At 49.0% G+C, this 122,817-nt stretch overlaps 5 protein-coding genes across 9 annotated transcripts; 3 read left to right on the forward strand and 2 right to left on the reverse strand.

Annotated features, from left to right (window-relative positions):
* Nucleotides 1-4,423: 4,423 nt before the first annotated feature.
* LOC110307408 (fer-1-like protein 4) lies at nucleotides 4,424-40,149 on the forward strand. Its single transcript, XM_085828983.1, has 45 exons — nucleotides 4,424-4,502; nucleotides 4,755-4,810; nucleotides 5,124-5,212; nucleotides 5,295-5,394; nucleotides 7,753-7,844; nucleotides 8,001-8,042; nucleotides 8,784-8,948; nucleotides 9,378-9,438; nucleotides 9,548-9,679; nucleotides 9,944-10,006; nucleotides 10,184-10,268; nucleotides 10,482-10,641; nucleotides 10,754-10,937; nucleotides 11,628-11,814; nucleotides 12,100-12,470; nucleotides 12,757-12,865; nucleotides 13,049-13,226; nucleotides 13,319-13,439; nucleotides 13,760-13,860; nucleotides 18,372-18,459; nucleotides 18,548-18,664; nucleotides 20,223-20,375; nucleotides 21,107-21,260; nucleotides 21,378-21,502; nucleotides 21,844-21,978; nucleotides 22,250-22,423; nucleotides 23,059-23,175; nucleotides 23,267-23,428; nucleotides 27,533-27,731; nucleotides 27,871-27,917; nucleotides 28,003-28,131; nucleotides 29,018-29,057; nucleotides 29,146-29,246; nucleotides 29,323-29,457; nucleotides 29,801-29,917; nucleotides 34,148-34,275; nucleotides 34,411-34,581; nucleotides 35,098-35,252; nucleotides 35,955-36,115; nucleotides 36,597-36,682; nucleotides 38,572-38,670; nucleotides 38,828-39,069; nucleotides 39,423-39,703; nucleotides 39,778-39,878; nucleotides 39,957-40,149. Exons 1-45 carry the CDS (start codon nucleotides 4,424-4,426, stop codon nucleotides 40,147-40,149), a joined length of 5,985 nt encoding a protein of 1,994 aa, XP_085685109.1.
* A 1,212-nt stretch (nucleotides 40,150-41,361) lies between these two features.
* Ergic3 (ERGIC and golgi 3) lies at nucleotides 41,362-51,837 on the reverse strand. Its single transcript, XM_021184126.3, has 13 exons — nucleotides 51,638-51,837; nucleotides 51,431-51,501; nucleotides 51,201-51,288; nucleotides 50,874-50,993; nucleotides 49,274-49,367; nucleotides 48,531-48,696; nucleotides 48,390-48,447; nucleotides 43,612-43,643; nucleotides 42,839-42,935; nucleotides 42,688-42,752; nucleotides 41,925-42,061; nucleotides 41,789-41,844; nucleotides 41,362-41,569 (listed from the first exon to the last, which is right to left on the reverse strand). Exons 1-13 carry the CDS (start codon nucleotides 51,792-51,794, stop codon nucleotides 41,490-41,492), a joined length of 1,221 nt encoding a protein of 406 aa, XP_021039785.1. The 5' UTR covers nucleotides 51,795-51,837; the 3' UTR covers nucleotides 41,362-41,489.
* Nucleotides 51,759-59,759, forward strand: CUNH20orf173 (chromosome unknown C20orf173 homolog). 3 transcript variants are annotated; one of them, XM_021156632.3, is made up of 6 exons: nucleotides 51,759-51,984; nucleotides 56,239-56,543; nucleotides 56,739-56,899; nucleotides 56,974-57,102; nucleotides 57,729-57,778; nucleotides 58,656-59,759. In XM_021156632.3, exons 2-5 carry the CDS (start codon nucleotides 56,289-56,291, stop codon nucleotides 57,745-57,747), a joined length of 564 nt encoding a protein of 187 aa, XP_021012291.1. In that variant the 5' UTR covers nucleotides 51,759-51,984; nucleotides 56,239-56,288; the 3' UTR covers nucleotides 57,748-57,778; nucleotides 58,656-59,759. The 3 variants fall into 3 exon arrangements, with proteins under 3 accessions (XP_021012291.1, XP_085689108.1, XP_085689107.1); XM_085832982.1 differs by having other exon boundaries at nucleotides 56,239-56,390; XM_085832981.1 differs by lacking the exon at nucleotides 51,759-51,984 and having other exon boundaries at nucleotides 55,568-56,543.
* Nucleotides 59,760-61,976: 2,217 nt separating this feature from the next.
* On the reverse strand, nucleotides 61,977-104,976 carry Cep250 (centrosomal protein 250). 3 transcript variants are annotated; one of them, XM_029473957.2, is made up of 33 exons: nucleotides 104,863-104,976; nucleotides 98,718-99,000; nucleotides 97,737-97,793; nucleotides 96,905-96,987; nucleotides 96,421-96,586; nucleotides 95,622-95,728; nucleotides 95,153-95,404; nucleotides 93,100-93,196; nucleotides 91,726-91,833; nucleotides 91,141-91,299; nucleotides 90,595-90,773; nucleotides 89,779-89,961; nucleotides 88,521-88,665; nucleotides 87,492-87,638; nucleotides 86,489-86,719; nucleotides 84,892-85,085; nucleotides 84,544-84,671; nucleotides 84,215-84,384; nucleotides 81,863-82,030; nucleotides 81,328-81,462; nucleotides 79,652-79,774; nucleotides 77,666-77,799; nucleotides 75,584-75,722; nucleotides 74,849-75,191; nucleotides 73,897-74,018; nucleotides 72,664-72,784; nucleotides 71,533-71,654; nucleotides 68,325-70,925; nucleotides 66,426-66,539; nucleotides 66,142-66,288; nucleotides 65,710-65,811; nucleotides 64,653-64,715; nucleotides 61,977-62,704 (listed from the first exon to the last, which is right to left on the reverse strand). In XM_029473957.2, the coding sequence occupies exons 2-33, from the start codon at nucleotides 98,898-98,900 to the stop codon at nucleotides 62,441-62,443; spliced, it is 7,287 nt and encodes a 2,428-aa protein (XP_029329817.1). In that variant the 5' UTR covers nucleotides 98,901-99,000; nucleotides 104,863-104,976; the 3' UTR covers nucleotides 61,977-62,440. The 3 variants fall into 3 exon arrangements, with proteins under 3 accessions (XP_029329817.1, XP_021041242.1, XP_029329818.1); XM_021185583.3 differs by having other exon boundaries at nucleotides 104,858-104,971; XM_029473958.2 differs by lacking the exon at nucleotides 66,426-66,539 and having other exon boundaries at nucleotides 104,858-104,971.
* A 12,233-nt stretch (nucleotides 104,977-117,209) lies between these two features.
* Nucleotides 117,210-121,405, forward strand: Gdf5 (growth differentiation factor 5). Its single transcript, XM_021156419.2, has 2 exons — nucleotides 117,210-118,134; nucleotides 120,086-121,405. The coding sequence occupies exons 1-2, from the start codon at nucleotides 117,522-117,524 to the stop codon at nucleotides 120,958-120,960; spliced, it is 1,488 nt and encodes a 495-aa protein (XP_021012078.1). The 5' UTR covers nucleotides 117,210-117,521; the 3' UTR covers nucleotides 120,961-121,405.
* Nucleotides 121,406-122,817: the final 1,412 nt, after the last annotated feature.

Raw genomic sequence — 122,817 nt, forward strand, 5'->3', positions numbered from 1 at the left:
ACTGTTTGTAGCTAGGGATGCATTCAACCACTCACTAAGCCAACAGATGTGTTGAGTGCTTACAGCACTAACCCTGGGGAAGGGTGTTCATCTTTACTCCATCTATTCATCCAGACAGTGTATTTTTTTGTTTGGAGACTAGGTCTCACGATATAGTTCAAGCTGACTTTGAACTGGAGATGCTATTGCCTCAGCCTCCCAACTATTGGAATCACAACTCTATCCCACTATGCTTGGTCCTAGCCAGTGCTTTCAGCGTCTGCTGTGTGTTGGATATCTGGAAGTGAAGCCTGAGAATTCAGAACAAGAAAGGTTAGAGCTTGGAGTGGTGGCACATGCTTTTAATTCTATTGCCAAGAGGCAGGAGCTGAGGCTAGCCTTATCTACACGATGAGTTCCAGGATAGCCATGATTACACAGAGAAACCCTGTCTGGAAACCAAAGAAAAGTATGTATCTATTTATATCAACCTGACACAAACTAGGATAATCTCAGAAGAAGAAATCTCAGTTGATAAAATATCCCAATCAGATTGGCCTGTAAGCAAGCCTGTGAGGGCATTTTCTTAATAAGGGTTGATTTGGAAGAGCCCAATCTTCTGTGGGCAGTGGCTTCTCTAGGCAGGTGGTCTGGAGTTATATGAAAAAGTAAACTGAGAAAGCCAGAAGTAGCAGGCCAGCACACACTGGTCCTCCAGAATGTCTATAAGCCAGCACACCCTGGTTCTCCAGGATGTCTCCTTCGGTTCCTGTCTTAGCTTCCCTCGATGATGAACTGTTACCAGTAAGCCAAATAAACCCTTCCCTGCTGTCCAGGCTAGCTTTATGACAATTTGATATAAGCTATAGTCACACGAGAGTCGTCAACTGAGAAAATGCTTCCAGAAGATCTGGTGTAGGCAGGCAAGTCTGTAGGCTAGCTGCTACTTCTTCTTCTTCTTCTTCCTCTTCTTCTTCTTCTTCTTCTTCTTCTTCTTCTTCTTCTTCTTCTTCTTCTTCTTCTTCTTCTTCTTCTTCTTCTTCTTCTTCCTCTTCTTCTTTTCTCTCCTCCTCCTCCTCCTCCTCCTCCTCCTCCTCCTCTTCCTCTTCTTCTTCTTCTTCTTCTTCTTCTTCTTCTTCTTCTTCTTCTTCTTCTTCTTCTTCTTCTTCTTCTTCTTCCTCTTCTTCTTTTCTCTCCTCCTCCTCCTCCTCCTCCTCCTCTTCTTCTTCTTCTTCTTCTTCTTCTTCCTCTTCTTCTTTTCTCTCCTCCTCCTCCTCCTCCTCCTCCTCCTCTTCTTCTTCTTCTTCTTCTTCTTCTTCCTCTTCTTCTTTTCTCTCCTCCTCCTCCTCCTCCTCCTCCTCCTCCTCCTCCTCCTCTTCTTCTTCTTCTTCTTCTTCTTCTTCTTCTTCTTCTTCTTCTTCTTCTTCTTCTTCTTCTTCTTCCTCTTCTTCTTTTCTCTCCTCCTCCTCCTCCTCCTCCTCCTCCTCCTCCTCTTCTTCTTCTTCTTCTTCTTCTTCTTCTTCTTCTTCTTCTTCTTCTTCTTCTTCTTCTTCTTCTTCCTCTTCTTCTTTTCTCTCCTCCTCCTCCTCCTCCTCCTCCTCCTCCTCCTCCTCCTCCTCCTCCTCCTCCTCTTCTTCTTCTTCTTCTTCTTCTTCTTCTTCTTCTTCTTCTTCTTCTTCTTCTTCTTCTTCTTCCTCTTCTTCTTTTCTCTCCTCCTCCTCCTCCTCCTCTTCTTCTTCTTCTTCCTCTTCTTCTTTTCTCTCCTCCTCCTCCTCCTCCTCCTCTTCCTCCTCCTCTTCTTCTTCTTCTTCTTCTTCTTCTTCTTCTTCTTCTTCTTCTTCTTCTTCTTCTTCTCTCCTCCTCCTCCTCCTCCTCCTCTTCTTCTTCTCCTTCTCCTTCTCCTTCTGCTTCTCCTCCTCCTCCTCCTCCTTCTCCTTCTTCTTCTTCTTCTTCCTCCTTTTTTTTTTTTTGTTGTTTTTTTTTTTTTTTTTTTTTTTTTTCGAGACAGGGTTTCTCTGTGTAGCCCTGGCTGTCCTGGAACTCACTCTGTAGCCCGCCTCGTAGGCTATCTTCTTAATTAGTGATTGATGAAGACAGAGGAAAAACCAGCCCATTGAGGGTGAGGAAGCCCCTTGGCTAGTAGTCCTAGGTTCTATGTTGAAAACAAACAAGCAAGCAAACAAATCAGCAGGCTGAGCAATCCAGTAAGCAGCACTCCTCCGTGGCCTTTGCATCAGCTCCTGCCTCCAGGTTCCCACCCAGTTCTTGTTCCTGCCTTGGCTTCCTTTGATGGACTGTGTGTGAATGTTAACCAATTTAACCCTTTCCTCCCCAAGTTGTTTTTGCTCAACGTGTTTCAAAACAGCAGTAGTTAACCTTAACTACGGCAGAAATTGGTAACTGGGAGAGGTAATTTCTGTGACAGACCTGACCATGTGTTTTTGGAGGACCACGGAAGAGCTTTGTAACTGTGGGCTAGAAAAGCCATTGGGTGTTCAAAGCTTGGTGAGCAGTTCTGTAGGAGCTTGGAGGGTAAGAATGCAGAGAGCAGTCAGATGAAGGAGGCCTGGCTTGGAAAGTTCCAGAGGGAAGTTTGTGAGCCGTTGCATATTTGAATTAAGAGTCTGTAATTGGCTGTGATTAACAAGATACCAAAACCTTTAATGTGTAAACTATTCTTTTTTGTGACTATCGACACTGGTCAACTCAAGCTAAGAAATGAGTGGTGATTAAGAAGAGCCCCGTGTCGTCGCTAGAGTAAGATCTTCTGGGTAGTGTTTCCTCAGGGTTCACACACAGCTGTTTCTAGAGGAGCCTACATTGGACCCCATGCTGGCATGGAACTTGGTTATTTCTAAGAGTCTCTCAGGTAGTAATAGTTTTGAAGGCATGAAGGGGTCATGGTGAGCAGCTGAGGCTTGGCACTGTGAGAGGTCAGGAAAGGTCATGGCCAAGATGTAGCCTGAGTAGCAGTTGAAGGCCTAAGATTGAAGGGTTGGCATCATAAAGACAGCCTAGGGGAGGCTATTGGTAAAAGTGCACCCTAGTTGCATCAGGAGACCGTGCATTTTGGAGATGCCAGTACCATAGGATGGTCACCAAGGACAGAAACAGCCTTGGAGTGGAGCTGGGCTGAGTCTTTGAGACAAGCTTCGTGTACTGTGGCAAGACCTTCCCTTTGGAGGAGCCCAGAGGATTGTAAGTTAGTCGCAGTCTGCTTTTGCTTTGTTTAGATTGTGTTTGTGCCCTGGTTCTGTCTTCTTGGAGTAAGAAAGTGTGTGATGTATTTTTTGTTTTACAGGACCCCACAATTGAGAGACTTTGAACCTTTAGAGATTTTGGAATTTTATAAAGACTGTTATTTTAGAAAAGATTGATTTTTTTTTTTTTGAGACAGGGTTTCTCTGTGTAGCCCTGGCTGTCCTGGAACTCACTTTGTAGACCAGGCTGGCCTCGAACTCAGAAATCTGCCTGCCTCTGCCTCCTGAATGCTGAGATTAAAAGAGTGTGCCACCACACCCAACAAGGCTGAATTTTTTTAAGTGTTTGAATTTGTAAAGATTGTGAGACTTTTACGTTTCCAATATGATTCACATTGTGTTATTTATTAATCTGAGATTTTGGGGATGAACAAAAAAGGAGAGGCTACTGTTAAATACTGTTGCCTTGGTGTGTCAAATTGACAACGTGTCAATTGTTCTGGGTAGTTTTATGTCATCTTGAAACAAGCTGATGTCTTCTGAAAGGAGAGAATCTCATTTGAGAAAAAGCCCGTGGGGGTATCTTCTTAATTAGTGATTGATGGGAGAGGGCTTAGCGCCTCATAGATGGAGACAATCCTGGGCTGGTAGTCTTTGGTTCTTCTCAAGCCATGAGGAGCAAGCCAGTAAACAGAACTCCATAGCCTCTGCATCAGCTGCTGTCTTGAGCTTTCTGCCCCGTGTGCATTCCTGCTCTTTTTAATTTGGAACTGCGGGTGAAGTAAGCCCTTTCCTCCTCAAGCTGCTTTTGATCATGATGTTTCATCACAGCAATAGTAACCCTAAGACAACTCTCTAAGTTACTTCTGGTCATGGTGCTTTATCACTGTGCTAGAAAGAAAGCCAAAGCAATGCCCTGGAGGCCTGCGAGGCTAGCGCGGACTAGACTGAGGTCTTCTCTTCTCCATCCCTACCTATCCCAGCTCCCATCCTTGTGAGGCTCAAGCTCCTTAGCACCCGCAGACAGTACAGGCAGAGTTCTGTGCTGACCACAGGGACCTTATCCCCACACTGCTCAGCCTCGATCCTTCCCCAACCGTGACCTCCAGGCCTGCCCTCCTGTGTGTTTGACTATAGGGAAGGGATTGCTGAACCTGCTGGGTGAGTCCAGTGTGAGTCACGGGCAACACTGGTGGGCAGAAGGGCAAGCAGGCAGCCTGAGAGCCGGTGGTGGCACTGTGACCATGGCTCTGACTGTGTGTGTGAGGCACCTAACAGGGCTGCCGGGCACCCATGACCGACAAGTGAGGCTCTGCTTTCGAGGTGAGACTTGCATCATTGGTCTGTCATTTTAGAATTGGGGAGTTCTACATTCTTCATTCCCTAGACCTCCAACCTAAGTCCTGGTCAGCTCTCTCTAACCTGTCTCCCTTCTCCCTGGCTTCTACTTCTTTCCTATCTTCTACTTTTCCTTAAGTGTGAGAGGGGAACTGGACAGTGGGACAGGGGTGGGGGAGGCAAATGACTGTGCATATGTATAGGGGCTGATAAATGATTAGTTTCATTTTTGAGCAGGCTTTACCCAGAAAACAAGGAAAATTCACTGTGGCCGAGAAGCAGATGTGGGTGAGGTCAGTAGAGCTGGTTCTTTTCCGGGTCTATCCTGGGGCAGAAGGGCTCATTCCTGGGCTTGGAAGGTGTGGATCTCAGGTTGGAGAGTTCAGACCTGGTTTGAGATGTTACTTTCAAAACTAGCAAGGTTAGTTCTTGATTAGCAATCAGTCCCATATCAGCCTGGATTGACACCTTCTCCATGTAGGAGGGATTTGTCCCAGGCAGTCCTAGAGGTAGCCTCTTGTGTGGACTGTCGGGAATAGACTCTGGATTAGGTGTGAGGGACAGTCAGCCTGGCACCTGGCATCATGAGCATCTTCCTGTTCCTAGCTGTTTCGTTGGCCCCACTATGGATCTCCACTGGCTGGGGAGAGTCTGTCTGTGCAGGTGGTCAACTGTAGCCGCGTGTTCAGCCCCAGGTGAGGAGATGGGAGAGAAGCCAGGTGATGGCTTGATGTCCTCCCACCTGACTCAGTCTTTTGCTCCGTGCCCTTCTTCTAGACCCCTGGGGACTCTGGTGATTTCGCTGCAGCAGCTACAGAGTGCTGGGCATTTGGTGTTGAGGGAAGCTCTGGTGGACGAGAGACTCCGGGTGTCCCCAGTAAGTGGACAGCCTACCTTCAGCAACCCGAGATGCCTCCAGACAGAGGGTTTGAATTAACGGAGAAGAAATCCCAAGCCAGACAGGAGCGGAAACAAGCACCTGGCCCAGTTTCAGTTCTGTTTGCAGCCCCTGCCTGAGTTCTCCATGGGCCAGAAGCAGGCTCATTTCTGGGTCCCGGGGTGTGGTGTGTGTACTATTGCTCCTTGGGTCTGGGGTAGGCTCACTTCTTTTCTTATGGGAGACATTGGTGAAGCTGATAGGGTTTTCCTGGCATTTCATAGAAGGTCATATATCCTTAGAAGAGTTGGACCTGGCTTCAAATCACTTCTACTTCCCGTTGGTGTACCTGAAAGAGTTATTAGCATCTCTAAGCTGTCTCCTCATTTACATATGGCAAGTCAGTCTTACACTTGACTTTTTTTTTTCATTCGATCCTTGGTTAAGTTAAAGGATGATGTTGAGCAACGAGGATTCAGTGGTAAGCAAAATGAGATAAAGATTTGCTTTCTTGAAGCCCACAAACTGTATGAGGGGGTCAAACATTAAGCAAGCATCCATCCACACAAGACAAAGTAAGTTTGCCACCATGAGTGTTATAGAAGAGCCATTACAAGGCTGTGATAGGGGGAGGTCTGAAGACTTTCCCTGTGGAAACTATGCCTGTGCTCGGAACTGAGTAGAAGGGAGAGCGTTCAGACAGAAGAACCAAAAATTGTAAAACGCCGGTGTGCTGATGTTGGAAGTTGGGGTGCAGAGTAGGGCAGAAACCTAGAAAGATCTGGAAGTGGGAAAGCTGTCTGGGAGCAGGATGCAAGGGTCAAGAACAGTGAAAGAACAGGATGGGTGGCATGCACGCTGAGGTTGAGCCCTGTTGTATGTTTGTTGTTGTTTGTTGTATGAGTGTTTGCTTTTGTATATTCCAGGCTTAGGTTTGATTGTTTTCAGTGCTGCTGAGCCTGAACTCAAGCCTTTCTGAATGATGGCCAAGCACTCTCCCAACTGAGCTGTGCCCCAGCCTCAAGCCTATCTCCATTTTATCTGTAGCTGCGTGTGGTAGCACATATCTTCAATCCAGGCAGAGGCAGAGACAGAGACGGCAGAGGCAGAGGCAGAGGCAGAGGCAGAGGCAGAGGCAGAGGCAGAGGCAGAGGCAGAGGCAGAGGCAGAGGCAGAGGCAGAGGCAGAGGCAGAGGCAGAGGCAGAGGCAGAGGCAGAGGCAGAGGCAGAGGCAGAGGCAGAGGCAGAGGCAGAGGCAGAGGCAGAGGCAGAGGCAGAGGCAGAGGCAGAGGCAGAGGCAGGTGGATCTCTGTAAGTTCAAGGCTAGCTAGAGCTACACAATAAAACCCTTTCTCAACAAAAGTTTTTTAGCCGGGCGTGGTGGCGCACGCCTTTAATCCCAGCACTCGGGAGGCAGAGGCAGGCGGATTTCTGAGTTCGAGGCCAGCCTGGTCTACAAAGTGAGTTCCAGGACAGCCAGAGCTATACAGAGAAACCCTGTCTCGAAAAAAAAAAAACCAAAAAAAAAAAAAAGTTTTTTAAACGTTTATTATTTTATTTTTTGTTAAGAATTATGTATTCATGTATTTTATGTATACGTGTCCAGACTCCATGTACACCTGCATGCCAGGAGAGGGAGTCAAGCCCATTACAGATGGCTGTGAGTCACCATGTGGGAGTTGTGAATTGAACCCCGGTCCTCTGGAAAAGCAGTCAGTGCTCTTAACCACTGAGCCATCTCTCCAGTCCTGTAAACATTTATTTCTTATGTGTACACGAGCCTTTGTGTAGAAGCTAGAGAACACCTTCTGGGAGTTGGTTTTCGGCCTCCACTGAGTAGGTTCTGGGCGTCAAACTCAAGTTGTCTGCCTTGAGAGCAAACACCCTTTAAGCTCCTAAGCCTAGCGCCGTTAGTTCTCAAGAAGGCTGTGAGCATCTACAACGTGATATTCTTTAATAATTCTATGAGAATTTAATAGGATGTATTTGATCATATTCATCCCTCACTCTTCCCATGACCCCTCTCCATCCTCACTTCCCTACCCACCCGACTGTGAGTTTTCTTTATTTCTCACCCCTTGATAAAACTCAGTTTGTGTTATCCAGCTGCTCTTGGGAGTAGGGCCTGCCTTGGAGTGTAGCCAACCTACCAGGGGTCATCATTAAAGAAAGCTGCCGCAGCTTCTTCTAGCAGCAGTGCAGAAGGTTGTGAGTGCTAACATTATTGTAATTCGAGAGGAACACGCTACTGCAGACATAGACGGAGAGGCCCCCTTTTTCCCGATGGTGTGCAGGTGTTGGTACTTCTTAGCCCCATGTCAGTTTGGGGGCACCAACGGGTGCCGTATTTGGTTTCAGATCCAAGTGGAGCTTGACCTAAAGTATCAACCCCCTGAGGGAGCTGCTGGGACCTGGGCAGAGGAGGACTTTGGGACACCCATTCGAGACAGGTAACCGGCTAGTAACTTATGCAAGGCCTGGTGTCCCCAGATGAAACTCACCCTGGAGAAAGAGCAGCAGCATATGCCTTCACCTTGGGTCTGCGGGGTGCTGTGATCTCAGCACTCTACAGTCGGGTCTCATCTTCTCTATTTTTTTCTTCCCAGCTTAGAGTTGATCATCCCCAATGTGGGCTTCCAGGACATGGAGTGAGTATGTGGGGTCATAGGGAATAAACAGGGTCGCTTTGGGGGTGAAGAGCCTGTGCCATGATTTAGTACTAGAGTCTGAGATTCCAGTGACTGAATTATAAGGTCAGAAGTCACTCCTGACACCAAGACTAGGTTATGGCCGGGCAGTGGTGGCACACGCCTTTAATCCCAGCACTCGGGAGGCAGAGGCAGGTGGATCTCTGAGTTCCAGGACAGCCTGGTCTACAGAGTGAGTTCCAGGACAGCCAGGGCTACACAGAGAAACCCTGTCTCAAAAAACAAAACAAAACAAAACAAAAAAGACTAGGTTACGAAATTAAACTGGGCCGGGTGTGGTGGCGCACGCCTTTAATCCCAGCTCTCGGGAGGCAGAGGCAGGCAGATTTCTGAGTTCGAGGCCAGCCTGGTCTACAAAGTGATTTCCCAGCCTGGTCTACAAAGTGATTTCCAGGATAGCCAGGGCTACACAGAGAAACCCTGTCTCAAAAAACAAAACAAAACAAAACAAAACAAAAGAAAAAAAAAAAAAGAAAGAAATTAGACTGATCTCAGGGATAAGAAGAGTTAGTCCCAGTCTATACAGTGAAACCCTGTCTCAAAAAAAAAACAAACCAAAACAAAAGAGTTAGTCCCAGGATAAGTGGGGTCAATCTGAAGGTTAAAGGTCAGTTCTAAGATAAGCAAAGGCAAGGGATGCCCAGCACCAGGTGACAGGTCCTATGAGGCCTTTCCTCTCAGGCCTGGGGAAGCCCAGCTGGAGCGAAGAGCAGTGGCTCTGGGCCGCAGGCTAGCCCGAAGCCTGGGAACACAGGACGATGAAGAGAACGAATTGGAGCTGGAGCCGGAGCTGGAGGAAGAACCTGACGTGGAGATTTCTGGGGTGGTGTTCAGCCCCCTCAAAAGGTAGTGTACTCACATGCTCCTGGTCTCACACCCTGTCGTTGAGTCAGTTTTCCTCACACACATAAGCCACACCCATCCATCCACACCAGAGTACCCGGAAGGGTGGATACACTGGCATCAAAGATCATTCACTTACAGCACAGACAGACACTACCATGTTCAAAGTCACTTATAGTGGCTCATATCGATTTGTAAAGGAATTTGATAAGGACAGGTTGTGTCTGTTGTCCACGTCCCGAGACACAGTGTGGCCTCGGAGTAGGTCTCAACCAACTTTTGTTCAGACCTCCAAGAGTGAATCGAATTCTGGATGTAGGCCTGAGATGGAGGTAGGGCAAGGGGCTCTGACTCCTCATCCCAGCAACAAGCATCTGTATGTGTGGGTGGGAGAGGAGGGAAGAGCAGAGCTGACCCTAGACTTCTTTACAGCCGCGCCCTGGGCTTGCCTCGGGGAGACCCCTTCAAGGTTTGCAAAGCCCAGGACTTCCAGGTATGACTCTCAGGCCATATTCTAACCCTCGTGGCATCTCACACGGGTCACTCCTCTTACCCAGGCAACTCTGACTTTCTTTCCTCTCTTTGTTTCATTCCTTACCTAGGTCGGGGTCACAGTGCTTGAGGCCCAGAAACTGGTGGGAGTCAATATTAACCCCTATGTGGCTGTTCGCGTTGGGGATCAGCGCAAGGTGACTGCAACACTGCGTGGAACCAATTGCCCCTTCTACAATGAGGTGAGGTGCCACCAAGGAAGAGGGCGGGTCTGAGAGAATGGGAGGGATCCAGAGAGACCTGTGAAGAGAGAGGGCGGGGCCAGGATGCAAAGACACTGGTTCTGCGTTTTGAGCCAGGTTAGGGGAGTCATCCCGGGGAAAGAGTATGTAGGTGCCTTTTAGGAAAGGAACCGCATGCTCTTTGCAAGAATTCGGGGCGAGCTGAATGAGCCTGTCGTGCCTAACTCCTCTCGCTGCTCTAACCTTTCTCATCCCACTACCCAGTACTTCTTGTTCGAATTTCATGAGACTCGGCTTCATCTCCAAGACTTGCTGCTGGAGATAACTGTGAGTGGGAAAGCGGATTCAAGTCAGGAAAGGGAAGTACTGAGCTGGGCATTTGGGTGACTGAGGCAGGAAAATCGCCATGAGTTCAAGGTCCAGCCAGGGCTATAAACTGAAAGTCAAAAAGGTGGGCAGGGAGAAAGATGCCAAAGCACCAGGACTTAACTCTTCTCTCCCCAGGCTTTCCACTCGCAGACTCTCCCGTTTATGGCCACCAGGATAGGGACTTTCAGGATGGACTTGGGGATGGCCTTGGACCAGCCAGGTATTAAACCCCTCTTCTCACTGAAACTTATTTATATGAACAAATTAACTGAGTTCTGGCCAGTGGACTAACTTCGAAGACACCCGTCTCTTGTGAATGCTCACCTTTTTTGTATGGTGGTTCTCCCTGCTCCAACCCCAGTCATTGTCCAACATCCTGAATCTGTGTCCCTTAGATGTCTCCTCACTCTCTGTCCTCTTCCTCTGTCCTTAGATGGGCACTTCCACCAAAAGTGGGCTCCTTTGCATGACCCCCGTGACACCCGCGCCGGAACCAAGGGCTTCGTCAAGATCACCCTGTCTGTGAGGGCACGTGGGGACCTTCCCCTTCCACCGCCACCCCCATGCCCAGGGACCAGTTCGGACATAGAGAAGTGAGCTGGGCAGTGGACGGAGGAGAAATTGGATAAGGCGTGGCCTGGGGGCGGGGCAGAGAAGCAGGGGGGCTCAGGCTCCAGCTTTATTCCCCAAGTTGGCTTCTCCTAGGAATCTACTCCTGCCACACGGGGTGCAGGCTGAGAGGCCATGGGCACGGCTGCGAGTCCGCGTGTACCGTGCAGAGGGGCTCCCCACAGTGCGCACGGGGCTGCTGGGCAGCCTGGCCCGAGCCCTCCATGACCAAAATGTCCTTTTGGACCCGTATGTGCGGGTGAGCTTCCTGGGACAGCAGGTAAATCACTCCTATGCTCCGTGCTGCAGCTCAAGTCTTTTAAAAAGTATTAATTAATGATAATCATTATTTATTCATTTAGAGACAAGGTTTTGCTATGTAGCCCTGATACTCAGAGATCCGTTTGGTAGGATTACAGGGATCTGCCACAATGGCTGGCTTTTGGTTGTTGTTTATTTGTTTTTCAAGATAGGGTTTCTCTGTGTATAGCCTCGGCTGTCCTGGAACTCACTTTGGATACCAGGCTGGCCTGGAACTCAGAGATCCGCCTGCTGCTGCCTCCCAAGACAATTTTTATTCTTAATTATGTATGTATGAAAATCTCTGTGGAACGCTTGAGGGCAGGAGCTCATGGAGGCCGGAAGAGGTGTCAGCCATCCCCTTTAGCTGGAGTCACAAGTGTCTGTGGGCTGCTGGATAAGTGGAGGAGAAGCAAACTCACTTGGTGGGAGAGTAGAACTCACGCTTGACCTTAACCACTGAGCCATCTCTTTGGCTATTTTGTGTATGTATGTGGTGCTCTGAGTGCCACAGCACATGTGTGAAAGTCAGAGGACAACCTATAGGAGGGACAACAGGGATAGGACCTAGGGACCAAACTCAGGCCATCAGGTTGATATCAGGCGCCATCACCCGCTGAGCCATCTTTTAGGACCCACACTAACTCCTTCCGCCTGACTTGGCCTTCAGGGTGAGACTTCGGTTCGGGGTGAGGAGACAGCGCCCAAGTGGAACGAGCAGTTGAGCTTCGTGGAACTCTTCCCGCCGCTAACACGCAGCCTTCGCCTGCAGCTGCGTGACAATGCACCTCTTGTGGATGTGGCCCTCGCCACACACGTGCTAGACCTGAGGCAGATCTCGAACTCTGCGCAGGTGAGCACGTCTGGTCCGCGAGGGTCCTTGTCTGCCGTGGCTCACATCAGCTCCTCAGAGCAAAGCTCAACCTTTACCACAACACCAGTACTTCTACCCCAGCCTCATTTCCTCCCTAAAGCCCAGAGAGGCCCTCTGACTAATACTGTTAGCGCCACTCCCTTCAGAAAGAGCCAAACCCTGCCTTCTCTTCCCCACCCCAGCACCTGGAGAATACAAGGGGGTACAGTTCAGAACAGTACTCATTTATTCTGTGCTCCCCTCCAATCCTGTTCTTGTCCCCTCACAGCGGGGTTTAACCCCACTTTCGGTCCAGCCTGGGTGCCCCTCTATGGTTCGCTCCCCAGCGGCAGGCTCCAGGATGATCTTCAAAGTCTCAACGAAGGTCTTGGCGAAGGGATTTGGTTCCGGGGTCGACTTCTGGTAGCTGTGTCTATGGAGGTGTTTGAAGGCAGAGTTGAACCTAAATCCTCCCAGACCACACAAAGGTCTGGATTGTCCCGGCTCACTGGGAAGAAGAAAAAGAAGAAGGAGAAGACCAGACAGGGTCAGACCCCGGCTGGCATTTTACAGCCTGCCAGTGCCAGCACCATCGAGGATGCACCTGAGATTCCGAGTGCAATGGAGGTGGAGGTGGAGGACCTGCTGCCTCTGCCAGAGGTAGGGGCTGGAGTCACCCTCAGCGTCAGACATCATGATGTTCTTACCAGTTTGGGGACTTGGATGAAGAATCCTGTGCATGTGCACACGTGTGCTGGTGTATCTAAGCATGGTATATATTAAGGAGGTTAGTTCCCTGGGGGAGCTATCAGGGGCAGAAAGGGAGGTAAGATGCAGAGCCTCCTGGACCTTAGTTTTGATGTCTTTATGTAGGCATTGTGACCAAGCAGATCAGATTGCTCCTCAGGAGGTTGGGAGCTGACCCCAGCCTCACTCTCTTTCCCAGAATGCCCTGGCATCCTTTGAAGATTTCCTGCTTTTCGGGGCGCTCTTTGAGGCCACCATGATTGACCCTTCACTGGCCAAGAAGCCCATCAGCCTGGAGATTTCCATTGGTGTGTGGCCTAGATGAGCCCGAAAAGCCATGGGATTGGGAGTGGTCCCTTGTTTCAGACATTAGGCCACAGGAAAGGGTGGTCACTTGAGAGACAGTGGTGGGTTCTGCTTTACTGAGAGAGGGGCCATGGCCGGAAGTGCCTGACCTTCAACCTGATGCTCTGATCCTCAATGGGATGCAGGTCATGCAGGACGCCAGGAAGAACAATCGGGCCAAGGATCAAGGGCTGAGGAGGGATCTGAAAGCAGCACACTTGAAGTTCAGCCTCTCTTGGAATCTGAGGACAGAGGGTCAGGGCAGGAGGAGCAAGAGTTGCTGGGGACACCTGTTCAGTGGCCTGAACCTGTGGATGGCAATGGGTAAGTGACCAGAGTCACTTGTAGGAGGGGATAAAGAGGTCCTCAAGCCATCAAGATGCCCCCAAGTCCCTCTCTTCTCTCTATCCGGCCAGGCCATATCTCTGCTTGCCTCTGCGTCACCGAAAGCCCTGCCTACATGTATGGAGCCGCTGGGAGGATTATACTTGGCGCCTACAGAGCAGCAATAGTGTGTGCAAAGTAGCCGAGAGGCTGGTGAGAGCAAGACACACCCGAAGGGAAAGGCCCAGCCACGGGATGCTAGAGAGTGAGGCTTCCGAAGGCGCTCGAAAGTAGAGGCTGATGGGGTGGAGCTGAGAAGCTGTGGATGCAAGGCTGGGAACTGGTGGACAAAGCTTGAGGTTTCCAGGCAAACTGAGGGGAGCAAAGTTGTGGGAGCCAGGACAGTGGAGACAGAGGGGACCGGGCAATCAGAACCAGAATCCAATCAATGAGGGGCCATCAGGAGAGTGGTATGCATGGGTGGGATATGGGCCAGGGCCTCTCAAGACTGACTTCTCTTGGAGTCCACACAGGACCATGGCCTGCAGGAGGTTGAGAAGATGCAGCGCAGGTCAGGGCCGGGTGCCTGCACACGACTGAAGCAGACTCTGGAAGAGCTGGTGGCTGGCAGCAGGTGAGCTGAGAGTCAGCCATTGAGCTGCCTCTCTGTGGCCAGTTTCAGGATGGGAGAGAGGCTCCTGGTGACTGTCTAGACCAAGGGTAGTTTCAAGCTGTGTTCTGCAGCACCTACAGGAGAAAGAGAAGGAGAGGTGCCCATATCAAGGGAACTCAGTAGAGATCAGGGGCGTTGGGTTTCTCCAGGCATAGAAGGCTTCTCCTCCCTCCTATTTCACAAGGAGAGTAAAACCCCGCTTAGTTAAGCTTTCTATCGCTGCAACAAGACAGGATGATCAAAAAGCAAACTGCAGAGGAAAGGGTTTATTCACCTCACACTTCCACATTGCTGTTCATCATTGAAGGAAGTCAGCACCGGAACTCACCCAAGGCAGGATCCTGGAGGCAGGAGCTGCTGCAGAGAGGCCTTGGAGGGCTGCTGCTTACTGGCTTGCCACCCCTGGCTTGCTCAGCCTGCTTCTCTATAGAACCCAGGACCAGCAGCCCAGGAATGGCACCACCCACAATGGGCTGGGCCCTACCCCCACTGATCACTGATTAAGGAAACTCCTTACAGCTTGATCTCATGGAGGCATCCCTGCGACGGCCCTACTTGCTGATACTGGGAGGATGTGAGGCTGCCTTGGCAGTAGCCCTGTGATGCTGACTTAACCTTTCACCCCCTGCATAACGAGCTCTGAGGGCATCCTTAACTGGTCCTTTCTCAGCCACCAGTTGTTGCTCTAATCGCATGAACTGCATAACTTGGTTGCTTCCATCTTTCATCTGCACTTCCATGAATCGGACCACCTGCTCCAGGCACTCAAGTCCCTTTCTGACACTTTTCTCACGAGCTTCCCCTTTATTTGGCAGACACCGTGGCACCGGCTATGTCATTGTAATGGCTGTGGCAGGGGAGAGCCAATGAAGGTCTTGATGTTCTCATTTATAACTTTAGAAAGGATGAGTTGGGAGAGAGAGGGTGTAGAGAGAAGACAGGACTTCTAAAGAAGGCTTTGTTTAGGTGATAGGAGATGGACAGAGCCATGCAGTGGAGAGGGGGTGAATGGGCTCAGGGGCTGTGGATGCAGCTCACTTGACAGAGTGACTGCCTAGTATGCACAAAGCATTGGGTTCAGGCTCTAGCATTGCAATTACAAGGCATGGTGGCACATGCTTGTAATCCCAGCTCTTGGGAGGTAGAGGCAGGAGGATCAGAAGTTCAAACTCAAGGTCAAGCTCAGCTTGAGACCAGTGTGGCAGCATACATGAGGTCATTGTCTACAAACAAACAAACAAACAAACAAACAAACAAACAAGACCAGTGTGGCAGCATACATGAGGTCATTGTCTATAAACAAACAAACAAACAAACAAACAAGTAAATGCAAACCTGGGCAGTGGTGGCACACACCTTTAACCCCAACACTCAGGAGGCAGAGGCAGGTGGATCTCAATGAGTTCAAGGCCAGCCTGGTCTACATGAGCTATACAGAGAAACCCTGTCTCAAAAACCAAACCAAAACAGTGATAAAAGACCAGGGGAGTAAATTCAAGAGAAAACTTGTAGTTGAATAAGGCGTAGTCAGGACGCAGGGAGGGACAAATGCTTGGGACTTGGCTCACTCTCTCCATCTGTCTCAACCCAGAGCCTCAGCCCACGCGGTGGGGCCACCCACAGTTCTGGTGGATCTTCCCAGTTAAATTAACCCAGTCTAGAAAACCTCTCACAAACATGCTCGAGGGGCTTGTTTCCTTGGCAACCATAGAACCCGGTCAGGCGATGACCAACATTAACCCTCCCAACTTGCCTGGCTGTGTAGAAGGGGCTGTTAGTTAAGCTGTGGAGGGTAAGGTGTGAAGGAAGGAAGGAAGGAAGGGTGTCGCAAGCTTGTTTCTGGAGATGTTAGCTAGCCTGGAAAGTGGAAATAGATCTCCTAGCCAGGCAGCAAGGTGACCTGAGTTCTGGGGATAGTTATTTGTAGGAAATGCAAATTTACATTATGCAAATCTGCATTATGTTGATGAGGTTGGGCATTTCTAGAGCACAGAGAAAGAGATCTTTTGTTGGTTTTTCAAGACAGGGTTTCTCTGTGTAGCCCTAGCTGTCCTGGAACTCACTCGGTAGACCAGGCTGGCCTCAAACTCAGAAATCCTCGAACTCAGAATTGCCTCTGCCTCCCAAGTGCTGGGATTAAAGGCATGTGCCACCACTGTCTGGCACACTCCAAGCTTTCTACCTGAATGGCCTGCTCACTCCTTTTCACACACACACACACACACACACACACACACACACACACACACACGATGGGGCCTCACTGCAAGTTCTGGTGGGTAATGTGTGTGGTATAAATTTGCAGAGGTTCCCTGCAGGCAGGGAAACAACCCACAAAGAGACAAGAATGAAACCTGATTCACTGAATTTTCAGATACTGGTGCTGGCCCAGGACTTTTGAATTCTGACCCCGATCATTTAGCCAGTTTTTGAGCACAGCACAATTTTGAGGGGAAAATGCTTTCTGATAACTCAGTCCCAAGTGGTCAATAAATTTAAGACCTGTTTACCATTGAGAACTTTTGCAAAGTGCATCTGGCTTTTTTCACAAAGATGAGTATTGCTGACTCAGAGATGGGTAACCACAATGCCTATGGGCGTCAGGATTGTCCCTGGGCCTCAGATAGCATAGGAGTCACTTAGGCTGTTGTGAAGTGCAAGTGGTGTCTCCCATTAGGATGGGTTTTATGGCCTAGAAGCAATGCTCAGGGTTTTAGGGGGAAAGGGCCTGGGATAAGTAAAACATAAATTCTGGGAGATATGGGCAGAGGCTCACTCACCAGGCAGCAAATGATCACCAGGTTGTTAAACTATATCCATCCATCCCTGGCCTCCCAGAGGACCAGCTAAGCAGTTCGTTCTGTGGAAGAGGTGTGTTTAACTTTCCTGGCGTCTCCAAGTGCACGTCTGTGTGCACAAGGACATTTTGCTTTCTACATAATTTATGGAGGAGCAGAGGCCAGTGTGACACAGGGTTGTCCTTGATGAGACAGGTGTATCTGATGAGGTTAGAGATAATGGGCCAGATGTGCAGAGCCTTTTAGTTCACTTTTAGAGTTTTATATTTGACCCTTAGATAGGCAACTGCAGTGGAGCAAAATAGATGGGAAAGTGCTGAGAGCCCTCTGGGTACTATGAGAATGCTCTGTGCGGCAGCGAGGGTGAGGACAGCAAGCAGCCAGTGTGGTGAGATGTCTGTCTGCCTTGATCCTGTGTGAGAAAGGAACTTAAACTGGGCGATCCTGGGAAAAGATGGAGAAGGGGGCGTGTGCTGGTTGCTAGTGTGTGCACACATGTGCTGGACATTAAACAGCCTCACGTACACAGAGCATGCGCTCTACTGCTGAATCCTGGACCCATCCTGGTGCTGGATTTTTAAGAAAGAATGTAAATAATTTAGTGAAAGATAAAGGTAACAATTGAAAATTTGACCTCTGTGGTTTTGTTTGTTTGTTTGTCGTGGTTTTTTTGGTTGGTTGGTTGGTTGGTTGGTTGGTTTTTGTTTTTGGTTTTTTGAGACAAGGTTTCTCTTTCTATAGTTCCAGCTGTCCTTGAACTTGGTCTGCAGATCAGCTAGCCTCAAACTGACAAGAAATCTACCTACCTCTGGCTCCTGAGTGCTGAGATTAAATTAGGTGTACGCTATCACCAACCAGCTTGACTGCTATGTGTTTTTAAAAACATTCCTTAATTACATTTAAAAAATAGTTTTAGTTATGTATGCATGCGTGCATTCATATCACGATGGGGATGGGGGATTTAGGAGATAATTCTCAGGAGTTGATTCTCTCCCCCATGCGGCTTCTCTTATAGTTAGGAAGCCAGCACCTTTCCCCTGAGGCCATCTCAGCAGGGCAACTTTGATGTGCGTTGGTTGGAAGTGGTCATTGGAAATCATGCATTCGCTTTGGCCATGTTGTATTCCAGCTTGCTCTGTCTCTGTCTCTCTCTCTCTCTCTTTCTCTCCAGAGTCTCACTTTATTGCCTTGGCTGTCTTAGAACTCCCTGTGTAGAGCAGGTTGACCTCAGACCCACAGAGCTCCACCTTCCTCTTCCTCCCAAGTACTGAGATTAAAGGCGCCGTGTCCCACCTCACCTGGAAGTCTAGTTATCTTCTAGTCAGGCTGGTGGAGACTAAAGCAGGCATTCCTTTCTGATGAATGTGGGTACAGGACTCTCCCACAGTGTAAACAAGTAGGCCTTCATGAGATGCTGTAGGCCTTGGGTGGGGCTGGCATAACTAACTAGCCTAACTGACTAGCAGTCAGGCGGTTGGTCTATAGACTTGTAGCTGAAGTAGCTCACGCAGAGATGTTAAATATTGGTGGCCACAGGGCTTAAAGACCAGGCTGTGCTTGTTGTATTTGGGCATGGGGCTCTCTGAGGAAGGACTGTCAGAGTCAGGAAGTAGGGGGCCTTCCTGAAGGAAGAGGTTCCAGGGTCCTGATCTCGGCCTTGACTTCTCTCTGCAGACAGTTTTGCCACGGTGCTGAGCGCAGGACGATGACTCGACCCAATGCCCTGGATCGTTGTCGAGCGAAACTCCTGACACACAGCCTGGTACACAGCCTGGTACACTCTGGGAAAGGAAGGAAGCCAGGGTGCCTGACAGAATCCTTCTACTCATGCTCTCTGCCTGCCCTTCTAGAATCTGATGGCAAGGCAAGGACTACGGCTTTTACGGAGCCTGAGGCTGAACAACATGCAGAGGACTATGGTGCTGGCTAAGAAGCTCCTGGCAAGGCTGCGCTTCCTGGCTCAAGAGGTGATGCCTTTCCTACTCTGCATACTTTCCTACGTTCTGGACCCTTCCAGAGACCTTTGGGCAGATGCAACAGTTGTCCTTTAGGTGACACGTGCTTCCTTTGGTGTACTTAAGGGTGCCAAACTCGGGGCTCGGCAGGGGTCCCAAGATTATCCAAGATTTGATTGGAAGGACAGGTGATTGATGTGCCTTGGGCACGGCCTCCTTTGACTGGAACGTGTGAGGAGAGCTTGTGCACACAATGGAGGCTGACAGTCTAGCCATCGTGGTTGGCCCTGCTGAAGCAGCGGGTGCAATTCCAAGCATATTTGTTAGTTGGGGTTTGGTGTAGGAGAGAGGATGGATGCCCAACATGTACAAATGCCTACAATTGGGAGACCTGGGTGGGCAGAAGTCAGCATTGGAAGGAGGAGCAAGGTAGGGATGTCATTAAATTAAATCTTAGAGCAAATTTAAGAGTCTTCCTAGCCAGGTGGCACATGCCTTTAATCCTAGCACTTGGGACGCAGAGACAGGCAGATTTCTGAGTTCAAGGCCAGCCTGGTCTACAGAGTGAGTTCCAGGACAGCCAGGGCTACACAGAGAAACCCTGTCTCGAAAAAAAAAGTCTTCCTCCCTCCTTCCTTCTTTCTTCCTCTCCCTCCCTCTTTCCCTCTCTCCCTCCCTCTCTCCCTCCTTTCTTACCTTGCCCATGATAAGCATGTGTTTTACCACTGAGTTACACCCAAGTCTTAAAAATGTTTAATGAAATCTTCCCTTTGTCAAAGGACATTTCATGACATAAATATGTGTCATATATAGTTTCATTGTTGTTGTTTTTGGTTGTTTGTTTTCGAGACAGGGTTTCTCTATGTAGCCCTGGCTGTCCTGGAACTCATGCTATAGACCAGGCTGGCCTCAAACTCAGAGATTTGCCTGCCTTTGACATCCAAGTGTTGTGGTTAGAGGCATAACCTAGCATGTCTGACTTCCGCAGTTTGTTTGTTTTTAAGGTGTATTTAGTTTGCCTGTATATTTTTGCACCATGGTCGTGCCTGGCTTCTGTAGTCAGGAGAACCATCAGACCCCCTGGAACTGGAGTTACAGATGCTTGTGAGCCGCCATGTGGGTGCTGAGAACCAAACCCAGGTTCTCTGGAAGAGCAGTCAGTGCGTTTAAGCCCTAAGCCAGCTCTCTATTCCTACTGATGTTGTTTTTAAGCATTACATTATTTTGCCTTTTTGTGTTACTGGGAACTGGACCCTCAATTGAAGATGGGGGAGCTAATACTTAAGTCAATAGAGTTCTGGGGGTGCACAGCCATCAGCACGACTGTGAGTGTGCTTACTACCACGGAACTTTACATGTAAACATGACAAGAGCGGAATGCTGTGTGCTGGGTGAGGACTTCAAGTTGGGCCTCGAGTCTGAGATGTCCCAGGGGGAGAGACCAGGGAGAGGCCAGGGAGCAGGTGGCCAGCGGTCAGAAAAAGTCAGGGCACTTGAAGTATCCACCAATCTTCGGGATCAGATAGTCTAAGCTCCAAACTCCCTAAGCAACCCGGTCCTCCGCTTGCAGCCACAGCCTCCCCTCCCTGACGTGCTGGTCTGGATGTTCAGTGGCCAGCGCCGTGTGGCCTATGCCCGCATCCCTGCACAGGATATACTGTACTCCGTGGTTGAAGAGGAGCGAGGCCGAGACTGTGGGAAGATCCAGAGTCTGCTACTCACAGTGAGATGGGGCTGGGATGGAGGTGCTGGGGAGAGTGGGCGGGGCTGGGATGGAGGTGCTGGGAAGAGTGGGCGGGGCTGGGATGGAGGTGCTGGGGAGAGTGGGCGGGGCTGGGATGGAGGTGCTGGGGAGAGTGGGCGGGGCTGGGATGGAGGTGCTGGGGAGAGTGGGGTGAGGTTCGTAGACACAGCAGAGCATCAGAGCAGGCAGGCGCCTCTGTGGCTCCCAACCAGAAACTCCCTGACCAGAAAGGCTAAAGGGGGTTGTGGCTTTGTCCAGGTCAGCCTGGGAGTGAAGTCAAGAGCAAACTTATCTGCCCTGGGCCTACAGTGGTCCTGACATATAGGCAAGGTGAAGAGGAGGGAGAGTGATCTTTCTTGCAAGCACAGCTGGTTTACAAGTAGAAAATTTCCAAATGAGCTGTCTCGGGAAGAAACACCAAAGCAAATTTTTTAACGGTGAGAAGCTGTGACCCTTGGGGTAAAGGACAGAAGATATAAATGTGCTGAGGATAGAGGGGACAGAGAGGGCAGGTTATGCATTTGGGATTAGGACTGTGGCTATAGGAGTGGCATCATAAGGCATGGGATGGGATCATGGGGTGGGATGGAGGGACCGAGGAAGGATGCAGAAGTGGGAGCAGACTCCCCACACTGGGGAACTTGGGTACCATCTCTCCTTGGCAGAGAGATTTGGGGCAGGGGGCTCCAGCATTCCTCCTTCCCACACAGGTACCTGGGTCAGCCCCTGGGGAGGTCTGTGCCAAGTTGGAGCTCTTCCTGTGGCTGGGGCTGGGCAAGCAAGCCAAGGCTTGCACCTCTGAGCTGCCCACGGATCTTCTGCCTGAACCCTCAGCTGGGCTGCCCCAAAGCCTATACCGGGATGGTGAGTTCAGGGCCAGGGTCAGCCCACTTTGCTGTTGACCCTAGAGAGGGGTTCATGAATCGGGGAACCCCAGCGGTCCCCTGAGCAAGCATATCTCCTTCTTTCCCCTCATCTCAGACTTCAGCTACTTCCAGCTGAGGGCTCACCTGTATCAGGCCCGTGGTGTGTTGGCAGCAGATGACAGTGGCCTCTCGGACCCCTTTGCACGTGTCCTCATCTCTACCCAGTGCCAGACCACAAGGGTGAGAGCCAGGCTGGGACACAAACAGTGGGGAGCAGGGAACAGGGTGCACTCTTGTCTCAGGTCCCACGTTTCTCTCCCTACTTTAGATTTTCAGGACAGAGTACTCGATAGGACTCTGGCCCAACTCAGGCCCTGGTGTAGAACAGACAGACAGTCTTTCTTGGGGTTGACTTTAGAGCTAGGAAAAGTAAGATGGTCACAGAGAGACACCAGAACTGGAGAGCCATGCCTTTGGTGATAAACAGCTCGTGAAAGCATCATATTGACTGCTCACCTGGAATATGAGGGGGGCTCCCTTCTGACATCTATCTTTGCCCCTTTCTCTTCATGGTTTCCAAGGTCTTGGAGCAGACCCTGAGCCCGCTATGGGATGAGCTCTTGGTATTTGACCAGCTGATTGTGGACGGCAGACGGGAGCATCTTCGGGAGGAACCTCCACTAGTGGTCATCAATGTCTTTGACCACAATAAGTTTGTGAGTGTGTCCCCTCCTCCACCCCATTTCCAGATGCCTCTTCCCCACTGTCTTGATGCCTCCCTTTTAGCTTCCCTTGCTCCTGTAATTTTGGGGTTTGCGGCAGAATGTCTCACTATGTAGTCCTGGCTGGCATGGAACTCACTGTGTAGAACAAGCCTGCCTGGAACTCATGGAGGGTGCCATCTGCTTCCTAAGCTCTGGGGTTAGCAATGTAGCCACCACTACCAGCTGTGTCTTTCTTATTTTCTCACTGCCTTGCCTCCTGCAGGGCCCTGCTGTGTTCCTGGGCAGGGCATTTGCAGCCCCAAGGGTAAAGTTAATCGAGGACCCATATCAGCGCCCTGAGCTGCAGTTCTTCCCCCTGAGGAAGGGGCCTCAGGCCGCTGGAGAGGTCATTGCAACCTTTGAGCTCATTGAGCTGGACTACAGCGGCCATCTTGAGGTTAGGAACCCTGGCCTGGCAGGCAGGCTGTATCTCCATTCTTATTACCAGGCCATCCTATCTTGGGGTGTCCCAAGGATAACTGTCTAGTCTCTTGTCCACATAAGTGCTGGCTGCAAGCCTCTCCTGGTTTGACCTCACTGGACACCCTGACCCCGGGTTTACTGATGGATATATTCAGGATTCATCTTGTCAGGTCTCTACCTCTAGAGAACCCATACTGCTGTTGATCCTGGGGTTATCCCACCCTGAATGCCTCAGACTTCCACCCCACTTTCCATACACCCATCTGCCTCTGCTCTATGAGAGGTCCTTCCTACAAATCCAGCTCTGTCTGGCTCCCCTGCATTGGCACGTCACAGAAACCCATGGCCCTTCTCCAAGTCTAGGCTTTCCATGTTTTGTTTTGTTTTTTTTTTTTTTTTTTTTTTTTGGTTTTTCGAGACAGGGTTTCTCTGTGTAGCCCTGGCTGTCCTGGAACTCACTTTGTAGACCAGGCTGGCCTCGAACTCAGAAATCCGCCTGCCTCTGCCTCCCGAGTGCTGGGATTAAAGGCGTGCGCCACCACGCCCGGCTGCTTTCCATGTTTTGGTGTGAATTCTGACTTGTTTTTTGTTTTTTGATTTTTCTTGTAGCCCTCTGTGCCCAGCGATGTGGAGCCCCGGGATCTGGCATCACTGGTTGAACCCATCTCTGGACACCTGTCTCTGCCTCCTAGCGTGCGCCCTGTGCTCAGGGCGTTCCGTGTTGAGGTAGCGCCAAGCACTGAAGCCTCTTCCCTTCTCCTAACCTGCTGGCCTCATGTCAGCCATAGCCCTCGACTCTCCCTCTTCCTGACCTTAGGTGCTGTTCTGGGGTCTGAGAGGATTGGGCCGTGTACATCTGTTTGAGATAGAAAAGCCTCAGGTTGTTCTGGAAGTGGCTGGCAGGCGTGTGGAGTCTGAAGTTCTGCCCAACTACCGTGAGAACCCCAACTTCACAGAGCTTGTCCGGCATGTGACAGTGGTGAGAGTGGGCACAGGGCGTGTCCCGTGTGTGACAGTGGTGAGAACATGCCAGGACACAGCCTGTAGGGCAGAGGAGCAAGGAGGCAGAGGCAGTGAATGGCGCTGACTCCGTTAGGGTGATTCAGGAGCAGCACTCCATCAAAGGCCAAACACTAAATATTTCAGGCTTTCATCTGCAGCCTTCAACTTTGCAACTTGTAGATGAAAACAGCAAGAGACCAAGCAGAAATTAACATGGCTGTGTTCTTTTTTTCTTTTATTTATTTATTTATTATTAGATATTTTCTTTATATTCATTTCAAACGCTATCCCGAAAGTTCCCTATGCCCTCCCTCCGCCCTGCTCCCCTACCCATCCACTCCCGATTCTTGGCCCTGGCATTCCCCTGTACTGGGGCATATAAAGTTTGCAATACCAAGGGGCCTCTCTTCCCAGTGATGGCTGACTAGGCCATCTTCTGCTACATATGCAGCTAGAGACATGAGCTCTGGGAGGATGGGGGTACTGGTTAGTTCATATTGTTGTTCCACCTGTAGGGTTGCAGACCCCTTCAGCTCCTTGGGTACTTTCTCTAGCTCCTCCATTGGGGGCCCTGTGTTCCATCTTATAGATGACTGTGAGCATCCACTTCTGTATTTGCCAGGCACTGGCATAGCCTCATACGAGACAGCTATATCAGGGTCCCTTCAGCAAAATCTTTCTGGCATATGCAATAGTGTCTGGGTTTGGTGGCTGATTATGGGATGGATCCCCGGGTAGGGTAGTCTCTGGATAGTCCATCCTTTCGTCTTAGTTCCAAACTTTGTCTCTGTAACTCCTTTCATGGGTATTTTGTTCCCTATTCTAAGGAGGAATGAAGTATCCACCCATTGGTCTCCCCTCTTCTTGATTTTCTTATGTTTTGCAAGTTGTATCTTGGGTGTTCTATGTTTCTGGGCTAATATCCACTTATCAGTGCATGGCTGTGTTCTAATAAAACTTTACTTAAAAAACTGGCAGTGGGCAGGACATGAATCTTGCCTGTAGTTCCATGACCTCTGGATTAATCTTTAGATTGGTGGCATTCTCTTGGTGATGTTGAATGAAGTTGTTAGCTGGAGTCCTGAAGAATAAACATCAGAGAATCTATCCAGTCTCTGAAACACGGGAGGAGAAGAAAAGGGCACTATAGCGGCTTCAGAGATGGCTCAGCCATTAAGAGTCAGTCCCTACTCCCCGAGGCAGAACTTCTCCCCTCTTTCCTTCTTCCCCTCCTCCCCTCCTCCCCCTCTTCCCCTCCCCTTCTCTCTTCTGGAGGTCAGAGAAGCAGGTTGAGGAAGGAGTCAGGTTTCCCTTTCCACATTTACATTTGTTCCAAGGATCACACAGGGTCACTGGGATTGTGTGGCAGGTGCTTTACCCACTGAGCAAGCTTGCCAGTGCTTTTTAACTTTTGAGAGATTTCCATACTGGCTTCCATTATGTGCCCATTACACTCCTAACAGCATTAAATAAGGCGTCCTCTTACCCACATTCTTGCCAGCATTTGTTTTGTTTTTGTTTTGTTTTTTTGAGGCAGGGTTTCTCTGTGTAGCCCTGGCTGTCCTGGAACTCACTCTGTAGACCAGGCTGGCCTTGAACTCACACAGATCCATCTGCTTCTGCCTCCCAAGAGCTGGGATTAGTGTGTGCTACCTCCTGGCCTGTTTCTTCTTTTGAAAACTGCTTGGTAAACTTGCAGAATCACAGGAACTCTTTGCCAGGTGTCCACTTCAGATGGGGACTCATGTCTAGGAAATATAAGGAACTGTGAAGACTAAACACAAACACAACCAAGACAGCGAGACAGCCAGTACTTTCGTTTTATAGAGGCAAAGACCCACTACGTAGCTCACGCTGACCTCAAACTTGTCATGCGTCCCCTGACCCCCAAAGACTGGGCTATCAGGTGTGTGCCACCACATCTTGGTATCAAGGAGGCTAATTTAATACAGTAATCGTATTCCCCCCAAGGGCTGTGTTTAGGGAACAGATACATTCAGACCATAATGAGACCTTTCCTTTCCTTCCAAGGCTCAAATCGGGCAGCACATCGTGTACCTGAAATCTCTCTTGCTGAGCTTGATGGTCTGTAGACAGATCAGCTGGATCAAGCTGTGCTCCCTGGTGTTTCTCACACCTCTTGAAACCCTCTTCATTGTTTTTCTAGCCAGTTCTATCCATTATCAATATTTGTTAGCTGTTATTCACGTCTCTCCAGCTCTGTCACTTCTCTTTTCAGAGTTGAGTATTGATTGGTCCCTGAGACATGCGCCGTAACACACGGCTCCCCCAATCCTCATCCATCACTTCCTATCCTTCTGTATTTTAAACTCTGTTGTTAGGTGCATGTCTGTTTACAGGCGTTTTAGCTTTTTGATGAATCAGCCCCTTTACCACTGTAGAATGACCCTCTGTGTCTCCAGTAATTTTTTGTTTGTTTCTCAGTCTATTTTAACTGATGGTATAACTTCTCTGTCTTTCAATCACTGTTTGCTTGATTATCTCCCAGTTCTTCCAATGTATGTATGTCTTTTTGATTTGTTATTTATTTTTGAGATACTGAGTGTTGAGCTCAGGGCCTCAAACATGCTATGCTATGCAATCAATCGACAACAAAGCCACAGCCTCAGACTTCAGCCTGTGTATGCCTTTGACCCTAAAGACTCTTTCATCTTTCAGGGTGTGGTGGTGTATGTGTTTAATCCCAGCACTTCTGAGGCCAAGGCATGTGGTTCTCCATGAGTTCAAGGCCTGGGGGTTTCAGGGAAGTCACAGTGATAGGAACCTGAGATTGCTTGTCAAATCACATCCACGGTCAAGAGAGGGAATCCATCCATCCATGTCTACTTGAGCTCAGCATCTTCTCTATACCAGCACAGTCCTTTATACACATATACAAATATACTTACACACTTACACAGTCCAGGATGCCCTGCCTAGGGGATGGTGCCTTCCAGGGCAATCTGGGTCTTCCCAATTTACAAGGAACACAATTAGGAAAACCCCTCCCACAACCTGATATAGACCATCCCGCCCTGAGACTCAATTCCCTGGCAGCTCTGGGTTGTATCCAATTGACAAAATGTCACAAATATGAATGCTTATTTTTCACAATTTATTTCAGATTATTACTCATTTTTTTTGACAGAGTCTCACTATATAACTCTGGCTGTCCTGGAATCATGATGTAGACCAGGCTGGCCTCAAACTCACAGAGATCCAGAGATCACCTGCCTCTGCCTCCCAAGCTGGGAATAAAGGCGTGCACCACCATGCCCAGCTATGATTCTCACTTCCAGGACATGGTGGTGTACTTCTGTAACCCCAGAACTTGGAAGACAGCAGCATGAGAATTGGCAACTCTGAAGCTGTCCTTGTCTATATAGCAACTTCCAGGCCAGCCAGGGCTACGTTGCATTTTGGTTTTGGTTTTGTTTTTTGGAGACAGGGTTTCTCTACATAGCTTTGGCTGTCCAGAAACTTGCTCCACCAACCAGGCTGGCCTCGAACTCACAGAGCCACCTGCTTCTGACTCCTGAGTGCTGGAATTAAAGACATGCTACAGCTGCCTGGTTACAAAGCATCTTATTAAAAACTTTTTAAAATCTGGTAATTGAATTGCAGGGACAGGTATATGCTTTTCTCCAGCATAGCTCTGTTTCTTCTCCTCTTTGGACAGGATAAATGAAGCCAGTGATCAGGTGTAATCATTGATCTCCCCCTCTTAGGTACCAGGGATAGCTAGGCAATCTCCTGGCTAAAGTCCATAATAGTTTATGGTTTGGACTCTATATTTGCCAGGTGAGCATTGTCTTATGCCTAAGAGCAACACTAACCTGTGCTCCTGGGGGCACTTTGTAGGTGCCAAAGTCCCTTTGCCTCAGTCATGTCACCATATTTAGGACAGTCTATTAGTCCAGACCGTGTCCCTTCTTTACCTGGGCAGAGACAGAGGCCGTGATGACGTTAGGGGCTGACAGTGTGGCAGATATGGGCACAGACTGACTCGTTTCTCCACCTGCTCTGTGCTCCTGTCTTCCTTCCCCAGGGCTTGGACTCACTTCCCGTTTCCTCTTTCTAGGACCTGCCAGAACAGCCATATCTGCAGCCCCCGCTGAGCATCTTGGTGATTGAACGCCGGGCCTTTGGCCGGACCGTTCTTGTGGGTTCCCATATTGTTCCCCACATGCTTAGATTCATACTCCAGGGTCATGAGGATCCCCAAGAGGAGGAAGAAACAGAGGAGGAGACAAGGGACCTGGTGCCACATGGGCCTCAAGGTCAGGAGTGTTCTCCGCAGGGGCCAGCAGATAGAAGCCCCTCTGGATCTTGGTACAGGCGGCTCCAGTGGACCGTCTTATGGGGTTCGGAGTCTGCTTTCTACTGGCCTAAACTCATGGCATCCCTTCCTACTCCCAGGAGAGAAGCCTCTGACTGAAGCAGGAACATCCAGACAGCTTCTGAAGGTGATGGGGGTGGTCCATAGCTGGACAGGGACGTCAGGGCTTGTGGTGGTACTGGCTGAGAATCACCAGGTCCTCTCTGCCTCAGGCCCCTCTAAAGAAGCTCACCTTAGGACTCCTGGGTCAAGGCCCTGAGCTAGAGGAAGACATCCCAGATCCAGAAGAGATGGACTGGTGGTCCAAGTACTATGCCTCCCTGCAGGAGTTCCAGGGGCAGGTAGGAGGAGTGGGACCCGATGAAAGGCAAGGAGAGGTCTCAGGCAACAGAGCCCTGCGTGTTCCAGGATCACTCTTGATCGCAGTGATTTTCCTTCTCAGCTCAGTTTTAGGGGTCAGATATCAGTATTTCTGTTGGCTACCACTCTGTTGTTGTCTAATAAAAATAGAACCCATTAAACCCAGCCCTCCATCCCTGTGAGTTCGAGGCCAGCCTGGTCTACATAACCAGTTATAGGCCAGGCAGGGATACACAACCTGTAGACCAGGCTAGCCTCGAATTCAGAGATTTGTGTACCTCTGCCTTCCAAATGCTGGGATAAAAGGCATGTGCCACCACTACATGGATCTTTTTTTTTTTAATTTTAATTTTAATTTAAAAAATAAAAGGAAGCCAGGTGTGGTAGGGTATATTGTTAAATCCCAATACTTGGGAGGCAGAGGCAGGTGGGTGTCTGTGAGTTTGAGGCCGGCCTGGTCTACAAAGCAAGTTCCAGGAGAGTCAGGGCTATTACAAAGAAAACCCTATCTTGAAAAACAAACAAAAAAGTAAAAGAGGACAAATGTGGTTAATTTTAGTAATGTTTTACTAATATATATATATATATATATATCATAATTTCGAGTAGTAATTATCATAACAATAATGAGCTATTTTGCATTCTCGGCGTTAAGTCTGGTGTGCGTTCCACCTCACAGCACCTCTCAGTGCAGACTAATCTCACACGTCAAGGACTCAGTGACCATATGTGGGTGGCGGTGACCAAGGTCACAGGACCAGACAATAAAGGCAACATCTAAAAAGGAAGTGACTGTGTAGCTGGGAAAGGGGGTGGGCCACTCATGGAGGGGAATGGCCAGGATCCCTGACCTGCCTTTGATTTCAGCTCAGCTCTGATGATGAGATGGACGAGGCTGGAGATGCAGGTGAGAGTCCCCGCTCTTCGCTCCTGTTCCTTTTGTCCACCTACCCCACCTCCATAGTTCTTACCTGGGCCATTTTTGCTGTTTCCAGATGGAACCCATCTCATTTCTGGGGACAGGGAGGCCCAGGAGCAGGGGGAGACTGATAACAAAGTCTCTGTACCTCGGAAGAAAGCAATCGCTACCCTGAAGGTGACGGGGTGCTGGGGAGAAGGGAGTCCCTGGGATTCGGGGTATAGAGTTGTCACCGAAGCCCCTTGCCTTTCAGATCTACAACAGCTCTCTGGAGGACGAGTTTAGCCACTTTGAAGACTGGCTGAGTGTGTTCCCCCTGTACAGAGGACAAGGCGGCCAGGATGGAGATGGAGAGGGAGCATCCGGACACTTTGTGGGCAAGTTCAAGGTATGCGTGCGAGAAGAAAAGGGCATGGAAAAAGACTAGAAAAACTTTCTTACAGGCTGCAGAGATGACTCAGGGGCTAACACTGGCTGCTCTTGCAGAGGACATAGATTCCATTCTCAGTATCATAGTGTGGTTCACAACCAACCTTAAGTCCAATTCCAGGGGACCTGACACCCTCCTGTGACCTGTGGGACCACACTCACACCACACGTAAACACAGACATACCTGCAGGGAAAACACTCACACATAAAACAAAATAAATAGATCTAATGTAATTGATTTTTAAAGACTTAACCTTTCTTACCAAGCCTTCTTCTGTCTCCCCCACCACCACCACCTCAGGGCTCCTTCCTAATTTACCCCGAGTCAGAGGCCAAATCCTTCTCTGAGCCTCAGATCTCCAGGGGGATCCCCCAGAACCGGCCCATCAAGCTTCTAGTCAGAGTGTATATAGTGAAGGTGAGTAGTGGTTGGTTCGTCCTCATGGCGCAGAGACAATATTGTGAAGTCTACAGAAGAAAGGCTCTCAAAGGTCCTCAGAGATCACAGAGGCTCACTCCTTCAGGGGTTGGGTAGAAGTCCCGGGTGTGGTTAGACTTCCCATCCCTCACAAAGCTTGCTGGTATCAGGACTTTTTTACATTCCGGTCTTGGGTTCGGGACGCTGTAGACTGTAGTGTCAGCTCCCCAGTTCCAGATTACCCTGTAGTTCCTCCCATTGTCATGTCTGTCATGCAGGCCTAGCGGGGCCCCGGAACTTCCTTAAAGGAATCTTGGGGAGCAAGAGGGAAGGAGCAGGTTGCTCTGCTGGTTGCTATGTCCCCACTCTCCTGTTTCAGACAGCATGCTTCACCCTGACCTAAGGATCTAGGACATCATGGGAAGAGACATTCTGTCACCACCTGACCCTCCTAGGGAACTGCTGAGCGTAGAACTCATTCTTACTGTCCCTTTTAACAACAGGGCAGACAGGGTGATCTGAGATAAATTACTTTGTAAGACATTTAGACATGCTAGTCAAAATTATTTTTTAATGAATCCGAAGCTCTAAAGAAAGAAAACTTTCCTTTCCCTGAGTGAGGAGGCAGCGGTAGTTTTTCCAGGTGAGCCCTGGAGCTCAGGCTGTCTCCAAAGGGTTTGTCCACATCTGAACTTTGACCTTGGGGGTCTTAGAGCCTGAGCAAGGGAGGGGGCTGGAAACAAGGACCTCTGAGAAAAGCAGGCCAGCAGGCGGCTTGCCAATGGGAAAGGAGTCTGTTTCGGGGCAACTGTCTTTCTGGGGGATGTGCATTTAGCAAGGTCCCACACTGATTTAAGACTAGGATTTATATTTTCTGTTTAAACCAAAAAACTCAAAACTGAGAGTTGAGGTTTGGCTCAGAACACTTCCAAGGCGTGTTCAAGGCCATGGCAGAGGAAACAACAATCTTAGGATCATATCTGTGATCTCAGCTCCCAGGAGGCCAAGACAGGAGGATTACTGTGAATTCCAGGCCAACCTGAGCTACATAGTGAGACCAAAACCCAACCCAACCCAGTCCAACCCCCTAAAATCCCCAAACCCAAACCATAACTAGGCATAGCCATGTCGACCATGGAATCTGTGGAAGAAAGAGAATCAAAATCCCAACCTAGGGCCTGCAAGGTAGCTCAGCAGGTAAGAGCACGGGCTGCTCCTCCAAAGGACCGGGCTGATTCCCAATACCCACGAGGCAGCTCACTAACATCTGTAACTCCAGTACCAGGGCATCTGATGCTTTCTTCTGGCTACTGTCTCAGGCATTCACCTGGTGGGTAAATAGACATACATGAAGGCAAAATACCCACACACGGGGCTGGAGAGATGGCTCAGTGGTTAAGAACACTGACTGCTATTCTAGAGGTCCTGAGTTCAAATCCCAGCCACCACACGGTGGCTCCCAACCATCTGTAATGGGATCTGATGCCCTCTTCTAGTGTGTCTGAAGACAGTTATACTGTACTCATATAAATAAAATAATAAAACTTTAAAAAATACCCACACACATAAAAAATAAAATGAAAATCAAACAAAAACCCTCAGCAAACCAAAGAAGCCAACTAACCAAAACCAAATAAGCGAGCAAACAGTCAAAACAGCCAAACAAGCGAGTGGTGCCCACCGTGGCTACAGTCTCAGAACTGCGGCAGGAGAGGCAAGAGAATCAGAAACTCAAGGCCAGCTTCAGCTACATGCTAAGCTATAGGCTAGCCTGCTCCACCAGAGACCCTGCCTCCTAAAACCAAGAATTACAAACCAGCAAACAAAACCCAAATTCATTCAAAGTGACCGTAAACCCAGCCTCAAAGTTTCCATAGGGTTAAAAACAAACGTGGGCTCACAGCACAAAATTATAGAATATGTAAGAAAACAGTATCAGGAGAAATGACCGAAGCCCTGCACAGCAAGGATAACAGACACCACGCTGTTCTGGATGTTAGAACTGTCAGTCATTAGGTGAGAAATAACAGCTTACATGGGTTTTGTAAGCAGAGATAGCTCCACTGTCAGAAGTGACTTGCAAAGATGGTGGGATTGTAAAGGGTTTGCTGTATCAGCATGAGAATCCAAGTTCAATTCTGTAACTCACTACTGGGGGAAAAATAAAACAAAACCCAAGTGTGAGGCTTTACACTTGTAACCTTAGCACTGAGGTGGGTGCCTGACCAGCCAGCTGAGCTTCATTGTCAACTTCCAGGCCAACACACACACACACACACAGACTCGCACACATTCACCCACACAGAGAAAAATGACACCCTGGAGAGTGGAAAGGTAACTTGGTAAGAAAAGTGTTTGCCTTGGAAGCCCAGAGACCTGGGTTTGATCCTAAGAACCCATGCAAAAACAAACAAACAAACAAACAAACCAGACTTGTGCACATAGTTGGAATCCCAGAGTAGGAAAGGTGGAGATGGGTGGAGCCCTGTGGCTCACTGGCCACTCACTTTAGCTTACATGGCCAGTTCCAGGCCAGTGGGAGATGCTGTCAAACAAACAGAAGTGTAGACAGTAAGGAACAGCACCCAAGGAGGCGCTTTGACTTCAACATGCACATATACACACCTGTGCCCTCATGAACACACAAAAGCAATTTGAGAGCTGGGCCTGGCTGCACAGACCTGTAATTGCAGCCTCTTTGGAGGCTGGGGTAGGATTGGAAATTTAAGACCCCGAGGACTGGAACCATGGCTCAGAGACGGGATGCTCTCTCAGTGTACACAGAGCCCTGGATTTAATCCCCAGAATCACACACACCAGGTGTGGGGTGTGCCTGTAGCCCCAGCACTCAGGAGGTGAGAGCAAAGGGGTCAGGAGTTCAAGGCCAGCCTCAACCATCAAGCAAGTTTGAGGGCAGCCTGAGCTACGTGAGCCCTTGTCTCAAGCTTGACTAGGGGTCTGGTAGGTAACGTGCTTGCTATAAAAGCAGGGAAACGTTTGCATCCCCAGTGCCTGTGTAGAAAGCTGGCCTTGGTGGTGCGCACCTAGGATCCTGGCGCGAAGAAGGTGGGGGCTGGATGACCACTGAGATGCACTGGCCGGCCTGCTGAGCTACCCTGGCAAGCTCCAGGGTCAGTGAGAGACCGTATCTCAAAAATAAGATAGGGACTGGGAAAGACTCCCAGGGATTGATTTAAGGCTCCCCATAGGCACGCACACATTCATGAAGGTACATATGTATACACCAAACTACACACACACACACACACACACACACACACACAGAGAAAGACTTAAAAGCAGGTAGCTGACGACATAGCTGGGTGGTGGAACATTTGCCTACTAAGCAGGAGGCCCTGGGTTCAAACTCCAGTCTTGAAAAAAGGCTGCCTGAATAGTTTGGAAAAAAAAATAACCCACATATTTCTAAAACTGAAAAGTCAGTATAAAAACAACTGCCCAGGCATATAAAAATGGGTATGTAGAGTATTATATAACTGTTTAAAATGAGTGAGAAAGATCTTTGTGTCCTTAAACCGAGTAGTTTCCAGAAGCTGGCATAGGGTGAAAATAGGAAAGTACAAAGGACTGTGGGTAGTGTGGTCTTTATGTATATGAGAAACACTGATCGTGGTTTCATAATAAAAGTCTTGGAGACTCCGTGTAGCAAAAGCAAGACAGATTCATTTTCAGTTTAGAAGCCAGATGTCAACCTAGACAAAAGGCAAATGTGATGGGTATGCCAGTTTGGTACAAAATAGTGAGTTTGATATCCCTAGTCATATTTCCCATCCCCAGCCCCCCAGGCAAATTCTTGAGATAGGACAGATCTTCCTGGTGTCTAGTATTGTCCCCTCCCCTATTCTCATCCTGTGGGCTCATCCTATGGCTGAGTCACACAGTAGATTTTTCTACCTTTTCAACCTTAGGCTGAACTGTCAACAAGAGCTAGGCACCAACTGCTGGAGACCGGCCTCGTGCCTCTAGCTTACCTGCCATTCTCCAATGGGTTCTAAACAAATCTCCTACATGAATGGGCTGTAAGGATTTATTTCTTACAATTCGATGAAGAAGAGCCAGGGGCTGTGATGTGGCAGTTGGCTAGCGAGGAGGAGGGCCTGGGTTTGACCTCCAGCATCTCATAAAATCCTGAAATTAGGTCCAACAAGGGCCTGGGCTTCCAGGATGCTAGACCTCCTGACTCCACTGGATTTGGCTTCTACCCCCTAGGCTACCAACCTGGCTCCTGCAGACCCCAATGGCAAGGCAGACCCCTATGTGGTGGTTAGCGCTGGCAAGGAACAGCGGGACACTAAGGAACGCTACATCCCCAAGCAACTCAACCCCATCTTTGGAGAGTGAGGCTGGGCCCTGGGCTTGGGAATGGGGGCGTCCCCGGCTCCACAGCTTCTTGCCTAGGCAACTGTGGTGAGGGCTGGACACTGCCACCCCAGGTCTCCTCTGAGGGCATGGATCGGTCGCTTCCTTTCCAGGGTCCTGGAGCTGAGTGTCTCCCTCCCAGGCCAGCCAGAGCTGACTGTGGCCGTATTCGACCATGACCTCGTGGGTTCCGATGACCTCATTGGGGAGACCCACATTGACCTGGAAAACAGATTCTATAGCCACCACAGAGCCAACTGTGGGCTGGCCTCCCAGTATGACGTGTGAGTCAGTACGGCAGGGCCCTAAGAAGCCATTTCCAAAACAAACACCTGCGAAGTTCACATCCCCACTTAAAAACTTGGGTGCTGGTCTTCTCCTTCATCTTGTCTGAGGCAGGGTCTCCTCACTGTTGTGTGCCAGGCTACCTGGCTCGTAAGCTTCCAGTCTCCTGTCTCCACCTCCATCTCCCACAGGAGTTGTGAGATTACTCACACTTGCACTGCTGACCTTTGTGTGGGCTCTGGGGATTTGAATTCAGGGCCTCATGGGTAGGCCACAAGCCCTTTGATACAGCTCCAAACAGATCTCTCAGTCCTCACAGGACCATCTCTGTTTCCAAAAGGGGAGCTTCTCCTACCCCCTAGCAAGACATCCTAGACATTTGGTATCCAAGACCTGAGCTTGGGTATTGGGGTTTTGGTACTAAGTCATTCGACCTCTTTGACCTCAGTTCTTCCTCTTCCCTTTGTGTCCCACTGTGCTCACACACAGTCCTAGCTGTTCCCTTCTGCCCGCAGGAATGGGTACAATGCCTGGCGAGATGCATTCCGGCCTTCACAGATCCTGGCTGGGCTGTGCCAGCGCTGTGGCCTTCCCGTCCCTGAATACCGAGCCGGGGCTGTCAAAGTGGGCAGCCGAGTTTTTCTGACACCATCTGAGGCCCCGCCTCCAGGTACCAGACCCTGTCTGTTGGACAGGCCACAGCGGGTAGGAGGGAGGTAGACCAAGGCACAGGACGCACCAGGTGTCGGGCTCCTGTGCCCAGCAGAGCCCACTGACCGCAGCAGGCACAGGGGTGTTTGTGAGTTTGGCTGAGTTAGGACAAGATTCCTGGATGTTGGGAGAAAATGATCTCAGGTTGACCTCCTGGAGCACAGGATCAGATCTATACAGTCTGTGGCTATGGAATTCACACTTCACATGGCTGAACAGGGCTTGATCAAAGGTGATGGCTGGCTCTTCCACAGTCTTCAGTCAGTAGTTATAGCAGCACCCCTGCCACCCCACCCCCCACCCCCCACTTTTTGTACATGATAGGCTTGCTCTCTCAGGCCACAGGGTTTTGGGTTTTGTTGTTGTTGCTTTTTAGTTTAGTTTAGTTTAGTTTAGTTTTTCTGGATGGCAGCTGTTGAGGAGGTCTCTCTCTATGGAGCCCTGGCTGTCCTGGAACTTACTATGTAGACTAAGTTGTCCTTAAACTCACAGAGATCCTCCTGCCTCTGCTGGGATTAAAGGTGTGAATCACCATGCCCCGCACAGGCCACAGGCTTTATCTAGTACAGTGCCAGTCTCAGTGGAGAGCTACTGAGGAGGGCGGGGCAGGGGAGGGGGAGGGAGGGTTCTGTGAAGCCAAGCCCATACCCCCTTGTTTCAGATGACAGGAAACCCAAGGTGACAAGTGAGGCTTCTGAGGAGGCCCAAGCATTGCACGTGTTGAGGCGTTGGCAGGAGATGCCAGGCCTTGGGATCCAGCTGGTACCTGAGCATGTGGAAACACGGCCTCTGTACCATCCTCGCAGCCCTGGGCTACTGCAGGTGAAGGAACTGTAGCACCCCTAAGACTCAAGACTCCCACCTGACTCTGGACCCTTTCCCCAAGTCCTCTGCCCATACACAACTACCACTGACCCTGGCTCCTGGTGTCAGTAAGCATTCTATGCAGCCTTGGAGTCTTGGCCCTGTCATGGGCTCCTTAGTTCTTGTCCTAGAAGATCCCCAACCCTGAGCCAACAAGGTTCAGACCCAGGGCTCCACCCTGGGTTATCTGGGCCTCAAGAACACCATATACTACTCTTGATTTCAATTTCCTTTCTTGGAAACTTATCTTGAACCCAGACTTTGCCTTGACCTTGGCAACCTCACGTTAGACTCTTACCTTTACCCTAATACCCCAAATCTACCCAGTAACTCCTGCCCTTCACCTTCCTCATTCCCCACTGGGGACAGAGCAGCACTGGATTCCCTGAAGAAAAGGAGTTCTCTAGCAAGACCCTGCATCCTGGTTTTGTGCTCTTAGGGATCCCTTCATATGTGGATTGACATCTTCCCCAGTGATGTGCCGGCCCCACCCCCAGTTGACATCAAGCCTCGGCAGCCAATCAGGTGAGAGAATTTGGGCCTCTCTACTCTCTGGAAACCCAACCTCCATTGAATGAGGCCAAGACTTCTGCCTGTGACTTGTGGGCAGTTGAGTTTCATACCCCCCCTTGCCCATAAGCCATGAACATTGTTCTGTATAGTGTCCAGATGTCCTTCAGTAAACCCTGCTCCTCCCTGGGCTAGCACAAATGCAGTTCTATGAGGATATCTCTTCTACCTCTAGGCTCTGCTCTTCTTGGTATACCTCTTAGGGAGCCCCCACCCCTTTTTTAATGTGTACTGATCTTTTGTCTGCATGTATGTCTGTGTATTGCAAGCTCGCCTGTGGCCTGCAGAGGCCAGAAGGAGGGTGGCATCAAATCTCCTGAGCCACAGAAGACTGTAAGTCACACTGTGGATGCTGGGAACTGAACCTGAGTCCTTTGGCAGAGCAACAAGTGCTCTTAATCACTGAGTCATCTCTTCAGCTCCTCAGAGACCCTTTTGCAGCCTAAGGACAAGACAGCTTCTAAGAGTGTTGGCTTATCTCTTAAGAACCAGGCTTGTTGAGTGGAAATAAATGCCTTTAGAGCCAAGGCCCAAAGCTACTTCCCCACACCGGCCACTGGCTGGTCTAGGTGATGCTGTCACCGTGGGGAGGGACTTTGGCAGCACAGCTTGACAATTTCTGTGGTCTTCCCAAGCCTGAGTCCAATAGAAGCCCGTCCCACCAGAACCACACAGATTGACAAAGTGGTTGGGCAGAGTCAGAGGGAAACCGGGTATGGCAGTGTATCTGTGTACTCAGAAGGCAGAGGCAGGAAGATCAGGAGTTCAAAGGCCAGCCTCAGTTTCATAGAGATCAGGGTTAGCCTGGGCTACATGAGACCCTGTCTCAACCAAACAAAATCAGAGATTGTTAATAAACGAAGCGAAGAGACATCCAAGCAACCCCCTGACAACCACGAGGCCGTGCCGGGGAGGAAACAGAATGTCCCAGCTCTCATGTTCTCACCCCTTCCCTCTCTGCCTGTCTTTTCTCATACTTTCCTGTACCCCAGAACTTCAGCTTATACACCATGTGGCTCGCTGTGGCTCTAACTGAAGCTGACAGCTGCTGAACCACTCAAGAGTCCCAGGCTTCTGACTCCACATGATAAGAAGCTCACTGTACTGGCTCGGATCAGAGCACTCCTGGTGCTGCAATTGTAGTGGGAAATGATCAGTGGTACCTGACTCAGCTCTTTTCTGTTCCCACAGTCCCCCTCTTGTCTTTTGAGACGAGGTCTTACATAGCTCCAGCTGGCCCTGAACTAGGGATGCAGCCATGGATGGCTTTTGAACTCTCTTAACCCTCTTGCCTCTACTTCTCCAGTGCTGGGATTGACAGGCATGCATCACCACACCTTACTATAGTGCTGGAGATCGAGCCCAGGGCCCCTCAGAAGCTAGGCAAGCACTCAACTGAACAAAGATCAAAGATTTTTCAGCTGTTGTGGTTTGGGGACAGGGTCTCATGCAGCCTCCTGGATGAACTCCAAACCTCTGGGGTGAGGGGAGCTGATACTACAGGCCTGTGTGCCACCACCCCCACTTAAGAGTTGCTGGGTAGGGCTGGTGAGATGGCTCAGTGGATAAGAGCACCCGACTGCTCTTCCAGAGGTCCAGAGTTCAAATCCCAGCAACCACATGGTGGCTCACAACCATCCGTAACGAGATCTGGCGCCCTCTTCTGGAGTTTCTGAGGACAGCTACAGTGTACTTACATATAATAAATAAATAAATCTTTAAAAAAAAAAAAAAGAGTTGCTGGGTAGTCAACCCCGGGACTGTGGGGTTGTAGGCCAGTATTCTACCCACTGAGCTACACTCCCAGGACCCTTGTTAACAGTCTGAAACCACTGCCTCTCCAGCTATGAGCTCAGAGTTGTCATCTGGAACACGGACGATGTGGCTCTGGATGATGTGAACCCACTCACTGGAGAGATGTCAAGCGACATCTATGTGAAAAGGTAGGCCTACAGGCCAGACTGGCCAAATGGCTGCTCTACAGGAAACTGCAAATGGGGACCCCGTGTTCACATCCTCTGTGTGCTGACGGCTGAGTCCTGGGTGTGGCCCTAGTCCTGATACCCATCTTGCCCTGGGCTGTCTCCTTCCCTCACCCAGCTGGGTAAAGGGTCTGGAGCAGGACAGACAGGAGACAGATGTCCACTTCAACTCCCTGACCGGAGAGGGCAACTTCAACTGGCGCTTTGTGTTCCGCTTTGACTACCTGCCGACGGAGCGGGAGGTGAGCGTCCGGCGCAAGCCTGGACCCTTCGCCCTTGAGGAGGCTGAGTTCCGGCAGCCAGCAGTGCTGGTCCTGCAGGTCTGGGACTACGACCGAATCTCTGCCAACGACTTTCTTGGTACTTAGCTTTCCTAACCTCAAGTCTACACTTATCTGTCCCTGTTGTCTTTGCACCAACCTTTTCCTCTTTGTCCCTTAGTTTAAATTCTAACCTTGAATCCTGTTGATTTCAGAGCCCAGGCTTATACCTAGTGTTCAGGGAGCTTGGTGCAGTAAAACCTCTTCCATGCTCCCCCACCTCCCCCTACTGTCCTGAAGTCACTTTGGAGTCCCTCTGTGACCTTTGATTGGCGGTCTGATTCTAGACCTCTATAGCTGTGGTCTGACCACTATCTTCCCTCTGGGTCTTTGCAACCCTGGGTGCTGCCTCTTCAGCTCCTGGCCCTAACCTCGTGAGTTCTGCTCTCACAGGGTCCCTGGAGTTGCAGCTACCAGACATGGTGAGGGGGGCCCGGGACCCTGAGCACTGTTCTGTTCGACTAGCCCTTGATGGGGCAGGGCCGAGGTGCAATCTGTTCCGCTGTCATCGTTTGCGGGGTTGGTGGCCAGTGGTGAAGATGAAGGACATGGAAGATGTGGAGAGGGAGGCCAGAGAAGCTCAGGCTGGCAAGAAAAGGAAGAGGAAGAGAAGGAAGGGCCGGCCAGAAGACCTGGAGTTCACAGACACAGCGGGCAACGTCTACATCCTCACAGTGCGTAGCCCATAATGACCAAGGGCTGGCTCCGGCTAGACTCTGTCCACTGACCACCCACCATTTTCTTCTAGGGGAAGGTTGAGGCAGAGTTTGAACTGCTAACTGTGGAGGAGGCAGAGAAGCGGCCGGTTGGGAAGGGGCGAAAGGAGCCAGAGCCTCTGGAGAAACCCAAGTAAGTAGCCCAAGCTTGGGTAGTTGGGGTCACTGGCAGGGGCTTCCTGGTCACTGTGACTGCACCCTTCCTCAACAGCCGCCCCAAAACCTCCTTCAACTGGTTTGTGAACCCCCTCAAGACTTTCATCTTCTTCATCTGGCGCCGGTACTGGCGCATCCTGGTGCTGCTGCTGCTGCTGGCGTTAATCACCATCTTCCTCCTCCTCGTCTTCTACACCATCCCCGGACAGATCAGCGAGGTCATCTTCAGCCCTGTCCACAAACACTAATCCAAGTGACCAGGGACACACTTCAGGGTCACAATCTTTCAAACCTGCTCTTGAAGTCCTTCCTTCCAATGTGACCTGGAAGGGTTCAGTCCTTGGGTTCAATAAACTCTATCACAGGCCAGGGCTGTCTTTTGTAGGTGGTGCAGGCTCTCAGGTAGCACCAGAAGCTGGGCATTTGCTAGGATGCACAGGGATGGAACTGCCCATGTGCGATCCCAGGAAAGGACAAGCTCTAAAGTCTGAGTGGACTCTGTCACCTGTACCCTCACCAGCAGCCTTCCTGTTCCTGCCAGTGGCTGGGTCCCTCTCTTGCCCTGCTTATGGCTCTGCCTTCCCTGACATCTAAGCACTGCCCTGAGTGACCCTCCTAAGAGCATGGGGCAAACCAAACCAAGAAGCCAAGGATGGGTGGGTTACCAGAAGGACCCCAGGTTAGCAAGAGAAAGTCATCACCTCCGACTTCTAGGGGACACTGGACATAGCTCTCAGGTGGTCTGTCACCTGGACCTAGGGCACAGTGCCCTCCAGTGAGCTTGCTGCCATCATTGTACTTTGCTTCCCAGCCATGGTCTTATGAACTGGCTGCTGTCCTGGCTCCCAAGGCTGTGGACTGGTGACACTATGGGGCTTGGGAGTGAGCAGAGCCACAGGACTGAGGCCAGGCTGTGGGAGGTGGCCTCTGCTTTAGCTGTCTGTCAGTGCAGACGTGATGAGGCCAGGCTGTGGGAGGTGGCCTCTGCTTTAGCTGTCTGTCAGTGCAGACGTGATGAGGCCAGGCTGTGGGAGGTAGCCTCTGCTTTAGCTGTCTGTCAGTGCAGACGTGATGAGGCCAGGCTGTGGGAGGTAGCCTCTGCTTTAGCTGTCTGTCAGTGCAGACGTGATGAGGCCAGGCTGTGGGAGGTAGCCTCTGCTTTAGCTGTCTGTCAGTGCAGACGTGATCAATTCCAGCCTAGACTCAGAGCTCTGTGATAGTGGCTCTAAGATATTTACCGTAGAAAGTTCTAGTCATAGAATAAGGACTAAAGGCAGAGCTAGAGCTGTGAAGCTGGTATCAGTCTGGTGTAAATAAAGCCAAATTACACAGGGATGCACATGGGACTTCCAAAGGGCTGACCCTGGCCTCTCAGTCACAATGGATTTCAACATGTGACTAAGAGAAGGGGCTGTTCCTAGGTTCCAGCCAGATCCCAAGAACCACACTGAGACCAGTCATTCCTATCACAATTCATATTTATTGCCCTGGCTGGGCTGGCTGAGGAGGGCATATGGGTAGTTGACAGGCTGGAGGGTAAACCCACAGGGGAGGAGAGGGCAGGACAAGCCGTGGGGAAGGGAGAGAGCTACGTTGTCTTCCCTAGGTCAATTTTCTTCTGGATGGCCCGAGCGGAGTGGTAGATGAGCGAGTCAATGAGGCCGGCCACTGAGGGAGAGACCGAGGACCCCTGCCTGTCACCTAACTGGCCAGCGAGCATTTTCCTTGGTCTTTAAGGCATTCCTCTTCCCCAGCCAAGGCCTGGGACACTACTAAGGATGCTACTCAGCAGTGGACCCCTTGCCCAGTATGTGACCGTTCTCAGATCTACAGCACAGGGAAGCCTGGGGCACCCGTTTCCCCCAAAAGTGCCCTAGAACCTCTTACCTGTAAACATGCCCCCAATGATGGCGCACACACCTGTCAGGAAGTGGGTGAAGGACCTAAAAAGGCAACAGGAGGGCTCAGCAGGCACTGGCTCTCACTGGCCCTGAGCCTTGGCTACTGCCGCTCTAGACCTCACCTGTGTTTCTCTGTCAGCTTCACCATCATTGGTGAGAGCTCATACAGCACAAAGACCCCCGGCAGGCCCTGGTCACCCAGGAGCCCATTGGCAACCTTCTCATGCCTGGTCACAGAGAACTGGTTCGTCCTCAGCACCTGTGGTAGGAAGGGTCCGAGACAGAGAAAGGCTCAGAAACTGGCTCAGGGGTGTTCTGAGGCCTGCCCATTGTGAGGCTGTGACTATCTGAAGAGACATGAGGGTCCCATGTCGGTAACTAGCACTGTCAGAACTCCTGTGGTCCCCTGCCTGGTCACCTAACTAGCCAGCTAGCCTACTAGTCAGCACCTTACAGTTGACCTGCTGTAGCAACATCTGGTCAATCCTTTCGCTGGAGGTCCAGGGGTGAGAAAACACTCTTGCAGTGCCACCCTAAGGCTGGCACTCACTTCCTTGCCCCTGAGCCCTGTTACAGCACTCCACAGACTGGCTGCTCTACAGACCACAAAACAGAGCAGGCCCAAGGGATGCTTGACCTGGCTAACCCAGCCCAGAACATAGAATGGGAGTCACTGAGCACCCAAGAGTTGTCTGGAGGCAGTGTGGGAAGCAGGCAGGCCAGGTGGTGGTGAGCCTGTGACTGCAGTGAGGGCAGACCTCTACTCTTCAGGCCTCAGCTGCATCCATTGTACGGAGAGAGCAGTACCTCCTTGGCCAGGCTGAGGAACTACACAAGGACTTCCAGTGCTCGAAGACGAGTTGTCCCCGTACTCCCTGAACTCACCTCCCCGTCCACCTTCATGTACACTGTGGGCACCACCTTCACAAAGTACTGGAACATCATGGAGGCTGTGTGGAGAGGAGAGCACAGGGCATGGCTGCTGCCAGGCACGCTGGGTTTTGATGGGAGAAGGGGCTACCTCCCAGGATGGTACCTTGGGGTGCAGTCACGTTGGTGTGGTCTAGGGGGTTCACGATTCCTGGGTAGTCCTCCCCGAATGACAGGTGCTTGATGTAGTGTGTCATGTTGATCTGCAAGCAATCAGATGGCTGAGGCCCGACAGTACACCACCCACGCCACCCAGAACTATCTAGAGCAGCAGAGAGGGACACCTGAGTCTGTCAATGCAGGGGGAAAGGGAGGGATGAAGGGAGAAGCTATGACGTTGATGGAAGGACTGGCTGTACCAGGCATCTCCTGCTTTCACTGAAGGATTCCTTTCTCAGTCCACAGGTTCCTGGGGCTCCAGGGTTAAGGTACAACTTCAAAGACTCATGGAGTGCATAGTAGACATTGGTCCTGCCTGGACCCCTCAACGGATGAAGACCTAAGCCAGAAGCCCCTAACTGCCAGCTTTCTTGAGGGATGCTTAGAAATGCAAATGTGACTATGTCATGCCCCTGGTTATGGTGAGCGGACAACTGCCCTCTGTTCTGAAGCAAAGAGCCGATTCCTCAGGGTGGCTGCCAAGTCCCAAGTGCTCTGGCCCCGCCAACGTTTGTCAGCCTTGGCCATCTATACCCACCTAGGAATGTCATACTCCCTTCTGGCTTTGCTCTGAGGTTCCTTCTCAAGGATGTACTCTACAACCCCCGAGTCTGAAACATCAGCTGAACAATGGGGAGAGGTTTCTCTGCCCCCCATGTCAGACATGAGTAGCCCAGTCTCCATGCCACCCAACCTCCATGGTTTCCACCTGGTACGTACATTGTCAAGGCCAAAGCTCTGCAAGTCATGAACTAGGAGAGAAGAAGACAGGGTCATTAGGCAGGCAGGACCAGGCTCCTGGCTGCTCCCAGTCTCCTCCCTGTGGAGTGTGACGCACCTAACTCTTCTCGGACTCCTAGTCACCATCACCCTGGTAGCCCTGGTGCTGCTTAAGGACAGCTGGTCAGGGCCTGCCCTGGACCTGGGTGAGAGTTCATACCCTCACATGGGGTGGGCAAGAACACAGATCTTTCTTCCCTGACAGTAAGTAGCTCTAGGCAACTGACTCCAGGCAGGGCTTTTAGCTCAGGAAACAAAATCTACTGACTAGATCACTAACTAGAGTTAATGGCAAATCACTGGACCCCAACGTAAGCCAGCATGGGGGGAAGGGGGGAAAGGGACAGGGACTCTGGTGCTTCTGCCCTCAAAATTCCCCAAAGGTGTCTCAAGGGGGTCCTGAAGCAACAATTTCATCCCATCTTCTAGTCCCAACTACCAGCTGTGAGGAACCCCACCTCAAAGATACATCCCAGACCCATCCAAACCTCCCCATTCCAGGAGGGCAGGCTGCCTCAGAAGTGGGGGCTTGGCCTCCCTGGGGGGCAGGGCCACTTACTCTCCACAGCATGGACTGCAGCATGGGGGAAGGAGAGAGGAGGAAGAGAACAAAGATTCAGAGCTTCACAGTGAGATCTATGGAGCAAGATCCATGGGAGGAGGGAGGACTGACATTCCTGCTTCAGCACGAGGGTCTAGCCCCAGCTAAAAGGCCTCTTCTGGGACCAAAGAGGCATAGGAGGTAGCTTAAGCAGAAAAAAATAGCTAGTCTAAGAAGAACCAAAGACCTAGAGCCTTAAAACCGTCTCCCAGCTACACGACCTTCTCTGCAGAGGGCTGTCCTAAGGACCAGGAGGATCTAAGAGAGGCAGTACCTGGTCAACTTTACAAGAAATTACACCGTATGATTCACACCCTGCAATCAACCAAGATGTTAAAAAAAAAAAATACTCTGAGGGCTGCGGCAGATGTCTGGCCACTGGCACTGGAGCTCTGTGTATGGGCATCGTTGTACTCAGAGTCAGTTCCCTGGGGTTCAGGACTCTGAGGGTAGACCTAAGAGGAGGCGCAGACATGCTGCTGTCATGCCTGCCCAATCTCCTGAGTGTCTGTGAGGCCTGGCGCCTACAGTTTCATACAGTGCCACACTGGTATCTTTCTATAGTTTCAGCAAGTCCACTTTACTCCTCAAGAGTAAGGGGATGCAGGATTCCAGAGCTCTGCAGGGTCCTCTAGACCACCTCCTTGCTCCCCTTGCCTTTCCCCCAATGTAGGCACAGACTATCTGATAGACCTGCAGAGCTGCTGCACATGACCCCATATATGCTTACCTTAGTCACTCAGAGCAGCCAGGCCTATGGGCTCTACTCATTCCCTGCCTTCCTCTTACCTGGTAGCCATCTCCCAGTGTGATCTTAACTGCCACCCCAGCCACACCCCACCAGGTAGCAGACTCCTGTCTTCAGCCTCTACTTAGGCCTTTTACTCTTTGTGTCATCCACAGGCACCAACTCTACTCTATCCCCTCAGTGACTATGTGGTCTCCCGTACCTATCTTACCCCCTTTGGCCTTTCTAGCTCCTTACTGCCATTGTCAGATCACCGTCCCCTGATCCACTCTCAGTCCTCAGCTCTGGTGCAGATCAAAGCACCTTACTGTGTAATCACAAAATACTACTAGGCACCCCGAGGACTGTCCATCCTTGACGACAGCTGAGTCACAGCTTCTCCTGAGTCCCACAGTCACGTACAGGAGCCTTCCAACATCCGTTCCTCACAGTTGAGCAGCCCTCTCCCCTGTTCCTCTCCCCCAGTCCATACCTCCAGCTATTGCTCAGTCCCTAACCTGACATTAGCAGTAGCTGCACCACCAGCCTAACTTCCTCCTGTTCCTTCCCACCCAATCCAACTGCCCTCTGCCACCACACAGAAGGCCTGGCGCAGTCTGCGGCCTCAGTTTCCTTACTGGCTTCCACTGCTACCCAACCCGGAGTGCTCACTTCTTCCCATGGCTCACCTCTGTGATCATGCGCTCTTGACTCCCTTGTCCCTAAACCCCAGAGAATCCCACAGATGTTCTCACTTCTACCCACTGTCCTAGAAAACAGAGGTGCCCACTGTGGCCTCTCTCAAATCTCTGCCACCTCCATCCCCCTCTCCTCAGCCTTCAGCTAATGACCTTGCTTCCTATGCCAGAGCAGCAGCTAGGGGCAACCTGCATGTGTTTCTGCCTGCTGTGACTGGAGGCTGCTCTCCTGGCTGCCACAGCTGGCCAGTCTTAATGCTCAGGCACTAACCTGTCCCCTCCAGATCCGCCCGTCACACTGTCGCTCTCCTCTCTAGCCTCACTTTTGTGATGTGATGGTGAATTCCCACAGTCCTGCATGTGCACAGCCTGCTTCACGTGAGCCTTCTGAGGTCTGTGCACCAGTTCCTGGGCAGTCTTTCCTTCCTTCTCGGTCTCATCCTCCACTTCCCAGTCCTCAGCTGTCACCAGCGTCTAAACTTGACAATGGCAGTGATGACATATGTTCACATCTTCAATTTCAAGCACCTTGCCCTTAACACAATCTCAGACCCTGGTTACAGCCAGGGTCTGAGAGGGCCACCAATGTTCCTGACATTCCATGGTCTACTCCCCTGGCTGGTGAGCCATCTTTATTTTTCTTTTCTTTTCTTTTCTTTTTCTTTCTTTTTTTTTTTTGGTTTTTCGAGACAGGGTTTCTCTGTATAGCCCTGGCTGTCCTGGAACTCACTTTGTAGACCAGGCTGGCCTTGAACTCAGAAATCCGCCTGCCTCTGTCTCCCGAGTGCTGGGATTAAAGACGTGTGCCACCACGCCCGGATCACCAGCCATCTTTAGCCTCCTCTAACGCCAGAAGCTGGAGGATTCAGGCAGAGGTCCCTTCTCCACAATCCTGTGCCTGAAGAAGAGCTCTGAGTATGTGTGAGGTCCAACATCTGCAGCTCCCTGCTAGTTCCTCTCCCCCAACTCCCAGGAAAAACTACTTGGTAAGCACAGAACCTAGGAAATGAAACTCCTACTGGCCTGAAAGGGTCAGAAACTGAATGTCTGTCCTATGCCCACACCTGTGCACAACCACCCCTCTCCAGCCCATCCCCTTAGGTCTTCTAAACGGTAGTTCTAACCTTCCCACTACTCAGGCATAAAACTCATAAAACTCACGTTGTCCTGGACGCCTTTGTCCTTTTCTGTCACACCCACTGGTATCTTCTCAGTTCTACCTTTAATGTATCCAGAACCCACCGCTTCACCACCACCACTCTGAGCCATGCTCCACCATCTCTGCCAGGCCTGGTCACTGCGACCTTCTCCACTGAGCCTCGTGTGCTGCCCTGGCCCCTCCCACCCTCTACCACCAGGTGCTGATTGTGCTTCTTTAATTTTTTTTTTTTTTTTTTTTTGGTGGGGGGAGACAAGGCCTCACTATGCAGCACTCGCTGGCCTGGCACTCAACGAGATCCTCCTAATCCTGCCTTCTGAGTGTTGGAATCGAGTCTGAGCCATCCTGCTTGACCTTATTTGTAAGGGTGAAGTCAGCTCACACAGCACAGAAGCCTGGCCCTGCTGCCCTATGTGGCCGTCCTTCAGCTTCTGTGTTCCAAGGCTCACTATCACTGGGACTTGCCAAGCACATGCAGGCCCTCAGCATCTACATCTGCTGCTCTCTCTGCCTGCTATGCTGCCTAGGCATCACCACAGCTAGCCGCCTCGCTTTGCTCAGGTCCTGGCACATGGGTAACCCCACAGTAGTTCCTAAACCACCTTAACTAAAACAGCAGATGGTGTCCCCTCCACCATCTTACTCTGCCTTGCTTTGGTCTACATTATTGTTATGTTATCTATTTATTTAGAGACAAGGTCTCAGTATATAGTACTGGCTAGCCCCAAACTAACCATGTAGACCAGGCTGGTCTTTGGTGTGGTCCACATTACATTTTTTTTTTTTAAAGATTTATTTATTTATTATATGTAAGTACACTGTAGCTGTCTTCAGACGCACCAGAAGAGGGCATCAAATCTCATTACAGATGCTTGTGAGCCACCATGTGGTTGCTGGGATTTGAACTCAGGACCTCTGGGAAGAGCAGTCAGTGCTCTTAACCACTGAGCCATCTCTCCAGCCCAAGTCCACATTACTTAATAGTAGAGGATATATCATGTACTTTATATGCCTGTTTGTTTGTTTCGTGTGTGTGTGTGTGTGTGTGTAAGGAGTGTGTTGAGGCAGGGTCTCATTTAACTAAGGCTAGTCTCAAACGTGCTATGTAAGGATGACCTTGAACGGATCCTTCTATCTACCTTCCAAGTGCTGGGTTGTAGGTATGTGGACCATGCCCAGCTGTCTGTCTGAACACTCTGAGTGCAGGGACTTTACTGACTTAGGATCTTCATACCTAGACTGACACACGGCCCGCAGCAGGTGATTGCTACTGTCTAGTGAATGAACACATTAGCACCGCTAAGGGTACCAAATCCTGCACCATACAGACGAGATCCAAGCCAGGGCTTCATGCACACTAGGTAAACACTACTTCTGAGCATCCATACCCCTGCCCTATATTCTCTACCACTGTGCTAACCTGCTCTCTTACTCTGGCTCCACGGTAAAAGAACACTGGCCAGGTAAGGGGCACACCAATCTGCCATGAGGGAATCTGAGAGCTAAGCGCCCCACTGACCCTGGATCACTCACCATGCACATGAGACTGTTGGAAGCTCTTCCCAGGGGCAAAGTGGAAGTTTCCAGCCACCTGTAGGGGACATTTCCTCTCATTCTCCGAGTCACCAACATGCCTGATTCACCCAGCTGTCTCCCTTTGCTCCCTCCTGGTACCTTGTTGACCTCCAAGAAGCCGTACACCTGGCAGCCTTCATTCTTCTGCTCCTGCATCTTCTGGCTGAAGCCCTCTCGCCGACACTGCTCAATGGTGTCCGGGTTCTTGAAGGCCCAGCCTCGACGGCGATAGGCCTCCCGCACATCTTCACAACTGTTACAGCACCTGTTGAGAAGTCATGAAGGGATGAGAGCCCAGCCACAGTGCCCTGGGGAGTAACACCAACGCTATTCTGCCCACTGCAGAAGGTGGTGTGAATGTTCTTAGCGCCAATTAACTGCACACGTAAAAATTGCTATAAAAGCCAACTGTCAGCCACATGTAACAGTATTATTATTCCCCCTCTTCTTTCTGAAAAGTACATCTCTCTAGACCTGTTGAGTCAGTCTCTCAGGGGTTGGGGCTGTGAAATCGCACAGTGGTTGGCACATAGTGGAGGTGTAATAACGTAGCTTTGGCCCTGTACGTCAGGGTTTTACATATAACATACACTTAACTTTGGCAAGGAGGGTGTTATTATCCCTACATAGAGAAGCAATGTGGCTCAGATTGAAGACAAGGACTGGATGCCTGGCAAATGGTTCTCTAGACTGAAGAGCAGGCCCCGTAGGAGTGCAATTGCCAGCGGGCCTGCTTGCTAACTGTTATCACTTATTATTATCACTAACTGCTATGAATAGTGAGGAATATAACGCCTCTACTCTCTCAGGTCTTACTCCCCATGCCCTGAGGCGTGGCTCACTTGATGTCTTCTGACTCAGCGCCGTAGCAGCTCTCACAGCGATTGGGGTCCAACGAGTTGGGGTCAAACACTGTCACCTCGACTTTCCCAAGCTCTGGGCAGGGCAGGGGCAAAAGCACAGCATGAAGCAGACACAGTGACATCCACAGCCACAGCTCCCCCCACATAAGTCCCTGGGCTAGGCAAAACCAGCCACACACATGATGGTCAGGTGTTACGGCCATTACATATACTCAGTATCAGAAAACAGCAGTAAACACTAAGAGTTAGTTGGTACAGGCAAGTTCCTGTTGTCCTGTTCCATCCCCTTAGACTCTGAGACTGGGTCTGATCTGGGAGTAGTAGCCCATACCTTTAACCCCAGCACTTGGGAGACAGAGGCAAGAGGATCTGTGAGTTCTACACAGTGAGATGGGCTGAGGGTAACAGAGACAGCAACTTAGGGAAACTGCTCAAAGTGAACACTCTATACCAGGTCTTTTAGAAAGATTACTTATGGGCTGGAGAGATGGCTCAGTGGTTAAGAGCACCGACTGCTCTTCCAAAGGTCCTGAGTTCAAATCCCAGCAACCACATGGTGGCTCACAACCATCTGTAATGAGGTCTGATGCCCTCTTCTGGTGTGTGTGTGAAGACAACTACAGTGTGTACTTAACAATAAATAAAATCTTCAAGAACAGCCTGGTCTACAGAGTGAGTTCCAGGACAGCCCAGGGCTACACAGAGAAACCCTGTCTCGAAAAAACAAACAAACAAACAAACAAAAAACAATAAATAAAATCTTAAAAATAAAAAAGATTACTTATGGGTTGTGTACTGATTATGTATTACTGATCCCCCAACTCAGGATGAGGTTTCCGATGGTAAAATATCATATTTTAGAATGCACTTAATACATCTAAGACACAGATCATTATAGCTTAATCTATACTGCCTTAAACATTCTCAGAATACTTACCCAGCCAACAGCTGGGCAAACCATCTGACATGAAGACTAGTTCCTAACAAAGCACCGAGTACCTCCAATGACTGACTCCTCTACTCAAAGTGAAGACCTGAATGGTTGTACAGGCATGCTTTCAAACCATCTCCAAGTCAGAGCGTCGTAAGCTGAGACCAGTCTGTACTGCATCCAGCCCTGCTCATGGATGGGTTACTACCATTCATCACCAGTTTATAGATCATGCTCACAAACTGCAAGACAATGCTAGATCCGAACCCAGGCAACTCTACTCGAGAATTTAAACTCTTAATCTTAGGATATTCGCACTGCAACGGGGGACAGTACTCTAGCCAATGAGGTGGACAAGCAAACTTCCTTTACCTAAGGAAGACCCATGTTCAAGCTTGAGAAACGATAACCGAGCAAAGTGTCTTGCTCTTAACCACTGGGCCCTCTCTCCAGCCCCTAAGGTATTCTACTCAATGTTCCAATACCAGAAGCATGGATTCAACTGACTCTTGACTTTTAATAGTTGTAGAACCCTAAGCAAGCCAGCTGGCTTCTGCCTACGGTGTCACTGAGCCTGCAAAGGCCCCTGTGTGGAAGGCAGGCATGTCCAGCTGTAGGATCGGGGACTTGTCCCCCTCCCCTGGTTACCGTGCCGTTCAGCCTCTGAGCTCACGGGGACGCCGTCCTTGTCTAGTCGTTTCTTGAACAGGTTGTGTTCCACATCCAGCTGCTGCTCCCCGGCCACGTCCATGGCATCGATGCTCAAGTCTGGAAACGTAGAGGCAAGCTAAGGTGCTACGACTCCAGGGATCCGGAGAGCTGAGCTTTGATGGGAAAGATGTATCTCGAGGAAGAACTGACTCGGGGAATGAGGATGGCCTGGCATTCACTCTGGGATCTAAGGCCAGAGGTGTAAATCTGGAAGCCCACCCTACGTCCAGGAGTCCAACTCCCCACTCACAATCGGGTACTCACAGGCACAAGGCATGTGCGGGAAAAGAACATCGATGTTGATCTTCAGTTTATCCCCCCGAGACTTGTCCACGTAGAGCTCAGGATGCACCTAGAGAGCGACTATCTCAGTCAGATTCGCCCCTACTCTCACCCTACTCTCACTCTCCTCGCCTCTCCTCCCCTCTCCCACCTTTAAGGGTCCTACCCTTAGAATGCCAGGCCCCGCCCACGCTCTAGGCCACGCCCCTCACCTCCGTAGTGAGATAATACTGCAACTCCGATAGGAAGAGCAGGAGCATGAGAAGGCCACTGACGATGGTCACTGCAGGGTGAGAGCGAGATTTGGATCGGCCTATATCCCACCCCTCAGCCCCTTAGCAGGCCACGGAGGGTCCGGGAGCCCGGTCCGAACGCGAGGACAGCTCCCTCCTTGCAACCCTGCCCGCGCCGAGACCTACCCGTGGCACCCCCGCAGGTCTTGACCCGGAAGTCCTCCAGAGTCTTAGGGTAGGCATCGAACTGCTTCAGCTTCCCCAGCGCCTCCATGGGGACCGGCCGGAAAGGGGACACCAGCCGGCCCGCCCTTCCAGCCTCCCGCTTCCGGCCTGGACCCATGATCACGCCCCTCGCTGTCTTGCGCAGGCGTAGCGATGCGTAAGTGGGGCTCCACCCACTCACCTGCCTTCTCAAAGGCTGTCTAGCTTGTGACAATTCACGCCTCCTCGCGCGGATTGGGCAGTGCTCCGAGAGGGGCGGGCTGGGAGCACAGAGGGCGGTGCTTGAGTGCGGAGTGACAGCACCTGTGGTAAGTGCCTCTCCTTGGACCTTTGGATCTCTTAAGGACAGCGCTTCCAACTTGACCCCGCCATAGCCACCGGAGCGTTAATTAGAATTGGTTCCAAACCGGGGTGGGCGCACATCTTTAATCCCAGCACTCGGAAGACAGAGGCAAGCGGATGTCTGTGAGTTCGAGTTCAGCCTGGGTTACAAAGAGAATTCCAAGACAGCCAGGGCTGTTATGCAAAGAAACCCTAGCTTGAAAAATTACAAAAGAAAAAAGGAAGAAATCGGTTCCAAGGAAATCATTGGTTCCCTCATCAGAAAGCCAAAAGTGGCTCCAGGGTGTTTCCAATGCGGTTAAAGCATGAGAATCTCTGCAGGGGGAAGTGGGAATTAACTGGCTTGCAAGGTGAAGGCATTTGCTGCCAATTCTGAGTTCTATACCCAGGACCCACATAGTGGAAAAAAACTGATTCTTGCAAAATGTCCTCTGACCTCCATATAAATGCCGTGGCGTGCCCTTGACCACACTCACAAAAAAGTAAATATAATCTATAAATTATTTTTAAAGGAGAGTGGGTGTTAACTTTGCTTTTTTTTTTCAAGCTTAAACTGATCAATAGTGGAACCCAGTTCTGGACTTCAAAGTACCCTGGGTTCTTAAACAGCGTCCCAGAGCTAATCCCAGTGTGGGTCAATAAATAAAATAAGGACGTTCGCTGATTCCACCCCCTCCAGGACAAGGCTATGGAGTGGAGATTAAACAAACCTTTATTTGCTTTCTGTTGTAACCCATTAGCTCTAGACAGCTTAATACCGATGTAAAGACTAAAACAAAGTGCTCAATAGTTTTGTTTTAAGACAGTGTCTTTCCGCTGCCCTCGATGACCAGGAACACCTGGACTCCTGCCTCAGCCTCTTAGCATCTCATGGGAGGTTTTTGTTTTGAATATTTATTAATTATTTTTATGTGTGTCTACATGTGTTTATGTGTACCAGATGATAGTACAGGGCATTGGATCCCCGAAATCTGGACTTATGGGCAGTTCTGAGTCACCCAATGTGTGCTGGGAACTGAACCAGGGTCCCCTGAAAGAGCAGCCATGCTGCACTCTGTCTCCAGACTTAAGCTTAAAAGTCTGACTTAGAACTCTTGCTTCAGCTAATAAATCCCACTTTAGGAATCTATTTTATGCTGTTGAATTCAGTTTTCTGTCAACCTAAAGAGGTTTTTTTTGTTGTTGTTGTTTTGTTTGTTTGTTTTTGTTTTTTTCGACACAGGGTTTCTCTGTGTAGTCCTGGCTGTCCTGGAACTCACTCTGTAGACCAGGCTGGCCTCGAACTCAGAAATTCCCCTACCTCTGCCTCCCAAGTGCTGGGAATAAAGGTGTGTGCCACCCCGCCCAGCTTACCTAAAGAGTTTTTAAGATTTTATTTTGTATTTTATTTTAGATAGGGTCTCACTATGCCTGGGCTGGACTTGAATTCTGCTTGCCTCTGCCTCTCAGAAGCTGGGATTAAAGGCATGTGCTGCCACATCTAGACCTTAAATGTTTTTGTTAGGATATGTTGATTATCCATGATAATGGGTTTATGACATCTTCATATATATTCATAATGTATTTCTATCACACACACAGGCCCAGTTAGTTACCCTCCGTCAGCCCCCTTCTCCCAGCAACCACATGGTGGCTCACAGCCATCTGTAATAGGATCTGATGCCCTCTTCTGGCATGCACCATATATATACATAGAACACTCATACAAAAATAAATAAAAATAAAAATATTCCAAACAAAAATTGTACCAGGTGGTTATAATTTATGCATGAGTTCATGAGATTGCTCAGAGGCAAAACACTGGAGTCAAATATGGTCATATATAGGGATCAGTTCTGTAAGGGTAAATTGTCAGGTCTCCAGAAAAAAATGGAATAAAACTATTTGTCCTTAAGACCTCAGAACTATTAATCCTTAGAGCCTGCATTTTAAAAAGATGGGTGCATGCTGGGCATGGTGGCGCACACCTTTAATCCCAGCACTTGGGAGGCAGAGGCAGGCGCATTTCTGAGTTAGAGACCAGCCTGGTCTACAGAGTGAGTTCCAGGACAGCCAGGGCTACACAGGGAAACCCTAGCTCAAAGAAAAAAAAAAAAAAGATGTGTGCAAGGCCTGAGAGATGACTTAAAAGTTAAGAGTATGGCTGTTCTTTCAGAGGATCATTCCCCAACCATCAGAAACTCCAGTTCTACAAAATCTGAGCCCTCTTCTGGCCTTTATGGGTACTGCATGCACACGGTGCACATGCATACATACAGGCAACACATCCATACTTACCAGCTTTTGTGGGAGCCTGGTAGCTGATGCACAACATAGCACCAGAATGACATGGACCAGCTCTCAGCAACTTCACGGAGACGGCTACAAACGAGCTGCAGACCTCCTCGGGTCAAGACAAACCTCTTCAAGCTGCAGGAGCAAACTCAGGTCATCAGCTGGTGTGGCAAGGGCTTTTGCCACCAAGTCATCTCACTGACCCTTCTAACTGCTTTTAAGTTAATTATCATCTCTGGGAACTGGGAGTAGCCCTGGCTGGCCTGGAACTCCATATGTAGACCAGGCTGGTCTCAAACTCGCAGGGATCTACCTGCTGCTGCCTCCTTAAGTGCTGAGGTTAAAGGCTACACCACCATATCAGGCTGGAAATTGGCTTTTAATGAATAGAGATGAACTTATCATTCTTATCTCAAGATGAAGTACACTGTTTTGTTTTGACCAAGATAGGATTTCTCTGTATAGCCCTGGTTGTCCTGGAACTTGTTCTGTAGACCAGGCTGGCCTTGAACTTATGGGATCTCCCAGCCTCTGCCTTCCAAGTGCTGTAATTAAAGGCATGTGCCACCACTGCCCATCTGTTTTTGTTTTTATATGAATTTATGTATATATATATATATATATATATATATATATATATATCAGATCTGGGTCTTGTTTGTTTAATTACTCATGTAAAAAATAATCATTCTAATGGAAAAGAAGTTTAGCCTAGGGGCTGGTGAGATGGCTCAGTGGGTAAGAGCACCCGACTGCTCTTCCGAAGGTCCAGAGTTCAAATCCCAGCAACCACATGGTGGCTCACAACCATCCTTAACGAGATCTGGCGCCCTCTTCTGGAGTGTCTGAAGACAGCTACAGTGTATTTACATAAATAAATAAATCTTTTTTTTTTTTTTTTTTTTTTGGTTTTTCGAGACAGGGTTTCTTTGTGTAGCCCTGGCTGTCCTGGCACTCACTTTGTAGACCAGGTTGGCCTCGAACTCAGAAATCCGCCTGCCTCTGCCTCCTGAGTGCTGGTATTAAAGGCATGTGGCACCACGCCCGGCTTAAATAAATCTTTAAAAAAAAAAAAGAAGTTTAGCCTAGTGGTTTTGAAGGGAGAGTTGTTAAGGATCTTGCTTTTGTTTTTATCTGGCTATTTTGAGCAAATGAAAACATTCTTCAGGGCTATTGAGGTAACTTGGTGACTAAGCCGGACAATTCCTAGAACCCCATGGTGGTTCTATGACTACCACACACATGAACCATGGCCTGAATGCCCACACACACATGCACAGACACTCTAAGTAAGTCTGACACAATTTAGAAAGCTTTTTCTAGTTGCTTCCTTTATCAGAGAGGCAGTTTTGATACCATAGTCTGTGTATAAATATATATTAGGGGCTGTAGAGAGGTGTCATAACATAAATCTAGGAAAAAAAAATAAAGAGAAAGGGTCATGACAATATCCAATACTCTGTGTTGATTTAAAAGAATTTAAGGGATAGAGTAAGAATTCTGGAGGATCACAGTGAAACCATGGCAGCGGGGGATGGTAGGGTCACTGATAGGCAGAACCATCTTGGAATGCTTGGCTTCTGGGGGAAAACTACAGGTTCAGGTCAGCAATCTCAGATACCTAATTGAAGAGAGATGAGGACACTGTGTGGCCCTGGGCTCTCACTTTCAGTACTAAAGAGCCTGGTGACTGTCCCCTGTAGGGTACAGGAGAGTGGTCACAGTGTGGACTCTGATATAATGAGTGGCGCTGACAGCCAGTCTTTCTGCAGGGAACACTCAGGACAAAACTTACGCTCTCTGTGCTAGCATCTTCACTAGGTCCAGTCAGAATCCTCCCTGGGGGTGAGAAAATGGACAGGAGGGGTACGTTGGAGCTGAAGGGAAGGCTGGGGATGCGCATGCTGTCTCGTGCTGTCCGTGGCCTCAGCCCCATGTCCTTTCAGGTGAAGAGGCCAGTCTGTCCCCTGCCACATGAGCCACCGCCTGGGCAGACATGGAGCACTGCTGGGTCTTCTGGGGCCTTGTCTTGTGGATGATTGCTCCCTGCCTGGACCTGACACATGATTTGGCACCCCAGCAAGAATGGACATACATGGTACCACAGCAATGTAACTGGTTCTGCTTCAAATTTGGAAAGCATGGCTGCCCTTCAAAAAGCCCCAACTGTTCCACCTGCCACCACACAGCTAGGGAAGCATGTTATGAGAAGTTCATGGGATACTGGAGGACAAAAGCTCTCTGGTGGCTGGTCAGTTGTTAGCACCTGGGCCTGTGCTGTTGGCTTCACTCCCCAGGCCCAGTCCCCCATCCTCTGGTCCAAATCATTTCTCTTGGCTACTGCGTACCTCTCCCCTCCCCAACCTCGGCCCATGGTCTCTCCTCCTGCTCCCCAGAACTGATGACTGGTGCCAGAATCCCCACCTTGTCTTTGTGCTGTTACCAGGGCATGAACTCAGTGAGCAAGCATGGGACAGTGTGGAAGAAGCCATCCGGAGTGACTCCCAATTCTCTCCTGCACCATTTTGATTTCCACTGTGTGTCCTGTGCCATGCTGGGGAATTCTGGCTTCAGCAATATCAACCAGTTATTCTACATGGCTTTCAGGTGGGTACTGGGAAGGTAGTAGGGTCCAGGTTGGTCTTGTCCCAGATTCAGTCAGTTTCTGCCTTTGTTCCAAGGACGAATCAGGCCTCCAACCACAGCCAAACAGCAGGACCCTTCATCTGTCCCAGGAACGCCAGTCACCAGGGTTTCTGGGGGCAGCACTGGTTACTGCAGCTTGCTGATCTGGTGCCCCAAGTGACACGGTAATGGAGATGTGTTAGACATTCTCAGAGTGGGGGGACAGGGAGTTTTCCCTGGGGAGATGGGAGGAATGCTGGGAAGTCTGGGCTGCTTTTGGATCGGGGGTAGCGGAAGGGCAGGATATAGCTGAAAAGTTTCCTGGTTTCATGGTGGATCTGTCAGGATTCACCAACGGAGGAATCAGATTTAATACGGCTTAAAAGATTGGGTTTTAGTTGTTGTGCCCAGGGATTGAGTTACCATTTCTGAGCTAAGTTTGTGTAGTGTTTTTCTTCTCGAGACAATTCAACTGGGTTCCAGAGAGTACAGTGGCAAAGTGTGGATTTGCCTGATGAGCACCACAAAAGCTGTGGGGGCTTTGAAGAATGGGGCTGGCGTGGTAATGACTCGCCAGTGGGAACCTAGCGAGCTAGGTGGAGTTCTGAGTCAGAGTCTCCAAGGGATAAAAACAAAACTGCCATTGCCTACCAGTGCATGGCTGGCCGGCCAGGCTGCTGGGACAGAGGCACAAACGCGGGATCGTGCCAGTTCATTTTTTAATATTTCTCACAACAGGTGAAGGACCCTGAGGGGTTTTCTTGGGTGACAGGAGCTTTCTAGAATTTCACCATCTCCAATTCTTCCATAGATTTTGGAGGATGGTCTGATTGCCTAGATGCACAAGATAGTAAACATGAGGTAAGAAGGTTGTGGCTCTGATCTGCTCTGAGCAAGGACTCAGGCTAGCCCAGGTACTACTAAACACAGGCAACTAGCTGGATAACCAGGGTGAGTGGCCAGAGTCTGGTCTGCATGGTCAGCACAAACTCATTGCATACTTCATATCTTCAGCCCAGAGGCCAAAGTTGTGTGTCTATACTGATATAATATATCCCCGCCTTCCTCCGTGCTATTCTGCCCTTCATGTTTACAAAGCTTATTTTATGTGCATGAGTATTTTGCCTGCATGTATGCATGTGCATCATGTTCATGTCTGGTGCCCTCAGGGGTGAGAAGAGGGGCTGGATTCCTTGAATATGGAGTTACAGATGGCTCTGAGCCATCATGTGGGTATAGAACCAAACGCATGTTCTCTGCAAGAGCAACACAAGCTCCTAAACAATGAGCATCTCTCTAGCTCTTATACAGTTCCCCAGCACTCTAGCTCTCTAGCCGCCTTTTGTCTCAACTTGCCGCCCCCAGCCCCCTTATTTGGAGACAAAAGTTTGGCTGGCTATCCTGGAACTCACTCTGTAGACCAGGCTGGCTTTGAATTCGCAGAAATCCTCTTTTGTGAGATTAAAGGCATGTGATAGCACCATGTGGCTACCTTTTACCTTTTTACAGGCCCTTCCCCCAGCATAACAGGCATCAGCTAGTTGATGTTCTTTTTGAGGTCCGGGGTAAGTCTATGAGAGTGTTTATCACACTGAGTTGAGTCTGTATTTCCTGGGGAAGTGGAACTCCATTCTCTTCCAGCTCTAGAGACAGCCTATCACTAGCTGTTGAAAGAGGGAACTTGGGATAAAGGACAGGATTCAGCCTGCTGACATGAACATCCTTGCTCATATGCTAGGCCGCCCTCTCTGGATTTGGATCAGAACAGCAAAGAAAGAAGTTCTATCACTGACAGAATGATAATCAGACCAAAGGCCCCCAAAAGGCCCCCATGGACTAGAAATGGAAGCTGCTTGTCAGCTAAGATGGGCAGACATGCCACCATTCACAAGTGACAACGAGCTGAATGCTGGATTTTTAGTGTCACAACAGCCACATAATTATGAAGACATTCATGGGTAAAGATAAAATGGTGTGACATCAGCCTGGTTCTGAATAAAATCTTGGTCTGGTACTCCCTGCAAACATAGTATCTGGGGAGGAAGGGTCAGATCTCAGGGACAATCTCTCTCTTTCTTCCAGCCACCCTTCTACGTATTCATTTATCCATCCATTTATCTAATTATCATCTATTTGTTTTTCTTGGGCAGAAATTTACAATGTAGCTCCAGGCTGCCCTTGACCTCCTGATGTTCTAGCTTCAGCCTTCTGAGGACTGGTATTACATTGCCTTGCCTAATATTATATAGCATTTTCCTGCAAGACAGGAACCTTTCATTTTGGAGGAAAGCTCCTTAAGACCTAGGAGATTCTAAAGGGAGGCAAAAATTCCATCCTACAGGGAAGACTCCCAAGTAACAACTCAAAAGCTTCAGGAAGTTCCAGAAACTGAGCAGATTCACTAGATCTTCACTCTGTTAGTATACATAAACTACAAGGCCTGCAGAGTCACTCCCTGACAAACCCAGGTGCCTTACAGGAAGCAGAAGCCAACTTAACTGCCTGGAAAAGACTCTCCAGTTTGTGCAGCTGCCCACAAGTTGTACAGTGGCTACAAGTTTGCAGCATTTGTGAGTGTCTCCCTCTGTGGAGCAGGCCTTTGATTATGTAGCTGTCTTTGCATCATTTCTATTCCTCCTATTAAGTACCCCAATCAAATGAATTTGTTCACTCCCACTGAATAGCATGTTTTTTTGTTTTGTTTTGTTTTGTTTTTTCGAGACAGGGTTTCTCTGTGTAGCCTTGGCTGTCCTGACACTCACTTTGTAGACCAGGCTGGCCTCTAACTCAGAAATCCGCCTGCCTCTGCCTCCCGAGTGCTGGGATTAAAGGAGTGCGCCACCACGCCCGGCTGAATAGCATGGCAAACCTCATCAAGTTAGTGTCATTGTTTTCAGAGGGGATTCCAGTACAGGGAACAAAAAAAAAAAAAAAAAAAAAAAAAGACATGAAAAAATGAAAGTGGGAATTCTAATATAGCATGCTTAGACCAAGCAAAGAACACTGGGAACACCACTGTTTGGGGGACTGGGGGCTGGTGACATGGCTTAGTGGCAGAACTCCTAGGTAGGCCTTTTCTGTAAATGACTGGTATGTCCAGTCTATGTTGGCTTGATACATGGTGGGACTCAGGGGCCAGAGTCACTTGCTGTGCCCAGGGAGGGACACGAGGATAATCAGGCAGACAACTATGTGTTATGGGGAATAGATGGACTTCTCAAATCAAGGCTTTGACTTTAGGCAAAGGTCAAAGAGCTTGGTTTAAAGGTTAGAAAGTTGGAGACTATACAGTACCTTTTATTCTCCTGTAGTAATTGTCTCTAAGACTTACTGACTCCATCTGCTAACCTAGGCTTAGTACTGGAAGCTTTGGGCCTCTGAACCACCTAATCTAGGCCTAGAATGTTTTCAGCCTCCAAGATTTACTGCTGAATAAGCTCTCCCTTTCTAGTTGTTTCTGAACTCTGGCAGGTTGGTTAACTCAGCTGTTCTGGTTCAAAACTCCTTTCCATGTTAAGTGATTCAAACTGGCTTCAATGAACTTTTCCTAAATTACTCTGCTTAGCCTCAAACTAGCTCTAGCAATGCGTTCTAATATACAGGCTTTACCTGTCCACTCTAGCTTGTTCTCGCTTCAACCTCTCTCTGTAAAATTCTCCCAGTGAGATTGCCTCCCTCTCCCTCCCTCTCTGCACTGCCCCTGAAGTAGTATCCCTTTCTTCTCTCTTCTCATGAGAGTTGGACATATCTTACTCTGTCAAATTTTTCTGTGATTCATCATTTTGTCTGACACTCAACTAGACAGCACTTTCAAACATGGGTGCTTCCTTTTTTTTTTTTTTTTTTGGTTTTGGTTTTTCAAGACAGGGTTTCTCTGTATAGCCCTGGCTGTCCTGGAACTCACTTTGTAGACCAGGATGGCCTCAAACTCGGAAATTCGCCCGCCTCTGCCTCCCGGGTGCTGGGATTAAAGGCGTGCGCCACCATGCCCGGCTGGGTGCTTTCTTTTATAAACTAACTTTAGCTTCATAGTTTGGGATTAAAGGTAAGTACTATGGGCATGTCTGTATTCCAGCCAGAGGGATTAAAAGTGTGTGCTAAGGGCTGAGCCACACAATTAGAAACAGGTTTTTTTTTTTGTTTGTTGTTGTTGTTCAGTAAACAATCTCAGGGTTCACAATGTGATTAAAACATCCTTCAGCAGGTAGCTGCTTAGCATCTGCTGTCTGCCACAATCCAGCCTCTAACCTTGGTCCCACTGTTTGCTACAACAGACCAGTTCCCATCAACTCTCAACTTCTTCATCCCCAAAGTCAGTTGGCAACTTCCTTGCTTTATGGTCCTTCTGTTCATACTTGGACTGTCTCTAACTCACTAATGTCTTACTTGGCTCTTGTTCTCTTTATAGTGTACATGCATGTGTGTGGGGAGGTCAGATGGCAGCTTACTCACCTATCTTGTGGGACTGGGGACAGAACTCAGGTTGTCAGGCTTGGCAGAAAGTGCCTTTACTTGCTGAACCATCTCACAAAACTTGTTATGTGGGTCTTGTCAGTCACACTTTGGGGTGGCCCGGGGTTTTCTTTGCTCTTTGTTTTTCTTCCTTGGTTTTTCAAGACAGGGTTTCTCTGTATAGCCCTGGCTGTCCTGGAACTCACTCTGTAGACCAGGCTGGCCTCAAACTCAGAGATCCTGCTTCTGCCACTCCAAGTGCTAGGACTAAAGGTGTGCACCATCATCACCCAGAGGGGATTTTCTAATTAACCTTCCCAGTTAGACAACATACCATGTGGTATGTTCATGCCACCATGTAAGAATCAGTAAATCTGCCGGGCGTGGTGGTGCACGCCTTTAATCCCAGCACTTGGGAGGCAGAGGCAGGTGGATTTCTGAGTTCGAGGCCAGCCTGGTCTACAAAGTGAGCTCCAGGACAGCCAGGGCTATACAGAGAAACCCTGTCTCGAAAAACCAAAAAAAAAAAAAGAATCAGTAAATCTTACTTAATTCCCTTGAAGCCCTGCTTCTTCCCATCTACATAAGCAGCGACAGCAGCCAAGGACTAACGCAAAGGCCTAGGATTTATTGTCGAAGGGAAGATGAGGGAGACACTGAAGACAAACAGGCCATGGACACTCCTGTACCTGATACATTCAGGGTGCTCCTGCCCAGGACAGAATACTCATATGCTGTCAGGTCTTCAGGCTTAGTGTAGACTGTGGTTGCTTCATCCGGCGGGAAGACGACAGATGCCCCACGGTCAGGGCAAGGCACTTCTTGGGTAGCAGGTTAGCAAGCAAATGTGATTTTGCCTCATTCCCATGTGTCCTGGGACCTTCCTTCCCCAGCCTGAAGGGTTCTTGTTTTCTTCCAGGGGCTGTCAGCTGGCTAGGGTCTCCCAGGTTGAGTAACAGGTAAATCTCGCCTTTGGCAAACTTGTCGCTGGTTCGGGGGGCTGTGGCCCCTCTGCAGTCATCCGATGTGTGTCCCACCTGACTCGCCTGTGTCCTGCCCTGCCTATGGCCACTACCTGTGGGTATTTTGAGTAGTGTCCAGACTGGGATGTAGCAAACATGGCCCTGGGGATGTCAGACTCTGATTCAGAGACTCATCCAGCTTTCGGGTCTCAGCTTCCAGAACAGTGGCCTCAGGGGCCTGGGCCACGGTGAGGAGGGAGTGAGACAGGCTGTGATGCAGGCCTGCTAGCTCACGGCTGGTCTGCACTGACCGTGCAATGTAGTCCTGCCTCTGCTTTCGCTCCAAGGCCAGCTGTGCTCGCAGCAGGGCTACCTGGTGGATAGGAAAACCAAGGACAGCAGTTGAGGGCTCTGAGGCTGTCCTGGCCTTTCTGCTCTGTGCTCTCGTGGAATCAACCCTGCTACATATGTGAATCTCAGAATCAGGCTCTCGGGTTGGGAAAAGGGCCCCATGGACTCAATCAAATCCAGTGATTCTCAACACTGCCTCCAGTTATGATGGCTAGTTTAACTGTCAGCTTAACACAATCTAGAATCACTTGGGAAGCATCTCAGCCAGGGCTCATCTCTTTTACATGAACTGAGGGGTCATCTCTTATACATAATGAGAGCACTCAGTTCCTGCAGTGGTGCCACTCTGTGGCTTTGGGTCCTGGACTGTAGAGCTGACAGTGTACACGCACGCACTCTCTATGGGCTGCTGACTGGGATGGGACTAGCTGCTTTCAGTTCCTGTAGCCGTGAACTCCCTGCTGTGATGGACTGTGACCTGAAATGATAGCTAACACCCCTTTCTCCTGTACGTTGATTTTGTCAGCGTATTTATCAGCGCGTACAGGATAACAGGTGATACACAGGGAACAGCAATAAAACTCAACGGTTTTTAAAAATTTACTTTTAAAAAGTGTATGGAGGGGCTGGTGAGATGGCTCAGTGGTTAAGAGCGCCGACTGCTCTTCCAAAGGTTGAGAGTTCAAATCCCAGCAACCACATGGTGGCTCACAACCATCCATAACGAAATCTGATGCCCTATTCTGGAGTGTCTGAAGACAGCTACAGTGTACTTACATATAATAAATAAATAAATTAAAAAAAAAGTGTATGGCTGTTCTGCCTGCACGTATATGTGTGCATCATGTGTGCCTGGTGCCCGCAGAGGTCAGAAGAGGGCATTAGATCCCCTGGAGCTGGAGACCGTGGGTGCTTGTGATGGAACCGAACCCAGATCCTCCGCAAGAGCAGCAGTGCTCTTAACCACCGAGCTCTCTCTCCAGCTCATCAAATTTATTCAAGGCAAATTTACACGCGATAAAATGCCCAGAATTGTAATTTTAATGATTTTGATAATGGATATGTCGGTGCATAACCATAATCTAATCAAGAAAGCATATTTTAATCACGGTAAAAGTCCCATCATACCTTTTGGAAGAAAATATTCCAACTTAACTAGAATGGTGTGAGTATCAGTATTTTCTTCAAAACTCCTGGGGGATGGGGGTGGGGGTAGGGTCTAGTGTACAGCTAAGGTTGAGAATCACTAAGTAAACTTTCCATTCTCAGGTAGACAGTAAAATAAACAGAAACAGGGAAGTGACTGGTGTGTCAGGATTGTACAGAACTAGCCAAGGGAAGAGGCAGCAGATTGCAGATTTGCATGAGCACTAGGAAAAGAAAGGGCTTCTCTTGCCTCAGGCTGAGTCAGGATTGCTTCATATAAACTTACAATAGGCGAAGTGGGAGAGCCACCCTGACAGTAATAACTGCTCACTTCTGCGGGAGGCTCACAAGTCAAATTCTACACTCCTCAAGGCTCCTTGCAGAGGTGGAGTGGAAAGAGGAAGGGAGAAAGGTGTGTGGGAAGAGCAGGGTTGGAGCTTTGGGTAAGGCAGGGAGGCACTGATGTCGTTTTCCTGAGTGTGGTAGCCTGCTGGAGCTGTGTCTGGGTCCTCTTGGAAGTCCTGCCTGCCTACAGCTGAGGCAGAGGCCAGCCCTGCTCCCTAGCCCACTGTTCTAGTGCCTCTGCTTCTTTCCCTCTGTAAGTATGGATGGAGGCTGGCCTGGACTCATCCCCACACTTCAGGTAGAGTTGGATCTGTAGCACTATTTGCCTCCCAGGGAGATGGAAGTTCTCTGGATGCCAAAACTATTTCCCTTCTCCCGCTGGAAATGCACAGGGCCAAGCATGTAGCAGATCCTAAACCTTGTTGCCTGCATAGTGAGAGGGGAAAGGAGAATAGGAAGTGGATCCTTCCAGAACATACCTCTCTCTGAAGCTCAACCACAAGCATGCTGTCCGAGGAACCCCTCTGACTGCCTTTCCCATCCTAGGAAAACAAATATGGGCCCTGTTAACTGGGCTATCCTGGTCTGGAGTAGCCACAGCACTCCCAAGGCCAGCTAGGCTTCCAGGGTCTAGTGTTGAACTTGTCATCCCACTCCTGGGCTCTAGGCAACATCTGAGGGCCAGAAGTACCTGAGCTCAATGGGACATGGCTCCAGGCCTCGGGGGGGCTGAGGAGGACCCACAGCAGCACATGGGCAATATCCTCTGTGAGGAATTTTTATATTTAACATAAGGGTTCACAATGGATCTGTTTTTTTGTTTGTTTGGTTTTTTTGTTTTTGTTTTTCGAGACAGGGTTTCTCTGTAGCCCTGGCTGTCCTGGAACTCACTTTGTAGACCAGGCTGGCCTCGAACTCAGAAATCCGCCTCCCTCTGCCTCCCAAGTGCTGTGATCAAAGGTGTGCGCCACCACGCCCGGCATGGATCTGTTTTGTGGCAGCCTTGGGCTATGAGCCAGAGATCTAAAGGGGAAGACAGTGTCTGCCCTTGGGGAATGGGGTGAAGCTGGAGATGTTCAGGTCCAGAAGCAGTCCCTCCCTCCCATGCTGACCTAAGGCAGTGACAGCTAAGAGAAGTAAACACCTCTCCAAACACCTCTCTTCCCTGAGAACAGGCCTCGGTGCCAGGAGATATCAACTGTAAACTCAGAACTAAGGGCTCTAAGAGAGCTGCAAAGCTGTGACCCCACTCCTGGGTGTGCCAAGAGCTGGTAAGCGACACAACCCCTGGATACCAGGGATTTTGGTTGACACAAGGTGAACCTGAGGCACTTGTCTGGGAGTGAGTGGATCTGAACTAAGAATGCAGGCCCACTAGCTCTGAGAACACACCTATGTAGGACCCCCTTCTGAAGTAAGGGCAGACTAGGGCAGAATCAAGCCAGGGAAGGCGTGTCTATATAGAAGAGTGCTGTTATATACGGGACAGAGGGTGGAGATAAGGCGAGGTAAGGGCAAGAAGAAAGTCAGGGAAACCTGATGTGTGGGGGATGAATTCATAGTTTCTCTGGCCTCGAGTGATCCTGCCCGGGATGCACGCACCGAATCCCTCTTCAGCTTCCTCCGTTCTCGTTCCACCTGCCAATATGCAATCGAGGAGTCACGTGTGCAGGGATGAGTACAAAGAGCTAGAAACCATGGAAAGTAAGACTCCTGGGCTGGGGAGGGCATAAGGCAGGATACAAGTGCTCCTGGCACAGAGGAGGCAGGCTAGCTCTCAGGCCTTGGCAGCCGAGGCTAGCTTTGTGGGCTGTTTCAGCTGTCACAACTACTCCGGCCCCTGGAGTGGTGAGCAAGGACTCACAGACAAAGCACAGCTGTAATTTAATAAAAAGTGTTTCAGAAACAGCAGGGGGAGTGGAGACACAGGCCCACCGGGCCCACCGGGAGATGGCGGAAGTTACTGACCTGCTCCAAGGCGGTCCGCAGCTGCGCATTGTGGCACTGCAGCTTGCTTCGGTCAACTTCCAGCTCTGCCACTGCTTGCTGCAGACGTTCAAGCCTCTGTGTGAACCGTTCCTTCTCCTCCGCTCCGGGACTAGGCTCAGTCTTTGCCTACAAGGGAGACCCACAGAGCTCATCCGGGCAGCCATACACACAGGGACAAGAGCTAGAGGGCAAAGGGACCAATGTGGCAGTGTGGCTTCAGAGACCCATTCCTAAGGGATGCTATGCCACTGGGCCCCACTCACCTCTCCAGGCTGGCTTCCCTGTCCCACTTTCAGTCCCTGGTCTGCTCTGCTGGTTGAGTGTGGGCCACCTGACTGCTGCTCTTCCAGAGCCTGTCTGCTGAGTACCAACTCCTCCTAAGGTACAGTACAAAAGTCACACTGTGACAAACCATGTCCAAAGTTGTCTCATCCTCTACCCTCTTCAAAAGTGTGCCATGCTCCAGCAGGGAGACAGATCTGCAAGTGTGTGTTGTATATGTGCGTGTGTATGTGTTGTGTGCTGTGTGTGGTATGTTGTGTGTACATGCATGCAGGTGCGGGTGCGGGTGCGGTGTCACAGGCTCACAGGGAAACGACGAGCCAAGTGGTCTAATCAGAACCCTAGTCAGACTGTCAGAGCTAACTCACTTCAACCAGATGTCTGACTTTGGATAAGTTTAGGTCTCTGGCATTTTTCAACTATGAAATGAACATACTGTCAGTTCCTTCTCTGAGGTAGTTAAAAATGAAAACAGTGGTACGTGGCATATAAAAATGTTTACAGTGTGTAAAATGCTAAGTGTAAAGAGAGGTTCCCAGTGCTCACACGGCACGGCTCACAACTACCTCTAAGTCCAGCTCCAAGGGACCTCTTCTGGCGACACAGGTACCTGCATACACACAGCACATACTCATAGACACGTGAATGGGCTGGAGAGATGGCTCAGCCATTAAAGGTTAGGCTCACAACCAAAAATATATGAGACATGCACATGTGTATTAACAACAGCCAGGGAGTTGTGTCGCACGCCTTTAGTCCCAGCACTTGAGAGGTAGCCTGCTCTTCAGAGTGAGTTCCAGGGCAGCCAGAGCTACACATAGAACACCTGTCTCGAAAAACAAAAATACAAAACTGTGCGCTGTCCTGAAAGCTGCTTCTGTAGGCTCTGTGGATGGGGAGTATGCAGAGTGCCTCTGATCATCATATATAATGTGAGGGCATGGCTACAAGTATCCTTGGGCCCAGATTCATGAGCACCAAGGCCAGTAAGATGGCTTGGTAGATGAAGACGCTTGTCACTGCGCTTGATGACCTAAGTTCAAGCCCAGGAACCCACAAACTGAAAGGAGAGAACGTGCTAGCTGTCTTCTGGCCGCTACACGTGGACTTTTGAGCTCCACACTGCTGAGAGCGGGTTCCATTCTTCCCCACAGGCCCACAGCTGCCTGCTGGAATTTCCCCTCCATGGCCTCCAGGTGCCTTGCTCCACTTCCAAACCACCTTCCTAAAGCCCACTTCTCTCTATCCCATGGGTGGAAACCCTGGTGCTGCCTCTGTCCTTTCTTTATTCACACTTGCCACCCAAAGTCCCTACCTCTCCCTGGACTTCTGTCAGTCCCCCTTGGCCTTCCCAAGTCTGATGTCACTCCACATGCTGTCCTGAGCAGTTTTTCTGAACATGCCCTAAATCTTCCATCCATTTCCACCTTAAAGTCCTGATGCCTTGGCTTCTGCTGTCCTCAATTCTTGCCAACACTCTCTATGTCCCAGGTGACTTCAACCCCCCCTCACGGGTCTTCCATGTGTCCCTTCTTCCTTATGTTTCTTTTGCCTTTCTCCAAGAAATTCCAACCCCCACTCTACCTGGCTGATTTTCTACCCATCCCTTCCACCTAACTTAAACAACACTTTTAAACAGGAAGCGGTTTGGTGCCCACCCTTGGAGGCCTGGGCATGCCTACCGCATGCTCACAGCACACTGGAGTTCCTCTATCAGGCATGGACGAAGCTGACTATAGTTGCTCTTCTCCTCTGCTAGCTCTGAGGTGTGGTACTCACTGTCTCTGTTTTCTCACTCTCTGAGGTACCACAGGCAGCAGCCCTTTGAGCTCAGCTAATGGTTCTGTTCCCTGCCCTCCCTCCCCGACATGACAACTCACCTGTAGTCTTTGTTGTTCTGATTCCCGCTCTAGAACAGAGGCTTGTAGGAACATGGTTATCTCCTGCAGACTGCTGATGCTGGCCTTGCTTTGGGCCAGGGACAGAGCCAAGTCCTGAGCCTTCTCCCTCCATTCAATCTCCCTGGCCTCTGTTTGCCTTAGGGCATTCTGCAGTCGCTCTAACTCCTGTTGTGCTGGGAACGGTTGCAGAGCTGGCTTCTCGGCTAGGAGGGCTCTGTGGCTTGGGGACGAGGCCTCCCGATTCTGCCTTTGCTGGGCCTCCCTCAGCATCAGAATCTCTTCTTCTCTTTGGGCTACAGTCAGCTGTAGCTCCTTTAGGCTCTCAAGGAGCCTCCTTGTTTCCTCTTGTCTCTCTTGCTCCAGACTTTGCTTCTCTTGGATTCCATTTTCTTGACTCCTCCGGGCCACAGCCTTCTCTAGTAGCTGCCTCTGCTCATCCTGCCGCCTCAGCTCTTCTTCCTTCTGGCAAAGTTCCTGCTGGAGGTGCTGCATGACCTCCTGGTGTTGGAGAGCCTGGGCCTGGATCTCACCTTCCCGAATCCTCAGGGCCTCCTCCAGCTGCCGGGCACGTGCCTGGCAGGTGTCCAGGGTAGCTTGCAAGGTGGCAGTGCTGGCCTCCAGGGTGTGGCTCAACTCAGCCTGTTCAAGCAGACTCTGCTCTTTCTCCTGCAGAGCAGCCTGGGCTTGGCTGAGGGCCTCCTGCAGCGCCTCTGCCTGGCCAAATGCAGCCTCTTCCTGTCTGCGGGAATACTGGTTTTCCGCTCGCAGTGCCGCTAGCTCTTGTTCTTGTTCTGTGAGTGTGGCCTGGGCCTGCAACCAGCTGTCCTGTAGGGTCCTGGCTTCGGCCTCATGTTCCTGGGCCTGCTCAGCACATCGTTGTTGAAGGGCCAGCACAGCCTTCTCGTGCTCCCGAGACTCAGCCCTTAGGTCCCCCAACACCTCCTCCAGGGCCCGTACCTGCCGTCCCTCTACTACTAGTTCTTCCTGGAGCCTTAGCACCTGTTCCCTGTGTTCTTCCAGCTCCCCCTGACGCTCCTTTAGTGTCGCATGGGCCTGCTCCAGAGCAGCCTGCAGAGCACTTGTCTTTAGCTTCATGCTTTCCTCCTGGTCCCGGGTCTGCTGCTGTTCTTGCCGGAGGGTCTCTAGTTCATGGTCCCTCTGGGCCAGATCTCTTTGGGCCTCCTCCAGCTGACCCTGAAGTACCTGCTCTCTCAGCTCCCCTTGTTCCTTGGCTTCCTGGAGATGCTGCTGCAGGGTTGCTGTCTCCTGCTCTCGATGGGTCAGGAGCAGGCTAGTCTCCCCCACCTTCCTGTGTAGACCCTGCAGCTGCTGTTCCAGCTGGCCCATGTGGCCCTGAAGTTCCTGGATGCGCTCCTGCTGGCACTCTACCTCCTTCTCCTTATCACGCAGTATCAGCTTCAAGTGCTCCAGGCTCCCTCGCTGACCTTTACTCGGGCTCTTTCCATCGTCCGCACGCTCATGTATCAGCTGCCGCTGAGAGGCCAGCTCCTGGCTGCGTTCTCTCAAGGAATGCTTGATCTGTTCTAGGTCCTCCTCTAAGATCTTGGTCTGCAGCGCCCTCTGATCTTCCAGAACCTGAATCCTTTCCTTCTGCAGCACCAGCTCCTGGCCTTTCCTCTCCAGGTCCTGAGTCAGCTGTTCCTTCTGCTTCTGCAGCTCATCGATCTGCTGGCGTTGGGACGTCACCTCCTGGTCCCTCTCCTGTAGCTCTTTTGCCAGATGGGTGCTATGGTTCTCCAACTCATGGAGCTGGCTGCTTTGTACCTGCAGCTCCTGGCTCTTTTCTTCCAGGTCCAGTGTGAGGTGGGTTAGCGCCACCCTCTGCATTTCCCTCTGGCCCTCTAGTTCTGTGATCACCTTCTGTTGGCCCTCCACTTTGTGATGGCTTTCCTCCAGTTCCAGGGCCAGGCATTCCAGTGTCCCCAGTTGCTTTTTCAGATCCTGAATCTGTCCCCTCTGGGACTCAATCACTTGAGCCTTCTGCTCAAGGTCCAGAAGCTGGTGTTCCAGGACACTCCTCTGGGCCTCCCGATCATTCTCCAGTTCCCTGATCTGGTCCCGCTGCACACTCAGTTTCTGCTCTCGCTCTTGGACGGCCATGGGCAAGTGCTCTAAGACTGACCTGCACTGCTCCAGCTCCTGAATCTGTTCTTGTTGCAGGTCTACCTCCCGACTGCGCTTCTTCAGGTCTAGGGAGAGCAGCTCCAGAGCAGCCTTCTGCATTTCCCGCTGCTTCTCCAGTTCCTGAACCTCAGCCTGCAACGTCTCGACCTCCCGCTCTCTGTTAGACAGGGTCTGTGCCAGCAGGGCTAGGTTCTCCTGTAAAGCTTTCCCCTGAGCCACCTTCAGCTCACCCTGTTCTTGTAAAGCCTGGGCTCTCTCCCGTTCACTCTCTATCTCCTCGTTTTTCAGTTTCAGTGCAGAGCGAGCAGTCTGCAGATCTTCTTCCAGGACAGCAGCGGCACTTGCCTGAGCCTGGGCTTCTGCAACACAAGCTTGCAGATGTTCAACCTGGGCTGACAGCTTCTCCTTGGATGCCTGAAGCAACTCTCGATCATTCTGCAAACAGGAGGCAAAACACATCAAAACAAGATTATTTCCTTTTTTTATGAGGGTGGGGTGGGGTGGGGGTTGAAACGGGGTTGAAACAGGGTTGCTCTGTGTAGCCCTGGCTGTCCTGGAACTTGCTCTGTAGATTAGGCTGGCCTCAAACTCATAGATCTGTCTACTTCTGCCTCCTGAGTGCTGGGATTAAAGGCGTGTACACCACTGCCGAACAAGATTATTTTCTTGATACTGTCACTCTAACCCTGGCCTCTTTTATGGCACCAGCAGTGATCAGGCCTTAACAAGGACTACAGAACTGATGTATTCTACTTAAGGTGATCCTATAGAGCGTCCCTACTACCTTCCAAAGCGCCTCTGTGTCCAGGGGAGATAGCCTGGTGCAAGGAGGCAGTCTAGATCCTAATCTTCCAGACCAAGGAACAAGTCTCAACCAATTCAGAAAAAACAGAAAAGGTTCACAGTGACCTAAACAACAGACAGGTCAGAGAGCAGAGGAACTGGGAGGTGTGCTGAAGGAAGCCGGCATGTGAGTACAGGCCAAGGTGGGCCTGCTTCGAAGCAATTCTCCCAAGGCGCCCTTCCCGGGACCAGCACTTACCTGAGCTTCCATTTTCTGCAGTTCTGCCTGCCGTAGGCGACTCTGTAAGGATGCTGCGGTCTCGTGCAAGTCCCTCAGCTCAGACTCCAGGGAGTTCTGCCTCCCTTCCCACTTGGATTTCTCTTTAGAAAGAACAGAGTGTTGTAGTCAGGTGCATGGTCACAGGTGGAAGAACACGGGTGCAGGCAGAGGCAGATGGAGGACAGGATGGAGAGAATTACACCTAGTGCCTGTACCATGCCTACCCGCCAGCAGCGCCTCAGCCTCCCATGTGTTTCCTGCCAGCCTCGGCACAGCCCAGTCTGCTAATCATCCTGACCTCCCAGAGCTCCTCATATCAGTTCCCCAGATGACAGTTGGCTGACAGCAGGGGGCCCTTCTAGCCTCAGATTATCTGAGGCTGTGGGAAGTTCCTAGAAACCCTCAGCCTGAAGAGGCCTCAAAGACAGCTGTTTGAGGGCCTCAGGGACCCTCAAATGACTAAAAAAGGCTCGAGCCCACCCAGGTTGACCCTTCTGCAGTGGAACTCCTCTCCTTTCCAGTGGCCACTGCCCCTCCAAGCCCTCCTGGCCGTGCTCATGGTAAGTTTATAATCACTCTGTCCTCAAAGGCTAATTTAGAGGGTAAAATGGGAAATGATAAAAACCAGGGAGAAGTAACAAAAGAAACACAAATTTATGTTCTGACAGTCCTGGCCTGGGGTTGCCAGGATTTTGTGCTTTAACAAAACAAACAAACAAATAAATCCTCCTGTCTGGGCTGGTGAGTTGGCTCAAGAGGGGAAAAGCTCTGGCTACCACAGTGGGATCCCTGGGGAACCTGTGTGATGGAAGAAGAAACTGATTTTAACAAATAGCCCTCTGACCTCCGTGTGTGCCATGGCACACACACACTCGCTAATCAAAATCAATACATAAATAAATATACAATTTTAAAGATGCAGAGACTAACAGCAGCCCAGGCAGCAACTTCTTTCAGTTTACCAAAACTGTTCCTTCCAACTCCTCCTTCCACGATGGCCACAGGAGCTAAAGTATCGTGGGAAAGGAGTTCACGAGGCTCCATCCTTCCGGTGCCTTATCCGGTCTCCTACTCCAGTTACCACCTGCCCACCTGAGCGCCTCCCCTCACCTTCCTGGCTCTGAGAGAGCTGTCTCTGCAGGTCCTGCAGCTCCGAGTGAACCTGGTTCTTCTGGGCCTCCGTGTCAGTCAGGCGCTGCCCCAGCTTCTGGACCTGGTCCCTTAGGTCATCCTGGAAAGGAAAGGTGGGGTTGAGCTCCCACTCTTTGTGCTCTGTCCTTACTCTGTAGCCTTTGCCATCATGACCCAACTCTAAAGCAGTGTTTCTCAGCCTTCTGGATGCTGCAACTCTTTCCTTATGTGGTGGTGACCCCAACCATACATTATGTGTTCTTACTTTATAACTGTAATGTGGCTACTGTAATATAAATGTCTTGTGTTTTCCAGTGTTCTTAGCTCCTGTGGAAGGGACACTGGACCCCTAAAGGCATAGAGACCCACAGGTTGAGAACCACTCCTCTAAATTCTCTGCATTTAGTTCCCTGAAGGGCGCTGGGAAGCCTCTGGAGCCAATGTGTTTGTTGTTATTTCAGTCTCATGTAGCTCAGGCTGGCCTTAAACTGACTACAAAACGTAGGATGGTCTTGAACTCCTGCTCATTGTGCCTCTACATTCTAAGCACTAGGATTACAGACACCCAAGGTCCCACACGTGGTTATCTGCCCACATTTTTAAAATTTTGGCAGGTGTGGTGGGCAGAATATGGTCTCAAATTCTCAGTCCTCCTGCCTCAACCTCCTAAGTGCTGTGACCACAGGCATGTGCCACCACACTTGGATGATTTCTTTTGAAATAACTGCTCAGTGTCCCATCCCTCCCAAAAGCCTACTTCACAGTTTAGACCACAGCTGCCTCTTCTTCCGACACTCCCTCCCAGTTCCAAACGTGCTCTAGCTATGTCTGAGCCACTGATTTATCAGTCCCACTAGCAGAGTTCACTTTGGGACCATCTTGGAAGGGCTTCTTGAAGGCAGTTTGGGTCTTTATGTGTTTGTATCACCAGATCTGAGTGGCTGGTGCACAGGCAGCTCAGTCCTGACAGGTGCATGGTGAGGTGTGTGATGGTGGGGTGGCAGAGGAAGAGGAAGAGGACGCATCATCTGCCCTACTTTCCAAGTGAAAACAGGGCCCAGGAAATCCAAATGCCCCATTATGTCTGGAGGATAGTAAGTGACAGAGGTGCGACAACAGGCAGAGCTCAAAGTGACTGTCCTGTGGCCCATCTTCCTCTGTCACAAGTCTGTCTCAGCTCCACAAGAATAGGCAGGCAGACAGAGGACATACCCGGGCCTGCCGAGCCTTCCACACGTCCTGATGGAGCTTCTGGAGAGCCAGTGCCACAGCCTCGGGTGACAGTGCTGTTGGGAGTGACCCTCTCTTAAAGAGTCTGGAAGTTCCATTCTGATCTAAGAAAAGAGGGAAATTCTTCTCACCTGGCTGCCACAATCAGCAGCCACCATCCCTCCCAGACAGCCTCAGCACTCGCTCCCTCTCTGCAAGGAATCCCTTCTGTGGGTCATCCACACACTTCTCACTAGATGATGCTGGCTATGCACTGCCATGCTTTCAAGTGGAAGTCACAAAATATTTATCTTTTTTATTTTATTTGTTTATGTTTTTTTCAAGACAAGGTTTCTCTGTGTAGCCCTGGCTGTCCTGAAACTCGCTCTACAGACCAGGCTGGCCTCGAACTCAGAGTTCTGCCTGCCTCTGTTTCCTAAGTGCTGGGACTAAAGGCGTGCACCATGACTGACCAGCTTATCTTTTTTATTTTTATTTTTTTAAAGACAGGATTGATGTAGCTCAGGCTGACCTGGAATTTACTATACATTTGAGGAAGGCTCTGCACTCTTAATCCTCCTGTCCCAGCTTTCACGCCAAGCAGGTCCCATCATGCCCAGCAACTCACATGTGTCTCAGACTGCTGGAGCTTAGAATCCCAGAGTCCTGAGTGCTGGAGTTACAGGCAGGTGCCCCACAATTGGCCTAGCTCTTTATGTTTGTAATCTACTTAGAAAAATCCTAAGAGGACCTTTAACACTTTCATTTTATAGTCAAGGAAAATCAAGTTCAGAGAAGTTAGGTGACTTACTTGCTACCAGACTATGGTTCAACCTCACCTGGCATCAGTTAGCATCTGTGGCCTTTGATGTTATTTCATAAGAGGAACTACAGTCCCTTCCCTTCTCCCCCAGCTTTGGCCCCACAAGATTTAGCTCTCATCTGGCTTCCTCACCTGGATCAGGGCCCCATAAGGTAGGAGCAGAGTCACCTCCACCCCTCAGCTCAGGCCTACTCTCACATGCAGACCCCAGGGCCTGCTGCAGAACAGAGCAGAGGCTAGCCAGCTGTGCCTGTGCCTGGTTCTCTGGCTGCTGTTCAGCAACCAGTGCCTCTAGCTGGCTCTCAGTGCTGCGCAGCTGCATCTGCAGCTGGGTTGCCTTGGCTTCCTGGGCCCACAAAGACGCTCGAAGTTGCTGCTCTGCAACCCGTGAGGCCTCCAACTCCTCCAGCAACTGTGCTTCCCGGGCCACAAAGTCAGCCTCCTTTTCCTTCACCTCCTGCCTCAATAGTTCCACCTGTTAGGAGGAAGGAGATCCCCTGAGAAGTGGCACCCTCTCCTTAATGCTCGCATGCCTGACCCCACGTGGCAAGCTCAGCTCTGCAGCAGGCAAGGAGGGCCCTGAAGGGAGTTGTTCTGACAACTCTGCCAGCCCTGCTGTGACAGAACTCGGCCCTGAAACCCTTGACACAGAGCTAGTGAGACTGCATGAAGCTGAGCAGGCAGACCTGTGCCCTGGCAGTATCTAGCCCCTCTCTCCATCCCAACTCCATCTCTCCCCAGCCTTGGATCCCTCCTCCTGCCAGGGATGCTGAGGCCCCACCCTATCCCGTCTCTGGATGAACCAATTCATTCAGCCTCTCTTAAGTGCAGCCTCACTAGAAAGTGGGGCTCAGGCACATGGGGTACCTGTACACCGAGCTCTCTTTGCCCTTCCTGGGCCTCCTGTATGTCCTGGCGCAAGGAGCTCAGCTCCTGCTGTCGTACAGAGTCAGCTTCTTGTAAAACGAGAAGTCGTTTTTCCTTTTCCACCAGTGACAGAGCCAGGCTGAAAAAGAGGTTAGAGAGGCAGGTCATTCTCTCGGGGTGACAGCATGCTTCACCTAACACTAATCACAGTACTGTATTAAATACAAACAGTAATGGTGATGAGAGGTCACCGTGAAAGCTTCTACTTATTGAACACCTACTAAGGACTCGTGGGAATTTCATACATATGAAGATTCATTTCAGCACAAATTTCTTCTTCTCTGATAAATTCCACACATATATATGCACATATTTCAGATTCACTACATCCAAATTTCTCAACCCTTTAAGCCCCCAATTTCCCACACAATCATCTCTCACTCTGTCCCCTGGCTCTCTGAGAGGCTCCTTCATCTAGTGTCACAGTATGGAAGCCATAAGCATTTCAGGTTCCACTACATCCTACCCACATCCGGTCTATCATTATATATAATTGAGTCTTTCTTTTCTGAAGCCCATGTGTCTGTCTCAAGGTCCTTTCTTCTTTCCTTCCCTACTACTTACCATGGCTCAGTCTTGCTAACTCTCACTTGGACAGCTACACCAGCTTCCTGACTTGTCTTTAGGACTTAGGTGTCACTATCAGAAAGAGCCATGGCTTCTCAGACTCCTCGGGCACTGAGTGTGCTGCTCCCCATTCTGAATGGGCTCATGCCACTCCGGGCCACTCAGGCCATTCCTATCCGTTCTAACCCAGCAGAACCTGGACTAGGCTGATTTCCTGACTTGAAATCCTTGCAGTTCCCTGCTAAATATAACCTACGAGTTTCTTGCTATGGACTGTAGCAAACGACGCCTATACCACACTCTGGGCATCACCACACACAGCAGGCTTCCATTGCCTCAGGGCTTTTAAGCGTGGAATCTACTCTTACTCAACAGAGCTCTCTTCCTCTGCCCGGGGTGGCTTCAGCTCAGCCTCAGCATTCAGTTTATATTTACTGTGTGTGGAGGGGCATGTGGAGGTCAAAGGACAGTCTTCAGGATAGATTCTCTCCTTGATCATGTGGATCCTGGAGATGAAACTCAGACCGCAGGCTTTACCTGCTGAACCATATCACCAACCCTAGCATCAGTTCATTTCAACCAATCAACCAATCAATCCATCAATCTTTGTTTTCTTGTTTATTTCAGGGGTCCTTTGTTTGTTTGTTTGTTTCAGTGTTTATCTGTGCATTTGTTTACTTATGTATCTATTTTTTTTTTTTTTTTTTTGGTTTTTCGAGACAGGGTTTCTCTGTGTAGCCCTGGCTGTCCTGGCACTCACGTTGTAGACCAGGCTGGCCTTGAACTCAGAAATCCGCCTGCCTCTGCCTCCCAAGTGCTGGGATTAAAGGCGTGCGCCACCACGCCCGGCATTCTATTTATTTAATGAATTCTCTGTGTAGCCATGTATTTATTTCTTGGTTTGTTTCAGGGTTTCTCTGTGTAGTCCTGACTGCCCTGGCACTCATTTTCTCACTATGTAGATCAGGCTAGCCTCAAAGATCTGCCTGCCTCTGCCTCCTAAGTGCTGAGATTAAAGGGGTACACCATCACACTCAGCTTAGCATTCAGTTTAAATTCAACTTCCTGGGAAAGACTTTCCCTATACCCTTCTAAAGCAAGTCTTTCCCCCCACCCCCACCCCCCACAACAACACCTGGCTTCTTTCCTCCATACCATGTGCAAAAATCTATAACAATGTATCTTAAAAAACTGTTTGATTAAAATTTTCCCTATAGGTATATTTATTGAAGTGGGGACCACATTGCCATAAGACAACAGTGCATCAATGGTTTTCTCTAAATATAAGATTTGAGGTAGAGACCATGTCTACTCCAGATGGCTACATGTGTACCCTGGAGTAGAAACAGAAGTCAAGAAAACCATGCACAGAACATGCCACAGTGACACGTGGAGAACTGTGGAGACATAGACACAGTGAGAAGGAAAAGCTACCCCTCTGGCTGTCTAGCCTACCTGGCGTTCTCTTTCTCCAGCTCCTTCTGAATCCGGCTGCATTCTTGAGCCACTTTTGCCTTCTCTTCAATCTCTTCTCTCACCAGCCTCTGGGAGTCATCGTGGGCTACCAGCTGAGACATTAGGTCCTCTACCTGGAAGGTGACAAGCATGAGGCTGAGATGGCCAAGACGGGCTGCGTGGGAAGACACGTCTAGCCTCGGGCTTCAGGCTGCTGTCAGCTGTGCCAGTCAGTGGCCATCCCCACAGCTCTGCAGGGGTCACTAGTCCCTGCACTATGTTTTTCTTTACATTTACGTGTTTATTCGTTTATTTGTGTACACACTTGAATACATGCCACGACATGTTTGTGGAGGACAGTAGACAATTTGTAGGAGTTAGTTCTGAACTACCTCACTGTGATGTATGTGCAAGTTCTCTCTCTCACACACACACACACACACACACACACACACACACACACACACACATTTTTTTTTTTTATTATTATTATTCAAGACAGGGTTTCCTCTGTGTAGCCCTGGCTGTCTTGGAACTCACTCTGTAGACCAGGCTGGCCTTGAACTCATAGAGAACCACCTGCCTCTGCCTCTGCCTCTGCCTCTGCCTCTGCCTCCTAAGTGCTGGGAGTAATGGTGTGCACCATCAATGCCTGGCTATACAACCCATTCTTAATCATCCTGTTTGTCTTCATAGCATGAGAAATCTTACATAAATGCAGACATGAATAAAAACCTTGCTGGGATACAACTATCCCAAAAGGCAAAGTGATGGGCAAGACCACAGTGACCGTACACACACAACCAAAAAAGTAAAATAAAATAAAATAAAATAAAAACTTAGAGCTGGACAGTGGTGGCACACACCTTTAATTCCAGCACTTGGGAGGCAGAGGCAGGTGGATTTCTGAGTTCGAGGACAGCCTGGTTTACAGAATGAGTTCCAGGAAAACAAACAAACAAACAAACAAACAAAAAAACCTTAGAACATCCTCTGTTATAGGCTTATGAGACGGAAAAGCCATCTGGTAAATATGGACATAAGATTTCAGCGAGGACAGGAAAAACACCAAAACTGGCTTGCTTTAGAAAAGTCAGCTCAGGGTCATTCCAGACAAGTGGAAAGCAGTGGCTACAGTGTCCCTAACACATCTCCACTGGAAATCACAATCAAAATGTGTGTGTGTGTAAGTGCAAATGTGTGTGCACAGGTAGGTCAGAGGTTAATATGTGTCCTCTATCATTCTCTAGTCTTTTTTTTTTTTTTTCCTTTTTTTTTTGAGGCAGGGTCTCTCTTTCTCCTTAAACCTGGAATTTACTTTCAGCAGGACCAGCCGACCAGTGAGCTCCAGAGATCCTCCTGCCTCTGCCTCTTCAGCGCTAGGGTCAGCACCTGCCTTCACACCCAGATCTTCATGAGGGGGCTGAGAATCTCAACTCGGACCCTAACGCTGTGTAGCAGGTACTTCATCAATGCAGCCATCTTCCTAACCGGCTCTTGTTTTAGAGACAGAATCCCACTATGCAGCTCAAACTGACTTCAATCTCAACAGTCCACCTCTTAAGTGCTGAGATTAAACATACAGTAACTGAATATAACCTATTCACATTCTCTTAAACATTTTAAACCATCTCCAGGTTACTTACCAAACCTAATATGATGTAAACAGTACCTAATGAAATGTGAATGCTATGTAAACGGTTGTTATATACTCTTAAGAGAACAAAAAAAAAGTCTATACATTTACACTAAAAAGCCTTCCCAATGTTTTCAACTGGCCATTGGCAGAACCTGTGGATAAAGAGGGCTAGTAATACAATCCCAGAACTCTCAAAGGTACATGCTCAGCTCTGAACACCCTTCAACTCTGCATTTAGTTCGGTGGCCTATGTCTGTTCTCCCGAGGTCAAGAAGCAGGACCCAGGTTCCACTGTCTGTAGAAGGAAGTAGGGAGGAAGGGCTGTGGGGCAAGTAGAAAAAAGGTACCTGCTCCTGCAGGTCCAGCTTGTCCTTCTGGAAGGCAGCGAGGTCGTCCCTGTGCTGCTGGGCTGCCTCCTTCAGCTCCTGCTGTGTTTCCTGAAGCTGGGCCTGTAGCATGCCAGTGGTCTCCTATAGAAAGCAATTGGGGAGTACAGAAAAGCTCCCACGGGAGCTAGCTCCTGAAATCCTTACTATATAAGTAGTTGGCCTGTTTGTTTCTATTGAGTTGGCAGAAGCTGAGGCAGGAAGTAGCAATGCATACTTTCTCCCTCTATTCTCAGACCTCATTTCCCCTCCTTCTATGCCTGCATGGGTTCAGCCAACTTTTCTGGGCAAGCCCAAGAGCTGGTAACTGTCCCTACCAGACTCATTAGCAGCCTCCTGAGCAGATCCTTATTTCCACTTAATTGCGTGCGTGCACACACACACACACACACACACACACACACACACATTTCCACCTGGTCTAGTACAGCATTAAAAAGATATCCTGGTCAGGCATAGTGACATATGCCTATAATCCTAGCTCTAGGGTAGCAGAGACATGTAGAAACTACATAACAGAGAGACTCTGCCTCAAAAATAAATAAATTAATTAATAATAATAAATTTAGTAATTTAGTAATTTAGTAGTTGAACATTTGCCTAACATATCCAGGTTTGATCCCCAGAACCACCAAAAGATAACAACCATTTAAAAAAAAATGTAAACAGGAATATATAAAATCATGCATGAGGGGCTAGGGAAATGGTTGGTGGTTAAGAGCACTGGCTGCTCTTTGCTCTTGCAGAATACCCAGGTTCAGTTCCCAGAAACCATATGGTGACTCAAAACTTCACTAACTCCAGTTCCAGGGGCTCTGACAGCTTCTGGCCTCTGCAGGTACCAGGCCTGATCATGGTATATATACATACATGCAGGCAAGACATTCATACACATAACATAAAAATAAATAAATCTGGGACTGAAGAGATGGCTCAGAGGTTAAGAGCACTGACTGATCTTCCAGAGGTCCAGAGTTCAATTTCCAGCAACCCCATGGTGGGTCACAACCATCTGTTATGGGATCCAATGCCATTTTCTGGTGTGTCTGAAGACAGCTACAGTGTACTCATATACATAAAATAAATAAATCTAAAAAAATCATGTGTCTCTCTTGCACTTAAAATATCAGTCACCAGTTTTCCACTGGCCTCTAAACAAACCCCAAGCTCCCATGGCTAAGGAGGGGCCCTTTCCTTCTCTCCTCTCTTCTGTACTGACCCCAAGTTTATCACACTAGAGCCATGTACCTCCTTTTACCCCATATTTCCTAAGCCTGTCTGTCTGTTTCAGGGCCCTCTGACAATGGAATCCTGTGCCTAACATGTCCTTCAAAACTACCCTTAGCAGGGAAGGTTCTGCTGCCAAGTGTGATGACCCGAAGTCAATCCAGGGTCCTAGATGGCAGAAGGAAAGAACCAACTCTACGATGGGAATTCCATAGGCAGTCACGCCATATGTACACGCATGCACATGCACACAGAATAAACAAATGGAGGTAATTTAAAGGTAATTAAAAACTGCCTCCTTCTAGCACTGAAGCCCCACAGTTCAATCCCTAACAATACTTTAAACGAGGTGTTACGGTCCACACTAGGTGGTAGAAGCAGAAGGGTCAGGCACAGGGCCATCGCCATACCTGTTCCTTAAACTTCTGAATCTTCATGTCCTGTCTCAGCCTTTCCAGCTGTTGGCTAGCATCTGCCAGCTCCTTCTGGGTCCTCAGCAGTGTCTCCAGGAGGGATACTCTCTCCTTCTCTGTTTCTAGCTGCATCTGGGGAAGGGCAGGAAGGGCGAGGGCTTCATGGCTCTGGATGATCATGTTCACCCAGGAGGCCATAAGCACATCTCATCTGCTCCAAGGTCTTCCAACAACAGGATGAGGGGCTGAGGGCAAGGGAAAGTCTCGGACCATTAACTTAGAACCAGGAAGTGCAAAGACTGCCACCGGCTCATAAGCTGACAGGATGTGGTCAATGCTGGCCCTCCCTCGGGAAGTATGACACACTGCCTGCTTGCGGCTAACTGCATGTTAGTCTCCTCACAGGCTGCAGGGCGGTAGCTACACTCTTCAGGAAGCCCCTCCTGAGCCCTGTTCTTAGGAATGGAAAAGTAAGAGGGGAAGAGACCGGGCATGCAGACATCATGAGGATATAACGCTCCAGGCTGCTTACTTGGTACAGGGCGCTGTCAGCCTGGCTTCGTTCCTCTTCCCTCTGTGCACGGATGGCTTCCATTTCTGTCTGCTGCTCTCTCAGCTTTGTTTCCAGCTCTGCTCTCTCCCTCTCGAGGGTTTCCAGGGTCTTATCCAGCTCCTGCTGCAGCCAGGAGCGCTCTTTCTCCTGATCATGAGAAGGAGACCACACTGTTAGAGCCAGTGAGTGAGAGAGGAGACGGGGAGCGTGTCTGGACTTAGAATCTCTTCACTATCTCACTGTGACTTGGGCACTGCTTTAAGCCTGGTGACTCATTTCTGCAGGGAAGTTTAAATCCTTGTCTCACTAAAATTTAAAGGTCATTTAATATTTTTTTTTAAAAAGATTATTTTTAAAAAATAATGTATATACTGGGAGTGGTGGCGCACTCCTTTAATCCTAGCACTTGGGAGGCAGAGGCAAGGTGGATCTGAGTTTGAGGCCAGCTTGGTCTAAAGAGTATGTTCTAGGACAGCCAGGGCTACACAGAGAAACCTTGTCTCAAAAAAACAAAACCAAAAAATAAAATAATGTCAACTACACAACCATCATAAACACCAAACCTTCAGGGTCAAAAAGCCAACTATAAAAATAACAAAATTGCCGGGCGGTGGTGGCGCACGCCTTTAATCCCAGCACTTGGGAGGCAGAGGCAGGCGGATTTCTGAGTTCGAGGCCAGCCTGGTCTACAAAGTGAGTTCCAGGCCAGCCAGGACTATACAGAGAAACCCTGTCTCGAAAAACCAAAAACAAAATTAAGCTGTTTGCTCTGTCTAAATGTATGGCTACCAGAGAGCTAAATTTGTGATGTCAAAACAGGAAGAAATAGTCTATCACTGCTGGTTAGCTATGAGCAGAATATTTTGCTATTGAAAGTGCCACATCCTGGGCCAGTGAGACGGCTCAGGAAGTAGAAGCAGCTGCTTTGTCAGTTTGCAGACCTGAGTCCCAGCTCCAGAACCCACACTGGAGGGAGAGAATCAACTTAAGACTTTTGATTATTTTGCTTTTGAGTATTTATTTTTATTTATGTGTATATGTGTGGTATATATGTATGTATGGGCACAGAGGCCAGAGGAAGGCTTTAAAGACAACTGGAAATCACCTGAGGTGGGCACTAGGGACCAACTCAGGTCCTCTGAAGAGCAGACTCTCTAACCACTGATCTCTCTAGCCCCTTGATCATGTTTTACACTGAGTTTGCTGACAAGAAAGCAGCCAAAAATTTGCTCATTTTTGGAATTATGTGGGTATGACAGCAGGTATTTTCAAATAGTTGAGTAGTGTCCACAAGGCATTTCCTCAACTAAAATTCAGTCATGATACCTCCTGAAAGCCCCAAAGTAAAAGATTATAACCCTGCTGACTGATCAGCTAATGGCCTCAGGTTTCCTGGAAGGAGTGACTGTCATGATCACACTTGGGCCATGGTGGTCCCTTCTCTCTTCCCCTTCCCACACCCTCAGACAGACTACTCCCTTATAACTGTTTTTAATTAAATAAAGGTTTAGAGAGGGTCTCACAATGAAATCCTGGAACTCACTAAGTAGATCAGGTTGGCACTGAACTCACAGACATCCACCTGCCTTAGCTTACGAAGTGCTAGAATTAAAAGTGTGCACTGCTACTCCGTCCAGCTGAGAAAAGTGTTTTAGAGGATATGTGCTCTGTCCTTTCTGGTGCCTGTATCTGCCTTAGTCAGAGTGACACTGGGTAGGAAGCACTGGGCCATGTAAGCACCATACTTAGGAGTGTAGCTACTGTACTTCCTCATGCCCCAAAAGGCATAAAAATAAATCTATGAGTATAAAATAAAAACAAGAACAAGAAATTTAATTAAGTAATTAGATGGCAGAGGAAACAATTCTTTTTTTTTTCCCCCAGACAGTTCTAGTCCTGGCTGTCCTGGAACTCACTCTATAGACTAAGCTGGCCTCTAATTCACGGACACCTGCCTGACTCTGCCTCTCGAATGCTGGGATTAAAAAGCACGTGATACTACATACACTAGCCTCCTAACTTTTGGAAAAAGGGTATTCCTTTGTAACACGGTTGAACTCACAAGGCTCCTGCCTCCTGGATGCTGAAATTATAACTGTGTTCTGCCAGGTCTGCTCCTAGGCTCCATACTTAATTCTTCATACACATCAAGCAAGCAAGCAAGCAAGCAAGGTAGCAAGCAAAACACACACACACCCTCTGGATTTTATATCTTGGTAGTCACATTTCATTCTTCTAAGCATTATCTGGACCAAGAGGCAGCAGGCGGCAGGCTCACTGAAGGGAGGCCATGTCTGCCTCCCCTATTTCCCAATCACATCCACCACCTACCCATTTCTCTTGCAGCCTGTTCACCTCCTCCTCGTGGGCCACCTTCTGTCGCTCCAGAGATGCTTGCCCCTCCTGTTCAGCTTGGGCTAGCTGCCTGGCTACTGCGTCCCACTCTTGCTCTGCCCGGGTCCTCTCAGCATCCAGTTCCAGCTTCAGGCATTTCACTTCCCCTATGACATCAGGTAAGATCGCCTCTGAGCACCTGCCCACCTGCCTCAGGAGCAACTTCCTCTCAGAGCCTGAGTCTGGCAGAAGAAAGCTCCCACTGCTTTCTTGGCTGTTACTATCTCTCTGGAATGCAGTATGCCCTATTCCAGCTGGGCTCTCACCTTGAATTACTTCCTTGGCTTGGATAATAGTTTGAATCTGGACCTCCAGCTGCCCCTTGGTGACCTGTATCACAGAATTTTGCTGTTGGGCCTCAAACAGATTGCTCTCCAGTTGCTCCTTGGCTGACCTGTAAGATTTAGGAATCAGGAAGAGTTCTAACCCATCAAGCCCCTTACCCTTTCTCAAGAGGGACTGGGTTGTAAGTACAGGTTACCCAGGGAAGCTCTAGGGCAATTACAGGTCTACAGCTCTTTTAGAATGCATACACTGAGGACAGGGAGCTTAGCTTGGCTACCCTTACCCTTGCAAAGCTCTCTGTGCTCGGCTGAACTAAGTGTGGGCCCTACCTGAGCCCCAGGACATGTTCGGTGAGGTCCTGTCGGTCCCGCTCTACAGCCTGCAGGCGCACCTCAAGAGCTGCCCTCTCCCGTACTAGGGCTTCCTTCTCCTGGACTGCCCTAGCAAGTGTTTCTTCCTGCCTTTCTGCATCCTGATGCAGCTGCTCTAGGTGAGCTGTAGCTGTTTCTTGCTGGTGATGTGCCTGAGGGAGAGAAATTGGTGAGACACAGAGTAAGGCACAATCCCAGGACTCTTGCTCCAGAGATACTAACAGCAAGTCAAGGCCAGTGAGTGTTCAAGGATTCTGAACTCCACACTTTGAGATCGAGCATTGTTGAATAACTGGCATTTATGTATGTATGTATGTATGTATGTATGTCCTTGATCAACCAGGAGTCCCTGGACCAGAAAGGATGTTCTCCAATGAGCAAGGCACTATACTGAGGCCAGCAGAACCTGTATATGCCAAGAAAGTGGGTACTGACCTGGGAAGGGGCTCTAAGAATGGGACACTCTAAGTATTGCCCTAATGCTCCAAGTACCAGGGCAATGAGAAGTCTGGTAGGGAAAAGTATGACTGTCATGATTGATCTCCACTGTCAGCTTCCTGATAAGAATCCCCGAGGAGCCACACCTCTGTGTGTCTGTGAGGACGTTTCCAGAGAGGATAAGGAAGGAAGGAAAACTACCTGAATGTGGATGGTGACGCCTCATGAGCTGGAGTTGTAGATTCTAAAAAGGGCAACAGCAGAAAGCCCAGGGGACACCTTGTCCCCTTCCTGTCTCCTGATGCAAGTGAGCGGCTGCCACAAATTCTGGCCACCACAGACATCTGCTGCCATGCTTGCCCCACTTTGACAGACCATGTCCCCTCAAGCTGTGACTCAAAAAAACAAAAACAAAACAAAAAACAAACAAAAAAAAAACCCACAGGTAGACCTTGTCTCAAAAAGCAAACAGAGGGCTGGTGAGATGGTTCAGCGGGTAAGAGCACCCGACTGCTCTTCTGAAGGTCCTGAGTTCAAATCCCAGCAACCACATGGTGGCTCACAACCATCTGTAATGAGATCTGATGCCCTCTTCTGGAGTGTCTGAAGTACAGCTACAGTGTACTTACATATAGTAAATAAATAAATCTTAAAAAAAAAAAGCAAAGAGAGAGACAGACAGCCGGTGCACATGACACATGCACAGCTGTAACTGGTAGCTATTGAGTGCTGGTAATCTCAGCACTCAGGAGACAGAGGCAGGAGGGACACTGTAAGTTGAGGACAGCCTGGTTCACAGCGTGAATTCCAGGCCATCTAGGGCTAGAGTTAGATTTTCTCTCAAATGACCAAACTAACTAAGTAAATAATTTGCTGACTGTGAAGGATATAGAGACAGGTAATTACAGCAGGAAGACTATACATGTTCGCACTGAGTATGAAGTGAGGGAGAGACTGCAGGAAGCACATGGGGACTGGCATGTGGGGGTCAGCGCAGGACTCCATAAAAATGCATTAAAACAGTGGGAAGACCCGCCTCACTCACATCACTTCTCAGTCTTTCTGCTTACAACAAGCATGTAACACACTGCAAGTGACACCCCCAATGGCCTCTCACCTCACTTAATTTATCTTTAAGCTCTTCCTTTTCTTCTCGGGTGCCCCTCAGCTCTGCCTGTAGCTCAGCCCCTGTTTCCTCTGCCTTCTGCAGCTGAGTCTCCAGCTGAATTTTCTTCTGCCACAGGGCTTCCCTGTGCCTTTCTGCCTCCGCCAGGTCCACCTGCAAAGCACTTCTCAGCTGCTCTGAGGCCTCCGCTCTGCTGCACAGAGACTGGTTCTCCTGCTCCAACTACTGGCCAGAAAGAGAAGAGAGTGCAGGGCATCAAAGGTAAATGGTTAAAGTTCCCTCTGCTTCTACAGAAACCACCTACAGTGAACACAGGGAGGGAGATCCATCCATTCCTTCCATCTGATGTCTACACTCTAGGCACTAGATGGCCCTGATGCTGGGACAGAGACAAAAAAGGCAAAATCTTGCTTTCAGAGAATTCAGAATAATACCAGGTAGTGGTACATGCCCTTGGGAGGTGAAGGAGGATCAGGATGTCAGTTTTGGCAGCATGAAACCCTGTCTCAAAATAAAAACAAAACAAAACAAAACAACAACAAAAAAAACCTCAACCAACCAACTAAAATACCCAGAATTAGGAAATAAAGACATTTCTGGGTCTTGGGAGATGTAGAAGAAACAAGTTTTCCCTACTAAAATGAAGGTTAAATTTCTAACCAACAGAGATGATTTGGGGGTTATTTGGGCTATTCAGCACATCTGCCTCACCCAATAGCATGGAATGCTTCGTCTCCTTCCAGGGACATGGACCTTCCCTACCGATCATTCATTCAATGCTCAGAGGTTCTGCTGCAGGTATGGGGGGGGGCGGGGGGGGATTTACAGTGCTTAAGGCTAATCCTTTGCTCTCTACATTGCAAATGTCTCTCTTGCTCATTTCAGCTACAACTGGGAGCTGCCCTGCCTTTGACTAATCCACAGAGGACTCTGTCCTATTGAGGCTAATCTTCAGATAAGCCAGCCCCGTCCTGGGAACCACACCTTCGCTCACCTGGAGAAGCTGCTGGTTCAGTCCAACTTTATCTAAAGCCAAAGCCTCGTTTAAGGCCCCAAGCTTGACAGCTGCAGCTCGAAGATCAGCTACCTCTGCCTTCAGGCTGTTCTCAGAACCTGATAGCTCCACAATGGACTGTTCTGCCTAAAAACAAAAGGGTTAAAGTGTTTCCTAGTTCGAATTTTCAGGAACAGTAAGTAAATCACACTCCCAATACCTGCCTTTTTATTTTTCAACTATCACTCCATTTCTTCCCTTGCAATCTAAACAAGTTTTTCATTCATTCATTCATCCATTCATTCATGAGACAGGTGGTCACAGCACAGAAACACGGAAAGTCATGCAAACACCTACAGTTGTCATGACACTACAGAAACTGTAAGTGCAACTGAAAACTCAAAGAAGGCATCAATTCAGTTAGGGAGAGGAGCTGATGGAACACAGACAGGGAGCTGGTCCTTGGGAGTCAAGGTGAAAGGAAGGTGCATACAATGTACTAATGTCATGAAGGAAGATGACTTGAGACTGCAGCTGATGCTTTGTGGCAAGAGCAAAGGACACTTGGAGTGAGGGTGGGCTTCGGAAGGTAGGCCGCAGATGGCAAAAGGTATTGAATATGTTTTTAAGATTTATATTTTAAAACCACGTGTATATAGGTGTGTGTGTATGTGTTTGTCTCTTTTCTCACGAATGAATGAATAAATGTACAAATATGAGTGCAGTGCCTACAAAGTCCAGAAGAGGATATGAGATTCCCCTGGAGTTCCAGGCAGTTGTGAGTCCCCTGAGGTCGGTGCTGGAAATGAACTCAGACTCTGCAAGCGTAGTGTGCACTCCTCACTACAGAGCCATCTGTAGCCCCACTGGATGGCTTTAAGAGACTAACAACCAGATTTATACTTTAAAAAACCCATTGAACTTCAATGCAGAGGGCATGTTGGGAGGGAGAGAACCCAGAAGCAGACTAGGGATTCCAGCCCCTTTCTTAGGAACACGCCTTTGCAGGAAGGGTGGAGACCCACATACCCTGGCCAAGGCTGCAGCCACTTCCACTCGCTCCTGCTTCAGTAACTCCCCTTCTAGGCGACTTGACTCCAGGGTTTCTCGAAGAGTGAGCAGCTCACTTAGTGATTCTGACTGCTTGGCTTCCAGGCCCACCAGCATCTCCTGACTAAGGAGGGAAGGACAGGGAGCTAGAAGTGTTTGGGACTGGCCACGTCCCAACTGGAGGCAGGAATATACTTACTGTTTCTATGCAAAACAACATAACAACAATAAACCAACCAACCAAAACAAACAAGCAAAACAATGATTCTATTTCTTTGTGTGTGGGGAAGGAACCGTAACACACGCGGAGAGGTCCAAGGAGTAAACTCACACTGAGCCATCTTGACAGTCCTATGCTGGCATTTGATGAAGTATTGTCCCATCTTTTCAATAACTTTTCAAGTAACATCTCAATTTTGTCAAGAGACTTAGCTGTTCTGGTGACAAAGCCAAAATCTACAGCAACCCTCTAGAGTCCTTTCCTTTCTGTAGCATTACCTAGTGGAATTTGCAGGCTAGTTACTATAGGCACTGACCCTGGAGTCCCAGTGAATGATCTTCTCACAGCCAGCTAGCTCTGAACACAAAATTCCTACCTCTCTTTCTTTGCTATTCTGTCCCTTTGGTCCTTTTTTCTACAGATTAAAATGATCAAGGCCCCACTCAAAGAAAACCTCCTCCTCCATAAAAGTGTCCCTGATGCTCAATAACTAAACACCAAGTTTGAACTCCAGCTTAGTGAGGCGTCACAGCGACAGCTTGTCTGATATCTCATCAGATTTCAATCCTTGAGAGCATAGTCAGTGCCTTACTCATTTTTGTAGCCCTCACAGTCCCTCATCCCCACAGTGACTCAAGAATGCCTACATCAGCTGTTTTCAACCTGTGGGTCATGACCCCTTTGGGGCCACATACTACATATTCTGTATGTTATATATTTATATTATAATTCATAACAGTAGCAAAATGACAGTTATGAAGTAGCAATGAAAGAATTTCATGGTTGGGGGTCACTGGTTGGGGTCACTAGAACACGGGGAACTGTATTAGAGGGTTGCGGCATTAGGAATATTGAAAACCACTGGACCCTACATAAACACACTAAGTTCATTTTCTACAGAGAAGCAGTAAGCTAATGGGAACCCACCGTGTGTAGGCTTTAGGCTCTCTATTTCCTAAGAGTAGGGCCAGGGAAGACCAGGCAGGCCCTGGTGAGGAGAGGCCGGGTCACACTTACAGGCGCTCCCTCTCCCGGACAGCCAAGTGCAGCTCCTCCTGCTGCTCCAGCTTCTCCCCTTGAGCTGAGTCCCCCTGCAGCTGCAGCTCCATGTTCATCCTCCGCAGTCGCCATGCTTCCTGCTCCAGCACTTCCAGTTGCTGCTGCAGCTCCCCTCTGGCCTTCTGAAGCAGCTCCCGCTCCCTGAAATTGAGATCAGAGATGAGCAGACCTATGGACCAAGGATCAAAGATCACAGTGGAAAAAGACCTTGTAGAGCCTTTTTTCAAGGAGAAAACTATTTATTATATGATCTTAGGGACCCAAACCCAAAGGGTCTTCCCACAGGAAACAGAATAAAAACCAAAGCGGCCTTCAGCATCCTTGGTCCAGGGACAATAGGAAGAGTCAGTCAAACACTGGACAGTGGTAGGTAAGTGGCTTAGTGAGGAATGAAAGCAGACACTGGAGAACTGAGAATATGGCTCAGGCCTCAGAGTGCTTTCCTAAGAAGCCTAAGGTTCTGGGTTTGATACCCAGCCTTGCAAAACTGTAACTAAAAACAGATATGTAGCAAAATAAAAATTTGAAGGTTTTGCTTTCATTAAAAAAAACAAAACAAAGCCGGGCGTGGTGGCGCACGCCTTTAATCCCAGCACTCGGGAGGCAGAGGCAGGCGGATTTCTGAGTTCGAGGCCAGCCTGGTCTACAGAGTGAGTTCCAGGACAGCCAAGGCTACACAGAGAAACCCTGTCTCGAAAAACAAAAACAAAACAAAACAAAACAAAAACTAAACGACCAGACATGGAAGGGAGGAACGAGCAATTGCTCACTGACCTGCTGAGAGAGTCCACCTCTTCCTGAAGGTCCACGGTCTGGCCTGCCAGAGCATCCCGCTCCCCAGTGAGCTTTTGTAGCCTTTCCCTCAGGGCCCTGCCCTCTTCCTCCCACTGATCGTGCTGCTGCTGCAAGAAGCTCATAGCCTCCTGGCAGCCTGAAAGCTGCTGCCTGAGGTCCTGCGGAAGGAACGCAATAGAAAGAAGGCGATGAACAAGAAGCCAGAGGCAAGGAATGTCTCCAAGGTAAGGGGACTGGGAACAGCCATAACAGTCAGCTGGGAACAGACATAATAACAGTCAGCTGAGGACAGACAGAACAGTTAGCTGGGAACAGAAACATGGCCAGCTGAGATGCCAACAGATCAGAGGTTTCTGGGTGGTTCTAGACCTTGGAGTTCACCAGATGTAGTGGCATGAGGGTCTCTTGGAGTAGGGAAACATTTACATTCTCCCAGGCCATTACATGCATGCACTTGGCATGTATATATATATGCCGAGCTGAAAGGGGTAATGCAGACTAGAGGTGTGCCCTGGGGGCTCTCACCTGCACAGCCTGCTGTCTCCGAGTCAGCACTGACTGCACCAGGGTAAGAGCCCTGTCTGGGTCCTGGGGATCAAACTGGGAAAGGCCATTACAGTCTGACTGCAGCGAGTCCTCATGGCCTGAGGACTGGGTCACAGTGTCCTCTTCTTCCACTGAGGCCTGAAATGCAAGCCAGTGTTACAGAGATTTGCACTAAGAGCCAGGCAACCTGAAGATTCCCTTCACAGGTCCTCTCCAGGCACGAGCAGGGAAGGGAACCTAAGAGCAAAAATGACTGGCCCCCAACTCTTCATGTTTGGTCATGTAAGGACAGAGTTAGCCACACGGCTAGAATCCTCTCGGGGCAGTGAGTGAGTGGGGAAAGGGAAGGAAATGTTACTGCAGTGACAGAGACAATTCAGCCTCTGACCTAAGAGTCAGAGCAGACAAGTTAGAGAACCTGCCCACTACACAGCACAGGAAAAGAGGCCAATCCTCCTTACGGACCCTCAGTCCAACTCAAGGCGGCTGAGAGGACTCAGAGAAGTGGGGGGGGGGGGGCTGGGGGGGAGACGATCAGTGTCCAGTTACAGTCGAGAGGCTTACCAGTGCCTGGGTTATAGCCTTGATCACGTGCTGCAGAGACAACTTTTCCTCTTGAGCATTCCTACTGAGAGATGCCTCATGCTCCATTAACTCCGCATGGTTTGTCTCCTGTGAAAGAACAGAATAGAGCCTAGAAGCCAAACTCTCAAAACATAATTCACCATTCTCATCTCCATACCAATCAGACACATTCTGTCTATTCTGTCTGCAGTACTTTCCCAAGGGGTCTAAAAACAATGTAATATGGCAATAAAAAGCTCAGAATAAATGATCTAAATGACTGCCTAGGTTAAGGTTCTTGTTCTAACAGCTGTGACTGCTATGATAGCCCTGGAAAACCAGAATTCTTTGCAATCCAATGTCATTCATCTTAAGTTACTTGAGCCCTGTGATGTATGTATTGGTGAATTCCTGACTAACCAGAATTAAAGGGGCAAAAAGAAGTGAGCTTCAGTCGGGTGTGGTGGCTCACGCCTTTAATCCCAGCACTCAGGAGGCAGAGGCAGACGGATTTTTGAGTTCGAGGCCAGCCTGGTCTACAGAGTGAGTTCCAGGACAGCCAGGGCTATACAGAGAAACCCTGTCTCGAAAAACCAAAAAAAAAAAAAAAGAAGTGAGCTTCCTGGTGGACTCCAGAGTAAGTGAGATTAGGGGTACATGTGTGGACAGGGGTTCAGGAGCTCCAAAAGTCAGCGACCAAAACACGTGCTGCCATGAAAGGAGACAGGGAAACAAGCCAGGATCCTGACATCCCGTCTGAAGAGGGAGAATCGCTTCTGGAGCATCCCTGACAGGTGTTTAAGTCAGCGAGCACAACCTCAGTCTTCCACAAGACACACACTTCCTGTGACAGCCCCAGCGGTCAACCCTCCTGCTCGTCCACAGCTTACAGTCACTGACAAAGCTTAACTCCTCCCTTCAACCCCACTCTCAGGGATTGAGGGCAGCCAGCAAAACTTCCTCACAGCCATTCTGTGCCCGCTAAGGCCTGCCCGGCTCCTCAGCCGTCTCCCATGTGACTTGGTTTAAATCTCTCCGCAGATCCCCTCCCTGGTACTTTGCTTATTCCCATCTTCTAGTAGGTTTCACATAACTCACATTGGCTTCAAGCACACCACAGTAAGTCACCTCTCTCTCTGATAAGGACATATTTCATATGCATGTACTATCCCCAGGAATACAGACTGTTATTAATCTTTTATTGTGCAGGTAAATGAATGAGTTAACTAATTTTCAGATTCGGCCAAAGTTTATTTTCAGCATTGGAGAATTTCATCAAGGACCATTTAACTGCATCATTCACTACTTGTCCACGAACAACAAGGAACCTGCCAACCCCTGCTTAGCTCCTTTGCAACACAGAGGACCACATACCAGGATCTCCATTGTTTCTCTTAGAGCCTTTACCATCTTCTCATAATCTTCATTTTGCTTCTGAGACTGGGTTAGCAGAGCAGAGAGTTCCGTCACTCTAAAGAGAGAGCACAGACAGCACTGTCACCTGAATAGCCCAAGGATGTAGACAGAGCCACACACAGCACACCTCAGCCCCCACGTGGACACACTCACGGCACCCCCAGAATCCCTTAGGTATACCCAGTCCCTTGCACTCCCTGAATAACGTGATTCTATATTCTTGATCTGGTGGGGAACACCAAAGCCACTCAGACACATGCAGGGATTTACCACTTCTCAAGACTGGAGCGCGGGTTTGAGGGCCCGAGGGCTGAAGGAAAGCCCTGGCCCAGGCCTTCCAGGCCGCCCTTGATTGTGAAGTCAGGCACCCTGAAGCCAACAAGAACATCAGAATTGCCACAGGGGATAGTCCCAAGGTCCCTCCTGCTCAAGATCTGACTCTGATAGGCAAAAAGGACAGGTGACTTGGGAGACGATGTAACTAACAATGTTCCGCACACTCAGCAACATCCCCGTCATTTAACAGCATCTCCGAGCTCTTTGTGCCCAGCACTGCACAAAACTGCTTTCCCGTTTTTGATCATTTGGGGCAGCATCTGACCATGAGTGCCAAGCTTGTCTAAAATTCTCTATGTAGTCCTCAATAACCTTGAACTAGAAATCCTCCTGCTCCTGAGCAGGAGTACTAGGTCTTAGTTCTCTTGCTGAGTACTAGGATTATAGGCTTGAGCCATAATACCTGCCTGACAAGTGCTTCTTTTTTGTTTGTTTGTTTTTGTTTTTCGAGACAGGGTTTCTCTGTGTAGCCCTGGCTGTCCTGGAACTCACTCTGTAGACCAGGCTGGTCTCAAACTCAGAAATATGCCTGCCTCTGCTTCCCAAGTGCTAGGATTAAAGGCGTGTGCCACCACGCCCGGCGACAAGTGCTTCTTAAATGAATGCTACCCATGAGCCTCTCTTTCCTTAGTATTTGTTCAGTCATTCATTCCCTCATTTACTTATTTACTTTTGAGGCAAGATTGCACTACATAGCCTTCCCTGGCCTGGAACTTGCTGTGTAGACCAGGCTGAAATTGAACTTACAGAGATTTACCTCCAAAGAATTAGGATTAAAAGCAATGACTACTGCACCTGGCTAAAAGAAAAAATTAAGACTTAATAATTTTATTAAGAATCACCTCTAGGGGCCCAAATCACTGTATTATCTTTCATTTAATTTTATGAGAGATATTTAACATTATGAGAAAAACTTCAAAACACTATAGAGACACAGACTTACTAAGATATGATCGTCGTTCTTAATGTCTTCAAAAGCAAAAAGAAAACAAAATAGTCCGACTTATGTAGACCACCCATAGGCAGAGAGCCCGAGCCATGATAAAGACTTCGCCCTGATAATCAGTGGGACTCTGTTCATGTCCTCCCTCTTATCATTTAAAGAAACCCTATTTCACTATAATCCAAAAATTAAAAGAGCCAAGGTAGGGGTATAGCTCAATGGTAGAATGTCTGATTAGTATATGCAAGGTCCTGAGTTAAATCCCCAGCACAGCACAAACAAATAAGCTTAATGTGCCACCCCAAAAGAGGACAGATAAGAAGAAACAAAGTTATTAAAGAGATACAATGTGCTATAAGGAGCAGGTCAGAAAAACTCATGGGACTATTAGCTACTGAAGTCAGAGATGTCACCAAGAGGTGACATGGAAACTCTACTTTAAAGAGCCAAGCATAGGGGGAAGGAGGGAAGCATTCCAGGCTAAGGCTGGCATACAGGAAGACACGACTGTGGAAGAGTATGGCCACAAGGAGACTGCTGCCATCACAAACCAGGAGGCCAGAGACTGGATGCAAGGTAGCCAGACCCCAGCTGGGTCACTGGACTCAGATGGCTCATTTCCTTTCCCTCTCAGGGTGAAGGTGTCTTTGACATCTTTTCGCCCACCCACAACCCCCTAAGGAAGTGAGCTTCCCCTCAGTAGATTCCCCCTGGGCCCACGCGTCACCTCACCGGTCCTGCAGCTCTGCCTTCTCCAGATCCCCGAGAGTCTTGAGCTGCATTAACTCCTGGCTCTTCTCATGGGCTTCCTTCTCCAGCGCCTGGGTCTTAGCGACGAGCAGCAGCAGCTGGGCTGGCTCACTCTCCTCCGTTCTCCCAGATCCACTGGACTCCCGAGACTGTGCTCTCAGGGTCAGGCGCAGACAGCAGGTCAGCAGGGATCCTGAAAGCCTTGCGTGTTCAGCCTTTAGCTCTGTCAGGTCTCTGAGCACAGGAAGGAAGATCGAAGACTCCAAGGAACCAAGGAAGAGAGCTTAGCCACAAAACTCAAGGTGTCTAAGGGGCAGGTCTGAGAACATCATCTCTCCAGTAACGGCAGATCTCCCTCCCAGCCGCTAACCCCGATTCCTCTTCTACAGAGCCTGCTGCCTTAAGTTCAGATTCAGCAGAGGCAAACCTCTCTCCTTATCACCACACTGACCTGTCAGTAGCTGACTTCATTTTCAGGAAGTGACGTCGGAAGGTTACCACCTCTCGCCATAGATTGAGAAGACGACCGTGTTCACCTCTCAAATAGCCCTTGAAGAACTGTGTGTTCAGAAACCCAAGTCATACCCAAGGGCAGGGACCTTGCACCAACACAAGAGTCTTGGATTCCCCACGGCTGCTGGGAGAGGGGTGAAGGGAGGAAGGATTTCAAGGTGATAGCTTATGGATAAAGAGTTTAATAAAGTTGGTCATGAGATTCAAGAGGTCAGGGGGTCCTGGATGAAAAGTGGCCTTCCACTTGGCTATATCAAAAAAGGGTATGCAGTGGCTGCTTAACAAATGGAGCTATTACCACAGACAGAACTGGGTGGCCTAATACATGCAAGTCACCCAGACCCAGAACCCAGCAAAGGTTCAGGGAACATTTGCTTTCTATAGCTCTGATTTGAACATTTCCCAGGGCCCATTAGCCATTTTTTCTCCTCCATTCAATCCAGCAGCTACCTGCTTGGGATCTAGCTATGCAGACCTCCAGACGAAGACAGATTAAATGTTCAGATCCATTTGAAACCTAAGCTAGTCACTTATGCAAGAGTTGAGCCTTATGCTACCTGCCAACAAAGCCTAGACTAGGCAGAACTAGGAAGAGAGCTGAAACAGGGGACAGCTGTCAGCTTGGGCAGAGCTAGTCAGAGGGAGGAGCAATGACAGATCAGTTTCCACCCAGGTCCAAGTTAACCCTTTCTGGTGCTGCCTGGAACAGCGTGCACACTCCACTCTTGTTCTCCTACCTCCTGCTCCATCCGCCACTGGCTCTCCTTCCTCACTAACTCGTCTCGGGCCCGACTCCAGTCCACTGTCAGTTTTTCCACGTCCTCCTGCAGGGCTTTATTCACCACATCGGCTTTCTCCATGTGCAGCCGAAGCTCGGTGTTCACCTCCACTAGACTCTCACACCTGCACCAGGCAAAAGCAAGTGCAAAATGAAGGTCTGGTCCTCCTCTTGGGAGTAAGACAGTGAGCGGAATTTTCCATTGCCAGCAATTGGAGGACTGAAGTCTTGTTTGCACTTGGGACACAAGATTCCCATGAGCCCCTCCCTCCCCTCCCCAGCTCCCCTTTTCCCTTCTGCTTTTTGCCTGCCTTAGGTTACACACAGGAACCACCATGCCCAGCCAGTTTCCCACCCACATGTTCACTCTTGGAACAGAAGTTTCCCATCAGCCTTTCCACCCACTGGATAACCACTCAGATCGGGAAAGTTGGGCCCATCACCTCTGCTGCTCCTCCTCCAATCGGATCAGCAACTGTTCCAGGTTGGGCTCTTCTACACTCTCCCACCGCTGAGGGATCAGCCCCTTGTGAGTCAGAGACAGGCCTTATAATGCTGCAGGAGAACCTCCCCTAGGACAATCCCCTCATGCTTCCTTTGACAGTGGCTCACTTTCTTTCTTTCTTTTTTTGTTCTCTCTTGGAAGCAGTTTGGCCGTTGGGCATCTAACCAGTGGAATGGAAGCTGCATCTTTCACTAGGGGCCTTAACGTCTGTTATACTAATTGGGAAGTCACTCATCGTCTCCAAGTTACAAAACGACTGTCATTCCTTTCCAGGAGTTTGCAGCAAAGTGAACAGTGTAAGATGCCTGGGGCGCCCTGGCCTGCAGGGAAGGGGTTCAATACATTCTGGTTCTTTCTTTCTCCCTCAAACTTGTCTGAGGGGAATGAGAAGATGCTGAGGGGAGCTGGAGCAAAGAACTTGACAAAGGGTCTTTCCAAGCCAGTCCTACCCAGGCAACAAATAAACACATTGCTCTGCTGCAGGCATGCCTGTAGACCTGTGTTTTCCTGACATACAAACACTGACACCTGCTGGATGAACATGAATTTTCTCTCTAATTCCACATACTGCATCCATCTATGGAAAACCATGGGTTGGAATCTCTCAGGCCAAGGATCTCTAGAAGATCAGATTGATAGAGCTCTTAGGAGCTGAACACAAAGGGACTCTTACCAAACATCCTATATAGCCCCAGTTATTTGGCAGTATATAAAGCCCCAAAAGTATATTTTGGGGGCACAGGGGAAGTCCAGAACTGAATCTCACTCACCCCAGTGGCTTCTAGTCGCTTCTCCAGGTCTTGACACCAGCTCCGGTACTGTAAAACCTGAGGCAAAGAGAGCAGGCCTGAACTCAGCCACAGCTCATAGAAACAGCAAAGAGAGCAGGCTCAGCCACAGCTCATAGAAACAGCAAAGAGAGCAGGCTCAGCTACAGCTCATAGAAACTACATAGCCCACAGGCTCCAAGAATCTTGGACAAACTTGCTGTGAAGGTGTGAAGCGGGTGGTGATGGTGAAGTGAGGCCACAGCGACTTAAGAGTTTCTGTCTGCGGGAGTGGGTGGGTGGGTGGAGGAACACCCTCACAGAAGCAGGGAGAGGAGGGATGGGGTAGGGGGTTTCAGGGAGCGGGGGAAACTGGGTAAGGGGATAACACTTGAAATGTAAATAAAGGAAGGAAGGAAGGAAGGAAGGAAGGAAGGAAGGAAGGAAGGAATAGAGAAAAAAAGGAGTTTCTTTCTGGGTGTTTAAATAATACTTTCTGGGAGACAGCTCAGTAGGGAAGCACTTGCTGGGCAAGCATGAAGATCTGAATTCAGGTCCCCAGAACCCAGGTAAAGCCAGAAGGGGTGGTGTGTGTTACTGTCCAGCACTCCTACGGCAGGGTGGGAAACAGAGACAGGAGGAGCTGTGACTGTCAAGGAGAGGCTATGGTTAAGAGTTGGAATGTCGCCGGGCGTGGTGGCGCACGCCTTTAATCCCAGCACTCGGGGGGCAGAGGCAGGCGGATTTCTGAGTTCGAGGCCAGCCTGGTCTACAACGTGAGTTCCAGGACAGCCAGGGCTACACAGAGAAACCCTGTCTCGAAAAACCACAAAAAAAAAAAAAAAAAGAGTTGGAATGTCTGGGCCATCCTCACCAGGATGTTTGGTACTACACGGGCTTTCCCTCCTCCAGTCCTATCCCAGCCTAGCGCCCAACTCTGGGGGAGGCTTCTTTTCCCCTTCCCCACAGGGCTATCTACCTCACCTTGGCCTGCAGCTTCCTCACGAGGGTTGCTTGTCTCTTCTGGGCCTCTTGGGAGTTCTTCAGTTTCCGCCAGGAGGCAGCCTGGTTCTCGGCCATCTGCTGCTGCAGCGCCAGCACCTGCCCCTCCAGCACCAGCTGCAGGGACTGGGGCTTCATGTTCAACCCGGGGCTCCCTGTCTCCATGGGCACACCACAGAACAAATCCGCAGCTCCTGTGTAGCTAGAGGCTGGTTGCAGGAGGGTGTCTAACCATTGTCCTACGTGTCTTAGACCTCCTCTTGAGCTAGAGACCAAAATATAAAATAAAAGTGAAAAGGTTAGATTTCTCAGATTTACTCAACATTTAAGTGGAGTGAATCTGGGCTGAATGAAGTAAATTGGTTAATTAGGTTTTCTTTATTACAGGACTCCTCAGAACTTTCTTTTTCAATATTTATTTATTTTTATGTATATGAGTGTTTTGCCAGTATCTATGTATATACATCATGTATGTACTTGGTGTGTAAGAGGCCAAAATGAACATAGCCTTTCGGTTTTTTTATCCGCTGAGCCATCTTGCCAGCTCTTCTTTTTTTGAGATGGGGTTTCATACAGCCCTGACTGTCATGGAACTTGCAATGTAGCTAAGGATGGATTTGAACTCCCGATTCTCCTGCCTCTACCTCCCTAGTGTTGTGATTACAAGCATGTGCCGCCATCCCAGAAAAACGTTAATAATTCAAAAATAGATGCCAACATTCGTGATTGAAAGAATACATATGCAAACATGCATTTCAGGCTCTTCTGAGGAACCAAGCCACCTACTAACCCATAAGGTGGTGACCAGAAATCTCCTACCTCTCCAGCATCTAAAGACCAAGGCCTCTTCTACATTCTTATTCTCTAGGTAACAGGTAACAATCTCCACTAGCCAAATTGGTGAGTTCTAGGTTTAAGTTCAAGACCCTGAGGAGACATATAAGATGAAGAGATTGAGGGAGACACACCCAATCAATCTCTCCCTCCACAGTGAACATGAACACACCCTTGCACACACATGCCATAGAAATAAAACAACAACAACAAGAAAAGAACAAAACCCCTCCAAACCAACACCACCAAAAGATTAAACTGAGCCTAAGTTGGTCATGGTGACACAGGCCTGAAGTTTGGCCACTCAGGAGATCAACTCAGAGGATCAAGAGTTGAAAGTCATTTTCAGTTACATAGTAGTAACATGAAATTCTGTCTTAAAAAAAAAAAAAAATTGAATCTTCTCTTTTTTTTTTTTTTTTTTTTTTTTTTTTTTTTTTTTTTTTGGTTTTTCAAGACAGGGTTTCTCTGCTCTGGCTGTCCTGGAGCTCACTTTGTAGACCAGGCTGGCCTCGAACTCAGAAATCCGCCTGCCTCTGCCTCCCGAATCTTCTCTTTTTGAGTGTAGGATGGAATAAAGTAGAAATGACTAAGGCTAGACAGTGGCCTTAGAAGAGAACTTGCTGCTCTTGCAGAGGACCAGTGTTTGGTTCTCAGCCCCTAGATGGTAGCTCAAAACCACCTGTAACTCCAGTTCCAAGGGCTCTGACACCCTTTTCTGATGGCTGAGGGCAGAAATGTGTAACAAACACACATGCAGGCAACACATCCATACACATAAAATAAATAAATCTTTAAAAGTGTTTAAGTAGAAATGCCTTCTGGGGCTGGAGAGATGGCTCAGCAGTTAAGGGCACCGACTGCTCTTCCAGAGGTCCTGAGTTCAAATCCCAGAAACCACATGGTGGCTCACAACCATCTGTAATGGGATCCAAAGTCTTCTTCTGGTGTGTCTGAAGACAGCTACAGTGTACTCATATTCATAAAATAAATAAAATCTTTAAAAAAAAAAAAGAAAGAAGCCGGGCGTGGTGGCGCACGCCTTTAATCCCAGCACTCGGGAGGCAGAGGCAGGAGGATTTCTGAGTTCGAGGCCAGCCTAGTCTACAAAGTGAGTTCCAGGACAGCCAAGGCTACACAGAGAAACCCTGTCTCGAAAAAATAAATAAATAAATAAATAAAAATAAATAAATAAATAAATAAAAGAAAGAAAGAAATGCCCTTTGAAACAAGGTCACAGAAGGTACTACGGCTTGTTGCTTGTTCGATTTTTCTGATCAACCTCTCTGGAGAAATACCTGCTCTGTCCTGAGGACACACAAGTACCTGAGGAGGCCCAGGAGAAAGTATCAGGGCCTTCTGCCAATAGCCCTGTTGGGAACAGATCTTCTAGCCCCTGGTGGAAAGGTTCAGATCAGGGTCAGCCTTGTCTGAAACTGCTAAGCCAGCAACACCGCTGATCTGCCCCACACTTCTCCCCCATGGTGAGTGCGTGAGATAATAAACAACTGCTGTTTAATACTAAACTTGGAATAAGTCATGTTCAGCAACACAACTCAATCGCTGCCAAAGCTCCTCCCAGGTGCTACTGATACCTCCTAAATTCTGTTATTTTGTTTTGTTTTGTTCTCACTAGAACAGTTAGAGCATCCTTTTAAAGTACAAAACAGGACTGCTGAGGTGCTTCAGGGGTCGAAGTGCTAGTTGCCATCCTGACAACCTGAGATCAACCACAGAACCCAGAGCTCAAGGAGAGAACGCCTCGTGGAAGTCATCCTCTAACCTTTACCTGAGAACTGCACCATATGCTTGTACACACATATGCACTCAAAATCAAAACGAACATAAACAGCCAGGCAGAGCAGGACAAGCCTAAAATCAGGCATTTGTGAGGCTGAAGCAGGACTGCTACAAATTTATTCTCCCCAGAGCTACATAGTAAACCTGAAGACAGCCTGGGCTACATATAGAGACCCAGTCTCAAAAAATAAAACACACACATACCCTAGATAACAACCAACTAGAGTTAAAGAGAATCTTTATGCTTGCCCAGAGTATCTAACTGACCCATCTTATCCAAATGAATTACTCCTGTTTCTTTCTCATCTCCCAGTTGCTCACACTCCTCCACCTGCACAGCTAGCCACCCGCCTGTGTGCAGAGCACAGCAAGAACCACACTCATTTGTTATCCACATCACTCCCTAACCAGGCTTCTGACCAAATGCCACCCTTCTTTTTTTTTTTTTTAAGATTTATTTATTTATTATATGTAAGTACACTGTAGCTATCTTCAGACACTCCAGAAGAGGGCGCCAGATCTCGTTGCGGATGGTTGTGAGCCACCATGTGGTTGCTGGGATTTGAACTCTGGACCTTCGGAAGAGCAGTCGGGTGCTCTTACCCACTGAGCCATCTCACCAGCCCCAAATGCCACCTTCTTAATAAGTTGTACAATGTGAAGTACCACCATGTGCAGGCGTTCTACTCACCAAGCCTATATTTCTCTAATTATTATGTACAACAACTAACTAAAATGTAAGTCCCTCTGGTACAAAGACTGGTTTGTGATTGTTGGCTTGTTTGTTTCAGACAGTGTCTTGTTCTGGTGGCTCAAGCTGACCTAGAATTTGTGATCCTCCAGTTTCTGCCTTCCAAGTACTGAGACCACACACACACACACACACACACACACACACACACACCAACTAACATTGTTTGAGTCAATGCTGCATTCCCAGCTCGTGAAACAGACCTGGTGTATGAAGTGCCCGTTATATATTATATCATTATATGAACAACATTAAGTAACGTGATCCTTCCGATCACCAACACAGCTTTACAAAATGTGGGCAGCTCCATAGCTGTTCACAGAGCAGATGTAAGATCATACACAATGGATACAGTGTTTCACGCTGACAATAATCAGCTGCAACTTTCATTACCACGAAGTAAAAACTTAGAGGTATTAAGATTACTGTCCTCAGCCGGGCATGGTGGCGCACGCCTTTAATCCCAGCACTTGGGAGGCAGAGGCAGGCGTTTTTCTGAGTTCGAGGCCAGCCTGGTCTACAAAGTGAGTTCCAGGACAGCCAGGGCTACACAGAAAAACCCTGTCTCGAAAGAAACAAAAAACAAACAAAAAAAAGATTACTGTCCTCATTTTACAATCAAGAAAACTAAAGCTCAGGGCTCTGTGGTTAGGAACACTTGTTGCTCTTGCGGAAGACCAGGCTTTAGTTCTTGGCACACACAGAGTGACTCGTAACTACCTGGAGGATGCAAGGGTTTCTTCTAACTTCTGATGCCCCCAGACACACATACAAAGCACTCATACATATGAAATAAAAATAAATAAAATCCCAAAAAAGACAAAAAAGAAAGGATGAAAGAAAAGTAGGATTCAGAAAAATGGAAATGTAAGCTGGACATAATGGTGCACGCCTTTGATCCCTGCGCTTGGGAGGCAGGAGGTAGATCCCTGAGTTTGAGGCCAGATTGCTCTTGCAGGGCATGCAAATTCAGTTCTCATCACATACTAACAACTGCCTCTAACTCAGTTCCACGAGGTCTACAGCTCTGATACGTGCATTTGTGTCCACCCTGCTGCCCCCATACACATAATTAAAAAAAAAATTTGTTGTTGTTGTTTTGTTTTTTGGTTTTTTTTTTTCAAGACAGGGTTTCTCTGTATAACCCTGGCTGTCCTGGAACTCACTTTGTAGACCAGGCTGGCCTCAAACTCAGAGATCCGCCTGCCTCTGCCTCCCAAGTGCTGGGATTAAAGGCGTGCGCCCCCATGCCCGGCTTAAAACTAAATATTTTTTACATGGGAGCATGGCTCTACAGGTAAGGAGTTGGCCTGATGATTCTAACCCACATGAAGGCTGAAGACGTCTCCACAACGACAACGTCCTCTATAGCCTTCACGTGTCCACCAGGTGCAACTGGTTAGTAGCAAAGCGGAAATCAAAATCTAATTCAATTCCAAATTCTATGCTCATTTCATTAGCTGCCAAAGTCAGAAAGTATAAAACTCACAGCACTGCAGAGCATTTCCTAAGGGGAATGAAATAATGACATCCACACCTGAAGCTTTCTGAGGTAATTTGAGCAAAACGTGACAGAATGTTCCTGCAGCACAGGGTGTAGGTGTACCAGTAAGACAGCGCAGAGCTGGCCTTGATTTTTGTTAAGAAAACTATCGATTTGGTAATATTATCAATCCTACTTCATAAGCCTTCTCAGGGCCCAGCCTAGACTCACAGGCCTGAAATCTCATTCTTGGGAGGCCAAGACAAATGAACATCAAGTTCAAATACAGCCTTGGTAAGTTGGTAAGACACTATCTCAAAATAAAAAGGGAAAAGAGGGCATGAGATTATTAGTTCAGTGGTAGAACACTGACTGGCTGCATTAAAAACGCTGGGTTAAAAAAAAAAAAGCAGCCCTTTTATTGAAACGTGAGTTGCAACCCTGACCTCTATATCTTACAGGCTAACGTATAAAACTGCAAGCTAAAGGCAATCTAGTTAAGTCATAATATACGTAGGGGGTTCTAGCTCATTGTGAAACTTGATTTATGAGTGCTTGTTTCTTCATGCATAAAACGTGAATATATAGAACGCACACCATAGATCGCTGCGTGGATTAAAGGGGCCTTTGTAGGTAATGCATTTAGCAGAGCTATCATCTTTCAACTATTCAGTAACTTTTTTTAGTTACTAGTAGTCATCATAGGACATAAGAGTTGAAAAAAAAAAGACATGACTTCTAACAAACAAGCCCAGATCAAGAAAGAGTGGCAGAACACTGACTTGGGCAAAGTTCGCAAAAGGCAAGAATCTGATCAGTTGAGCCTGGAGCAGGCCTCTAGGAAAGGTTTTTAAAGAAGTGATCTTTGAGTTCTGAAAAATCAAAGTTCTGATAATGGGGCAGCGGGCTGAGACCGGACTTTCAGGGGAAGATCACATGCAAAGCCGTATGCGCACAGGGCGCTGCAAAACTCCCGGGTGCACAGAGAGAGATCCGCAGGGCGCGCAGCATCTCATCCCTTCAGCTCCGGGCTACGGCAGTGGGTCACCCGAGTGTGAGGTTCTCCTGGGCGGCGGCTGCAGCAGGAAACTGAGGCAGGCAGGCCCTGACCACTGGGACAGATCCCAGCCCGTCTCTGGGCCCGGGGCGCCTCCCGGGATACAGGAAGCCGCTGTCCAGGCGACATCCTCGCGGGTGCCCAGGCCCTGGACCTCGGACCGTTACGCTCAGCGCCTCCCGCCTGCCCCTGCCCACCTCACCAGGGTCGGTTCCCGGGGATCCCGAAACGCTCCGCAGCTACCGAGGCCGCTGCAGCAACCTGCAGGCCAGGCCCGGGGCCGCCCTCAGTCTGGAGGCCAGGCCCCGCCCGCCAAACTCCCGCCCTTTCGTGGGGGACCGCCCAGCCCAGCCCAGCCGAGCGCCGGGGATGAGTGCGCCGGTGCAAACCTCTCGCCATATTAAGTACTGGCAGACAACTTACTAGAGAAACCCAAAAGGAAAGGGGGGGATATAGTGAGACACAAGGTCGCTCTCCAAAAGTAAAGACAGTCACCGTCTCTGAATTCTAGCACTGAACGTTCTGAGGTGGAGAAGAAACACTCGCCCTCAAGCTCCCGCCTGTGGCTTCAGAGTTAGGTACTGCGCATGCGTAAAGCCAAGGTCTCGGTGCACCTGCGCACTCTCTCACCAACAAAGCCAAGTACAGTAACCGGGAGAAAGCAGCTAGCTCCAGTTAAATCTGGGCAAACGAATGTCTCAGCTTTCGATCTTTACTGATCCTCCACGCAGCCCCAGGAAACAGAACATTCGCAAACAACTGTGTCGTTGGGAATACTCGGAACTCCACAAGGCTTTGCACAAGATTGCTTTACTTAAGTGGTTTAAATGCCAGGAAGGCTACTTTGTCCGGTTATGACTACCGCTACATGACTGCGTTCCGCTAGGAACAGGGAGTTATTTTGATAATATATTGTACAATCATTATTAACGCATTTTCTTAGCATTGATTTTTTTTCATTTATTTATGTATTTATTTATTTATTTATTTTGGTTTTTCGAGACAGGGTTTCTCTGTGTAGCCCTGGCTGTCTTGGAACTCACTCTGTAGACCAGGCTGGCCTCAAACTCAGAAATCCACCTGACTCCTCTGCCTCCCAAGTGCTGGGGTTAAAGGTGTGCACCACCATGCCCGGCTTTTCTTTTTCTTTCTTTCTTTCTTTCTTTCTTTCTTTCTTTCTTTCTTTCTTTCTTTCTCTTTCTTTCTCTCTCTCTTTCTCTCTCTCTTTCTTTCTTTCTTTCTTCCTTTCGTGTGAGTGTGTGTGTGTGTGAATTTTTTTATTCATTTATATTAGTACACTGTAGCTGTCTTCAGACATACCAGAAGAGGGCGTCCGATCCCATTACAGATGGTTGTGAGCCACCTTGAGGTTGCTGAGAATTGAACTCAGGACCTCTGGAAAAGCAGTCACTGCTCTCTAACCCCTGAGCCATCTCTCCAGGCCAGCATTAAATTTTTATTTGATTCCCAGTTGGTTATAATTTTAGTAGAGACCAAACAAACAAACCAAGCAAAAACAAAGAAATGAATCATCTCAGTATATACCAAGACATGAGGTGGGATTTGACTCTTCGATTCAATTCCTGAAGACTCAGTAGACCAAAGGTGAAGCCAGGAATCTGCATTCTTGCAAATACCCCAGATGATTATGCACTGTGGGAATTACACTAGATGGAGTCCTTCTTGGGCATCTGTGACTCTAGCACACAGTACAAGGCCTGATACAAAACAGATGCCCAGAAGCGTTGAGTGAACTAATTAATGTATAGGTGATGTGAGGTGGTGTGAACCTGAGAGAGCCAGACAGCTGAACAGTGGAGGCACACGCCTTTACACCCAGCCCTGGGGAAACAGAGGCAAGCAGATCTCTGAGTTGGAGACTAGCTTGGTCTACAGAGGAAGTTCCAGAATATTCTGAATTATACACGGGGTTGGAGGTTGGCGGGCAGGGAGAAGGGAAAGAGAGGAGAGAGCTAGGGGACAGAGATAACCACCCTATAGCTTTTTAAACGTTTTAGGTTTGGGGGGTTAGTTGGTTGGTTTTTCAAAATAGGGTTTCTCTGTGTAGCCCTGGTTGTTCCACCAAAGTGCTGGGATTAGAGGCAAAGACAGCACTGCCAGGCAACAAGATAATTTTTTTTTTCTCTTTCCCCCCAAGATAATTTTTGAGAAATAAAACTTACTCTATGTTTTCCCATCATGGTTCCTTGTTTCTTTCATAGAAATTCTGCCTTTTATTTACTGACTTATTGTTTTCACATGTTTCCTCTCTGAAATTTAAGTTTCATGAAGTTATGAGAGTGAGTTATTCTGAATGCTTCATGTATTATAGTCTCATAGGCGTTGAGTAAGTATCCATTGAACTGGATAAGTCAAGTCATCCTCATAGTTTTTTTTTTTTTTTAAAGTTGCTCTTTAAGCTCTCACCCTTACTCTCATCTCTAGTCCTCCTTCTCTCCCTCCCTTTCCCCTTCTTTCCACGTGGCCATGGCCATCATCCTCTTTCTTTCTTTCTTTCTTTCTTTCTTTCTTTCTTTCTTTCTTTCTACATTCTCTCTTTCTCTCTGCCTTTCTACAATAAAGCTCTAAAACCATTTTTTAAAAAAAGTTACTGAGATAAAAATCCATCACAGGGGTAGGGGGTGTCACTCAGTTGTTCCTGTGTTTGTCTAGCACTGTGAAGCCCTAGGTCTGATAGATCTGGGCATGGTGGACAGGCCTGTAACCCCAGCACTTGAGGTGGAGACAAGAATATCAGAAATTCAAAGGCATTCTTGGCTACGTAAAGAGTTTCAAGGCTAGCCTGGGGTTCACGACATTCTGTCAAAAATTAAAACAGAAAATCCATCAGCAAGCTGCCAGCATACTTTAGGGAGTGGCCATAGGTTTCAAATTACCAAATATACCTATAAAAGGGACCAATGAGTTAGTAAGTCAAAACCAAACAGTAATCATTGGCCTTTGTAAAGGGGGAACCATTCATGTCTGTGCTAATTTATCCATTTACACAGCAAGCGTTTGTTGGACAATTGTTTGTTATGTTCTACTATCAGATAATAATACAATGTGTTAACAATGAGTTGGAAATTCTATTAAAATATAATAAAGGGTGACCACTGGGAACCACCTGGGCCAAGGCAGAAAGTGGAGTTCCTGTGTGGAAAAGTGGGTGACACATTCTGTCTTTCTCCAGACTGCAGAGGAGGAAGGAGAGAGAAATAGATGAGTTAAAAGGAAAACAACCCCGCTCCCTGGTAAACTGTGCTTCTTTCTCTACATCCTAAGTTGAATCTCTGGGAAAGCACCTTCAATGTAGGTCCAATAGAGAAGAGAGTTTGCACCCTAACTTTGCTTATTGCTCTATAATCCTCTCTCTCTCTCTCTCTCTCTCTCTCTCTCTCTCTCTCTCTCTCTCTCTCTCTCTCTCCCTCTCTCTCTCTTTCTCTCTCTCTCTCTCTCTTTCTCTCTCTCTCTCTCTCTCTCTCTCTCTCTCTCTCTCTCTCTCTGTATGTGTGTGTGTAAGTTATATATCTGAAGTTTCAAGGTGAGGTGCTCTGTTATAAAGTTCTTTTTTTTTTTTTTTTTAAAGATTTATTTATTTATTATATGTAAGTACACTGTAGCTGTCTTCAGACACTCCAGAAGAGGGCGCCAGATCTCGTTACGGATGGTTGTGAGCCACCATGTGGTTGCTGGGATTTGAACTCTGGACCTTCGGAAGAGCAGTCGGGTGCTCTTACCCACTGAGCCATCTCACCAGCCCTGTTATAAAGTTCTTAAACTTCTTTTTTTAAGTTTATTTTATTTTATTGTATTTTGTTTTATTGAGTGTATGGTGGAAGAGTGAAAATGTTTCAAAAGGGAGGGAGGGAGGGAGGGAAGGAGGGAGGGAGGGAGGGAGCTAGGGAGGGAGGGAGGGAGGGAGGGAGGGAGGGAGGTCTTTCCCATGCTGGGAGGATCTGAGCCTTGGGAAGGAAGGCAGCCAAATGGGTTCATGTGTAGTCAGTTGTGGTGCTTTATCCAAAAGACTTTGGTTCTGGCCTCCCATTTTATTCTCAAAGGGCAGTCTGGGAACCCTCCTCCTCCATGATTGTTCCCCACTGTGGTGCGTGCATGTGTGCGTGGGTTATGAAAAACAGAAGGCAGGGGGAACTGGCCGACCTCCTTATCTTATAGATTGTCAGAATCTATCTTTGGTGAATGTATTCCATGGCCACTGTGTGCTCCCTGAGATTCATGTTTACTCTTTCAGTTTAGTCCAGCCTTGAGTTGTTCTTAAACTTCTTAATCATTAAATACTTGCTAGGGTTCTTGAATTTTGGAGTTGGTTTTACGTTGTCATTTGATGGTTGTTGTTGTTGTTACATTTATTTATTGACCATTTCCAGGAGTTAGTTCTCCCCTTTTAGGTCCCATGGATTTAACTCAGGTTGTTCGGTTTGGGAGCAAGTGCCTTTACCCACTAAGCCATCTTGTTAACCATCTACTAGAGCTCTTGGTTTCTTCCTTCCTTCCTTCCTTCCTTCCTTCCTTCCTTCCTTTCTTTCTTTCTTTCTTTCTTTCTTTCTTTCTTTCTTTCTTCCCTTCTTCCTTTCTACTAGGGTTCTTATACACAAAGATAGAATTTATGTGGGTGAGTATTTTACAGTTATTTTGTTTGTGCATGTGTGTGTGTGGAGGAGTGAATGTGTTATGTATCATGGTTTTTGTCTGTGCCTTGGTGTGTGTGTGCAGGAGTGAAAGAGTGCATCTTTTATGGTGCTTGTCTGTGCATACTCTTGTGCAGTAGTGAAAGCGTGCGTGTGCATGTATCATGGCGCTTGTTTGGAGGTCAAAGCCCAACTTTTCCAGAAATCCTTTCGTCCTTCTTGCTAAGGCTGTCTCTCTGATTTCTGCTGCTCTGCTGTGTATTGTAGGCTAGCTGGCCTGGGGACTTCTCAGTGATTCTCTTGTGTCCCCCTTCCATCTTCCTGCAGGAGTGCTGGAATTAAAAGTATACTAGCCACGGTCTCCAGCTCTGTATGGGTTCCAGAGACTGAACTTAAGCCATCGTGCTAAGTGGCAAGCACTTTTACCCACGGAGCCATTTCACCAGCCTATTTATTTTTCAGACAGAGTCTAAGTACACAGTTCAAGCTGATCTTAAACTCAGGATCCTTCTGCCTCAGCTTCCCAAATGTTGGGCTTACAGGCTGGCATCACTATCACCATGCCTGGTCTGGGAGACTGAATCACTAGAATCCCAGACCATACAGTACTCTGTCTCCATCCTCATGGCTGATTCTGGGATCCCTGCTGGAGAGCCTGTCTGTGAGTCTACAAACAGACTTACCAGGTGCCCTGATTCCAGGAATATGCCAAGTACCATCCTCACTCCCCAGGGAAGTTCACAGACCGGAGTGCCAGGGCAAGTGATTGAAACACATACCCTGATATATGGGTACACCTCAACTATGTGTCTTCCTCTTCCTCACTTCCTGCCTCCTCAGAGTGGCAAATCCCTCCTCTCCCATGCCACCTAGGTATCATGGACAGTCCAGCTGCCAGCTTCTGCTATGAAATTGTTCCCTTTCCTCTGAGATCTGTAAGAAGGGACTCTCAATCTGCCTTGTGAGCCTGAGCTCTCCTCAGAGCCTCTGCTGTGCTGTTGTCTGTCCATATTGTTGATAACTCTTCTATTAAATTTCTTTTTTTAAAAAGATTTATTTATTTATTATATGTAAGTACACTGTAGCTGTCTTCAGACACTCCAGAAGATAGAGTCAGATCTTATTACGGATGGTTGTGAGCCACCATGTGGTTGCTGGGATTTGAACTCTGGACCTTTGGAAGAGCAGTCGGGTGCTCTTACCCACTGAGCCATCTCACCAGCCCCAAATTTCTTACCCCCAAAGGACAATCTGCCAAGTAGTCCTCTTGTATCTCAAACTGAGGACTTCTGGACTGCAGGTGGAGGAAGCAAGAGTGGAAGGAGGAAGGTAGGGATGGAAACTGGGAGGACCTGAGGATTCTGAGCTCGAGGACGAACGGCAGGAAGCTGAGGGTGGTGGCATGGTGTGATCCCAGCAGTAAGGGCAGCGTGGTGAACTGTCAAAACCAGCGGAAAGGGTCCAAGTAAGAGTGTGGAGTGGGAGGGAAGAGCAGGATTTTTTCTCTCTTTTTAACATTGTGTCAACTATGCTTGGGATCCTCCAGCTTCACACAGCCATGCCAGGAAGACAATTTGCTTTTTAAATTTCATTTATTTATTAATTTTTCTTTCTTTTGCTATTCAATGTGAATGTACCATTGCCATGCAGTGCCCATGGAAGCCAGAAGAGGGCAGCAGATCCCCTGGAGAAGTAGTTAACAGTTGGTAAGTACCTGGATATCCTTGGTAGAAACAGAATTCAGGTCCTCTTCCAGAACTGGCTGGACACCCCAAGAGCTTTTTTTCTTTTTGGGGGTGGGTCTGGGGGAGTTTGTGACAGGGTTTTTCTGTAGCCGTGGCTGTCCTGGAACTCACTTTGTAGACCAGGCTGGCCTCAAACTCAGAAATCCACCTGCCTCTGCCTCCCAAGTGCTGGGATTAAAGGTGTGCACCACCACGCCCAGCTTGATGTGAGCCTTTATCTCAGTTCCTTGAATGAGAGGCTAAGAACTTCAGGGTGTGGGAATATACAACTCTGAGCCCAGCACTCGGTAGGCAGAGTCATCAAATCACTCTGAATTTGAGACTAGCCTGGTCTACATAGCAAGCTCCAGATGAGCCAAGGCTACATAAAGAGACCCTGTCTCCAATCAATCAATAAATTTCCGAGAACCTAAAAACATGGGGCCCAGATTCTGCCCACTGGTGACCTAAGCGCTGAAGGTACAGATATGTCTCTTACACAGCCCACTCCTTTCTCTCTTCTTCCTTTTTTCCTTTTTGTTGTTTTTTGTTTGTTTCTTGTTTTGTTTTGTTTTTGTTTCGTTTTTTGCCTTTTTTTTTTTTTTGACAGGGTTTTTCTGTGTAGCTTTGGCTGTCCTGGAGCTCACTCTGTAGACCAGGCTGGCCTTGAACTCAGAGATTCATCTGCCTCTGCCTCCCAAGTGCTGGGATTATGTCTAGCCACACTTCATTTTTAAATGATGCTCATTTTATTTATAATTCTGTGTCTATGTGGGTGTGTGAATGCAGGAGCCTGAGGCATCAGGAAGAGCAAGTCTGATCCTCTGGAGACGGAGTTATAGGTGCTTAGGAGCCACCTCGTGTGTTGCTGGGAACTGAACTCGGGTCCTTTAGGAGGAGAACAGTACTCACGTACTGCCAAGCCTTTTCTTGAGTCCCCAAAAGATTATTATTACTATTGGCATATACTATTTCTAAAGTAAGGCACAGAGAGATTAAATAATTGAATCGCTGTTACACAGTTGGTAAATCAAGGCCCTGAGATTTATCTGAAGGCTGGTAGTTTCATATTATTCATTATGGGACATTTCACCTGCTGAAAATCCTCCATTTGATTCTCCGGTGCACTACCACTAAAACTGAACTTGGTGTTCATGGCATACAAAGCCACAGATATGGTCCTGACACTGCCTGACTTGGTCTCCCTCTGCTTCAGCAACATCAGCTTTCCTTGGTTTCTCACTTGAACCCAGCACTTTCCTACCCCAGGGCCTTTGCTGGGCCCTCCGCCTGGAGTGATCAGATCTCCCAGACCATGGGGTGCTTCACAGAATCTCCATCTCTGCTGAGATGCCACCCGTCCACAAGATGCCTCTCCTTGCTAGAACACACACTTTAAAGACTGTTCTGTTTCCTACACAGCACTCAGAAGAAGCCCCTCGGACTGTGCATTCATCTGTCTCTTTTCACCAGAACTGGAACACAGTGTATGAATGGCCCTCAAACTGGCCCTCCACTGCTAGAAAGCCACTGGTCATAATTAAGCAAATAAATGAGTGAATGGACAGGCCAGTCAGCTGGTAAGCGGTAGAGCTGGGACAGACTGTGCGGTCCCATCTCCATAGTCCCTTTCAGCTACTGTGCTGGGCTGGCCCGACTTGAGATCTCAGGAGTTTGACAGAACATAAGGAATATGAACCGTCCTTGAGACTTCCTAAGGGCTTGGATAAAACAAGGGATTTTTCTTCTTCGGTTCACTCGGCTCATAATGCCTTTGGCTTACTTTCTCCGTAAGGATATTTTGTGAGGTACCAATGAGATAATGGATGGGAAACATTTAAAGAAGTTAGAGGCTTTACACAGTGGAAGGGCCTGTGAAGATTATTTCCATGCCAGTGGCTTCCCAAGGCTCCCATCCTCTACCTCAGGTTTGACATTAATATTGCTGACAGGAATGGGGGAGGGAAGGAGCCACAGGGGACCCAGAGACTCTGTGTCCCAGTAATTAAACATGTCGGGACTGAAGCGCAGCCAGCGGCAGCATCTGGTTGCAATTACCAGAGGGGACCGAAGTGATTAGTCACCTTTATAGTAAGAGCCAGGCAGGAACCCTGGGCTCCTCCCTGGAGAGGGCCTTCTATCGAGATTCAGAGTCACTTTCCATTTTTTCATTGGAGACGTCCCAATTCCTGGGAGTTTCCTGGTCCTCAGACAATGGCCCTTGTCTGAGATTCCTCCATGCCCTCAAAGTTCCAGACTTTGGGTGAGTCTTTGGCTGAAAGTCAGAATTCCCTAATGTTCCTACCACACCTCCTTATCACTGTTGATAAATTTAGAGTGAGATCCTTGGTATAATATGTTGAAAGGGGTCACTGAGATGGCTCAGTGGGTAAAGATCCTGCTGCCAACCTGGTGATCTGAGTTTGATCCTGGAGCCCCACATAGTGGACAGAGAGAAACAGCTCCACCAAGCTGTCTGGACCTCTGACCTCTGTGTACCACTGCATACGAATAGTAATACAGTATAAGGCAGGAACAGTTAGTAATACAGTATAAGGTAGGCATAGTGATGCACACCTTTGAACCTGATGTTCCAGAGGCAAAGGCAGGTGGATCTTAGTTCAAGGCCTGCTTGACCAACAGAGTTCCAGGGCAGTGAGGGTTACATAGTGAGACCTGGTCTCGAAAGAGAGGGGGGGGGGGGGAGTTTTTTAAAAGGAGAGAGAAAATAAAATTCTTAAATGTAATTTTTAAAATATTGGAAAAGGGCTGAGCATGTCGGTGCACACCTGCAATGCCAGCATTCAGGAAATAGTGGCAGGAGAATCAAGAGTTCAAGCTTGCCCAGTGGTGGTGACGCAACGCACACCTTCTCGCCCAGTGCTTGGGAGGCAGAGACAGGTGGATCTCTGAGTTCAAGGCCAGCCTGATCTACAGAATGAGTTCCAGGACAGAAAAACCTTATCTTGGAAAAAAACAAACAAACAAAAATAAATAAAATAGATAAAAATGAAACTTTCATTTTACTTATTTTGTGTACATGCGTGCATGTGCTCAGGTAGGTGGGAGACAGGAAATAGGAGGCTGGAGGGCAGCGTGTGGGAGCTGGTTCTGTTCTCTACCATTATGTGGGAGCTGGAGATCAAACTCAGGCTGTCCTGCTTGATGGAGGCACCTTTACTTATTGAGCCATCTCACGAGCCCTCTGTTTAGGTGTCTAATAATCCACACCACTGAATATCCACCAAAGCTCTTCGTGTGTCAGTACTGTCATCATCCCTGTTCAGAGTTTCAGAATGGCTGGATGGCTCTCCAAAATCATATACTGTATAAATCGCAGAACCGCCACGATTCAAATCCAGGTCTGTCTGCAGAGCCATTGATCGTTATCAGATCATGCATTGGATGTCTGTATTGACTCATTCATAACTTTGTTTATTCAGTGGATAGAGCTTATGAAATACTTTGCTAGTAGCAAGACTGTGTCTCTCCCTTTTAGGAACTTGAAGTCCAGTAGAGAAGGCAGAGTATGTTAAAAATGATGGCGTCTGAGACTTGACCACACACACAGCACATACTTTCTCATGTATGTAACATCTGGATCTACATATATGTTCTGAAAGCAGAAGGGGGACAAGTGACTGCTGGAAGGCTGAAGGGACTGATGGGGACTCATGAAAGCAGGAAGTTAATGAAGGGTGGGGCATGGACATTGAGTTATTTTCTTCTTTCATATGCAAAAGTTGTGTATTTAAATATAGAGAGATAACAGGAAGTAGAAGGGTTCCTGGGTGGAAAAAGGGGCGTGGGTGGGGAGAGGTGATAAGGGAGTGAATGTGACCGAAGGATAAGGGCGTGCACGTGTGGAAACATTACAATGAAGCCAGTTATTTACTCTAATTTTAAAACAGAAATGATACAAAAGAAAACAATAGTGTTCCTTTAAAAGGGCCAGTTTGAGGGCCATTCATACAACACACTCCGAGAATCTGCTATAGGCTGGGCTCTGTGCCAAGCCCTGGGAATAATTGAAAGACAAATATGGTACAGTGTAGTTATAATCTAATGGGATAGACAGATATGTACATAAATTATGATAGGCATAAGGAATTCAGTTAAAATAAAACTATGAAAAAAAAGCACACAGGCTTTAAAAACTGATCTGCGTTGGAGGTGGGGGCAGAGACTGAGGCTGGATGGATTTGAACTCTGAAAGCAGCACAGAAAGTGTGCGGTGGCTGTTTGGAAGCTTTGTGACTTCTCAGGGGTGTAAGGGATACCTTTGTGGGTCAGCTCTAGGTAGAAGGAGGGTTGGGATGGAGAGGTCTCAGAGGCCAAGAAGGCAATTCTAAGGGAATTGTAGTAGGAAGATGCCAGAGAGGCCCTTGAAAGTCAATCACAAGCAAAGACAAGAGGGATGGACCTGGATAACCCGAGGGACTGTAACGACTTCAAGCTGTCCTCAAGAGAGCTTGTCCTTTGAAGTGAGCCTCTTTAGACCTGGGAGCTATCGGTGAAGACTGGAATGGAGCTAGGAGCAAAATTATGGGGGGGAAAAATAGAAGAAGAATACTTGCTGCTCCTAGGAAGGACAGAATTCTGCTTCTAGCGCCACATCAGGGAGCCTCACAGCTGCCTGCAACTCCAACTTCAGGGGACTTGATACCCCTTTCTGCTCTCCCCTGGGACCCTCTTTCCACACATATAAATAAACAAAATAAATACAAAAATACAAACTAGGCATGCATCTACCTAGATCTCCAGAGTGAGGACTTTGTTTGGTGTTGTCTTGGTGAGGGCTTTGTGCCATGCAAGGGACTACAGAGTGACATGCCTGTCTCCAGCAGAGAGTCTCTAGAAACCGACTTTAGCATATGAATGGATCTGTTTGGTCAGCTCGGGGAGTAGAGGATTAACAAAGAAGGCTAGAATAGGCTGTATGAGTTCTGTAATCCTACTCTGTAGCCAAGCAGGTGGAGGTGGAAGGATCTGGACTTCAAGGGCAGCCTCAGCTACACTGCAAATCCAAGGTCAGCTTTTGCTACAAGAGAAAAGAAAAGGAAGAGGATCTGAGCTAGGGGTGGCGTAGGATCAGAGTTCAAGGCCAGCCTTGGATACTTAGTGAACTTGAGGCCAACGTGGGCTATCTGAGACTTTATCTAAAGACGAAGAAGAAAAGGCAGAGAGAGAGAGAGAGAGAGAGAGAGAGAGAGCTCTCTTAAGTCAAGCAGGAATTTGGATTTCTTCACCAGCTCCTGGAAAAGCAGCCCCAGAGAGTTTGTTTTCCCAACCTCCTGCAGGGGTCGCTGCTGCCTTAGGCTGGGGCTGTCGCCTCTGGTCTCAGCTAATTTCTTTTAAGAAAACTGGCGGGTTTTTGCTTGGGTAGTGGCTGAGGTACATATACCCTGGACCTGTTTCCAGCCAAGGGGGCTACAGGATGGCAGTGCTTAGCCAATGGCATTTGGTGGGGGTGTATAGTGGGCACTGATTTTTTTTTTTTTTCTGTTTCTGGGTCACAAGTTTATTAAAATAAAAGAAACAGTAGGTAAATGCTGCCATCTGTGCTGCCCTCAAAACACACACACACACACACACACACACACCAGGTCCTAAACTAGACAGAGAGATTGAAATTGCTTTACAGACACTCCAAGGACTTCACTGAAAACCTTCCTTGCATGCTTAGTTTGTGCAGCTCTCTACACTCGCTTCTCAACATCTCTGCTCAGGATGGTGGGGTGGGCTGTTCCAGGAGGTGGAGGTGAAGACCCCCGAGTCTACTCTGGGATGGGGAGGCCCCCTAAGCCTGAGTCCCGCTATGGGGCTCTGAGCCAAAAGCCCCCGTGAGCCATGGCCTCCAAAGGGCAGCGGTAATTTTTTTCACATAAATATATCGCACTTAAATGAATTTAGACAGCATGACATCAGAGAGTAATTAAATTGGTTTGGGTTGGAATTCCGTTTCCAATTCCTGAGTTCAGGTTTGTAAAAGATTTTTCTGAGCACCTGCAGGTTTGTGTGTGTGTGTGTGTGTGTGTGTGTGTGTAAGTATTTTCACTGGAAAGGATTCAAAATTAGAGGGGAAAAAAAACTGGAGCGCACAGGCAGCATTACGCCATTCTTCCTTCTTGGAAAAATCCCTCAGCCTTATACAAGCCTCCTTCAAGCCCTCAGTCAGTTGTGCGGGAGAAAGGGGGCGGTCGGCTTTCTCCTTTCAAGAACGAGTTATTTTCAGCTGCTGACTGGAGACGGTGCACGTCTGGACACGGGAGCACTTCCACTATGGGACTGGATACAGACACACGCCCGGCGGACTTCAAGACACTCAGACTGAGGAGAAAGCCCTGCCTGCTGCTGCTGCTGCTGCTGCTGCTGCTGCCACCGCTGCCTCTGAAGACCCACTCCTTTCATGGTTTTTCCTGCCAAGCCAGAGGCACCTTCGTTGCTACGGCCTTTCTCTGTGGTGTCATTCAGCGGCTGGCCAGAGGATGAGACTCCCCAAACTCCTCACTCTTTTGCTTTGGCACCTGGCTTGGCTGGACCTGGAACTCATCTGCACTGTGCTGGGTGCCCCTGACTTAGGACAGAGAACCCCAGGGGCCAAGTCAGGGTTGACCAAAGCAGAGGCCAAGGAGAGGCCACCCTTGGCCAGGAATGTCTTTAGGCCAGGGGGTCATATCTATGGTGTGGGGGCCACCAATGCCAGGGCCAAGGGAAGCTCTGGGCAGACACAGGCCAAGAAGGATGAACCCAGAAAGATGCCCCCCAGATCCGGTGGCTCTGAAACCAAGCCAGGACCCTCTTCCCAGACTAGACAGGCTGCAGCCCGGACTGTAACCCCAAAAGGACAGCTTCCTGGGGGCAAAGCATCTTCAAAAGCAGGATCTGCCCCCAGCTCCTTCCTGCTGAAGAAGACCAGGGAGCCTGGGACCCCTCGAGAGCCCAAGGAGCCGTTCCGCCCGCCCCCCATCACACCCCACGAATACATGCTCTCCCTGTACAGGACGCTGTCCGATGCTGACAGAAAGGGAGGTAACAGCAGCGTGAAGTTGGAGGCTGGCCTGGCCAACACCATCACCAGCTTTATTGACAAAGGGCAAGGTGAGAGGGTAGGGTGGCAAGGAGGGGCATTTGCAGGGACCCAGGAGTTCCAAAGTCTTGGAGTGCGCAGGTGGGGGACTGTGTGTGTATCCAGCCTGGGGTGGGAGTCTGGAACTTATCGCATACACACCAGATCCAGTACTAGGAGCACCTAGGGATCTCCGAGCCCAACTTCTGCCAGGTGCAGAAAGGGCACTAAAGTGCAGAGAGGAGCTAAGATCTCCCAGTTGGATACTAAACTCCAAGACCCAGTTCTGATTACTGGGTGGTACTCTGCACCTTATGCAGGTTGACTAAAGTTTCTAAGCTCCGGGTTTTTCTCACACAGCAGAGAGAAAGAAACTTTAGGTCTCCGTGGTTCTTGAACTTTACCCCCAGATAGGGGGCGAAGTGGGCAGGATATGTGAGGACAGAAAACTTGTCCCAGGGGGAGGCACCTGGCTGAGGCCACACTGAGGCCCTTCTTCCCTGGGGTCTCTTCCTATTTGTATTCTAAAGGACATCGGACTGAGTGATGTCTGCGCGTTTTGAATGGGAAAACCTTGTGTCCCTTTCATCAGTAACCTGGGAGAGAGGACTTGTCTTTCTTGTGTCAGCATCGCTGGAGGTCTGCCTGCCTAGTAGTGTTGCTGGCTCTTCCTTTCAACTTGCTGTGTGTTCTCAGCAAATCCCTTCCCTTCTGAGTTTCAGGTTCTCTGCACCGTGGAGATAGTTAGGCTGCCGGCTGGCAGTTGGTGAGGTTTCTTGTGGTTCCCAGGCTCTGGTGCTGAGTCTCGAGACTTCGGCTGGCAGAGTGGGGGAGGGGCCAGAGAGTGGGAGAGGCTCCTCATTAGAGTTGGTCTGTAGGGGAATGACAGGGGGTTGGGGGGAGGTACAGAGGCAGCAGGTCTGGCAGGGGTGGGGGAGGTGGCCTGGCTGCCTGCCCAGCCAGGAAAAGCTGTGACCCCTCTAGGGCTCATAAAATAAGTCCTTGTGTCCCCCCAGCACTAAGGGAGCTTGGGGAGGGGGAGATGGGGAGTTTAAAGGCCTAATTAGTTACCTACTAGAGCAATAGTTGAATGTTCCCTAATGGCATATTGGCATTTAGGAAGGAGAACATGCTGATTCAGAGATACCATTGAGATTTTACACATACACACGCACACACACGCACACACACAGAGCTTATATTTATACACACGGTAAGTGAATCACATACATGCACACATACATGTTTCAAGTATTCATATAATCCCAATTTTGCTTACATATGCCAGTAGCATAAATATATTACCGTATGCTTACTCGTGAACCCAATTGCACACATGCATGCGTGTGCACACACACACACACACACACACACACAAACTGGAACACTCACGGACCAAAAGAATCATTAGGAACTTGGGAAGTTGAGCTGCAGATTGGCTTGGTTATTAATTTGCTGTGTTACCCACGTCAGTTTACTCCCCAACTCTGTGCCTTGCCCATAGCAAGATCGCTGAGACCTTTAAGGTCTAAGAAGCTCAGAACGGACTATTAAAATCCTAGGCTACGGTTTCTATTTTACCTTAGCTAGATGAGCTTGAATAAGCCCCTAATTTACTCTGAGCTTCAAGTTCCTCCTCTGGAAAAGTGGGTAATTGAAATGTACATACCACCTGCCTTATTTACAGGAGATACTCTTGCTGGATTGTGGATGGGGCGGTCACTGGCAGAAGACAGTTATAAGGCTAATGACTCTAATACATATTGACACAAACACCAGGGGCACTCAGATAGTACGCAGACACATACCTACCTTCACTGGGAAAGGGCTCTTGGTGGTTTGCGTGTTGGCTTCGGCCATAGTGGGGAAGAGGTTAGAGAAACCTCTTTTGATTGGGAGAGAGTTAGATTCTCCCTGGAGGCCCAGAGGTGGCGGGCTCTCTTGGTGAAGTGACAGGAATTGACTTCTGGCTGTTTTCTCTAGATGACCGAGGCCCTGCGGTCAGGAAGCAGAGGTACGTGTTTGACATCAGTGCCTTGGAGAAGGATGGGCTGTTGGGGGCTGAACTGCGGATCTTACGGAAGAAGCCCTTGGACGTGGCCAAGCCAGCGGTCCCCAGTAGCGGGCGGGTTGCCCAACTGAAGCTGTCCAGCTGCCCCAGCGGCCGGCAGCCGGCAGCCTTGCTGGATGTGCGCTCCGTGCCAGGCCTGGATGGATCTGGCTGGGAGGTGTTCGACATCTGGAAACTCTTCCGAAATTTTAAGAACTCAGCGCAGCTGTGCCTGGAGCTGGAGGCCTGGGAACGGGGCCGGGCCGTGGACCTCCGTGGCCTGGGCTTTGAACGCGCTGCCCGACAGGTCCACGAGAAAGCCTTGTTCCTAGTGTTTGGTCGTACCAAGAAACGGGACCTGTTCTTTAATGAGATTAAGGCCCGCTCTGGCCAGGATGACAAGACTGTGTATGAATATTTGTTCAGCCAGCGGCGGAAACGCCGAGCCCCATTGGCCAATCGCCAGGGCAAGCGACCCAGCAAGAACCTCAAGGCTCGCTGCAGTCGCAAGGCCTTGCATGTCAACTTCAAGGACATGGGCTGGGACGACTGGATCATCGCACCTCTTGAGTATGAGGCCTTCCACTGCGAAGGACTGTGTGAGTTCCCCTTGCGCTCCCACTTGGAGCCCACAAACCACGCAGTCATTCAGACCCTAATGAACTCTATGGACCCTGAATCCACACCACCCACTTGTTGTGTGCCTACGCGGCTGAGTCCTATTAGCATCCTCTTCATCGACTCTGCCAACAACGTAGTGTATAAACAGTACGAGGACATGGTCGTGGAATCTTGTGGCTGCAGGTAGCAGCGCTGGCCCACCTGTCTTCCAGGGTGGCACATCCAAAGACTACCCCCTCTACAGGCTCTTGGAGTAACAGGGAGGCTGTGAAGCTGCTGCCCGAAGTTTCCCTGCAGCCTGCAGGAAAGTTTTCGGCAGGCTTACTCTCTGGATGTGATCTGGACTAAAGAGGTCAACCTTCTGCAGATTCCTGCCCAAGGAACAGACTCTGAGTGGGCCTGGGATCCAGGAAAGGTGTTCTTAATATGAGACTCAGTTCACCACCTCTCCTGCCTGGGGCCTCTTCAATTCTCTCCAGACTCTCCAGAGAAGTTGTAGCTATATCCTAAGCTCTTTATGGGAGAGCTGTCTCCTCCTTGAATCACCTTTGTGCCTGGTGACTTTCTGCCACGAGATGTTCATTACAGGGGCTGGGCAAAGAAGGGGAAAGGACTTGGGCAGGGGTGAAGAGAAGAGTATGAGCCTAATTAGACTGTTAGATTAAAATGTACATCGATGACATAAAAGCTGAATCTTCATGGCTAAAATCGTGGCAGATTTCTTGTTTACGCCAGTGGACCCAGATCTCCCAAAGAGTGGCTATCCCCTGAGAGTGTAAGTAGGGTCCCTGCCTCAGGTATAAACTGTTTCCCAGGCTTGGACTCCACCCCCACTCCTGGGAACCAAAGCAGAATGGGGCAGAGAGTACAGCTGGTCAGAGCCAGTGCTCACCTCTAACCCCATTCCTGATTCTTCCAAAGGCCTATCGGGCCCCAGCTCCTTCTGTTCCGTTGGGGCCTAGCAAAGAGCTAGAATTTTACATTCCTTAATCAAGTCTCCAAAATGAAGCCTCAGGGGGTAGGGGGTGGGGAGACATGACTTTCTTTTACACCATCTCCATTTCATTCACAGTGTCTGCCCAGTGCCCCCACTCTACCACAATCACAATCTTGCCTGGGCTTCGTTCAAAGGGCCCTCTACTTTTTTTCCACTGAGAAGTCTGGGCTGCCAAGGGTCTCTACCTCCCCGTGGTGGCATCGCACCTCTACTAACCACCGTTTCTCACATGATCTGGTCTAGGATCCCACTGCTCTCTGGGGCTGCGTGATCACGGCACATCATTGTTCACAAAGCTCAGAGTCAGAAGTGGAGCCTCTCCCTTTACATTGCACATGATGTAAGTGCGCAATTACACACAAATCACTGGGCTCCCCTGCTGACCTCAGAAAGACAGAAAATGCCAGGCACATCCTTGCAGTGCTTCCTGCTTGGAACGTGGCCCACCTCAAATGCTCACTTCCTTTTCTTAGCTAGAACTTTTGGGGAGGTGTGGGGCATGAACTTTTGGAGAGGACAGCCCTCTCTGGGAGGGAAATTTAGGCACCTGGATCTCAGAGTGGAGGGCTCAAGGCCAGATTCTACCTGGCTAAAGAGAGACACAAGGATCAGGACAAGTCCAAGTCTCTGGTTCCCACCCATAGGGCCTCAAAATTTTCCCCACCTCTCTCCAGCTGAGGCTTTGATTCCCAGGGCTCCCCGCCAAAGCTGTCTCAAGAGTAGGGATCCCTGCCCAACAATGGGCAGATCTTATGTCCCTTTCCTTTGGGTTGTCAGGACCTGAAGCAAGAGCCCAGTGCAGGGGGCAGCTTTCTTTTGAGCTGTCTCCTTGATTTGGAGGCCATTACCTGTCCCAGAGGAGCCAGGCTGAGTCTGGAACGGAGTTCTCCCTGGCGAGGCTTCGTTGTGTTTGGCTAGTAGTGCGCCTGAGAGCTCTGAGGGTAAACAAAGGAGCTGCCACAGCAGACAGAGGCCTGGTGTGTGAGAGAGGAGAATGAGCCTTGAGGAAGGTGCTGGCGAGGCCAAGGAGACAAGCACGGTTACAGA

The sequence above is a fragment of the Mus caroli genome, unplaced genomic scaffold (assembly GCF_978045245.1).
Source record: "Mus caroli unplaced genomic scaffold, Mus_caroli_1 scaffold_2, whole genome shotgun sequence".
Lineage (NCBI taxonomy): Eukaryota > Metazoa > Chordata > Mammalia > Rodentia > Muridae > Mus > Mus caroli.

Coding starts and splice junctions, on each gene's coding strand:
- LOC110307408 (XM_085828983.1), top strand. CDS start 4,424: ATGGCTCTGACTGTGTGTGTGAGGCACCTAACAGGGCTGCCGGGCACC. Junction 4,811..5,123: donor GAGAAGCAGATGTGGGTGAG/GTCAGTAGAGCT, acceptor TCCTGTTCCTAG/CTGTTTCGTTGGCCCCACTA. Junction 28,132..29,017: donor TGCAGGAGTTCCAGGGGCAG/GTAGGAGGAGTG, acceptor CTTTGATTTCAG/CTCAGCTCTGATGATGAGAT.
- Ergic3 (XM_021184126.3), bottom strand. CDS start 51,794: ATGGGTCCAGGCCGGAAGCGGGAGGCTGGAAGGGCGGGCCGGCTGGTG. Junction 50,994..51,200: donor CCCGCACATGCCTTGTGCCT/GTGAGTACCCGA, acceptor CTACGTTTCCAG/ACTTGAGCATCGATGCCATG. Junction 49,368..50,873: donor CTCAGAGGCTGAACGGCACG/GTAACCAGGGGA, acceptor TGCCCTGCCCAG/AGCTTGGGAAAGTCGAGGTG.
- CUNH20orf173 (XM_021156632.3), top strand. CDS start 56,289: ATGGAGCACTGCTGGGTCTTCTGGGGCCTTGTCTTGTGGATGATTGCT. Junction 56,544..56,738: donor CAAAAGCTCTCTGGTGGCTG/GTCAGTTGTTAG, acceptor TGCTGTTACCAG/GGCATGAACTCAGTGAGCAA. Junction 56,900..56,973: donor TTATTCTACATGGCTTTCAG/GTGGGTACTGGG, acceptor CTTTGTTCCAAG/GACGAATCAGGCCTCCAACC.
- Cep250 (XM_029473957.2), bottom strand. CDS start 98,900: ATGGAGACAGGGAGCCCCGGGTTGAACATGAAGCCCCAGTCCCTGCAG. Junction 87,639..88,520: donor TGGCTGCAGCCTTGGCCAGG/GTATGTGGGTCT, acceptor TTTTGTTTTTAG/GCAGAACAGTCCATTGTGGA. Junction 66,289..66,425: donor AGGGAAGCCAGCCTGGAGAG/GTGAGTGGGGCC, acceptor TCTCCCTTGTAG/GCAAAGACTGAGCCTAGTCC.
- Gdf5 (XM_021156419.2), top strand. CDS start 117,522: ATGAGACTCCCCAAACTCCTCACTCTTTTGCTTTGGCACCTGGCTTGG. Junction 118,135..120,085: donor CTTTATTGACAAAGGGCAAG/GTGAGAGGGTAG, acceptor TGTTTTCTCTAG/ATGACCGAGGCCCTGCGGTC.